At 33.3% G+C, this 142,709-nt stretch overlaps 18 protein-coding genes across 20 annotated transcripts; 4 read left to right on the top strand and 14 right to left on the bottom strand.

Annotated features, from left to right (window-relative positions):
• Window positions 1-459: 459 nt before the first annotated feature.
• Window positions 460-2,317, bottom strand: LOC125214379 (transcription factor MYB93-like). The gene is made up of 3 exons (XM_048115380.1): window positions 2,132-2,317; window positions 1,870-1,999; window positions 460-1,155 (listed from the first exon to the last, which is right to left on the bottom strand). Exons 1-3 carry the CDS (start codon window positions 2,262-2,264, stop codon window positions 492-494), a joined length of 927 nt encoding a protein of 308 aa, XP_047971337.1. The 5' UTR covers window positions 2,265-2,317; the 3' UTR covers window positions 460-491.
• An 11,495-nt stretch (window positions 2,318-13,812) lies between these two features.
• Window positions 13,813-21,932, bottom strand: LOC125213299 (calmodulin-binding transcription activator 1-like). Its single transcript, XM_048113761.1, has 13 exons — window positions 21,640-21,932; window positions 20,532-20,651; window positions 20,238-20,353; window positions 19,953-20,041; window positions 19,540-19,582; window positions 19,066-19,267; window positions 18,790-18,900; window positions 18,130-18,449; window positions 16,571-17,176; window positions 15,820-16,463; window positions 15,005-15,575; window positions 14,588-14,914; window positions 13,813-14,179 (listed from the first exon to the last, which is right to left on the bottom strand). The coding sequence occupies exons 1-13, from the start codon at window positions 21,677-21,679 to the stop codon at window positions 14,075-14,077; spliced, it is 3,294 nt and encodes a 1,097-aa protein (XP_047969718.1). The 5' UTR covers window positions 21,680-21,932; the 3' UTR covers window positions 13,813-14,074.
• A 2,744-nt stretch (window positions 21,933-24,676) lies between these two features.
• Window positions 24,677-29,481, bottom strand: LOC125210434 (probable mitochondrial adenine nucleotide transporter BTL3). The gene is made up of 4 exons (XM_048109992.1): window positions 28,800-29,481; window positions 26,479-26,782; window positions 25,356-25,823; window positions 24,677-25,129 (listed from the first exon to the last, which is right to left on the bottom strand). Exons 1-4 carry the CDS (start codon window positions 29,255-29,257, stop codon window positions 25,061-25,063), a joined length of 1,299 nt encoding a protein of 432 aa, XP_047965949.1. The 5' UTR covers window positions 29,258-29,481; the 3' UTR covers window positions 24,677-25,060.
• Window positions 29,482-35,803: 6,322 nt separating this feature from the next.
• On the top strand, window positions 35,804-39,575 carry LOC125211863. Of its 2 annotated transcripts, none has more exons than XM_048111811.1 (5): window positions 35,804-36,004; window positions 37,461-37,745; window positions 37,913-38,009; window positions 38,552-38,645; window positions 39,317-39,575. In XM_048111811.1, the coding sequence occupies exons 1-5, from the start codon at window positions 35,981-35,983 to the stop codon at window positions 39,393-39,395; spliced, it is 579 nt and encodes a 192-aa protein (XP_047967768.1). In that variant the 5' UTR covers window positions 35,804-35,980; the 3' UTR covers window positions 39,396-39,575. The 2 variants fall into 2 exon arrangements, with proteins under 2 accessions (XP_047967768.1, XP_047967767.1); XM_048111810.1 differs by lacking the exon at window positions 35,804-36,004 and adding an exon at window positions 36,955-37,021.
• Window positions 39,576-40,005: 430 nt separating this feature from the next.
• Window positions 40,006-42,211, bottom strand: LOC125216010 (ras-related protein RABH1e). The gene is made up of 6 exons (XM_048117610.1): window positions 41,928-42,211; window positions 41,517-41,587; window positions 41,233-41,321; window positions 40,753-40,864; window positions 40,444-40,534; window positions 40,006-40,324 (listed from the first exon to the last, which is right to left on the bottom strand). Exons 1-6 carry the CDS (start codon window positions 42,042-42,044, stop codon window positions 40,181-40,183), a joined length of 624 nt encoding a protein of 207 aa, XP_047973567.1. The 5' UTR covers window positions 42,045-42,211; the 3' UTR covers window positions 40,006-40,180.
• A 692-nt stretch (window positions 42,212-42,903) lies between these two features.
• On the bottom strand, window positions 42,904-46,450 carry LOC125210879 (UDP-N-acetylglucosamine transporter ROCK1). The gene is made up of 7 exons (XM_048110498.1): window positions 46,247-46,450; window positions 45,135-45,183; window positions 44,826-45,052; window positions 44,302-44,500; window positions 44,079-44,222; window positions 43,648-43,722; window positions 42,904-43,337 (listed from the first exon to the last, which is right to left on the bottom strand). Exons 1-7 carry the CDS (start codon window positions 46,396-46,398, stop codon window positions 43,176-43,178), a joined length of 1,008 nt encoding a protein of 335 aa, XP_047966455.1. The 5' UTR covers window positions 46,399-46,450; the 3' UTR covers window positions 42,904-43,175.
• Window positions 46,451-48,723: 2,273 nt separating this feature from the next.
• On the top strand, window positions 48,724-53,367 carry LOC125215617 (asparagine synthetase [glutamine-hydrolyzing] 2). Its single transcript, XM_048117088.1, has 14 exons — window positions 48,724-48,952; window positions 49,466-49,604; window positions 49,735-49,830; window positions 49,970-50,111; window positions 50,363-50,458; window positions 50,908-51,008; window positions 51,367-51,525; window positions 51,748-51,828; window positions 51,952-52,173; window positions 52,289-52,423; window positions 52,509-52,589; window positions 52,676-52,762; window positions 52,852-52,959; window positions 53,028-53,367. Exons 1-14 carry the CDS (start codon window positions 48,873-48,875, stop codon window positions 53,193-53,195), a joined length of 1,695 nt encoding a protein of 564 aa, XP_047973045.1. The 5' UTR covers window positions 48,724-48,872; the 3' UTR covers window positions 53,196-53,367.
• A 2,425-nt stretch (window positions 53,368-55,792) lies between these two features.
• On the top strand, window positions 55,793-58,026 carry LOC125211009 (annexin D7-like). Its single transcript, XM_048110679.1, has 5 exons — window positions 55,793-55,974; window positions 56,495-56,640; window positions 56,848-57,066; window positions 57,302-57,514; window positions 57,590-58,026. Exons 1-5 carry the CDS (start codon window positions 55,899-55,901, stop codon window positions 57,881-57,883), a joined length of 948 nt encoding a protein of 315 aa, XP_047966636.1. The 5' UTR covers window positions 55,793-55,898; the 3' UTR covers window positions 57,884-58,026.
• A 16-nt stretch (window positions 58,027-58,042) lies between these two features.
• LOC125211010 lies at window positions 58,043-58,714 on the bottom strand. The gene has a single exon (XM_048110680.1). It carries the CDS (start codon window positions 58,684-58,686, stop codon window positions 58,135-58,137), a length of 552 nt encoding a protein of 183 aa, XP_047966637.1. The 5' UTR covers window positions 58,687-58,714; the 3' UTR covers window positions 58,043-58,134.
• Window positions 58,715-60,453: 1,739 nt separating this feature from the next.
• LOC125216801 lies at window positions 60,454-61,153 on the bottom strand. Its single transcript, XM_048118573.1, has one exon. It carries the CDS (start codon window positions 61,141-61,143, stop codon window positions 60,589-60,591), a length of 555 nt encoding a protein of 184 aa, XP_047974530.1. The 5' UTR covers window positions 61,144-61,153; the 3' UTR covers window positions 60,454-60,588.
• A 5,023-nt stretch (window positions 61,154-66,176) lies between these two features.
• Window positions 66,177-80,135, bottom strand: LOC125212443 (ABC transporter D family member 1). 2 transcript variants are annotated; one of them, XM_048112615.1, is made up of 26 exons: window positions 79,839-80,135; window positions 78,983-79,137; window positions 78,150-78,435; window positions 77,700-77,924; window positions 77,050-77,247; window positions 76,481-76,935; window positions 75,444-75,579; window positions 75,289-75,367; window positions 74,155-74,393; window positions 73,742-74,046; window positions 73,549-73,657; window positions 73,306-73,458; window positions 72,584-72,683; window positions 72,385-72,493; window positions 71,260-71,350; window positions 70,745-70,869; window positions 70,519-70,668; window positions 69,592-69,664; window positions 69,091-69,271; window positions 68,843-69,001; window positions 68,034-68,186; window positions 67,712-67,942; window positions 67,106-67,266; window positions 66,959-67,011; window positions 66,782-66,860; window positions 66,177-66,658 (listed from the first exon to the last, which is right to left on the bottom strand). In XM_048112615.1, exons 2-26 carry the CDS (start codon window positions 79,042-79,044, stop codon window positions 66,572-66,574), a joined length of 3,999 nt encoding a protein of 1,332 aa, XP_047968572.1. In that variant the 5' UTR covers window positions 79,045-79,137; window positions 79,839-80,135; the 3' UTR covers window positions 66,177-66,571. The 2 variants fall into 2 exon arrangements, with proteins under 2 accessions (XP_047968572.1, XP_047968573.1); XM_048112616.1 differs by lacking the exons at window positions 77,700-77,924; window positions 78,150-78,435; window positions 78,983-79,137; window positions 79,839-80,135 and adding an exon at window positions 77,381-77,461.
• A 6,894-nt stretch (window positions 80,136-87,029) lies between these two features.
• Window positions 87,030-88,329, bottom strand: LOC125209653. The gene has a single exon (XM_048109240.1). The coding sequence runs from the start codon at window positions 88,158-88,160 to the stop codon at window positions 87,045-87,047; it is 1,116 nt and encodes a 371-aa protein (XP_047965197.1). The 5' UTR covers window positions 88,161-88,329; the 3' UTR covers window positions 87,030-87,044.
• A 2,440-nt stretch (window positions 88,330-90,769) lies between these two features.
• On the bottom strand, window positions 90,770-93,591 carry LOC125215671. Its single transcript, XM_048117167.1, has 3 exons — window positions 93,171-93,591; window positions 91,557-92,308; window positions 90,770-91,478 (listed from the first exon to the last, which is right to left on the bottom strand). The coding sequence occupies exons 1-3, from the start codon at window positions 93,456-93,458 to the stop codon at window positions 90,941-90,943; spliced, it is 1,578 nt and encodes a 525-aa protein (XP_047973124.1). The 5' UTR covers window positions 93,459-93,591; the 3' UTR covers window positions 90,770-90,940.
• Window positions 93,592-94,489: 898 nt separating this feature from the next.
• On the bottom strand, window positions 94,490-98,055 carry LOC125209326 (receptor-like protein 9DC3). Its single transcript, XM_048108929.1, has 5 exons — window positions 98,000-98,055; window positions 97,670-97,813; window positions 97,292-97,435; window positions 96,924-97,064; window positions 94,490-95,715 (listed from the first exon to the last, which is right to left on the bottom strand). The coding sequence occupies exons 1-5, from the start codon at window positions 98,037-98,039 to the stop codon at window positions 94,490-94,492; spliced, it is 1,695 nt and encodes a 564-aa protein (XP_047964886.1). The 5' UTR covers window positions 98,040-98,055.
• A 1,886-nt stretch (window positions 98,056-99,941) lies between these two features.
• LOC125214232 (succinate dehydrogenase [ubiquinone] iron-sulfur subunit 3, mitochondrial) lies at window positions 99,942-102,402 on the top strand. Its single transcript, XM_048115167.1, has 5 exons — window positions 99,942-100,214; window positions 100,817-101,055; window positions 101,202-101,411; window positions 101,790-101,985; window positions 102,196-102,402. Exons 1-4 carry the CDS (start codon window positions 99,960-99,962, stop codon window positions 101,983-101,985), a joined length of 900 nt encoding a protein of 299 aa, XP_047971124.1. The 5' UTR covers window positions 99,942-99,959; the 3' UTR covers window positions 102,196-102,402.
• Window positions 102,403-102,834: 432 nt separating this feature from the next.
• Window positions 102,835-103,727, bottom strand: LOC125214233 (PLAT domain-containing protein 3-like). Its single transcript, XM_048115168.1, has 2 exons — window positions 103,568-103,727; window positions 102,835-103,506 (listed from the first exon to the last, which is right to left on the bottom strand). The coding sequence occupies exons 1-2, from the start codon at window positions 103,655-103,657 to the stop codon at window positions 103,036-103,038; spliced, it is 561 nt and encodes a 186-aa protein (XP_047971125.1). The 5' UTR covers window positions 103,658-103,727; the 3' UTR covers window positions 102,835-103,035.
• Window positions 103,728-111,159: 7,432 nt separating this feature from the next.
• LOC125217162 (probable trehalose-phosphate phosphatase J) lies at window positions 111,160-113,966 on the bottom strand. Its single transcript, XM_048118997.1, has 11 exons — window positions 113,636-113,966; window positions 113,395-113,535; window positions 113,099-113,170; window positions 112,926-113,018; window positions 112,636-112,692; window positions 112,450-112,551; window positions 112,292-112,369; window positions 112,058-112,127; window positions 111,724-111,794; window positions 111,548-111,640; window positions 111,160-111,459 (listed from the first exon to the last, which is right to left on the bottom strand). The coding sequence occupies exons 1-11, from the start codon at window positions 113,876-113,878 to the stop codon at window positions 111,352-111,354; spliced, it is 1,128 nt and encodes a 375-aa protein (XP_047974954.1). The 5' UTR covers window positions 113,879-113,966; the 3' UTR covers window positions 111,160-111,351.
• A 23,271-nt stretch (window positions 113,967-137,237) lies between these two features.
• LOC125213548 (ethylene-responsive transcription factor RAP2-4-like) lies at window positions 137,238-138,875 on the bottom strand. Its single transcript, XM_048114151.1, has one exon. The coding sequence runs from the start codon at window positions 138,456-138,458 to the stop codon at window positions 137,508-137,510; it is 951 nt and encodes a 316-aa protein (XP_047970108.1). The 5' UTR covers window positions 138,459-138,875; the 3' UTR covers window positions 137,238-137,507.
• Between the last annotated feature and the right edge of the window lie 3,834 nt (window positions 138,876-142,709).

Here is a 142,709-nt window from a genome sequence, read left to right on the forward strand (position 1 = left end):
ATTAGTATATTATTCATATATTATTAATAATAATAATTTAAAAAGATTTTAACGTATATACCTAAATGATCACCAAAATTCTAAAATATCAATGTTATCAATATGATAATCTCAGCTTAGACAACATAATTGGACGATAATTAATGCAATATTGCATTATACTTATCAACGCTACAACGTCTTCGAAATCATCAAGTCATGTAAGTACATCAATATTCGTCAAAATCTTTGTCGATAATATTAGATCAAATCAATATTTCAGTAATTAACGTGCAATTTAAAAAAATCGGCAGCTAATCCGAAGAAACTGTGTATAGATTCAGTAGAAATCGATGTTTTATACACATATGAGATGTTAATTCTTCCTATTCACAAAACCAAAAGCAAATTAAACCAAAAAAAAAAAGTGAAAATGAAAATGAAAAAAACTCCAAAACTCCACTCTTGACTCTTGTCACATTACTTTTATATATATTTATAATTATTATTCATCAAGCAATGTCAAGGAAAATAGGATCATCAAGAAGCTCCGACCACATTTGAGCGGCGCCGCCGCACACATCCACCGTGTTATCAATAACGGAGCTCTCCGCCACCTGCGCCGCCACCGGAGACGCCGAGAGGCTCTGCTGCATCCACGGCGACGAAGACGGCGGCGAATTCTCCAATTGCCCCATCACTCCGGCGAAATCACCGCCGCCGCATGGCGCCGCCTGCAACTCCGGCAGGTGCGCGAACTGCGCCGAGTCCTGCAGGAACTGCGCGGCGGAGAAGGCCGCCGCCGCCGGCGGAGGAGGCGCCTCGAGGTGGGCGAGGATGGCGGCGTCGACGTCGGAGACGGTGCCGGCGCCGTGGAAATTAGGGATTTGGATGGAGGGGCGGAGGAGGTGTTGGAGGCATTGGTTGAGGCGAGCCATTTGCAAGGCTTCGGATTGCATGCGGATGGCGTGGTCCTCCCACGAGGCGGGGGAGGGGTTCTCGATGAGGTTCGCGAGGGCGAGGAGCTGCGGGAGGGTCGCGAAGATGTCGGTGCGCGGGCGGTGGGTCATCGGGTCGAACCCCATCTGGATCAGCCTCTTCTTTAGATGGGTGTTCCAAAAGTTCTTTATCTCGTTGTCTGTTCTCCCGGGTAGATGTGTTGCTATTGCGGACCACCTTCATTAGGTATACATCTAATTAGTAAACGCTAATCTTGAAATATTATACTTACTAACAATTAGTTATTCTATGACTATAAAAATTGAGTCGTATTCATTTTCGGGATAGTTCAAAGTAGGTGATCAATTATTTTTTTGGATAATATCAACTCTTTTAGTCTCTCATATTTTATTTACTCATATAATTTGATTGAAAACTTGATCAAATTCTAATTTGTTTCCTAACTTTTAAAATTAGCTGGAAACATGAAATTTGGATATATTTTTCTGTATTTATCCCGTGACAAAAAAAATGTGTTACCTATTTGTAATCTATTGACTTTGTTAATGTTTTTCATCCAAACCATGTAATTTTATGTGTAAATACACGACATCATTTAACTCACTGACGGCGACGTCAACATATAATTTTCGAACTACCATATGAGATACAATCTAAACTTCATGATTTTTTCGACTGATTTTTAAAATTGCGGGTGGACCAGCACTTCACCATACTTCATACGACTCAATAAACATAAATTTCTTAAATCTCGTGCTTAAAAATAGTATTTCACTTAACGCGGGACGGATGGGTTTTAGTAGTATAATACTATGTCAATTGAAAAAACAAAATTAACCAACTATAATTAATAAATATGTGGATTAGATAGGTTTTATTGTATTTTTCCCGATGTATACATACTAGAAAGAAAAAGAGAAAGAGAATTACTTGTTGCCAAGAATGGAGTGGAGGTTGAGGATGGTTTGTTCTTCCTCTTGGGAGAACTTTCCTCTCTTAATATCTGGTCTCAGATAATTTGTCCAACGAAGCCTGCAGCTTTTCCCACATCTGTTTAATCCTGAACATACATAACACCAAAATCCAACATTCATTATAATGAAAAAATACAGCTTAATTGGCAAGACGTTTCACCTCTAACCAACATGATAAGTATAAATAGATATATATATATATATATATATATATATACCAGCAAGTCTTGGGAGGGCTCTCCAGCTTCCATGGCCATGTTTTTGAATGTATTTGGTGAGCTTCTCATCTTCCTCAGGAGTCCATGGCCCTTTCTTCACACCACTATCTTCAGACAATGGAGACCTTCCCATCTTTTCTCTCTCTCTCTCTCTCTCAACTAGTTGAGGATGTTGTATGGATTGCTTGCTCCAAATTAATCCTACCAAATAACTACTAGAGCATCACTATATATATTAATGCATGTCCTCTGATATGGGACATAGGGAGGGGGGCCCACATGATTCTTCCACTTCAATTATTTTAATACCATTTCTATGCCAATATTGCCAAAATACTCATTGCAATGCTCTAATTTCACAAGCATTTATTACATGAATTATTAATTGAAGCTTTAGGTGTTGAATGTTGAAGTGTTTTTATACATTATACCAAAAAAATGAAAGTAAACATGAGTTATTGCAATATTTATTTTTAGGTAGGAGCATGTTATATCCACCAAAATATACAAGAGATTATTTGAGTTGTAATTATAAATTTATAATAATGTGATGGCGTTTTGTAGTTCAAGTCCCTGAATTTTCTATAAAAAAAAACACACAAAAATCATGTAGAATGAACAAAGGAATAGGGAAAAATTGGTAATTTAAATTTGTGGTATTTCAATTTAATCAAGAATTATAAGAATAAAATAGATTAGAAAAGGTTGAGAGGAAGAAGTCAATAGAGGAACAGGTGGCGGCTACTATTTGGTCAGAACAAAATACTCCATGCACGTTATCGTCGTCATTGATTGCATCTTTTGCATGGAGATTTCCTTTTTATAAATAAACGTCACCCTAGTTTTATATAAATATATGCTCTCCATAAAGAATAAATTAAATAAGTTTAGTAGAACAGACAAAAATTATGCATAACTTTGTCTATCATTGTTTCCATTTATAAACTAGCTAGTAGTATTAATTTCTTAACATATATACCATGGACTTGAGGAATATTCTATTAGGGTTTAGATGGAGGAATTACCACACGCTTATTCGGCCCGTGTTGTATGTCTCGGTATGAAATAGTGTCGTAAGAGAAACGCAAATCGGACATGTTATCAACCCGTTGCATTGATATTCTCCCCGTTTGGACTTGTAGGTTGTTATTGATCTGCTGCTTTCGCCATCAACAACTTTGTATGAGAATCTTTGCAACATCAGATTTATTGTGCAAACGTGCTATCAAGCAAACTATTTTGATTGTATCAGATTTTTCCAAGTCTTAGATGTCATGTCGCGCAGCGCGGTCCATATATTTTTTTTCATGCTATTGGACTTTGATTTTAGACTAATTAGAGTACAATTCTAATTCAAATTTTATTTGCACAAGGCAAAATGAAATTTAAAAAAAAAATCATTCCTTATGGGATTCGAACCCAGGTACAATACTCGTTCGACAAGGCTATACATTCATCGTAAGTTATCATGATCGAGTCATGGATATAGTTTTTCATTTTTAGTTAAATTTGAGTTCTCATTTGAACGGCCCGTACGTGTTTATACATATATAAGCACTAGTGCACTACACAATTTATTGGATATAATTCACAGCTAATACATGAAATTAATCAAACTTCCATTAATTTCTCTCGATTTCTAAAATAATTGTGACAGCAGTAATGTATCTACCTACATTCCAGCTTTGAAGTAATATGTACCAATGTTTTCTTAACGTCAAAATCCTGGCTACGTCACTGTATATAAATATATAGTATGTAGTATAATCATTATGTAGCTAAAATGCACACGTTGTAAGTAGTTAGTATAAATGTAGGTAAATTATATTAATTACATATATGGTCTAGATCGATATCATCGAAACTTTGCTTCTTCAGAGAAGTGAAAACCACACTATGATGTTGATTGTTGACATTAAGAGATGGTGACCACTTTCCATTTGCATAATTAATTGACCAAAGAGAGAGAAGGGTTAGGGAAGTTGGTGTAGCAAACTTTCTACTATTACTTTCACCATCTTTCCCCACACACACACTAGCTACTTATGCAAATTAATTGGATAATATATATATGGATTTATTTGTGGTGTGCATCTTTTCCAATTAAATCAATGTACATTATCTGCTGAAATTCGATGAAAAATTCAATTTATGAGGATCTTAAGGAATAAATATTCAGATTGTACATGAAATTCTCACGTGATTATAGAATGCAAATGGCACAAAAACGAGTTGGAATTGAACGACATATAGCACGATTCTAGAGTCTGATTTATTTATTTTCACACAAAATCTTTGATTTTGTCATTGGGGACTTGTGGTGGACAGTTGTTACGGACTCAATCTCTCACATTGGTTGTGAGAATAACTGTTGTGGGGTTTATAGACTAAATGGATTCTCTCTCTTTAACATGCTAGTCTTTTACGATGAGCTTTTACGTCTGGTCTATAACAATATCTTGCCCACCCCGTTTACTCTACTAAATAATTCAGTCTCGAAACCTTCAAACTTATTTTCTCATATAGTTCGAACATTATGTAACCTCGAAGCCTTCCGAAATGAAGTAGCATATTAATATTCATGGACTGATCAACTATAAAATTAATATTTTGCTCCCCAACGTGATTCACATATAATGAATATGACACATTTGTAATTAATTGCTGGTAAGCTTCAATTAATGATTATAAGCTTGCTGATTATATGTTCTCATAATTCATCCACAAAGACTGGGAAATTACGATCTCTACGACCTCATACTTCCATAATCAGCAAGAAATAAATAATTTCACTATGAGCTTCATATAAATGCCAAAAATCATAAATATAGTAGTATCAGATTGATAATACAGTCTGCGCGATAGATTGTCCAGATATATTTGGGTTGTGAAGAATAAGGAACTAATCAGGTGGTCTTTTGTGATCTTGGATACATCCACTACAACAAAAATCCGTTAAGAACATTTTTAATGTAATTAAATACACAAATTTATATTTCTAAATATACCACCAATGCTTCAAAAAACGTCCTTATTGAGTTATTGTTGTTGTCTCGATTAACATTAGAGAATGCATGCAAATGGAAACATCTTAAAAAGCAAAAGATCATGTAAATTTATCCTTAATTTAGGAATGTTTTTTTTACGCCCTAAATTGTTGTTATAATAGAAGATGAACTTGTTTGCATGTGATAGTAATCAACAAAATATAAGGCAAATCAATAAGTTACTTCTTTCTCATTTATAAATAAAATTTACAACACTCAATAGTTTAATCATGTTTTCAATACATAAACTCTAACATCATTTTGTGTCCAGAGCATTGTGTGAACCACAAAGCAATTTTGTAATGCAAACAAGGTGTACACATCATAATACTACTATATATTGTATGATTGTAGGCTAAATATACTATAGCTTAGTATTTCACTCATATTCCCTTTGCATATTTAGAAGAAAGGGGTTTTGCACTACTAATATACATACATAAGATATGTATAATACAAAATGAAATATAAATTTGAAATGGAAAACAAAATTACTTGAAACATATAAATGTATGGCTGGCTTATTGATGAAAGTCCAAATCTTACTTCATCATAGGCTTCTTTCAAACCTAAAACTACATTTTCCAGTGTCAATATCATTTCCTCAATTTAGTCAACCAGCTATGACGTGTGTGTATTGGACCCCTTTCCTCTCCACGTCACAATTTACCACCATAAAAAGGGGAAAACAAGTAGGAGCAATTAAAACGACAGAATTATTATTATTAATTTAATTGTTATAATTTGGTTTGCAGTTTGCATTATCCTTACTATTTTCTTCATTTCAAATAAAATTTGAATTTGCCTAGCGCTAAGTTAATTAGGACTATTGAATTGATAACGAAAGTAAGAAAGGACAAGCTTTTCGATAAAAACACACAGTAATTAGAATTAATCAACGTCCAATTGAAAATAATTACTTTAAGTATTTAATTAGATACTAATATTCAAAATCAAATAATTTATAAATTATTGAGATTTTCACAAGCAACGAATTTGGGACGGGGCAACCTTCAACAGGGTCTAATTAGGGTTAGACGAAAATGTCATGGTGGCCTCCCGATTCTTAGAAAATACTTTTTCGAAGAAGAATATATCAAAAAAATTTGTTTGAGAATATTTGTTTTTCTCAATACATAGATTATTTGTTTTATTAAACTTACATTGTGAATACCCTATATTAATAAAGTAATAAAATTAAATTTATCCCCAAAAATTAATTATGTTTAGGATCGATTTTACCAAAATTATATTAACGCATTTAATACCAAACATGCATGTTTCTTATAACATACGCGAGAACCAAACCTTACGTAAAATTGCTGTCGGCACAAGTTTTGTCCTCCAAAATATTCAGTTAAATTGAAACTAAGCCACACATTAAAAACAAAATAGAATAAGATAAAAATGTTACCTGCTTTAGCTTGTTTTTCACTCCTAATTAGTTCACAAAAGTCCGGAAGTTAGTTAAACATTTTTTCACAATTTGAATAACAAATTACTATTGACTAAAAATAACCAGAAATTTTGAATTATTATTTTTAACAATATCGTGTCAAGGCTCTTTGCTATGTTTCAATTTTAAATGTGAAACTTATAACTAAAGATTTAATATATTACGTTAAATGTATATTATAATATATTGCTTCTTCGACTGAGGTTCCTTGTCGGATGAAGTAGTCCCTCCACCCCCAACAATATACTATCACTATCATGTTTAGTTAATTTAAAGGAAGGGTTAATGTCATTGAAAAAATCTTTTTACTAGTTGATTTTATATATGATAGTTAAAATAAATAATATTTTTTAAATGGCAGTCAAACAACTGATTAATTTGCTTGCTCAAATGGGTTTCCACCCAATGCACTAAAAGTTCTACTTTATGTGTATTTACATTTGTATGCCATGTATTATGTATATACCCATCAATATTTTGCATCAGAGGTAATGTAATTGAATACATTTGTAAATTATAAAAAATGTTTACATTTGGTAAAGTGATATTTTTAATAGAAACATATGAGATTATATGGACGTAATTAAATGCAAATTCTAAATATTGTACATTTAAACTATGGTCATGGATTTTTAAAAAATATTAACAGATGACAAAATAACATCAATAAAAAATGTTAACACACAGTGTCAACGGTTGATATTGTATTGACAATGTATTGACACTATGTTGACATTTTTTGTTATTATTTTGTCATTTATTGACATTTTCTAATGATCTTGATTATAATTTAGAGTTTGTTTGATTATAATTTAGAGTTTGTATCGAGATTATATATCTAAAGCCCACCTGTATATATGTGGGGTAAAATCTTGCATTCTCACTAAATAGCTCTACCAATGATCATTTTCAATTCAAACCATTTTATAGAGTTGAACGACATTTATCCACAAATAAAATATAAATAAAAATAATTAATTGTTTACAATGGTCACTAGGTGGCTTCAAGCTATTAATTAATTATGATAGACTTCCTAATTTTTCATAATAATGAAGAGATCCCAACCGCTATTCATAAACTGCGAATTGCTTGTAGAAACTTATCATTACTTGTATACATTAATGCATGTTTAATCGATGCGAGTCTGTTTTTATCATAAATAAAATTTATGAAATAAAACTGCGAACAAATAAAACAAAAACGAAAAAAAAATGAAAAGAAATAAGAGCAAAATAAAAAACAAAAGGAAAAAGTTGCGGTCCAAGCCTAGCATCGAAACACAGCTGCGGCCCCAAGCACGATCTGCAGCCTGATTTGGTCACGTGCAATGCACCACCTTGTGGCGGGACTCGGGCCTCATCGGGGTCCGGACCAAAAATGTGGTGCGCTGTGAGTGCCTAATTATTAAACTTCAAACTACTAAAGACAAAAAAGGTTAGGAAAGAAATGAATAATGTTTAATCTTATTTTATGCTTTTTATTAACTATTTCAAAAATAAATATGAAGCCAATTTCATTTTGATTAACAGATCAAACGTGAGACCAACAACCCTATTTGAAAGCCATTAAGAAAAGTGTGTAGGGCCACTCAAATCTATGCTAATTTCATCATATCTTTAGCGTTTCAACCATGATCATCTATATTTCCTACATAAATTATAATGTTATACATTTAGGTGTATGCATACTTTACTTTATAGTTTGAAAATACAATTTGATTTTTGAATGTTTTAATAAAAATGCTTTACGGGTTAGGTTTGAATTGTTTGATTTTTAAAAATATAAACCAAACCAAAGTATTTGAATTTAATCCAAACCAAAAGAATACCGTTTTCACAACTAGGAACACACATTTAAAAATATTGATAAAATTTGAATTCGCAATGAGACCATTATTTATTACATTACAATATTATTTAAACAATGATATTGGTAATAGTACACGACAAATTATGGGACGCATGATATATATGGCAATGGTGAACCCAAAATCATCTAAACTTAATCTTCATGATTATTAATATCTATTTTTTAAATATACAATCGGACTAATCAACATTTCAATTCATTTTGAATTGACACTTAAGACTCTTGCTCTTTGATTAAATTAGACTAATGACACTGATTAAGATAACTTCTACAAGACTCCACTCTTTAAATAGTATACTCCATATTTCAATCTCAATTTTCCCAACTGTTTTTGTCCACTTAAGTGTTTCAAAAATTTTGTTTAGTGAGATTATTAATATAATAATGTACTGGTTTGATGAATGTGCATGGAATAGTAATATACAATTATTAGAAATTGAAACTGCTTTTGCTAATTAATTATGTGAAAAATATATCAACCAACTACTACCATCACTTGTGTTGTTGATTTGGAGATATGATATCAAACTAGTTGATACAGCTAAGTATAGTATTGAGTTTGACAGTTGATTAAAATACTATGGGATGTATTTGAACATTGAATAATTAATAGAGTATAGTACTATTTCGGTCCTTAACATATGCCCGATTTATGATTTTGGTCTAAAACATTCACTTTTCAATAAGTAAGTTTAAAACAAATGAAAAATAGTATCGTTTGCATCCATTTTTACGGAACCGTTAATTCTTGACGGTCAACAGTCATTTAGCAAAAATTTGACCAACTTGGACTTAATCTGAGATTATTAGTTGGTTAGTATTATGTTAATTATTTTACTAAATAATTGAATATTAGATTTTGAAATTAAAAAAAAAACAAATCTCCTATTTCTTCCAAAATTAAAACCCTCCATTCTTCCAAAATTTTCTAAGTCTGAAAAACACGAAACGTCACTCTCTTTTCTATCTTCTCTCGCGCCCCTCTCCTAAGAACCCTAGCTTCGATTCCGACCAAGAAGCCCGATTCCGACCGATTATTGTTAGTTGTCATGAGTTGGGTTATGCCCAACTCGTTGTTCCATCATGCCGACGGTCTCGGTGAAGTGAAACACGCATACTCGAGAAAGAGGAAGACGACAGAAGGATGTCCGTCTGACGAACAAGGAGCGTCGGCTTCGTCGGATGTTGTGGGTTCAAACCCTAGTTCTTCTCCTCCGGTTCCAGAAGTCCGTTGTTCTCCGATTCCAGAAGTTGAAGACGACGAGGAAGCAAGTCGAAAAATAAACCCTAGTCCTTCAGTGGACGACAATATTTTTTTGTGGATGTAATTGTAGTTGTTTTTTAGCGTGTATCAGGTGCAAATGGCTTATGACAATAAGATTCTGTTGTTTTTTATGCAGTACCTTATGTCGATGGCTTTTTGATCGTGTAAATGTTCAGGACCAATTCGAAGTAAAAAAAGAATATGAATGACCACTTTGTATTGTATTTTGTTGTCCATTTATAGGTTCAATTTGATGTCAGTTTATTGACATAGTTGACGAAAAAACAATCAGATACGAAGAAACAATCCCATAACATATGAAACCAACATCACTTACAAAATTTTGTACCTGTATGTCTGCAATTGGTGTGCGTAAATGTTCAGGACCAAATGGAAGTAAAAAATTTATATGAAGGACTACTTTGTCTTATATTTTAGGATTGTCCAATTAGAGCTTTCTGGCGATTTTTCTAAGAAGATTATGAACGATTCACTTCAAAATTCAAATACGAACAACAGTGTTACAACAACAACAACTTCAAATTACTTATCTACTTCAAAATTCAAATACGATTCACTTTGCAAACACTACATCAAATTACTTGAATATACACAAAAGTGTTGCAACAACAACAAAACTAAGAACAAAGCTCAAAACATTCACTAATTTCTGGATTTTTTTTTCTTAATTTCGGTAAAATTAAGCACGATTTGAGGTTGCCAGCTCCTCAAAATCGGTACCACCGACTGAGGTTGACGAAGAAGAGGCCCGAGCTTCGACATCACGATTTGGCTCGCACCACTTGAAGAAATTGCATTCCTTCCTCTCACATACGAAGTAAATTAAGCTTCCCTCTCGACGGTTTGCCTTGTGCGGTGACAATACGGAGCGCCACCGTCTTCTTACAATAGCAGAAAACGTAGCTAAATTGGAGGTCTCCGAAGTCACGAACGCGGTCGCGGTCGCTGTCGACGTCGACGAAGTTCCGACTACACGTCGAACGGCCCATGTTCGAAGGCGTTTGGTTGTTGCAGAGATGGAGAAAAATAATTACGGTTCTTGGGGAGGAAGAAGAAGAAGGAGCGGGAGAAAAGGGGGGAGAAATTTGAATGAATTGAGTGTTGGATTTTGTGTTTAATATTAGAGTATTTTCACTATTTTCATTTAGGATTTAAAAATGTAAAATCCGAAAATATTAAAAAAAAATCAATTTGCTAAAGTAATTAAAATAAGCTAATCGGGTCAAATTTTCGCTAGTTGACGGTTGACCGTCGAGAATTGACGGAACCGTCAAAAAGGGACCTATTCGAGAACGTTTTCATTTGTTTTGGACTTACTTTTTGAAAAGTGAATGTTCTTGACCAAAATCATAAATCGGTCATATGTTAAGGACCAAAAGAGGATTATACTCTAATTAATATAATACTACTTTCTACTCCCTCCGTCCGAGAATAGGAGTCCCGTTTTTCTATTTTAGTCCGTCTGCGAATAGGAGTCCCGGTTCACTTTTACCATAAATGGTAATAGGGTTCAACCTTAACCTAACTCATTTCACTCACATTTTATTTAAAATTAATATATACAAGTGGGACCCCTATTCCACTAACTTTTTTCTATCCACTTTTCTTAACATTTATTAAAACCGTGCCTCCAAGGAATGAGATTTCTAATGGCGGACGGAGGGACAAGTTACTATCATTGTCCCATATGTTCACTTGTTTTAATTGCAGTACTTATGCAGTGTTCTTCTCATGATGTAATTTTGTTTTACTAGTTTGAATTATTTAATTAAAGAAAATATCAATTCGAACATTTAAAATGAATTATTGTCTTAACTTTTACCCTCTATCTCCAAAATGTAATGTATCATGAATTTGAATTATATAACGCTTGATGGACCCAAAACCAAGAAGATATGTTGTGTAATGGGCCAGACAAATAAAAAGTGGTTGCATCATAGTTTCATATATTAGTCCTTTCATATATGAAAAATAATACTAGTACAGGACCACACTCGAGACAATTTTTAATATGCAATTGATAAAATAAAAGATTAATAGAACACATTATTGAAGTAGTGTTAGTTTAAAGTAGGACTCACATTATTAGTTTTAAGAAAGTTTCCGTAGTGAGAAAATTGAACTTTTTTTCGTGGACGAATAGTATGTACGGCAATAATTTATTGTGGTCAACATGGACAGTGGAGAACCGGTTTATGGTATGGGGTAGTATGTAAAAACCTCAATTATAATATATAGACTACGAACTGAAATAAATTATCCGCAAAATAACAATGAATTTGTTACAAAATACTCTCTTTGTTCCACAATAATAGAGGCATTTCATTTTCTGCACTTGTTGTGAAAAAATTATGTATTAAATGGTTAAAGTGAAGATAGAGTAGTAAGAGAGAGAATAATGTAGAGAAGAGTCTTATCTACAATATTCTCTCTTTTACTTTACTTTTTCTCCACTTTAATTATTTATAACTATTTTTTTTAAAATGAGTACGCAAAATGAAATGTTTCTATTACCGTGGAACGGAGGGAGTAGTATACTAAATTCAAATACGAACTATGATGAATTCTCTAAGAAATTGTTCACAGTATATATTTTAAAATTTTATCATATTCTTATTTAGTTAGTGTAAATGATAACGCTCCAATAATTTGAATTTTGAACCTAAAAATGTGATAAATTACGTTAGCTAATACATCATCGTTTAGCCAAAATAGTACTCCCTCCGTCCCGGATAACTTGCCCAATTTTGACCAGGCACGGGTTTTAAGAAATGTAATGAAAAGTGAGTTGAAAAAGTTAGTGGAATGTGGATCCTACTTTTATATATTAATTTTATAATAGAGTGAACTATATAAATGGTACCTGATCTTTCACTTTTGCACATAAATGGTACCAGATCTTTATTTTATATTGTTTTTGGTACCCAGTGACAAAAATAACCCTAGGTACCAAATATGTGATTATTTTTTCTTCTTTCTTATTTCTCTTTTTCTTCTTTAGTTTCTTCTTCTTTCTTTTTTCTTCATTTTCTTCTTTCTTTTTAGTATTTTATCTTCCTTTCTTTTATCTTTTTTCTCCTTAGTTTATGTTTCTTCTTTCTTCTTTTTTCTTCTTTCTTTTTAGTGGTTTATACATACATCTAATTGCATTCATAATATAAAAAAAAATACTTAATTAAATTAATTATTTAAAGTAATTAAATCAATTGAAAATTTTTAGTATTATAACAATAATAATTAGATATAATTATAACTATAATTATATTTAAGTATAATATTAACAATCAATATTATATTAATATTGATTAATAATAATAGTATAAAGAATTAGGAGAATGAGAGAAGATATTATAATATCACTTTTGGTACTAATTTTATGTTTGCCCAAAATACCCTTTATGACATAAATGGAAACATATATTTGTTTAAAGGGCAATTGGGAAGAAAATTGCATCAGGTACCAAAAATGTGATTTATAGGTACCAAAAACGATATAAAATAAAGATCAGGTACCATTTACGTGCGAAAGTGAAAGATCAGGTACCATTTATGTAATTCACTCTTTATACTAAAATGTGAGTAGTAATGAGTTAGTGGAATATGAGATCCACTGCCAAAAATGGTAAAAAGTAAAATGAGTCAAATTATCTAGGACAGATCGAAATGGAATATTGGGTCAAATTATCTGGGACGGAGAGAGTACTAGTACATGTATGTATGTAAGCATATTTAACAAAAGAATACTGGATCAAATTATCTGGGACGGAGGGAGTAGTATATATATTTCATATGAACATCTTACGTTAGCTATTACATCATCTTTTAACAATAATAGTGCTACACGTATATAAGCATATTTACACTTTTCGTCAAATGAATTAGAAAAAGAACACAAGTTTGAAATAGAACAATGATTTGTAGTGCAAAGTCCACTTATGAACTTAACTTTATTTTACGTTTGTGGAAAATGTAAAAAAAAATACTGTAAAACGTAATGTAAAACGACTTAAAGGATATTGTAACTGTAAACTTACTGTAAACACGATTTAATGGATATGGTTACTAGTTAAAAGAAACTATACCAAATCTAGTACAAAAAGAGAAGAAAGTTGAAATGTCATATTAGTACTACTAATTTCACAAGAAGAAACGACCCAAGTTGTTTCACACACTAATTACCAACCCCAACCCTATCAGTAATTCTTTCTATTCTTGACAAACTGTACGATTAAATCGATTAGTATGTCAAATTTACAAGGCAATCTAGTCACACAATTTACCATCTCTATTCTATCGGCATGAAGCTGTCATCGTCCAACAAAGCTTCAAAATCTATTAAATCTTCATCAAAATCAATTTCCAGATTGTTCAACATCCTTTCCTGTGCAGCCTGGATCACACCAAACACGATCAACATAACATGTCACGTCAACAAATATGCGTGTCGTGTATGTAATGGGCTCTATCCCTATCACGGGATTATAAAGAGGAATATAGCTAGTAGAGTTATGTGGACATCAAAATTCATGAGATGAATGAATGTAGAGTTTCCTTTTCTTGTAATCCCTACTTGTTGAATATCGTCAGTGAGTCACAGCAAGAAAAGGCCAGGTGATCTAGTGAGCAAGCCAACCCGATACAATGATCATTGGCATAGAAGGGATGCAGAACTAATGGATATACTTACCTCAGCCTAAGTAACGCATACAGACCAAAATGATCTACCAGAGTATGCAATGAATTTATTTACGATGAAAAATAGATAATATAAGCAATTGTTGAATGCGGAATTACGTGCCTTTTTTTCCTGCATGTCTGAGACAACGTTAAGCAACCTCCGATACTGATCCCGGGCTTCTGGGTACTGAACCATTGATTTCACCCTAGCAAGGGCCTTGTTCAGTCTCTCCTCTGTCTGTTTCCGACCCTCCTTTAGGAAATCATAGTCATCTTCTTTTGTTTCTGGTTCAATCATGCTACTGCTAGCGACAGCATTTGCTTCGGGCTTGAATCCACTCAGCCCTCTTCCTTTCCTCCTCCACCGCAAAATGACCTTATCTAAGATTCCAACTGACCAGATTATCTTTTTATAGTTCTTTCTCACCTGGTGTCCTCTCACATGAGCCTTTTGTACAAGAGACAAAAGTTAGAATTTTAGCATTCAGTCGCTGGAGAAAGACATGCAGTGGAAGAATAGAATGCAATGACCCAATACCTGAATTTTAATGATCTGCTGCCTAATCTGTAGAAAGTCTTTTCTGCCTTTCCAACTGCGGAATTTATTTTGTATCCGAACTGCAGCAGAATGAACTGGTTCATCACGGTGTCCTGCCTTCTTGTTCTTCAGAGCTAAAAGCGAAAGGGCACGTTCATCTGATATTCCATATTCTTTATCACCATACTCCTTTAACTGTTTTCTTTGAAACGACTGTACTCGAAAGACTTGATGTATGCGAGCTGCAGCTTGAGTTGCATTACGTACAGCAGCCAAAGAATCCTTCATTGAAAGTCCATGGGGCAAATCACCGGCCCCAACTGGAGTTGCAATCCTCTCGGACACTGTTTCCACCACTTTCTCTATACTGTCACTCTGCCTTGAATCTTTCAAGTCGAGTGATGATAGGTGGGAGCTCAATGAAGATTCTGCGAGATAACCAGCAATACCTTTGTGTCCATTGCTAGCTGCAAGGTCTGCAGGAGTTTCTCCTGAAGGATGTATTGGAGTTGGGTCCGTCAATGCTCCAGGTGACGCACCAAAGGATATGAGGAAGGCCACTGTGTGCTCTCTATGATTACAAGTAGTGAGAGCGATAGATAAATAAGTCAGTAGATTTATTGGCAACCATATTAAAGATTCTTAGAAGCTAAATGTCAGTTTCGAGTGATTTAGTAAGGGAAAAACTTGTGTGTATATATGCATATAATCAAAAACGACATTCTTAGTGCACCCAAAAATTGTGTATATGTGTATGTCATCCATAGAAGAATAAAAAATCACACAGGCAACAAAAACAAGGTTCAAGAAGTCACCTTCCGTAATATGCTGCCCAGTGAAGTGCAGTCCATCCATTTACATCACGAAAATTAACACTGACTCCAGCAGCTATTGTTGGCGGTATAGCCCAGTCATAACCTAAAGCAGCCGCAAAATGCAATACACCTAGGCCTTCTGAATCTAGTACACTAGGACCTTTCCCACCTTCAGCAATCTTTTGGATAAGCCAATTATGCAACTTCTCCTTTAAAAGCTTTTCTAGTAGCTGATCCTTTACGTTATCAGATGAGAACTCGTCCCACTCAGTATCGTCTTTCAGCAAGGCACTGATTTTACTAAATAACTGAGAGGTTTCATCATCAATGCTCTGGAGAGAGATTTGAGGTGTGTCTGATCCAAGAGATAGCAGCTTTCCAAATCTCATGTACAGGCGAGTTTCATCAGAGTCCACATCTTCAACAGTCGCAGCCCGGAATTCAAATTCTCGCACTTCACTGCATGCTAATCTATTGCAGCATGTGATATAGAAGGGGACCCTTCCAGGCTCATGTAAAGGTGTAAGGCATCGAAGAACGCCCTCTCCTACAATCTCTGCATGAACCTCAAGTTCACCAAACATGCAAGCCCATTTATAATTCTCTGCCTCTTGGTTCCTCAGGAATCTCCCCATAACAAGCACCTATCATGAAAATAAAAAAAAAATATTGTTTTCTCTGGTATAAGCATCAACTTCATATTCTAGAACAATCACAAGTAGAGAAATAGAAAAGGTAAAATTTTATATACCTTAATTTCTGAACCAGAATACGCCCAATTTGGCGAGAAGTCAACAATGCTAAAGAGCTGATCTTGAGCAAGGGAAGGGCTGAGAACATAGTTGTCTGATGGCACTTGAGTGGAGATACCAGAATCGTCTCCATCTCCTCCACCAACCGTCTCCCAGTAAACCCCGGAACCTGGCTGCATAGTTGACTCAGTGACATCATCAAGCTCTTTACTAATCCAACGATCAAAGCTGTCTAGCTTTTTCAGACCTTCTCGCATAACACCATCTAATAGAGGCTGTCGCAGGGACGGATAATTGGCTTCGTCCCCTGTATTGAAGTTTCCGCCAGGTCCTGATTTAAGAGAATTTCTGCCAGAATTCAAAGCCTGATCTTGAAGATCATTTTCCAAATGTCGTCTATGTTGATCAGTTAGGTACGCACTATGGACTGCCATTGAGTCCGACAGTTCCACTTCTTTAGCATCATTCAGTTTGGTAGCAAGATCATGCAACAGAGGCTGTCTCGGAGCTGGTTGGTTGGGGTTATGCCCTATATTCAGGTTATTACCATCAGGCTTCTGGTCAATGGACCAATCTGACATGTGCAATGATCCACGATCTGTAGCCTGTTAGATCTCAGAATCAGAAAGTAATAATGGATTTTTTTCATAAAGTAATTCAGTGAGATGAGTGCACAGGTTACAAAATAATCCATAACTATAATCCTGAGAGGACACAAAAAATCCATAACTACTCATTTTGACACACCACAACTGCATCACCATTCTCATGATAACTATAATTAATGTTGAGTCATTCAAAATGTTGGCACAAAAGTAAAGGAAATATGGTTGTTTAGGTAAACCAGAGATTACATTCAGTATCTATCAAACAGATGCATAGAAGAACCATTCCGTACTTTTTTAAGGGAAGCACTCCCCATATCTATAGTCGAGAATATTCCAAGTATAGTCACTTTAAACAAACTTGTGCAACTATGACAATAGCTTAGCATTTAGAATAAAAGTTACTTTATTGCTTTAGTTGCATATAGATATTAGAACATGTTAAGGGACCAAGATTAGAACAAAGCAAGGGCCCACAAAATTGAAAGGGTTCGACAGATAGCTCAAGTTACTGAAGTAGTTAAAAATCCAGGATATAAAAGGAATTTATATCCAAAGCTCCTGAAAAATTTCCCCAAATCTTCATTCAAATAAGTGAATATGTAACTTTCAATCAATTAAACGCCTATAAGATATCTACAACGAATGCAGGCATTAGAAGGTACCACACTACTGAGGCAGCAACTACTTTAGTATTTTTGAATGATTTCTAGTTCAATAAGAAAACCTATCTTTATCCATGAAAGAAGAAACTTGCAATGTCTCTCTCACTTCCTCACCGAATACCTAACTTAACCACATTGGACAACAAGAAAATAGAAGAATTACAAACTCTCCTCATCACTGTCACGTGTAGTTCGGTCATGCTCTACTTTTGTGTATCTATATGCTACACTGGTGGTTGTAAATGTTGCTAGCAAAACATGCATTGAATTGTTTCAAACATAAGATACCTGCCACTCTCCCATGCTATCAGAATGGTTCATGAACTCCTGCTGCTTCTTGAATTCACCGGTAAAAACATGGTTGAGGAGTTCATTATCTTGTCCAGGCATCATGCTCATTGCATTTGCTTGGGTAGAAGGAAGTGATAGCTGAAAATCTAGAGATTGATAACTAGCACTACCAGCTACATTTCCCCAAGACGGGAATCCAATATCTTGCTGAAAATCATACGTCAAACCACTATTCATGGGAGATCTGTTTTCTTCTCCTTGTGTGATGGATCCAAAACTCATATCAGAAATAGTTGATGAGTGCCCCTGGTAGTTGCCTATCAATACCGGTAAAATGTTACTAAATCCGAAAAGAACCTTTAAGAACATTAATCTAAACTGTCATACCCATGCAGTATAGCTGATTGACTTAGTAGTCAAATAAACCTGTATAATCTTTCACTATTTCCCATTATTATTATTATTATTATTTTCACTGGAAGAGTTACATGATAATAAAAATCAGATCTAACATCACCCGAGAGTTTTATGATATGTAAACACTCCAAACTAATTAACCATAACTGCTTAAAACACCAAAGTGACTTTACGAAATCGGACCAGTCATGTGGAAGAATAAATGAAAATATAAAATAAACACAGGCATTTAATCATTACTTGATACAGGAATTGGGTGGAAAGGAATAGGATCGGCATTTGTTGTTGATACTATAGGAGATTGCAAATCATGAATAGTTTGGAATCCAGCACTTGTTTGGTGTCTGTATGCTGCAATCAAAAATATTTTATCATGATTTTGAAGAAGATAGTATTTATAGTGGCTTAAAAATTAACAAAATGAAAAGCATAGTTAACATACAATATACTTCAATAATATCGAATTCTCGATAAGAAATCATGAAATGATAAAAAAAAATTATCCAGTAGTAACACCTGATTCAGCATCTTCAAGATCAGACGCCAGAGTACTGTTAAGGCTTGTTGTTTCTGTGATTGGTGAAGCTCCTTGGTAATCATATGATTGAAATCTAGAAGCTGCTGAGCTGTCCACCTCAGAATTAGATACTGCTTCACTTTGCCGACTAACCGGAGTACTATCAGCATCCCTAATGCGACTGTAATTTGTTCTGTTCCCCTGTGACGAAACAAATGTCAGAGATTTCTGAGAAAAACAGCAACATGTGAATAATCATAGCAGTATAAAGAACCAAATATAGAGAAAGATTAGCCGAGTCTGGTTTCATTTACAAAACATAGTTGGGGTGGTATTTGTACGAAATGCCTGAAATTACTTATAATATAAAACTTACAATACAAGTTAAGACTGTCATTGTTTTAATCCAATACTCTTAGAAGTTGGCCTTTAGATATCTGGGGAATCCAGAATGCATAAGGAATTATCATTACCTTTACCTCCCGGTAGTGGACAAGAACTATGTGCGAAAGTTCCCTGAAGCAGAAAACAGCAGCATAAGTAGGGAAGAAAAAACAAAGAAAGTCAAAAAATAACTCTGGTGACAGGAAGCTTAATGAACAAAGAGAGAAAAAATAGTACAAATACTTGATAGACTTTTAAACATTATATACGTCCAATTCGTCAAATGTCCATTGAAATACAATTTTTTAACTAAATGAAAGTATAAAAGTAAAGAAGCCTAATACTTCAAAAGAACTGCAATTGATAATCTCAAGCCTCAGTCTTCACTAAATTATTGAAATACATCAATTTCTACAATATAAAGATCAGGATCATTATCATAAGTTTTTCTCTATTAGTGAATTTGGTTAAAACAAAATACATTGGTATTTGTAAGGCTTACTCTTCAAGCATCCAGTAGCTACGTCGTTGGAAATTTTCATTGTCTTCCCCGTGAGCATAATAGCAATGAAGTACATCAACACTTCCAGCCTGAAGAGATTTTAACATCTAGATGTGTCATCTTGGTTGGGCAATAAAAGCTTTCAGGGACAGTGAAATCCTAGTAATTACTGATTTAAATTGTTTTAAATGCCAAAGTTTAGACCTTGTAAAATTTCAAGGGAGATCATCTAGACATGTAATAGACTAACACATAAGTTAAAGAACAGAGAATATACAAATATACCTTGAGCCTTTCATGAGCCTCCTTCACTGTTTTTCCATCTTTCTTCTTCCTCCAGTTATGACCATCTTTTCGAAAATACCTCAGAACCTTTCGGTCAAAAAGAAAGAGAGAACCATCTACGAAAAGATATCACATCCAAATAAATAAGTTATACGATATGAAATAACTGAAAATAGTAAGGTTTTAAATCCCACCTCTGTATCTCTAGTCTCTACCATAAACATATTAGCTAGATTAGTAATAATGTATCCATAGGTATCCTACAAAAAAGAATGTGATTTTACAAAGACATACTTGGGGGTCTATTCGGAGGCTCTGGAGCAATACGAAATTTCTTGTAATTTTGAAGAATTTCACAAATCTCAGCAGGCCGCAGCCACCGATGTTGAGCTTCCTGAAGTATCTGCTCAATATCTGCAAAATAATAGCAACTTAACAAGCTAAATGATTTTTCGAAATGAAAAGGTAAGGAATTAACTTATCCATTCCATAAGAAATGCAAGGCTACATATTTAACTATTTTTACCAACACACTTCACCTCAAGATGGTAAAATTATGCAAATATCAAGGATTAGCACACAAAATTAAGTTTCTGACAATTTGAAACCTTTAGGTATAGATCAATTGCAAAAACATGTTTATATCCACCAATCCCTAATTAGGGGTTTATTCCTGGTTAGGGTTTATTAGTCACAATTATGATTTAAAGATAGTGGATGCACCAGATTGTGCTTCTACATTAATTGGTTCAGCACTCAGAAGCTTATTTATAGCTTTGTCCACAATCCACACTCTTCTTACCACTCACAAAGTTGTCAATCATACATTTCACACCTTACACCTATTCACTAAGTTCTAAATCGGGAATAAAAGGTTGCATTCCACTCCAAGCATGTTAGGGTCTTTGCATAAACCCAAAAGGTGTTTCACTAAGCTCTAAATCGGGAAGGAACGTTGACAACAGAATCTCAAGCTTATTCTCCTACTTTTTTACCACGACTTCCATCCAAGTTGGATTTAACATAAAAAAAAAAAGCTTAGTCGTATACCATCTCATGATAGCATCTTAAACCTAGAGTTATTTCTTGTACGATTCAGTTCGAGAACTTAACTTGTTCAGAAATAATCCAAAATCAAGATAATAACCATAATAACCAACTTTCCATCATCTATATTTTGCGAGCTCAGCATTGTATTAAATACACAAAGAGGCTTATCTTCATAATCATACGCATTAGCATCTAGAACCCGTTGTGAAAGCCAAAAAACAATTAATTAGTACATTCCCCTAATCTCCAACTTCAAACTAACTTCCGCCTAATTCTCAATTAGGTAGTGACTCACATCACATCAAAGCAAAAAAAATCCAAAGTAAATCACACGAAAGAGAAGAAACCTCACCTAATTGAGCATTGAGCGCGTAGCGCCGACTCTCCGCCATGACAACTGATTACAAAACCCTAAACACCCGCGTCCAGATCGAAAATAGCCACAGAACACTTCCCCTATTCACAAAAGAGTATCCAGCGATTCGCGCAGCTCAGATCAAATTCAGCAAAAATCAATTGAAAACTCGCAACAATAGAGGCGGAGGAGGTTGAAATCGAGGAAGAAAAGGAAAAAGTAAAAAAGAGGGGAAATAGTTAAAACAGAGAGGAAAATGGGGGCGTGTGTGAAAGGAAGCAGCGAAGAAAGTAAGTGTTGAAATGGAGCCGCCGAAATGGAATACAGTTAAAACATTTTCATGACAGCGACGCACACGGTATAGAGCAGGGTATTTTGGTCTTCTCACGTTTGCCTTTTTCAGTTATTTGTCCTCAGGTGTGGCTAATTTATTTATTTTTCATACAGTGGTGTTGGTATTTATTGTTATATTCGATTTACTCCATAAAATAGAAAAATACATAAATAATTTAGTAAATAATTAAAAAAAATATTGTGAAAAACCTTACATCTTATTCACATTAACTGTGAATATTTTATGAATTTACAATGATTGCAAATATATCAAATACATAAATAAATTTTTATCAAAATATTTTTAACATAAGAACATATAATTTATAAAACTTAAATTTGCAATAATAATTACTTTCGCTCGCATTTACAGCCTGAATGTTAGTAATAAAACTCAACTTATTTTATTTTTTTAAAAAAATAATTTATGTAAAAAATCTAAAACCAATTCGATCGTTAGCTTATTTATGACCGAATCCGTCGATTTTTCGGGTTCATAATTGCTAAAGTGTTCAAAGGTTATTATGTTCAAACTGATCACCGCGTCGATTAATGATTGAACTAGTTGTCGAACAAGCCGATTTGGTTTTCAATAATGGTGATCACTTTATATTAGGTTTAATTGGTAAATTTGTACAATCTTATAAAATAAAAACTGAAATATGTCACTGATTTTTTTTGGTGAAGTTTTTGGCATCCACGTAAAGAACCAAATTAAGTGGATAAAATGGTCCAATGAATTAGAAAACAATGTAATGACTAGGTCAAAAATACATCCATAATTTTATCATTTGACTTTTGTCAATCCTAAAACTCATTCAACTATAGAAAATTAGAAATTGAGACTTATTCAAAGCACATTTAATTTGTTTCTTATTCTCCACACTATGCAGCTACAATTATCTATTATTAGTAATTCGGAGTAGAGCTTCAAAATTAAAGTGCAAAGTACGATGTTTAGTTTGACACTTTTGACTAAAATGAATCTAGGTTTAAAAAGTACTTTAGTTCATTGTTCTTGATTTTCGTATTTGATTCAATTTTTATTGTAAAGGGATTAGTTTAAAGAATCCCTGATTAATATAAGTAAACTAAAACAACTTTCCCAAGATTGAGTATCAATTTTTTAGAAAAATGCAATACTATATCTTATTTTTGTTTATCGTGATTGATTGATCGCACAATATGATAATATATTCGGACTACCAAACATTTTGGGGAGTTGGCCATCATAATGGCTCAAATTGTGAATAGAATTGGTCTTAATGCAAAACAGAATTTTGGACCCTTAATAGATTGAAGTTTGGGCACTATATCGCATACCTTTATTCACTTCATTGATGACATTAATTATGAAATTAAGTATTCATTATATTGGCTAACATCTTGGTAGAAACACAACGTAACATTAGACATGTTTTAATAGAAATAAAATAGGTCACCGTCTAGAAATTACACTTTATTTTGTCATTTCCCCAATTTCTTCCTGAATTGACCTCATGAAATTCTTCTTGACTTCCACCAACCATTATTGGTAGAAAACAATATAATCATAACAAAATAATATAACGTGACTAAAAAATAAAGAAATCAATAAAAAAGACATTGTCCGTACAATTGTTTACCGCGTGGGTCCCATGCTTTTTTGTTCATTCTTTTTCATTCAAATCATTTATCAATACAAGAGATGTTAATGATTTGTAACACATTCTATTGCATACTAGCAGTTGCTAATCTGTCAATGTTATTAATTAGGGTTTGAGAAAAAGTTTGGGAAAAATAAGATTGGTATGAAAGCTATATTTGAATAGGGGTATCGAACTAAAACATTGGATTGCTTTGAATGAATCGTGTATTTGTGTTATTTGGTCCATCTATCCTCGTGATAATTCAAATTCTTAATTTATTGAATAAAATAAAAATATTTTATCAACTGAATTGTGTTTGATCATAAAAAAAAATCATTAAACCGAACATAAGACATCATAGTTCAGTGACTAATAACTTTTCCATTAGATTAGATTAGACTACTTCATCCTTTATAAATTAATCAATAACTTTTCTTAGTGTATGAGATATAGACGAATCTACTCTTCATTTTTTCCTCCAATCCTTAATTCTAGCATTTATTTCAAATTGATCATTGTCCTTTGAATACATGCGACTTAAATCATTACATATCCCTAGTCTCTATACATTGTAGTAATTGCACTAATCAAAACTGACATTGTATCAAACGTAAGTAGGAGTATATTGTTACTTTGAACACAGTTTAGAATAAAATATTCTTTTTAGCAGTTTATCTATACTTGCATATACCTTCGTCTATGTCCACGGCCTTTGTCCTAGCGGCAAGGAGCTTAGACATTATTTAAAAAGGCTCGAGTTCGAGCCCTCAGTTGTAATTTTCTCCTTCATGTAGGAGTTAATTTAAAAAACAAAAAGCATATACCTTCATATATGAAAAATACTCCCTCCGTCCCACTTTCCTCCTTCGTATAGTGAAAAATCGGAGAGATGGATAAAAAAAATACTACTATAAAAGATTTTTAGTGAAAAATGAAGCTCACATACTCAGAAAGATAAAACTTACCATAGTACTACTATTAAATAAAATAATAATATGGTGTAGTTGTTGGTCACGAGCCACAAATATTGTGATAATGCATAATATTGGCACACTTTTATGAGAAGAGGAATCTTTTGAAAATCACAACCACCAAATTGACTCAATGTCAATATTGACCATCGGTCGCCTTTCCTAATAAATCCAACAAACAACATTCAGTTCAAATAACTTTCTTCAATAATCGGATGCCTTATACCGTATAAACATACCGTACGAATTTATCAATTATTTTTATAATTTTTTCTCAAATAGATAAATTCACCTTGAGGCAAAGGATCATCCTTTAACCAAGAATCTCAAGAAAACATCAAGGATGCTTCTTATTCAGAAATGAAATCCAGCATTCTTTAGCAGTGAAACCAAGAACAGATCAGAAAGAAATGTCGTCGAGTTTTCGTCGAGTGAGAGCATCCATTGTCGCAAGTATCAAGTTAAGATTGAATTAGCTGAGAAGTTTCACTCCACTTTAAGAACTATCTTCATGAACTCATATACCAAGTAGCTAATGGCAGCTGATGGTAACACCTGAGAGTTGGGATATAATGTTAAATGCATAAAAAAGTATTTGAAGCCGTCGTCGTTCAATTTAGCGGTGAGTATGAGTAAACACAACGATTGCCACATGGGTGATCAAGAACGAGAGCTATGCAGTATCAGAAGTAAAATCCAACAGTTACCTAATCTTCATATCGAATGCACGTGATTCACGTATTAAGCAGTCAAAAAGACAAAATTTATGTGCGGGTGGTACCTGTAATAAGCTTGGGATAAGTCCAGCATAGAGTGCTTGAACTCCACCATGTTCGACAATCTTTAAGCAAGTTTGCAATGCGCCCATCTTCGTGGCACGAACTTGCATCTGAAGCTGCCTTCTCACGACTTCAAATGGATATGTGGCAGCTTCAGCACAGGCACCAGCTATTGCTCCGTATACTAAAGTCCTGACAGTACCCAGCTCAAGCTGTTCAAAAGCATTTAAGCCATTCCCTTGTTGCTTCATATGTTCAAGCCTCTTTCTTCCTTCAGGGGAATGTAGAAATGCCGATTTTAATATGTCATATACTCCGTAGAAAACGGCGCCCGATGGTGCCATGCTAATAATAGATGGAACTAGACCCTTGTACAGAGAAAAGAATCCTTCGGTTTGCATCATGTGACGAAATGTGCCAATTATTCCACCCAGGGCTTCCCCTCCAGGAGCAACCATAACTGTTCTGATCTGAAATGTTAGGAAAGAAGATGATTATTCAAAGGCACTAGTGCCAAACACATAATCTTGACACCCCATGAATTTCAACTTCCACCATAAACATATTTTCACCATCACTAGTCAGTTAGAAGCCATCTGCTCAGACAGTTGAATTTTTAAATTACGGTCATAAAAAAGCTACTAACTGGACATCAGTTTACATCCTGCTAGAAATTTATACAAATCTAATTTGGAATGTTCCAATCTCTATTTATGAAGAACAGAGGCTTTATGGAACATTCAAGTTCAACCTAATAAAAGGTCATCCATTCATCACAAACTCTGTTTTGGGAGTTGTAACTTCTATACAGAGGACAGATTTTTGAGATTTAACTCTTACGAACCCAAAGACAGCACAACCTAAATGATTTTCAACGAAGTAATATACAGCAAACTGAACTCAGTTACTTATGGGAGGAAATGTGATTTACATGATTTTTGCTAGCATATAGTATTGAAAGAAATTTTAAAAGCAATGTGCTAGGCATTAGATCAGGAGTCAGGATCAATCTCTTTTCATGTGTTCTACAAGCAAAAAACATTGGATAGTAAATCACATCTATGGAAAATGTATCCATATTCAAGCAAAACCTACAAGGAAAAACTATTTAGAAGTGTGACTTACAGTGTCCATGGGTATACAGAGCACTGTAGCAGTAATACCAGCAGCAGCACCTGCAACAAATCTCTCAAAATTTGTTGTCTCTTTGTTTCCAGACACCTTGAGCAGTTGATTTCTATAGGTATCATAAGCGTAAAAGTTGATAGCCTTAAATGGAGCTGTGCGTAAGATGTTGACAAAATTCCCCTTCCAAAATCCTCTGAGTCCTTGAGAAGCAGCTATCGATTTAATAAGCTCAGGAAGTGCCCGTTGTTCACCACGAACTATATATTCCAGCTTCAATCTCTCCAATGGTGCAACAAAGGTTCTGATGAAGGAAATATGCAGGAGGTTCAAGAGGTTCAGTTATCAGTGCATTATAAACCATGTAACAAAAAAAAAGTGGTAAGCTTTTACCACAATGACTGTTCATTTAGAGGACCGCATGATCTATAAATAATGAAATTCTGTGGGGCAATCGAATCAAAGGATTACAAAGTAGTACTTCTTTGAACTTACTGGCCCAAGTTAGAATGGGAAAATTAATTTAGAGATTATAAAATGTTCAATTTATTTTGTAGAGGTTTTACTCTAACTTAGTATACAGTTGATTTAATACCAAAAATAGTTCTTGGTAAGTAATATTCATCTAAAACTAGCTGGCCCAACCCACATGAAATTTATAATTTGAACACATGAAGATAACCAAGAACTCGGAATGAACTTTTTATAGGCAAACAAGAACAGTGCTATTATTTGCCTAAGAACATAGTAGTTCAGTGACTGATATATATTTTCTGTTTTTCCATCAAGTTAGAATAAGTCAGGTCACATTAGTGAGAGTCCAGGAAAAGAGAGACCATGGTGTCATCATTTGAAGCAGTGTTGTCGTAATAAGCCATTCTATTCACCATCATATTAGTACCCAACTTAGTTAAGCTGTAACATATGTTCTCAACTACGACCTAAGAAAGGTTGCCCAATCACACCTTGAAACAAAGAAAAGAATACCCCTCCGTCCACCAATACAAGGGGAGTTTTGACTCGGCACGGGTTTTAAGAAATGTAGTAGAAAGTTGGTTGAAAATGTTAGTGGAAGGTGGGGTCGATTACCAAAAGTAGTGAAAAGCAAATGGAAAGTTTATTCGTGGACGGAGGGAGTAGAATTTTGTTAGTGGCTGAAATGACCCCATTGACACTTCCATGTTGCCAAGAAAGCCCTTCTCTTTAGCTTTAATTCTTGCATATTTTCTTACAAAGAAAATATGCGACTGGTAAGTTACACAGTACAGTAAGTGCATAAATCATCTATATTTTAAAAACTGAAAAATCTATTCAACTTTGGAGAACCTGAAAGATTTTCAGATCAGCAAAGGGAGTATATATAAAATCATTGCAAACCGAACTGTCAGTGCATCATTCTAGAATAAGCCTACACCCGTGCATACTGGGACAATTGAGACTCAGCTATAGGGTTACAACTAGTACTAAGTGCAGCAATAGCTTCGAGCTGCAATCTGTAAGTTCAGGTCACTTGTAAATAACCTACATAAAAAGGGTCTCAAAGCCCTCTTGATAGTGCTGTTGGTAAAATAATTTAATCTACTCAGATGCCGTTCGGTTGACATGACTAATTAGCATACGATAATCTATCAAGGATTAAGTTGTGACTTGTGAGATTATTTTAGTTGGAGGGGGTGGCTATCACATGATAGTCCATCTAATATTAAGTTGTGAGATTCATCTCATGAACAAAACATAATACTAGTGACATAACAAGTAGGGCGAGATTTCTACTAGGTATGGTACATCAAGCATGATTACCCCGCAATCTATCTACAGTCTTTGAAGAAGATGCCAATGTTGTAAACAATTAGTACTTCACTCAAAAAATAATTCTCCTAGAGAAATACTACCACAAGCAAGAAGAGAAATATCCATTCAATTACACAAAAAGCCTCTATAAAGTTAACAACATGTAACCACATACAACCTAGCAATTGAAAGAGGTCCTAATTGATAAAGAATCACACACAATAATCATACTGTAATAGAGATTTTTTACTGATGACCAATTGGTAGATGTTCAAATGTATTGACGCATACGAAAAAGGAAGAGATGTTGAAGGAATAAAACATTACAAACCTTGAAAGCATGAGATGATCAATATATGAGTGTCAACCTATAGAGGTTCATCTTATTTTACAAAAGGCTGCAAATTAGAGTATAGCTAAAGCCAATACAAACCTCAATTCCAACCACACCAAATTCCAACAACAGAAATCACACACAACAGTAAATCGGAAAGGCGTATGAGAGAGAGGAAGAGAAAATAAACGCAGACCTTGAAACCATGGCAGCAACAGCACCTGCCCAGAGATGCCTAGCAGTGTTAAAAGTACCTCCTCCGCCACCTCTGCTCTTCTTCTCCTCCCCAACCACCTCCTTCAGCACCAAAACCTCGTTCTCATCTTCACTCTCACTCTCCACATTCTTCTCCCCTACATTCCCCAAAACACTACTCACCGACAAACCCCCGCCGCAACTCTCTCGACCGCCATCGCCGTTAATCGACGATAGCGTCACCGATATAAACCCTCGGCTACTCCGGCGACCCCCATCCAATCCCCTCCGTCGGCAGGAACACCCAGCCGCCGCCGCGGCGCTCTTCGGAGAAATCAACGAAACAAACGACGGCGGAGGCGATTCCTCTAGAAACAAGCCGCCTGTGCGAAAATTGTTACTCCGCAGATCGTCGTGAAGTGATAGCGAGCTTCGGAAATGGCGTTCTAGATTGAGCATTTCGGGGAGGAATTGGAAAATGTGAAAAAAGGTGCAGTTTCGCCACCTAACTACAACTGAATGTATATATATATAGTTTAGAGAGAGAAAGAGAAGGCGTATGTGTGTATAGAGAGAGAGAAAGGGGGAATCGGGAGAAAGGCGGATTGAAGGAGAAGAGAGAATGGAATAACAAAGGGTATTGATTCGAGAGAGAGACAGTGATTCAATTGCATTGCTTCCATCGCCGGGCGGCAGAAGCAAATTAACATTGCGCACTCCTCAATGATCCCTGCAGTTTGCTTTCCTGCAATGCTTGCAATTGCTGCTTTAATTGCTATACTTTTGAACCAACTTTATAAGTGCCAATAAAAAACTCTCATTCTCTTTTTCCAGCCATGTCATACTTGCTGTTCATACAAATTTTATTAACTACTCTAGTAGTAATATTTTTGCTCGTTATTTCTTATTTTTATAACTAGTACTCTCATTAAAATTTGTACTATATTTATAATCAAATTATCGTTTTCTAAGTTAGTGCGCACATATAGTCTAACTTCTTCGCATTTGAGTCATTTCTTGTAACTAAGGGCATTGGCAACAGGGCCAATAGCAAGAGCCTATTTAGGCCCCCTCATCGGCTCTCGTAGGTCACCGTTGTGGGGGGAGGGCCGAATCCCCCTCCCAAACGCCTCCGTCCCTTGACCAATAAATCACCCCAGCCGATCCGCATCGGCCCTGCGATGTGCCTCCATTGCGGCGGCTCGGGCCGATGACGGAGCCGATTTTTTATTTTTAATTTTTTTAATTTTATTACTTCTAAATATACATCCTTCCTCCATTTCACACATTCACTTTCATCATTTTACTTCTATTCATCCCTTTCATTTCACACATTCATCTCTCTAGCAAAATGAATCTCATTGATGCCAATAATTCCGGCAAAAACCAGTTTACTGTCCAAGGAGGTGGGTTTTCGAACCTACTAACGGGAAACCAACCTCCTTTTTTATTATCTCATCTTACAAAAATGAAATATAAAAAAATTAAAGTGATGATGTGGAAATGAGATAGGCTCTGGGATGAGCTCTCATTGCAGGGAGATAGGCTCTGGAATGAGCTTGTTGGCGTGGCATGAAGAAATAGAGATAGGTTTTTAGATTGGCTCCAAAGATAGGCCCTTATTGCTAATGCCCTTATTAACTATGAAATTTTAGAAGGTGGTATTTTAATAGTCTAATGGGATAAAGAATAGAGTACAAATAGATAAATAGAAAAATTATAAAGTATGAGGGATAGAAAGTCAAAAATACTAAATTTGTTTTTTTAATACTAATAAAATGATTCATGTAATGTTAGACAATTTAAAATGAAATAGAACTCAACTTAGACTGAAGAAGTAATATTTAATTATATTCACAAATTTTGTGAATTTATTTTTTTTTTCCAAATTCATATTGATTTGACACTGAATTTTTATTATATTGTATAATTGCACAATCAACTACTAAGTTGGATATATATGTATAGACAACATGCACCGAAGTCAAATATGTGATGTGTGTCTTATTATATTTTAACGTGACTATATAAGTATGTAACTTACTTAAAAAAAAATTAAGTGACTGTAAAATATGTAATCAAATAAATTTGAATAGCATATTTATATTATAATTTTGGCAATTTTAATATGTTGGCACAATGGCACACCGTGAAAGTTCGGTGCACCAAAACTTGATTTGGTATATCAAATATTCGATACAATAAAATTTTGGTATATTGATAATTTGATATACGGCATAGTGAAGGATTCAGTGCAACATTGGTTTGCACGGATTTCTCATATTAAAATTTTTATTACAATGCAGTGTAAGATAAAATGCATTTGACAAGGTATAGTACTTAACGAGATGTGTTGGATTAATATCATATATGTATGTGATGTTGTTCATTTTCCACCTTAGTGAAATGTAGTCTTCATGTATGTATAAAGAACAAAGTACAGTGTATAATATATTGTGTCTCTTAACATTCTAGGATCTCATATTATCATCTTCCCATCTAATTTTGCACACATTATAACTACACTATTGAAAATTAATAAAACACTTGAATATGATATCAAAAGAACGATTACTGGTGTAAGTTGATCTAACTGTAGAGTGATTAATGTTTGAAGCAAAAGGTCTTGAATTCGAATCCCCAATAACATGCCATTTTAAAATTATGTTCATATGTTTATTAAAAAACGATGCCCAATAAAACATTAAAGATGACAACAATAAATGCTGAAAACTAAGTTTTTTTTTTGTTGCAAATGGAGACAACAATTGGTCATTGTTATGAGATATCTACATCCAGATTTTCAAAATTATGTATAGGCCTTCAACATTAAATTGGTGATAAGGTTTACATGTTTTCCAGTGGTCTTGAATATTCAATTCTATAAGAGCATCCACAAAGTGGCTAGCCCACCGGCTAGCCGATTCGGGTCGCTAGCCGGTCGGTTAGCCGAACTATTGAAATCGGCCAGTCGCGAATCGGCGAAAAAATCGGCGTGGGCTAGCCGATTTGAGGGCGCTGGCCGCCATTGTGGCGTGTCGATTGGCCAGCGCTATTTTTTAATTTTTTTATTTATTGCATTTTTTATACATTTTTTATTGTATTTTTAATGTATTTTTTTATGATTTTTTTAATTATATAATTTTAAAATAGGCACACAGAATTAAGACCTAAAAACAGAAACATGTCATAGCGTCAGGCCCCGTTCGGCTAGCGGCAAACTATAACGGATTCAAGGCATACTAACATTTTTTAATGTATTTTTTAATAAATTAATGAGGAGTAGAGTGGGGAGGTGGCTCGTGTGTGGAAGTCCGGATTTTTTTTTATTATGTAATTTTTTTTATTTTTAGTTAATGTACTTTTTTTATTTAAATAAAATTAACGAATTTTTCCCGTATATGTGTCGTAAATTTAATTCCGTATTTTGTGTTTAATTCCGTAAATGTAGTTATTTTTGAATTATTTTTATTGCGGCTGGCCTAAGGCTAGTCTATCTGAGTAAAATGCTGATGTGGCAGGTGGATTTTTAGTGCTGATGACGTGGCAGAGAGAGAGAGTGGCTGGTCTATGGCTGGCCTATTCTTATTGTGGATGCTCTAAGGTGTGTTCGGTTTGCAAGATTGTATCTGAGATTAAATTTGTTTTGGATTTGGTTTATAAGATTCAACCCAAAACCTAGATGTATAATCATAAGATAATTAGTCATAGCTAATCAACAAATTTCTAAATACATTTTGATTTATGTTTGTCTGGGTTAATCTGATCCACGTAAATTATCAGCCCATTTATAATGATACTACAATGCAAGATAAATTGGCCCAGGAAGTTATTGAATAAATAACAAATTTCAACAAAGTTTATCACATATAGATCAACAATGCAAGATAATTTGGCCCAAGAAGCTAATGAAAATATTACAAATCTCAAGTTCAAGAAGTATTAAAAATATTTATTTTAAATAAAATAATTATGACAATAGCATAATATTATGTGAATTACAACATGACACCGTCGATAAAAATAAAAAATGATGATCAAATAGGTTATTTGATTAACTATTTTCTTATATGTGAGAAATAATGAACAAAATTAAATACTAAGATGACAATACGTGCATAAACTAGAGTAAGTACAATATAGATTTGATCTCTACATATTTTTCCTTACTAAAAAAATTATTTAACGATACCAACATTAGTTAAAGGACAAATTGAGCATGTAATTTCACATGACATGCAATAATCACATGAAACATGCATAAAAAACAAAGGAAAAGTTAGAAAGTCCCTTTATGGTTAGGGTTAATTGGGTTGTATTTGGTCAATGAGTTGTCTTTCTATTTTGGTGTATTTGCTAATTTGCTTTGTTGTTTGGTGCATGTGTTTACATTGACATATCAATGCCAAACACATACCAAAGGTCCATGCCTAGTTGAATAATTCTTGAATAAATGTATATTAGACTTGTCCACATCTAGATAGTAGCTCATAATATATATTAGGGATAGTTTAGATTGAAGTCATTGTAACTTAGCTAATATTATTGGATTAATCTTATGTATATTTCACAATATCGTGTAACATAGTAACAAATAATATCTCATATCTAAATTAGAAAATCTGAAATTATATATTAGTCTCATAGCTTACCTTCTATCATCAAAGGATTTTAAATTGAAACCTCATAAATTTCTATATGTTCAAATAAAAAAAACTTATAACCTTAAGTTGAGTTAGTGAATAGGAGTACAAAATTATTTTGCTAAAAGAATGAAAAGGTTAGGTATAAATGATTAGTCTCATAGGTTGGCTAATTATAATTATGATGATAATTAAGAATGCATGAATGATGAGTACCTTTCTCGCCACCTCTATTTGAGGGCTTTGTTTGCTATAATCACATTATAACACCCACACACACTAACTTTTGTTGGAGAAAGCTCATCATAAACTTTTTGAAACGTAATTAAAATATAAAACCCAAATAAATTTAACTAATACAAGCTCACATCTTTGTTAATTTAAAACAATAGCAGTTATTAAAGGTGATTAATTTTTCTCTTCTTCCTAGTGAGCCTATTTAACGTCTAATTATTTGGCATTGATCCTGTTATAAAGAGTATAATTTCAAATTTTCAAAATAAGTTGTGAAAATGAAGAAAGCTACATATAGGAATATGGTTTCTATTAGAAGCGACAAAATATAAATAGTAAAACTTGTGAGTTCGTATCAATTTGATGATTTGATAACAACACCAATTATTGAAAGAGAAATCGTTGAAATAGTTGAGATCCCGTGACTCGACTCTTTGACAATTATAATTTCAAAATTTCTTTGTCCATTCATAGTCAATCTCCATTTTTTTCGTTTTGGGTAGTCTAAAAAATTCAAAAGTTAATATTAATGTCCATAATCATAAGTGTATTTTTTCATTTTGGGTTATTCATACAAATTAGTCATTTTCTACTTTTGATAAGTTTATTTCTCAGATGAGACGAGTCCATTACTTTGTAATAACACAATAATAATAAAAAAAATCTATCTTTCTTCTACTTTATGAATTTTAAACTGAAACATATGCGATTCACTATCACGACTATTTGTAATAGATGTGGGAGTGGACTTTTTTAATACTCATGGACTGACGGTGCGATCGGTCGACCCTCGACCGTCGACCGGCCTACTTCCGTCATTGATTGCATGGGATTTGATTGGACCAGAACAATGGTACTATAAAGGTAAATTTCCAGTTCACATGCTGCTATATGCCATCCACATTAATCCAATTCCACAATTGACTAATGTAGTACAATCATGTTAAAAATATAACAGTGCACTTATTCATGAATATAAGTACTTCTTTCATTTCACTTATTTCATTCTCTTTACCCTTTCTTGGATTGAGGGAAATACAAGGAAAATACCCCTCTCTTTATTTAGAAATTTACGACGCATTAACTTTAAATTAAAATAATATTTAATATTAGTGGAAATGGCTTAGCTGGTGTACTAAAATGAAGGCACGAAAAAATTTGAAATGCAACCCACATTAATTATTTGGCTCTTGAGGATAAAATTTTGTGCTCCGAGAGTTGACTACTCGATAAATTTTATATAATATACTTTGATTTAGGGCTATTATCAATTGCTAATTTTCTTAAGTCGCAGAGTATAACTCATAAACGTAGTGTATTAAAAATGTCAATACATAATTTTGTTGACATTACAATATATTGTGTTGATATTATGTGTTGATATTTTAATGTCATTGCGGTAATATTTTTAATAGATTGCGTTAAAGAGTTAGCAAAATCAGCAACTTAAAAAGTTAACAATATAACACACCCACTTGATCCATATAAAATCTGTATAAAGGAATATTTTCAAGATTATATAAAACTTATCACCAAAGGAACTACAAAGATAAATGAAAGGAAAAGTCAAAGAGAGCAATGAGAAAAGAGAGAAATAAGAATAAATAGAAATAGTTGAATTTGTCAATGAGACTTAAAAGAGGTGAAATAGGAAATACGTATAGGAGTACCAAAAAGTAAAAGTATATCTCAAATGAATTAAAATGTTAGTCTAGAGCCATTGCAATTTATTTTCATAAAGTATTGTAAATATGCATCTTACATTCACCACGTACCAAATGTGCAGTTGGGTTTCATTTTTACCAATGGAATTTTAAATTCTATTTCTATTTTACTTTACTAATTTTATAGTGCAGTTGGGTTTCATTTTTACCAATGGAATTTTAAATTCTATTTCTATTTTACTTTATCAATTTTATAGTAAAACTCGTAACGTTCTACTAATTTTTCGTGGACGGATATAGATTTTTTTTGTTATCGAAGTGCAAATGTAAACGGTCATATACACCATTATCAAGGGCATATGCGTCCAAAACAAAATATTTATATAAAAAAAAAAGATAAAAAGCAGAAAATGTTTGTCGTGATCAGTAGCTTACCTGGCATTTCGGCTCTTTCCAAACACCAAGAACACACACACACACACATTTATATCTGTATCTATATATATATATACAGACGGTTGCTGAGATATAGATGCATACATGCAAAACAGCTTGAATATGATTCCTTCAACAGACCGCACACAGAAAGTTTAAGCTCTCTCTGACTTCTGAATCTCATCTCTCTTTCTCGCGCTTCTGCAATGGCGGTCAATTCCTGCGAGGAGGTGAGATTTGAATCTCTTTTAGCATCCGCATTTCCGTTCTACTTCAGATTGAGCTGCATTTCCGTCCGATTTTGCGGCGTTTAGTTTAAGCATTTCGAATTCGAAGTTGTGCTTGTGATTCAGTTTTTTTTTCTGATTTCCTGAGTGCGATTAACTTGATTGTAAGCTACTTAGCTCTAGATGTATTTACGAATGCTGATTGTTTTCCTTGGAGATTTGGCGCAATTGATTCTAAATGTTTATAGTTTCGCTGTTTTCGTTTGATTTTCTGAGGCTGAGGATTTGCCGTTGACTCGGATTGATAGACATAAGATTGAGCACAGAAGATAACTTCGCGATGCAGTTTTTAATCTGGATTGATTTTTCAGAGCTCTACGCCGCTTCTCTGTTTTTGTTTTTTATGATTTTTTTTTTTAACATTTGAATGGAGCGAGTTTGGAAATCACAATCTATTTTGACTGTGGTAAAACTTGCAATTGGCAAAGTGCAATGAATGCCATCGGGAAATAGGACAAAAAAGTAATAGGATGAGCTTTTATTTTTTGGCTGGAGCAGACGCAGCCAAAGAGGTTATGCTTGGCCACAATTAACCACTCTTTAAATATCGTTATCGAATGTTCTGGCTACAGAATGTAAATCCTGTTCCGGTGTGACTTGTTGCTTGCTCATTCTTGTGGCAGTGTGGGTGTATACGTCTCGAGGATTGAATTCTGCACGAGCTGAAATATAATTGATGTCCTAGTGTTCATGTGTACTTCTGTGCTCCACTGTTGCTATTAACATTTGCTTTGATAATAAGGCGTTTTGTCGCATTAAAATTCATCGTCAAGAAAGAGATATTTTGTCACCTAGAAAATCATCATCGTATAACCATTATTTTTTGTGGTTCAAGAAAATTTCATTCAGTATATATGACTAAGCAAATGCACCATAGAGTATATCACCCAGACATTCTTTCAGATATCTGAGTAAGTGTGGTTGCCAATGAGGCTAAGAGATAATAGCTATGAGCATAGTGTAATGCATCAACTTTCCTAAGCTTTTAGCTTCCATCTTCATAGACATTTTTTAGGATAATTTCTATGCATGCCCTGAAAATTGTTTAGTGTGTGTGTGTGCATTATGCATTACTCGAACTTTGGGTTACGAATTTTTTCCACTCCTCCTGTGCTTTTGTGTTAGCAAGAATGCCCACTGTTCACATTTAATCATGCAAAACTTGGATAAGAAATAGATGCAAACTTCATTTTAAATTTATGTACTGTGGCATAAATGACCACCCTCAACTTTCATTGGATTCACTTATTCCTTTTCTTAATGTTGTTAATATTTTTGATTATGTCGTTTTCTCTTTTCCTTTCTGATATCATATTGATGAGGTTCTTGGCTCTTTACTTCTGCATTCTACTCTTTGAGTTGTATGATATGAGAATGACATCGACTACTGCTTTCCCAGTGCCAAAATGTCCACAGTGTTGTTGTTTTGGACGATGGAGGCTCCACTGACCAGCAGTATGAGCCATCCTCAAAAATAAACTTTTCAGAAGCGCCTAAAGTGATGCAAAGTCAGCTGTTTTTAAATTCTAAACCTGGTTTGCACAACCATACCAACCTACAGGTGGATGAAGTGAACAATTATGCACCATGTGTCTTGGATATAGATATTGAGAAAGGAATGGCAGAAAGTATCAAGTCCGACGACAAAACTGTTGGTAATTTAAAGTCTGATGATTCTTTACCGGTACGTCTCTTTGTTCCTGTTGCTTATGCTTTTATGGCTGTATGTCCTTGGAAATGTTACTTAATAAGAAAAGTGGTTTTATGCTCTCACTGATGATGGTGTTTAACTATGATACCACTGGATCCTGCCATTCTTTGACTAGAAGTAAACAACTGATTGTTATGCAGAAGGCATTACCTAGAGATATCTGCTTACATATGGGAGGGAAATTCATGCAGCTCTTGATGAACCATGGAATTGAGTTACCCAAGTTCACTTCAAGAGGTAGTTGAGCAGTGAAGCCCTATCCATTTATGCACTCTTGTGATGATTATTATATTGCAATCTGGATCTTTTCGTAGCACTGAGGTTACACATGTAGGCAATGAAACTTCCGCACTATTTCTCTAACAAGCCAGATGTCAAATACACACCATTTGTTAAATCTGTTTACTTATCCTCCAGACGAGTGCCTGTTTACTAATAACGCAAATCAGAAGAAATGTACTTATGTAATTAAAACAAATTGACCCCTGCACACACACAAATGCATAGCTTTAGAGTAGTTGTGGTAATTGTGATCATAGCAAATGCAAACTCACTCTAAATTACACAAAATTTAGAACTCATGTGATTAAAATGTGATAGTATTCATTACACAGTCATGCTAGTTCCACATTTTTACTTTCTTCTGTCATTTTAAGAGTAACTATGTTTGTACACGTAATTTGATTTGAGCTTAATCATACTATCTTGCTTCTTCATCTAGTATTTTCCATAATATGACTTGTGCTCTAAGGTTAACAATTTAACATTCCTTATGGCAGAAAGAGTCTACGATATAGCTTCTAGCAGGTCAAGGAAATACAAGCGATCTCAATCATTCAACTCAAGAAGAGTACTTCTCCTGTTCTCAGTCATGTAAGCTCAAAGCATATACTGTACTTTGGTTATTGAAGAGGCTAATTTTAATTTATGCAAGATTGAAAAATTTCTTTTGTTATCGGGAGAGTAAGAGTAAGAGTAAGTGTGACGATGGAGACAAAGCATTGGGCAAAGAGTCTTCAATAAACTAGGATATGAAACTGTGCCTATATTTTTTTTCAAGTTTCAACCAATTTAGTGTGCTTAATAAATTTTTGATGTTTTTTGACTTCTTATCAATAAAACCAATATCCAGCAGCTCCCTCTTGACAGGGTCAATCGCATATATTTGTCACTCGTGAATGCTTTAGCTTCTGAAACCTAGCACAGTTAGTGCTGTGTCATATACACATCAAAGAACTGTAGGAATTAGATTAAGAAAATGTGTAACTAGATAGAAAAATCTTTGATTTCAATGGTTGAATTATAGTCTGCATATCTTTGATTGTCAATGGGCTATGCCATTTTTAAGCCTACCAAAGCATACACCTGTGCTCGCCCGAATAGGGAGCAAGTAAGATGATTGCAACTTATCTCGGAGTCTTGTTGCGCTCTCAATGCGTGCTTCTATAAACTAGTGCTTTCTCTTCTGTTTATAATCTTTTTTTTTTATCATGATTCTTAAAATTCTTATGCGAAATCCAACAGCTGTTTTCTTTTTTGTCCAGGTCTAGCGTGGGAACGATCATTCTAATTTATCTGACGCTGAGAGTGAGGCTAATCAGTGACGGATATGGCAATGCATGAATGTTTTCTGCCAAATTTTTGCAATCCTTTGTGAAAGGATCTCTTTATAAACAGTAGCTTTCTTTTCTCTACATCGTGCTGATTATTTTCGATTCTTGGTCCTGCTTTGTAAGTTTTTCATTAGTGTACATATTAGACGACCTGAAACTGCACTTCAGTCAACATATCCCCGTTCAATCTTCTCCTGTATGCAAAAATCCAGTCTCTAGTGATAATTCCATGCAAGTTTTGCAATATTAACTTATTACTATTAGATAAAGAATAAACCAAGAATCTGTTCTAATAGAATCGTTAAAAAAGTTTTCATTATGTATTTTTGGAATGGGGAGGCCGGAGGCAAGGCTAGTGACTGGAGTGAAGTCGTACTAGAAGGTGCAATTGGATCATATACTTTTCAGGGAGAGCTAACTTGTCGGGTGGTTAAACTTGTAGATGGAAGTCGTCTTTCGTTTTCAGACGTGAAGTTAGACCAAGCTCATGAGCTTATTACGTTAAGTCGGAACAAGTTGATGAGATCCCCTCTATTACGTCCCCATGTCACCCGTGTTTCAGAAATTACAAAGCATTGGTCATGGCCACAAACAATAGTAAGATTTTCCCACAAACAAAGTTAAATTCGAAGAGAGAGAGAGAGAAGAATAAATACATGCACTAGTTCAAGAGTACAATAACCAAAATTCTAAGCGAAGCAGTCTACATCCCCAACCAGAACAAAGAGATTTAAGCATGTAATCCAAAAAATGTTAATGTTGTTTGCTTCTCCCCTGCTCCCGTCTCACCTAATTCTAGCACGCACAGCCGCCTCCTTGCTGCTGTGACTGGGAAGAATTTGCATTAGACTTCAAGTTCACGTCGACCATGTCCTCCTTGTTTGTTGACGAAAGCGTCTCCATCCCTGGCAACGCAGATGCTATTTTCCGAAACAGTGGCTGCATTTTCAGTACCCAATCAGGATTCACACCAGGTATACACTAGTATATCTTTTCTTAAGCAATAACGTTGAGTGACTTTTTGAAGCAACAAGTAGTAGCATGGAAGAAGATCTTACCTTTATATTGAAACCAGCTTTTGCACTAGTTTCCAAGAACATGATACCGATTTCACGAGCCTTGTTATCTCCTTCTTCGATGGAAACTTGTCTGCAAGGGAAATCACAAGCAATATCATCATATAAATGATCGTATTTTAGTCACTGAAATTGCCAGAATCAGAAACATTGCAAATTATTTCTCATAGATGATACATAAAAATTCTTTTTTTTGGAGTAAACGAACAGTTTTTCGCAGAATAGGGGAGTAATGAATCTAAACACATCAGAAACTTGAGAGACACCATATAGAAAGAGGGGAAATCTCACCTTTTGTCAACAAGATCAGTTTTGTTTCCTACAAGAACAATAATAACATCACCACCACGTTCGGTTCTCACTTCTTCAATCCACTTTGTAGTGTTTATAAACGACTGGCGATCTGCAAGTGAGAAACCAAACCAGAGAATAACTGAAACTCACAAATTTTACGTCGTGAAGCAACCTAAGGTACACGCTTGATAATCTAAGCCGATACACCATCAAAGTTTATGATGATACATAACTATAGTAATAGGACATAAAACTGACTTGAACCAATAGCATTCTAAACAAACTTTATTAGTTAGGGTTTATAATTCATTAGTTCATCCTGTGATGAAAGAAACATAATCCTACTCTGAAAATCCAAATAGAATCTTAATGAGGTTCTTTCAACAAAAATGAGATGGACAAGTCTATATGCAAATCTAAATAGAAAAGGAATTCAAGATTAATAGCAGAGGAGCCTCTTCAACGCTAGTTACTTACTGGCAACGTCGTAGACCACCACTGCCACTGAAGAATCTCGGATGTAGCTCGGGATAAGACTTCTAAATCTTTCTTGTCCAGCAGTATCCCTGTAATCACCATCATTTTAGCATTATAAACAAGATAGATATGGTGAGATCATAATATTAAACTCTGAATTCAATAATTTAGGACTATACAACATCACAACTTGATTTAATCAACAAATTGGAGTAAATTCACACATCATTTAAAACAGACTGCACCGCGATACATAGCACTAACTGAAAAACAAAAATATTTACCAAAGTTGCAAGCGAACTGTTCGATCTTCAAGATACATAGTCTTTGACAAGAAATCGATGCCTATAGTGGCCTGCATAACCAAAACAAAAGGAACGAAAAAACAAAATCACATTCCAGAGTCAATAAATCATCATATTCTGCAATTACAAACGCTAATATCCTCCAACGACGATCATCACTCATAAATCCGCACAGCTACTAAATATCGACAAAATCACAATCAACAGTTAAGAAATCATCAGCATCTTCTGCAATTACAAATGCTAATATCCTCCAACGACGATATCGCATCACTCATAAATCCGCACAGCTACTCAATATCGAAATTCGATAACAGAGAATTCATGAAACGATGAAATTGAGGACTAATAATTGAAAACATAATCGGAGAAATACACAGAAAACGATACCTGATAGGTGGTGTCGAATTTGTCGTACATGAAACGGGTGATGATGCTAGTTTTTCCGACGGATTGATCGCCGATGAACACCAGTTTGTACTTGGCTAACGGTGACACCACCGCCATTGGAGAAGCAACGACGATGCCAAAGATCGGATCTAAATCTGGCAATCGGAGAGGTTGGAGAAATTTATGGAAAATATTGAAGAAAGAGAGAGGGTTTGGGGCGAAGAAAATGAAAACGAATCGTAGACATGTAGGAAAGGTTTGGGAATTTTGCAGTTATAAGTCATGCAATGCACTCACACTCAACTCACGTGGATTGCGACTCAGCTCAAATCACTAACTTAACCACTTTGAGTGTTATTCAATATACAATTTTAATTTTATGTAATCTTATTCAATTATACATACATGCATATACAAATATGGGTGAGTTAAAATAAATTTTATTTGAATTATGAGAACCTGAAAATATTTCGATAGAATGTATAAAATAACTACGTAAATATTAAAATTAGTCTTATTTCATGAGAGATGCATCTACCAGAGATCTTCATTTTATAGTAAAAAACCTTTCATTTGAACGTCTCCCTAAACCTTAACTCTACTGTTTGATAAGAATATGCTGCGGACACATGTGGGATATTCGTATACACAAATTCGGCCCAATCCGAACTACAACAAGAAAGACTTCTTCATTCAGTGACGGACACACTTGAGGGTGGCGATGTGCTAAGGCCGGCCCATCCTCTTTATTTTTTCTTTTTTCTATTGTTGAATTCGCCAAAATTTTCTTCAAAGTTATCTTTAGCCTTTACTGAATTAATGTTATTGAAGAAATTGATACAGATTTGAACAATAAGGTGGGAGAGAAGAAATTTGGAAAATGTTCAGCTTGAAATTCCACTCTATCTCATTCTACTATGTTTCCAAAGTAGAGCTGAAAAAAGTGACAGCTATTCAAGAGAATATGAAGTCAGAATTGATGAATATAAAGAAACTACTTCTCATAAATTTTCTCCTTTAACAGATACACATAAAAATCAGTAGGTACACCAGACAATATTAGTACACACATAACACATGCCCTATTCAGTATATTGTCCTATGAGTAAATGAGCAAGCTCCTCGAAAACGTGAGCGATATTCCTCGCTGCACTGATGCCTGGCATCCATTCATGAGATCGAACGAGCCAACGAGGTATAGTTGCCTGTTCCCTGACTCTCCTAATGTTATAGAGTCTGCTGTGGAGCTTATGACTCTTTCTTTTTGACACGGTATGGGTACTTTTGGTATATCGATATGCTAGTGGCAACCAATGGGAGAGCCACAAGACAGAATGGGGACGGGGGTATACCATCAAAGACAAATTGAAGCAGAGCCGTGACAAGAAGCGCGGAAACAATGACAAAACCCTGCATGCATATAGAGTTTACAAAATATCAGTAAAAGATAATGTTATCCAAATTAATGATTGTGGATAGACAAAGACTATTCAAGTGTGAATACTAGCATCCATTTGTGTGATTAATGTGAAGCCTAAAACAATGTTTTGAATCCGAAAAGATATTAAAATCGAGATGGTCCAGGCCTTCAGTATCCGAAATCCACTATAATCAAATCAGCGTAAAGACGGGACTATGCATCTTACAGTAATAAAATATTTAGAATGCTGGAAAATTAGGGCCTAAATTTTGGCTAAACATAAATTTCTCTTTAACTCACCTTCCGAACGCCACCAGCATACGTTGTCAGAAGACCGACAAGAATTCCACCGACAGCATTGAGTATGACAGGAATCTGAACAAGAAGACATATTGAAACTTTAAAGCACGAAAATGCTAAAAATCTCATAAAATCATTGAAATTTAACCTAATAAACATGACTATATTTGATGAGGCATTAAGCATTATTGTATTTTAGCAAACAAATGGGGCATTTCTAACATGTGAAAGCACTTATATGCAGCACTCTATGGAGCATCTATTACAGTGCTGAATATAGTAATTATCATTGCACTTCAATTATCAGAAGCAGAAATAAATATTAGTTTTGACAAGCTGAGGCGATCACTCATGGCCTGTGCATCTAGTGATAGATATAAAAACCAAGGCTGTATTAGATGACCAACGAGCTACAATGATAAAGGATTTACCCATGTCCATGTAGTCCACCCATGAAAGAAGCCAAGCTCTCTGATAGCCAAACCATCTGGAGACTTGTAAGCACTGGCTAGTAAGCAAAGGCTCCCAATTATGGACATCTCCACAGTCATCAAGTAAGATGCGTGTTTCTTAACCTGTACCAGAAAAGATGGACATGAGAAAGGCAAATTCAATAAGATATAGAACTTTAGAAACACAAAGGCATTTGATTACTTGAGAAGCCCACTGACACAGTGCAGAGGCCAGGCCAGAGAGTACAGAAGCCACCAGCACGGGAACAATTCCATAGAATAATATTTCATCAGGGTTCTTAGCACTAGATGCTTTACTAGATCCTTCGCCGACGCTTAGAAGGACAGCAGCAATGATCAATATAAATAGAGCCCCAATTTGTTGAATGGACTGCTTCTGTCTGTCAGATTACCAAACAAAAGAAATTAGAGCTCTAAGCTTTAACTCACAAGAATATCACTTGTTTGACTTATGATAAAGAGTCAACCCTAAAGCAGAGGTCACACTTATGTATGTCTAAGTTAACTTAGAAGGGGCATAAAATTGCATTTCAGAGTACAGCAATGCCGTTCAGTCTGAGCAACTACAATCTTTATTACCAGTTATAAAAGTACGAAAATTTGGGAGGTTGGTAACTTCTAACTGTACGAGATACTATTTCAATGGAGAAAGAACTATAGCCTACACAGGTTTTAGATATACGGCTTATCCGAATAGGGGAGTACCTTAATATCATATAAGTGAAAAATGCTGTGAAAAAGAGTTTTGTCTGGTTCAGCATTGAGAATGTGAGTGAATCAAGATTTTTATATGAGATCTGCAGCAAGCTGTTTTGCAGGGCATAGATGGCTGCTGGTAGTCCTGAAGCAGTTAAAGAGCCAACCAAAGTCCATTCTTTGAATACCTTTCTCAGACTTCCATCTTTTGCCAAAAGAAACAGGGCACAAATCACCTATCACACCGCCAAATGCAACTCAATAAGAGCCATAGATCGTGAGAAACGGGTTATATGGAATGCTGGGAGCGAAAGTTACCTTTACCAACTCACATGCTAAAACTGACGAAGTCACAATAACTTCCCGGCTGCACCAAGAAGAAAACATGAATGAGCGTTAAGTTGCAGACCTATTTATTTCTATATGCAACAGTTTCAGGCTTTCAGCTTTCACGAACACTAAATATATAGCTCAGTTTACTAGTAATAACCACATGAGACGGCTCTAATAAACGATACCCTTTCAAATCCAAATTAGAACACCCACCATGACACCGTCTACAGACGATTTCAATCAAAGAGCCATAAACCAACAAACAAAAGGAAGGGAACGTTGCAATCCAGCTTATACTGTAAAGAATAACTAATTTTAAAGCAGAAATCACACTCTGTTTGCAGTCTCATAACTCATAAGCGAGTTGTTACAATCACAAATTGAATAAGAAGAGGGACGCCACGTAAGAGTGAGCTGGGAACGAGTGCCACGTCAGTTGAGATAACGGAAGACAACTGGATAATCTTATCTAACAACCAAGAGAGAGAAATAGGAGAGAGGCGCTTGTGAGCAGGATATAAAGGAGAGAATGGAACAACACGTCCTCGTGTTAAACTTTGGGCGTTTTTTATGAAATTGGTTTGTTGCTTCTCTGTTTGATTGCTGAGCTGATTTAGTATTTGAATGAGCTTAGAATTGTGTGAGTTGTGAGTTGCACAGATAATGTTCAATGAAAGGGTGGTCGAGAGTGCAACACGAATTAATAGCTCCTGTGACTAATCTTGAATATCCATGAAACTCATCTCCACCAATTAAACTGAAAAAGCAAAGTTTGGCCAACCATTCTGAATTCCTTCCCCAAACCACAAGCAAACACATTGCCCCTCCAAACATAATCTCACATGCACCAATCATATGAAACAGATATATTTATTCAGAACCTTTAATATCACCACAATAACAACATTCACCTCATCATATCATCAAATTTCATCCAATTTCAAACAGACACCCTAACTGATGGAGCAATTCACCTTTTATCACAAAATGTTGATCACTCCTAATAATCATCAAAATTAGCAACAATGAGGCGACTACGACAACCACGCACGCATTCACTAAACAAAGCACTGGTAAAAAGCAATAATTAATCAAACCTGGTGAAACGTTTGGAGATGAGAGGCTGAGCACCGTACTGCATCGTTAGCAGCAAGGAAAAGAGCCAGACCTTTGAGGTGGCATTGGGATTGGGGTTGAGATTGGGATTGATCGGGGCGGGCTTCTTCGTCTGGAGCTTACCGATCGCCATTGATGCGGCGATCGGAGATCCGAGGCGTCGAAGAGAGCAAAAGAAAAATAAATTATGCCTAAATTGGAAGCTTTTTTCATTCTTTGGGGATATGTGAAGACGGTCGTTTTTGGCTGCCACGACGTCGTACAGGCCGTTAATAGTCAAAATATTTGTTGAAAATTAATTCTATATTAGCACATCAAATTATGAAAAGATATTGTTTCTATCTTTTGATCATTTTTAGCATTAATATATATGAATAAGATGGAAACATGATTATATGATATTATATGAAAAGATTTAGTACGAATTTGGAGGGGTACTGTTTGTATCTAGAATTTCTGTGGTGCAATAAATAATTACATACTACCTCCGTCCTCCAAATATTGACAGACTTTGATCCGACACGGGCTTTAAGAAATGTAATGAAAAGTGAGTTGAAAAAGTTGGTGGTATGTGGGTCTTACTTTTAAAGTATATTAGTTTTATAATAAAATGTGAGTAGGAATGAGTTAGTGGAAAATGATAAAAAGTGAAGTGTGTCAAACTTTCAAGGACGGACCGAAATGATAAATTGTGTCAAAATTTCAAGGACGGAGGTAGTAATATATTACTCCCTCCGTTCCATAGTAATAGAGTAATTTTGTCATTTTGGTACGTTCTATAGTAATAGAGTTATTTCCCTTTTTAGTAAAAGTCAACACATTTTTCCACACCTACTTTACTCTCTCTTACTTTTTTCTCTCTTCATCTTTTTACCTTTTTCATTAATCTTCATGCTGAAAAGAAACGCCTCCATTACTATGAAACGGAGGGAGTATTAATCTCAAATTAATTGAAATGGAGTGGACGACTTTAAGATCACAATAGTCTATACTTTTTATAATTTTTTTTCTCTTATTATATATCTATATCTATTTCTCTCATAACTCTCCCTTTATTAAACTTTTTTTGTTGTGAATATTGAACAATGAAATATCCAACAATGAGAAAAAAAATAAGAATATTCGATAATGAACTATGAATATAAGTAGATAATGAGGATTTTATTTTTCACCAAACAATATTTTAAATTGTTCTTAATATTTTTTATATTTTACTAGTTTTGCATTAAGATTCGTATTGATCACTGTCAATGTCATTTTCTTGAACGGAAAGAATATACTCCCTTTGTCCGCCATTAGGAATCTCATTCCAAGGCCGCACGGGTTTTAAAAAATGTTAAGAAAAGTGGGTAGAAAAAAGTTAGTGGAATAGTGGTTCCACTTGTATATACTACTAGTTTTAAATGAAATGTGAGTGAAATGAGTTATGTGAAGGTGAGACCCTATTACCATTTATAGTAAAAGTGAACCAGGACTCCTATTTGCGGACGGACTAAAATGGAAAAACGGGACTCTTATTCGCAGACGGAGACGGAGGGAGTATATTATGAAAAATTCTACCCCTTTATTTTTGAAAATGTGATTTATTCTTTTTATATTATGTGGTTCGCAAGCTGGCCAATACTTACCTGGAATCCTATATAACGAGACTTAACAATACACAGATATCAAGTTAATTTCAAACTGAAAATGAATTTTAAAATAACCAAATGGCAAATATGACACCATAAAATAATATGCCGTTCAATGCTAGCCTTTATTATGGTTTTACATTTGCTTAAGTGGAATCTCCTTACTTCAATTGGCCATACAAGCGTAACAATAATATAAATATACACAACGGATTTCAGTATAATAGTAGTTGAAAAAAAATTTGATTTTGATAATGCTAATTTCCTTGCAAATTTCTTTTAATCTTTTGCCGATATTACGTTTTAAATATAAAAATATATTGTAATCAAACTATTGATTTATTTTGTTTTGCAACTAATCAAAATTTTGGCGCTATATTATCGACAACTTAATTATATTACCCTATCGAATATTAACCAAAACGATGTAGTAATATTTAGTTACAATGAGATACTAAATGATAAAAAATGAAAAATGAGATGGAAGTAAGTACAATATTTAATTTAGTAGAATATGATGTTGTTTCAGTACCTACAGTTTGACGTCCGATAGTGTCACTTTATCGGAATTCAAAAATATTGATTAATTACAAAGTCAGAATAAATCACTAATTAAGTAATTTGGGTAAATTAGTTCATCCACAAAATTAGTTCAAATTCCATATTTGTCAAAGGGGGGAATAGGCCCCACAGAAATTGAATCTTCATAAATTAAACGTGATCAAACCCTAATTAAATCAAGGAATCTTTAGGAATCCGTTTGAGATGAACGGTCGAGATCATCCCATACTCTGCATAAAATGGACAGTGGTCTCAGCTAGTCAGCCTCCATTTCTAACCGCTGCTGCCTCGCGCTTTCTCTGTTATCTCTCTCTCTATCTTTGAGCCTCCTTTTCAAAGAGGAGGCATCGGCAAGCAGATACACTACATACATATATAGAGGAAGAGAAGCAGCTTACAGCAAACACGCGCAACTATGTGTGGAATTCTAGCTGTGTTTGGCGTTGCTGACAACTCCCAGAAGAAACGCTCCAGGATTATTGAGCTGTCGTCAAGGTATAATTTCTGTTTCATTTTATGTTTTGTGTAGGTTGTGTGGAGATGGATATGTCTCATTGCATTGTGAATGTTTTATTTTAGTGAATGAGTTTGTTTTATTTAGTTTATTGGTTGATTGATTTGATTGTATCTTCGCTCCGCCGGAGCCTAGTTGTTGTGCGAAATGTGGTATAATTCAATGCTAATTCATGATTCTATGTAGCTGTATTGATTCAAGATTGAATTTTGATTATAGGGAAATGAAATTATAGCTAGTCTCTGATGGATTGTGAAAATTCTACAAACTGAGCATGTGATAATTGCAAGTAGAATTCAGATTCACATGTATACAATTGTTTCCATCGCATATTTACAAAATTAGTAATGATAATTGATGACACTTCATCCCTTTTCACTCTGGTAATTTAACTGCTAAAGAGCTGAATATCATCGTGACCTGTTCGAAAACAGTAAATTCAATTCATTCGGACGTTCCTAACGAGTCTTGTTATTTGGTTTTGCTTACTTTAGGTTGCGACACAGAGGACCTGATTGGAGTGGGTTGCACCACCATAAGGATTGTTATCTTGCTCATCAGCGTTTAGCTATTGTTGATCCTGCCTCCGGGGATCAACCTCTGTACAACGAAGACAAAACAATTGTCGTGGCGGTAGGTGAAACACTGTATATAAACATGACATCTCTAGAAGTTGATTACCAAACTCTGCAGTAGTTTCTCTTAGCTTCTTTTGTTAAAATTTAACTGTGTTCTTTCCCCATATCTCTCCTTGTGATATTAGGTTAATGGAGAAATATACAACCATAAAGAACTAAGGGAGAAACTGAAGTCTCATCAATTCAGAACTGGTAGTGATTGTGAAGTTATAGCCCATTTAGTAAGTACCTAAACTTTGCACTGTCCTATATGTTAACCACTGTCTCATAGTAATATATATGCTGCATATTCCCCCTGGAATTTCATAATTTTAAAAGTTACACGGTTGCACAGACTGACACTTCTCACTGTTAATCCAGTATGAAGACTATGGAGAAGACTTTGTGAATATGTTAGATGGAATGTTTTCTTTTGTGCTTCTTGACACACGTGATAACAGTTTTATTGCTGCTCGGGATGCCATTGGTATTACACCACTCTATTATGGCTGGGGTCTTGACGGTATATGGCTTTTTCCCTTGTATTATTGTTTATGGCATGTCTGCTCACCAGAGTCTTCAGGGAATATTTCAAAATTTAATAGGTGTTGTATGATAGGATGCTTAGTTATTGTTCTGGAGAGGCAAAAAGCCTTCTTTTTGGTATTTCCCCTTATTTCCTGTATCAATTGATCCTGTCCCCTAGCATAACACCCTTGATGTAAAATTAATATTATGTCTTTTTTCTGCCCTTAACTGCTGAGTATTCTACAGGATCTACTTGGTTTGCTTCAGAAATGAAAGCTATAAGTGATGATTGTGAGCGGTTCATGACTTTTCCTCCTGGACATGTATACTCAAGCAAAACTGGTAAGTATTTTGGAATTTGTGGTGTACGAATCCAATTAAGTTGATGGTATCCGATTTTCTGTAATCGTATTGCACTTGTTTTCAGTCTTGCCTGTGCAACAGTCATTGTTGGTGAAACATATGAAGAGTTAAAGATCCATCCTGTTACTGTATTATTCCTCGAAATTATCATTTAGTTGATAGTACTGAACATTATTGAGGGTACTATGAAACTGAATCAATCCATCCATCTTGTCTATTTTGCGATATGTACTAGTAAAGAAATCATCCTATATTTTGTCTGTATGGTACTTCCTCATAAGATGATATATAATGGATAGCTTGCTGCTACTATCCGATTTTGTGGGAGTGAGTTGGGGTTTTTTCGCAATTTTTATATGTTAAGATGTTGGGAGCTTGCAAGATCTAACGGCTAGCAGATTAAATTAGACATTAAATGATTATTGCAGGAGGGGTACAAAGATGGTACAACCCACCATGGTGGAACCCAGCGTCCCCCATACCTTCAGGACCTTATGATCCCCTTGTACTGCGACAGGCCTTTGAGAAGGTTAGTATTTTCTTCTTGAGGTTATTGAGGCATCTTCTTCCAAATCTTAGCCCTTATTGACTAGTCAATATCTCTTTCACGCCCCTATATTGTGTTCCAGCTTCTCCATCCCTGTCCATTTGTTGACACCCTGTTTCTCTACCTTTGCATTAACCGAGTCAGTGATTTGTAACACTGAACCTTGAACATTTCTAGAACCTTTTATCAGCTCATGGTAGTGAGGAACCTATGAGATTCTTTTACGCAGGAGTTACGTTTTTCAAGTCATTGCAGACTCTTGATACTGCTTTCCTTCACTGTTTGTTTGTTTTTCTAAAATGAAAAAAATACTAATGATTTATTGACTTTACTATTGCAGGCTGTTATCAAGAGACTTATGACGGATGTACCATTTGGTGTTCTTCTATCTGGTGGACTTGACTCATCTCTTGTTGCTTCGGTTGCTTCCCGCTATTTGGCAGATTCAGCAGCCGCACAATGGGGGTCACAATTGCATACATTTTGTGTGGGGTTAAAGGTGATAACAATCTCTTATGATCTTTTCAATATCTTGTGACATGGAAAATAAGGATGGGAATCTATGATATTATGAACTGGTCAATGTATACACATGACTCCTTGCCTCTCTGAGCTCAAGCACAGATTGTGTTTTTCGTCTTTAAGGATTCAATTATTTCCGTTTCATTCAAGTCAATCCTTGTTTGTTTCTACTGATGACAAGCATCAATATCCTTGACAGGGTTCTCCTGATTTGGGAGCTGCCAGAGAAGTGGCAGATTACCTTGGTACTCGTCACCATGAGTTCCATTTCACAGTGCAGGTAATTATTTCACTACGTATGGATTTATTTACATAATATCGTTCCAATTTCAGGATGGATGATTCTTATATTCCATTTTATTTGTTTATTCAATTAAAATTTTAACTTTTATTGCCAAATTAGGAAGGAATAGATGCATTAGAGGAGGTCATATATCATATTGAGACCTATGATGTAACTACAATCAGGGCCAGTACGCCAATGTTTCTCATGTCTCGGAAAATCAAATCACTGGGAGTAAAGATGGTACTTTCCGGTGAAGGATCTGATGAAATATTTGGAGGTTATCTGTATTTTCACAAGGCGCCCAACAAGGAGGAGCTTCACCATGAAACATGTAGAAAGGTATAAACATGTGATGTATTTTATGTTTATGTTCATAAATTGTTTTGGGAGTTTCGGGATATCCTCATGCTTCACACTTTAAGAAAAAACAATGATGTTCTGCTTTACTATGCAGATCAAAGCTCTTCATCTTTATGACTGTTTGAGAGCTAACAAATCAACTTCCGCATGGGGTGTTGAAGCTCGTGTTCCCTTCTTAGACAAGGAATTCATCAATGTTGCAATGGGTATCGATCCAGAATGGAAAATGGTGAGATGGGATCCGGTGATCCCTTTCTGTTTCACGCGTGATTCTCTGCATTGAATCTGAAGAGTTTAGCTCTCCTTTTTTGCAGATAAGACCCGATCTTGGAAGAATTGAGAAGTGGGTTCTACGCAATGCATTTGATGATGAGCAGAGTCCATATTTGCCAAAGGTCTGCATCTATTCTTTTATAAAACAGTGAAAACATTCCGACACACGGTGATTGGTTAGAAGCTCACTCCTTTTGTGGGTTTTCAGCACATTTTGTACAGACAGAAAGAACAGTTCAGCGATGGCGTTGGATACAGCTGGATTGATGGTCTGAAAGACCATGCTGACCAACAGGTACGAAACTGCCTCTCCCGTTGTGATAATACCGTTTCTGCTGCAGTTTCGATGTTAAACTTAAACATATCTGGACAACTCTGGAACAGGTTACAGACTCGATGCTAGACAAAGCTAGTTTCGTCTACCCTGAGAATACTCCAACTACAAAAGAGGCATACCTTTACAGGACTATCTTCGAGCGCTTCTTCCCTAAGGTCAGTCACTTATTTTCTGTCAGTCGTTGTCTTCTTTGTGTCCGAGACTGACTCATCGTTTTGAACAGAACTCTGCGAGATCTACTGTGCCAGGTGGTCCAAGCGTGGCGTGCAGCACTGCAAAGGCTGTGGAGTGGGATGCAGCATGGTCCAAGAATCTGGACCCCTCCGGTCGAGCAGCCCTCGGTGTCCACGCCTCTGCATACGACAGCAACGGGAAGACAGCTGCTCAGTAAAAACACCATTCACTACTGCCTGTTTATGCTCCATCTGTTTGTGGACTATATCTTGTCTATTGTTATCACTATTAAGTAATGCATGCTACTACTATCTAAATAAGTTTTCTTTGACAGTTCTATCCATGTCTGTGTATGACAAAATTAATAAATTGGCAGTGTTCATTTTGTACTTCTATTTATCTTATGTCTAGATGAGTTTTTCATAATTAGCAGCTCTTCAATTGAATTAAAAAATTATGAATATATTTATGTAATATGTGAATAATATATAGCATTAAACTTAAAATGCGGCAAGAAATATGTTATTTCATTATGTTTATTTTCTCCTCATTTTCCTTATCCTTATCAACTTTTGTAATTATAAGTTTAATTTGATATCGTAATAAGCCTATCTTACAATTTTAAAAGCTTATCATGATACATATTTTTACATTTTTCATAATTTTAATCGAGTACCACAAAGACTTTGAAGTTTTAGTATATGAATATGTGGCGTTCTTTGAAATTAGTATAACCATATTTCTGAAAAAAAAAGGAATATACAATGGACCAGTTTTAAGAGGTAAAATAGTTAGAATTTTGAAATTTTAACCAACCAAGATGATTTAAGCCTGAAGACTGAAGTCCAACTTAGTTGATTAAACGTTTATCCTCCGACCAACAAGTTAGGCAACTATTATCGATCTATTTTTAAAGAAAATAACAAGATTACAAGTATTTTAGGGGTAACTGCTTTTAAAGTTAACAATTTTCCATGAATTCCGGTTTTTCCCACGAACTTTAAAAAGTTCATGTAATGTCACGAACTTTATTGTCGGTTGCCATTTTCTCATGTCAGGTTTTCCGGTCTGATTCAAACTGTTCGTTTCCTATTAAGACAATGTCCAAATTCTTTTATCTTACTATCGTTATCTTCGTATTTTTAAAGAAAATAACAAGATTACAAGTATTTTAGGGGTAACTGCTTTTAAAGTTAACAACTTTCCATGAATTCCGATTTTTCCCACGAACTTTAAAAAGTTCATGTAACGTCACGAACTTTATTGTCGGTTACCATTTTCTCATGTCAGGTTTTCCGGTCTGATTCAAACTGTTCGTTTCCTATTAAGACAATGTCCAAATTCTTTTATCTTACTATCGTTATCTTCGTATTTTTAAAGAAAATAACAAGATTACAAGTATTTTAGGGGTAACTGCTTTTAAAGTTAACAACTTTCCATGAATTCTGGTTTTTCCCACGAACTTTAAAAAGTTCATGTAATGTCACGAACTTTATTGTCGGTTGCCATTTTCTCATGTCAGGTTTTCCGGTCTGATTCAAACTGTTCGTTTCCTATTAAGACAATGTCCAAATTCTTTTATCTTACTATCGTTATCTTCGTCTTTGAAATAGCTTCGTGTGGGTACCGTACCTTGTACGCCTCAATCGGAACTTGGATGAAGAAGTTATGGTCATTCGATGAAGGTTGCGACCTATGTGCGACCTTGTACTATCATAATGGCCATAACTTCTTTATCCGAATTCTGATTGAGGCGTACAAGGTACCCACGCGAAGCTATTTCAAAGACGAAGATAACAATAGTAAGATAAAAGAATTTGGACATTGTCTTAATAAGAAACAAACAGTTTGAATTAGACCGGAAAACCTGACATGGGAAAATAGCAACCGACAATAAAGTTCGTGGAAAAAACCAGAATTCATGGAAAGTTGGTAACTTTAAAAGCAGTTACCCTATTTTATATGATTGGGATAGTTGGATTTGGCTTTAATTAATTGTTCATCCTATTGTATCCATCATATACATTGGAAAATGAAGAAAAATATGTTGGGTGAATGATGAAGAAGAGGATGTTGGTGGAGCTGATGATAATGCTGAATGGTGATGCTACTACTACTACCTTTCACTTTCGAATTTTCTTATTTTACTTTTATTGTTTATTTAGATTTTAGAAGATGATCATAATTAATATTCCATGTGAAATTAAATATTTTAATGTTATTGACTTTTTTTGGGGCCAACTTAAACGTTTTCATCAAATGAAATATAACACTTTGATTCTACACCCTGGAAATAATAGTATATGGACTATTTTCTTTTCATATGGTGCCCTGTGCGAATATAAAGTAAAGAAGTTTTCAAAACTAATTTTATTACAAACTTAAAAAAAAAGGAAAATTGTAAGTGCAAGTCTATCGTTGCAATATTTATAGTAGAAAATTGAACTCAGATTTTTGTTTATGCTTATGCACAATCTTACCTTTTATTTGTTTGAGGAAGGGAAAAATAAACAATCAATTAATTACAATTAGACATAAACGGGAAATAGCGTCTACATTTTTTGTCAAGTCGTAGGAAATAAAGATAGACGGAGTTACATATTTTGTGCAGAAATAAATGTCATTAATTCCATTATTAAGATCTTGGAGTAAAACGTATTAACCATAATGTTATCTATTAAATAAATTGTGTGGAAAGTAGAATACGAGATTTTAAAACGATTAAACAAATAAAAGAGAAAATGAAAATCACGTTTGCATCTATATCTATGTGTGAAAATGAGAATTCGATGATACTGATACCTTTGCAGCTTTGCTATCTTTTTCCCATAATAACGCCAACACACATGCTTTCAGTTTCAACTCTATAAATACCGCCATTTCCATTCTTTCACCTAACGCAATTATCGTAGACAGAGCAATGGCAACACTCAAAGTACCTGCAATTGTTCCCGCTCCGGAAGAGGACGCTGCGCAGCTCAGGAAAGCTTTTGTTGGTAATGCCAAATCTCTCTCCATCTGCTCATGCTTTTGCTCTCGATTGATTAGATCTGCGCGAAATACTTCACATTCTTCTATTTCTGGAATTTTGTTTCAAATTATGTCTCAGCAGAATGATGATAATGTTACAAATCTGGTGTGGTTTCTGATCACTGTATATTAAATGTTGAAATGCTCAGCATTTGTACGAATGGACTTATATTTTCTCAGAATCATCTAAGATCGTGATCGCAAGTAACAGAAATGCAAAACACTTTTCGATCGGCAATTATTGAATTAACTTTGAATCCGAATCGTTGATCAGGTGTTTGTTTGATCTTAATCCTCTTTGAATAGGTGATTATCGATTTTTCTCTGAATTCCTGTATTTTAAGCTTTTAACCAGTTAGAATGTGATTGCAAAACTCATGTGTTTTATTGAATTCTAATAGTCTGAAGACTGAATGCTGTGTCTGCATTGTAATTTATGTTAATTTAAAATCGATTTAGGGCCAAATTGAGACGATTTGTTTGCAGGATTGGGGACGGATGAGGAGGCGATAGTCAAGATTCTAGCGCACAGGAATGCGACACAGCGAAGGTTGATTCGTGAAGCATATACTGCAGCTTATGGAGAAGATCTTCTTAAAGACATGGAGAAGGAAATTTCTGGAGATTTTCTGGTTAGTTACTGCCTTTATATGTGTTTCTCTTGATTTTAAGTTGTACAATTGGTTTCAAATGATCAAGGCATTAGATTTGGCTGCAAATGCTAGTTATATAGGAGGCATTAATATTGATGTTGTGGTTGATTTTTCTGTTCTATCTTCCATTTATGGATGATCTGAGTTAGTTTACTTATACCGTGAAACTAATGTCTGCATACACAGCGTGCACTATCTGTGTGGACGCTCGATCCAGCTGAACGAGATGCACGACTAGCTAACGAGGCTACAAAGATGCTTACTGCTAACAATTACGTGCTCTTGGAAATCGGTAGCACCAGGTCTTCATATCATCTGTTTAAAGTCAGGGAGACATATCATCTCCTTCACAAGAAATCTCTCGAAGAAGACGTTGCACATCACACCAGTGGAGATTACCGGAAAGTAAGTAACAAATTCCTATGTCATAATAATACATAAATTCCTAATCTTGGTGAATTGATCATGTCCTAAGTTGTGTTTGTCCTTCAATAATGGAATTTCGTTTTGTGGCTACTGATTTTCGACCGCATATATTCCCTTTTACCAATTTAAAAAATCGAAAAGACAAGAGGAAAGGTTTGAAAAGGACTCGTCTAATTATGAGAAAGGTGATTGTGTTTCCATGAATGCCAAACAGATTCTGGTTCCTCTTGTGAGTGCCTTTCGATATGAGGGAGGTGAGACGAACTTGACATTGGCAAAATCGGAGGCTAAGATACTACATGAGAAGATAACTGGAAAGGCATACAGTGATGATGAGATAATACGGATTCTGACTACAAGGAGCAAACCACAGCTTAATGCAACACTTAACCAGTACAATGATGCATTTGGAAATCCTATCACCAAGGTAATATCTGATCACTGGTCTCGTTGCTCTCCTTCAGTGAGACTCATTACTCAGAAACCGCGCCTTATTTTGCAGGATTTGAAATCAGATCCTAATGATGAGTACTTGAAGTTCCTCAGAGCAACGATCAAATGCTTGACCTCTCCCGAGAAGTACTTTGAGAAAGTGCTTCGCGTTGCAATCAAGGGGGCTGGCACGGACGAGAATGCTCTGACTCGGGTTGTGGTTACTCAAGCTGAGGTTAACCTGCATCGGATCAAAGAAGAGTACCTCAAACGCAACAGTATTCCTCTGGAGCAGGCGATAGCTGGAGACACCTCCGGTGACTACAAGAATGTCTTGGAAGCGTTGCTCGGAAGGGAAGATTGAAGCGTGTAAGAATGAAATCAAAGTGCTTTTGTGTGTGATGGTGTGTTTGTTCTGTCTCTTGAGAGACTTGTTTGAAGACATAATTGGCTTTCTGTTTAATGTTTATTTCACCGAATTTAATGGTTTTTGGTTGCTTTACTCTATCACGTTGTTGAATGATTCAATCAAAATTCACTCTTGTATATATTTGTATGATAAGAAAATGGTTGAATCATATAGGAAAACTATGCCTAAATATCAAATCCATGTCTCTAAATAGCAAACAAGTCATAATCTACACAGTAATTGCATCCACAATCCATACAACCACAGCTATACTCTTTTCTTGTCTTCACCTCTGCAACTTCTTCAACTTTGGCGGCGATCTGTATAGCCGGGGGCTTGACATCATCGGTATACACGTAACTGTCTTTCGCGGTCATGACGACCCACTTCTCATATGGGACCTCAACGACGTCGTTCCATGGCATCTCCGCCCTTGCCAGCAGTTTCGAGCCACTCATTCTTGACACCAAAGTGGCTGAGCTTCTGCACCGGAGCTCGAAAACGATTGTTCCTTGCTTGAGTGACTGAATGGTTTGTGGAGTGCCAGAGCAGTTGAGTGAAAAGGTTTGGTTCCATGTTAAGTTGGAGTGTGATGAGATGTGTTGGCTCTCTAACCTCACTCTTTTGTTGCTTGCTGTAGAGATATAGCATCTCACAAAAACTTCTCTACATGTTTTCACAAAAATGTTTCTAGCCCTTATTAATTTTAGCTCAAAACTGAAAGAAGAAGAAGAAGAAGGCATGGGTTGAGAATCCATTTTGTGCTGAGAGGGAGAGTTGGGTGTGAGAAGCTCTAAATAAACATAAATATATATAGTTGAGGAGGTGGTGGTTTTTTTTTCCACTTTGAATGGAGGAAGCTCCACTAGTGATTTATTAAAATCAACTAAGATATGAGATTGGCTCCAAATCTCAATCTAAATATTGTATGGAACATATCCAACACAGCTTGTTGTAGTGGAAAATAGGTCCCCAGTCAAAAACTGAATCCTTGTTTGCTTTTATGGATAGATTTTGTTTAATTTCTTGAATATATTTTTGAGCTCTTGAGATTCTTGAAAGGTTTCAAATCCTCCAAAAACGACCCTTTTATCAATGAGTTAAATACATAAGTATTTGGCAATTAAACAAAATTTAGATGAAAAATCTCCCACGCCCCAGAACGGAGGGAAGTAGGGGCCGGGGATCCATGTGTGCCAAATAATTTAAAAAATTCAGGGATATTTTAATAGCATTATTTATAAATTAAAAATATGCAATATACAAAAATAACTATATATTCTGGAGGGATGATTCATTAATCATTACGTCTAAATTTATGATTGGCATGTTTATGATTGGTATGAAGTTTTTCTACTTTTTGGAACGGGGGGAGTATATACAAATTAGTAGAGTCCTGAACTTGGTGGGGTCAGTCCGTGGTCAAACCGGATTGACCCTGCACCGCCTATATATGCCCGGGCCCAATCCACTATTGAGATTGAATGTTAAGATAAATATAAATGTGCTACTATAAAATTAACCCTCACTATCTCCACTTTAAAACAACTAATAATAAGAATTACTACATAGATCACAAAATAAAAATTTATAATATCCACGAGATCTCAATCTTGAAACACTAGGCTCATAAGAAAAGCCAGGATCGACTGAGAGAGACCCAATAAAATGCTGCAAAAGTGGCAATCTGAGTTACATTAAGAAAATAAAGAAGGGTAGAACAATAAACAAATAGAAGAGAATCACATGTGAGATTTCATGAATAAGGGATAAGTATAAAAGAGTAGAGAGTATTGCAAATTACACACAACACACGTTGCACCCCATCAATCAGTTAATTACTCATCATGTATGCATGCAAATTAATGGAAGCTATTTTTAGTGCGTAGATCACTACCAAAAAAATTGGAATTCACAGAGCACCATAAGTGCACGAGAACGTTTCTATTTAAAGTGTATATTCTTTGAAACATTTATTTACCTTTTATCCACTAAAACGTCCAATTACATTATACTCCCCCCTCCCTCCTATCATCATTAATTGTCTCATTTTGTTTTTTTTTCAATCCATTAGTTATCTCATTTCATTTTTACTATTTTTGGTAAATGACCACAAGAATCACTAACTAGTCTCATTCCACTCACAATACTAGTATTATAAAACTAGTACTAGTAGATAAAAGTGGATATTTTCTCTCAGTTTCTTAATAAAGTCAAATAATTTCTTAAAATCTACATCAGTCAATTATATGTGGGTCCCAAGAAAATAAGTTCACTTCTATTTTCTGGAAAATTTCACAACCATTATTACATTGTTAATGATATGGGCTCACTCCCTAACACTATTACTACTATTTTTTTTCTTCTCTCTATGATTAAGGGACGGAGGGAATATACGTCACCATGCTAACCTAATCGGAAGATCAAGATTTTCTCGAGCAATACTGCAAAATTATTTGAAGTTTATAAAAATTCTTACGATTATACCATGTTTCTTTTGATCATTACTACTGATATATGTGATGTATATACAGAAGACATGGTACTTATATATTTTGAATTAATAGGAAACAAGTATATTTTCCTAGTACACAAAAAAACATTGTTCAAGTATGTATAATACCTAAACCCTAATCTCACTTCCCTCTATCAAAAAGCCTTCAAATTAAAGCAGCTCCTAATGCAAAGAAATCATAATCTACACAATAATTGCATCCACAATCCATACAATCACATGTATACTCCTTTCTTCTCTTCACCTCTCCAACTTCTTCAACTTTGGTGGCTATCTGCAAAGCCGGGGGCTTGACATCATCAGTATACACGTAACCATATTTCGCAGTCATGACGACCCACTTCTCATTTGGGATGCCAACGACGTCGTTCCATGGCATCTCTGCCCTTGCCAGAAGCTTTGAGCCTCTCATTCTTGATACCAAAGTAGACGAGCTTCTACACCGTAGCTCGAAAACAATGGTTCCTTGCTTGAGTGATTGAATGGTTTGTGGAGTGCCAGAGCAGTTGAGTGAAAAGGTTTGGTTCCATGTTAAGTTGGAGTGTGATGAGATTTGTTGGCTGTCTAATCTTATTCTTTTGTTGCTTGTTGTAGGGATATAGCATCTCACAAAAACTTCTCTTGTTTTGACAAAAATGTTTCTTGCCCTGATTAGGCTCAGCTCAAGGTTGAAAGAAGAAGATAGGGTTTGTGAATCCATTTATTGGAGAGAGGAAATTGGGAGTGAGAAGCTTTAATGGTAGAACATGATATATATAGACTATAGTTGAGGAAATGGTGATTAAATAATTAATTTTTTCCTACTTTGAATGGAAATGGTGAGTAAATAATTAATTTTTCCTACTTTGAATGGATCGAGGAAGCTTCATTAGTGATCTATATGTAATTAAGAACAAGTATAAGATTAGATCGAAATCTAAGTCTGATTATTGTAAAGTATATATCCAACACTTTAATTTGGTAGTGGACCATAAATCTAAAACTAATTTTTCAATTAATATTTATAAACTTTGAGCTCTTCATATTCTTGAAAGGTTTCAAATTCTTAACCCTTAAACGACCTTTTTTTATATACTAAAATAGTGTTAGGATTGCCAGTACAATATGATTCATCGTTTATTGCCTATTGATAATTATAAAGTTAAAGAAAAGGAAAATAAAAGAGTACAACTCCTTTTTGGTCCACAATATATAGCCAAATTATGAATTTTACCCATTACATTCATTTTTCGATTTTTGGGTCCATAGCATACGAAAAGCGCTCCTGATTTGGTCCTTTTTGGACGGCTCAGTTAAAATGCGGAAGTCAACCGTTAATTGGCAAAAGTTTAATTAAATTAAGCAAAAAATACCAATTATTTATTTTCATAAAAAATACTAATTTTTTATTTTCTTTAAAAATACCATTTATTTATTTTCCCCAAATGATTTCCTTTCCCTCTCTTTTTCACTTCATCTTAAAACACACTTCATCTTTTTTTATCTCTCTTTCTTCTCCACACAATCAGCGAAGAACCCTAATTCTTCGTCGTCCTCTCCTACCCTGCAACACACAGAAAAATGGGCACGGCCTTTGATTTAGGCCACTGCTCTACTTTTGTTAGAAGGTAGCGGCACTCCGAATCGTCAGCAGCAACACCCAACCGTCAAAAGGTTGCGGTTCATCCTCACTCACTCGGAAGAAGAAAGGAGGGTCGTCCTCAGTCCCTTCAAAGAAGAAAACACCTTGATTTAGTGTGATCGGTTTTTTGCCATGTAACATATACAATGAATACTTGTTGGTTTTCTTGACTGTTGCTCGATTGTTGGTTTTTTTTGGTTTTGCGTGTGTGGAGATGCAAGCAGCTTCAAGTAACGAGTATGGAGGACATGTATTTTATTTTGCCTAATGAATTTATGCACTCTAATGTATAGGACCGATTTGAAGTACTTTATGAATATGAAGGACGGCTTTCACATGTATATTTTTGCATATTTACTCCCCAAATTCCAAAAACAAGTTTGAACAAGAACAAGTTCAAATGTCGAAGAAGAAAAAGCAAGCAAGCTTGCTCGCAAATGCATCGAACTCAAAATACAAATTTCAAACAAAAACTAGGATTTTCATCAAATTAATTCAACATACAAGATATTTCAACAACTACAAAACAACTACATTAATTTCTCTAATTTTGCCTTCATTTCTGCTTTAATTTCGTCCAACATCAACTGTACAGCCTCAATTTTTTCATTAATTTATGCTAAAACCAACCCTAAATCAGTAGCAACAACTGAGGTTGACGAAGAAGAGGCTTCACCTTGATAAATTGGCTCACACCACTTGAAGAAATTGCATTCGTTCTTCTCACAAGCAAAGTAAAGCTTCTCTTTTGACGGTTTGGTGTTGCTGCTGACGGTTTTCGGAGTGCCACTACCTTCTTTCAAAAGCATAGCAGAGGCCTAAATCGAAGGTCGCGCCCACCGCGTTGTCACTGGAATTGCTGCTGGAAGTCGACCGATGCATTTCAAATGATTTTTCGGTGTGGTGCAGGGTAGGGGAGGACGACGAAGAATTAGGGTTATTCGTTGATTGTGTGGGAAAGAAAGAGAAAGATAAAAAATAAAAAAAAAATAAAAAAAGAAGAAGATGAAGTGTGTTTTAAGATGAAGTGATAAAGAGAGAGAAAGGAAATCATTTGGGGAAAATAAATAATTGGTATTTTTTATGAAAATAAATAATTGATATTTTTTGCTTAATTTAGTCAAACTTTTACTAATTAATGATTGATTTCCGCATTTTAACTGAGCCATCCAAAAAGGACCAAACTGAAGCAATTTTTGTATGTTATGGACCCACAAATCGAAAAATAAATGTAATTGACAAAATTCGTAATTTCACTATATGCTGTGGACCAAGGAGTTGTACTCAAAATAAAATGGACACTTGTTATTCTTGAATCAGAGATGTTTCATGTTTGAATTTAATTTGTTAGTGTCCATGGAATATGGGCTCTCTCTTTCAGTAATTATACTTAATTATGAATGATTACTTCATCATGTTCGAACATATATTTACTTTATAGTATCGACAATTTAGGAAATGCTTAGATTTAATTAATTAGGACGTAGTTTATGATTAAACTGATATTTAATTAATTACCCAATGATCAATAATAACAGTGAAAAATATACAGTACTTTGGAATATGGAGGACTCATTAGGAAATAAATAAAATATATATTTGTGACTTTTTGCATTTTAGAAGAGCCAATTCACTATTGAGAGTAAAAAGGCAGAGATAATAAATAATTAAATATGCTATAAAATTGATCATCAGTATCTCAATTTGAAACAACTAATAAGAATTATTGCAAAGATAGTAGTAATATTAAAATTCATAAAATCCACGAGATCTCAATCTTGAAACACTAGGCACAGAAGTAAAGCAGCAAGGACCAACTGAGAGATAACCAATGAAATTATGCAAAAGTGGTTATCTGAGTTCACAAGATTGAAATGCAGAAAGAATAAAACCATTAAAAAATGAGTGAACTGTAAAAATAGTCCTTGGACTATGCATTTATCTCGCCGATGAACTCTGAACTTTAAAAATATCCTCAGACAACCCTGGACTAAGTATTTATCTCGAAAATGGTCATTTTTCACTGTTTCGTGACGAAAAATACCCTTTTGGGGGGTTTTGAGGGGTTTGGGCAATTTGGTCTTTTTACATTTTAAATCTGATATTATTTCAGTGATGTACTAAATCTGATATTATTTCAAAATTAACATTCTTCTTCCCTTTTGCCATCCTTCACTTCATTTCTTTATTTCAATATTAGATTTAATTTTAAAAAATTAAATTTTAAATTTCAATTATTAAATATCAATAAATTTTTTAAATTATTAAAATTATTATTAAATAAAAAATTAAAAGTTTTAATTAATATTTGATAGTGTCTAATATTTAATTAATAAGGTACGACGACACCTTAGTTTTAATCATAAATAGATCATATAACACGATTTATTCTGAAATAAATATGCATCTAATGTAAGACTAATATAATTTTTGTTTATTAATTTGAAAACAGTCAAAATTAACTACAAAATTTCAACAAAAATTCTCCTATATCAAATTTTTAGTCAACTTCATAATATTTTTAGTCAAATTCTCCTATACATTATATGCATATTCAATTCGGAATAAATCGTGTTATATGATCCATTTATGATTAAAACTATTAAATATTGATTAAAACTAAGGCATCGTCGTCACTTATTGATTAAATATTAGACACTATCAAATATTGATTTAAACTATTAATTTGTTATTTAATAGTAATTTTAATAATTAAAAAAATTTATTGAATTTAAAATTGAAATTTAAAATTTAATTTTATAAAATTAAATCTAATATTGAAATAAAGAAACAAAGTGAAGGATGCCGAAAGGGAAGAAGAATAATAATTTTGAAATAATATCAGATTTAGTACATCACTGAAATAATATCAGATTTAAAATGTAAAAAGACTAAATTGTCCAAACCCCTCAAAACCCCCCAAAAGGGTATTTTCGTCACGAAATAGTGAAAAATGACCATTTTCGAGATAAATGCTTAGTCAGGGTTGTCTGGGGATATTTTTAAAGTCCAGGGTTCATTGGCGAGATAAACTCATAGTGCAGGGATTATTTTTGTAGTTCACTCTAAAAAAAATAGAAGAAAATTAACACGTGAGATTGATGAATAAGGGATGAGCACAAAAGAAAAAATTACAATTGAATATTATACACACTGCACATACTCATGTGACTCATGTATGCACATTATAAATGTGGAAGCTGCATAACATAATAGTGTATAGCTATTGTGACACTTATTTGAAGTGATGCATTAAATTTCTCTAAAATTGGCAAACAATATCACAAACTTTACCCCGAGTTGATTATTTTCCACTAATGAAAAATTCCAACTATATTAATAGATTAAGAACAATTTTGGAGGGTGTGCTTCAAGAAAAACTATCTTTAAAGATTGCAAAACTTGAAGCTCTCAAAGTTGTTATCGAGAAATTAAAAAAAAATTCAAAAAATTCATTGGTGGAAAATAACAAACTCATAGTAAAATTCATGATATTAGTTATCAATTTCAAAATTCATTGAAAACCCCAATTTTTTTTAAAGTTTCATGATATTAGGTGACAATATCCCTTTTAAACAATACTCCATACTCCATTTTTATTGTGTAATCTACGTAACTATTGGAACCGTTACAAATAGTAATAGTAGGATTCACTTTGTAACTTTTAGTATCTAAAAAGAGCCAATCTGCTATTGAGACTAAAAAGGTAGTAGTAGTAGTAGTAATAATGTAGTATAATAGTTATAAATATGCTTAGAATTGGCAATCACTATCCCAGATCTAACTGTAAAACAACTAAGAGAAGATTGGATAGTAAAGCTAGAATAACCACAGATAGTAAAAATATCGCATTTCCACCCTGCATATATTATTACACACACAACACACAGTCATCAACCAGTAAGGTTCCCACTACTTGATCATATCACAGCATTGGATCAAGATGCACCACTCAATACAACTAAGAATATGCTTCTTTCAGTTCCAACTCCAAAAATAAAGAAAACATATCATTGCTTAAAATGCCAACTAAAGTAGTAAAGCCCCCTAGCTAAAGGGATAAGGAACATTCACAGTCAGCAATATGTCTAACGGAACGACGACACGGTACATTAACAGTTTGGAAGGCAGCATTATTATACCAGTGCCTATAAATTGATTGATTATAAGATATTACAACAGAACCGAGATGATTATCGATCAACCACTGTCACTTTACAAAGTTCGTTCGCTCTAACTATTTCTGCAGTCATCTACCCCATCATCCACCAAATTAACCAACAAAATCAGAAAATAAATTTAAAGACATGTATATTATATGCTCTAATTTTGTATTATTATTTGATTCACAATAATAACTCTATATAGTCTGATTTGGCTCAACCATGAGAGAGGGCTGCCACTTTTCAGGTTTGCTCGAATTTCCATCATTTCCTTGTGCTGAAAAGTGTTGCTGCTAGCCCAAAATATCATGTGTACTAGGTAAAACACAGAAGAGCATCCTTACTCACTGCTGAATTGTACGAAGCTCCCATTTACCCTCCCCGTCAATTAATCTTAACTCCACTGAGTGGTATGGTATCAAAGCAGGACGCTGCCAAAACCGTTTACCATGTCACAAGTTTGCAAGTGATAAATCTAACTAGTACTACATATAAGCCACGTAAATAAGATCAAAATAAGGCATATGCAGAAAAAGCTTGGATGCTCTCTGTACCTGTGAGGATGTTATAACGGTAATCCCGGATTCAGTTGCCAGCTTATAAAGGTGCTCTTCAACATCAACACTTGTTGCACTTCATAAAAATAGCAAAAGGGAAGAAATGTTACTATCGTGAAAATAATTAGGTTTCATCTCTGGAAACTGAAGGAAGAGAATAAGAATATATATTACTTGGTGCATTCATCCAGGACACCGAACTGGGGCTTGTGGAAGAACAATCGTGCCTTGAAACATAGAACAAGTAACATCAACAATTGTGTATATTTCCAGAAGTTAATATATCCTTGAAACATGTCTTTGTGTGTGAGGTTAACGCACCATGCCTAGACGTTGTTGTTCCCCAAGAGATAAAATGTCTTCCCAGTTTTGGCTAGTATCCCATCCGCCTTCTCTTTCCAAGAGATATAGTAATTTAACCTTCTCCAGGATAGACCTCAGATGCTTATCCAAAAAGTTTGTGGCACCATTTGATTCTTCACCTAGATTCAGGAATCACGACATATCAATTTAGGTGAAACATATCATGGCATTCATTAACTTAACCTATTGCTATGTATTACAGATTTTTTAACTTTTTAAAATTTTTATAATTATTTAGTAAATTTGCAATGGGTCTTTTTTCCACACAAATGAATGAGAATGACAAATGGTCAACATCTTGATACTAAAAAACCAAACTAATATGAAAGAAAACTCCCACATATGAGCCTGAAGACATGATAAACTGTTTAAATAGATACAAGTTCTTAAACAATAAAAATGTGTTTTTAATAACTGCTGGGGGAACAGAAGGTATAGCAGAGAATACTCCATGTAAGTGACTACTTGTAGCACATCAAGATTCAACATACAGATATCAAAACCTCAGTGTGAAAAGCCAATAAGAAGTTAGCCAGAAAAGGAATAGGAAGAAATTAAGATTACCTTCTTCAGCTAAATATAGCAACCTTTTCTCTGCCTCATCACAAGAGAGAGGATATATTATTTGATCTCGGAGAGTTCCTAAGCATGTATATGGTCGCTGAGGCACATAAAAAAGACGACACTGGGATTTATAATCAACTTCTTGGTAAGGTTTAATGAGGTTTCCGCTGACCACAGGCCAAAGTCCTCGAAGGACTCTGAAGATCGAACTTTTTCCACTTCCATTTGGACCTTAAGACAGAAGAAATTGTACAAATAAGCACCAGTAATATTGTGCAGATATTCACAGAACAAGTGAGCAGTAAAGAAAATATATACTAACCTGTAACAAGCAGGCTCTTCCCAGGAACAATTTCACACTCTAACTGTCTAGCCAGAACTTTCTGACCTGGTGTAATTATATCCACCTTGGAGAAAGAAATAATATCATCTGAGAGTTCGGCAGATTTAGATCTTAAAGAGCCATTGTATTCTCCTGCAAAGTACATTCATGTCAGCCTGATAGACAACCTCAAAGCTATGTTTATTCAAATGCATTTCTTCTCCAATTCTAGCAAAAGCTGTCTTGAGTACTATGTTTATCCAAATGCATTTCTTTATTGCAGGCCCTATTTTCTAATTTCCCAAAATTTACATCTGCTTCATTCTCCATGCTCGCCTTTAAGGAAACTAGTCACACTTCACAGAATAAATGTTTGTTTTTTATTAAAGAAACAAAAAACTCAACCAAGAAAAAAGGCACAACATGGGACAATTAGTTCACAAAACAGATACCAACAGATCTAAATAAAACAACTCCAGTCTCTAGTTGAATCTTATATAGAAGGCTTTAAATCATATGATTGACATCTATCTAGCCACTCTAACATAAACCCTCATCCGCACCTCTAATAGTCCATTTGAATTACAGTTCATCTTGACGCACATTGTATTTTTCCCACCATTTGTTTAAGAAACATGAAATTATTTATTTCACACCATGACATGCAACCTATTCAGCAATTACTAGTAAAAATCTTATTCTGCTGAAACAAAACTTCCATATATACCCTAAACTGATTGAAAACAACATTCACATGAAAAAGTAACGCCTATACCGTTTGACGGACGACAAATAAATGGAATACAAACCATGATGATCAGTTTCCAGAAGCTCTTCAAGTTCAAAAATTCTGTTGATACCACCAGACAGCTCAACGAATTTCCTATGCAGCTCAAGAATATCACCAAATGCCAAAAAGCTCTGAGATACAACAGATGCCAAGAATCGTAAGGCATGCGCCAGTTCACCTGAAATAGAATTTACCATAAAGAAAGGAAACACTCAGAACAAAATTTTAGTAAATAAAGCAACAAAGTGTGAGAGAAACTGATTCCACCTTGAGTTGAAGTCAAGGCTCGATCACCCTTATGCTCCATGGCATACAGCAAGCTCAATCCCCAAGTGACATTATGAGGAAGTTGCTTTGTGATGAAGTCATCTATAATACCAAACAACCATCTCTTCCTAAGAAGTAGCATTGAATGGTTAAAAAGTGCTCCAAACTTCATGTCAATCATCTGCAAGTAGGAAGAGCAATAATCAGAAGTAAATACCAAAATCAACATGAGCACCTGAAGCAAGCCTATAATACTTGCCAAAAAGAAGCTATTAAGTCTAAGATATCTCTCAGTGGAAGTAGAGACAAGAAACAAGGATATTCGTATTCATGCTTAATTACATTGTCTGAGTAATCCTGAAGATGCTCTGATAAAACGGCAAAGCGTATTGACATTTCAGATAAAACAAAGCATGGACTACCTCTGTAGCAATAATTTACTTTTTAAATGACTAATCAAAGTAAACTAATTGCCAGAGCTAGTGGTGATAGGACAAGTACCTCTCTCTCTCTAGAACCACCACCAAAGAAAGCAACAGACTCTGCATGTGTCCGCAATCTTTCATGCATGTACCTTATAAACAAAGTATTTAATAAGGGTCAAAACAAAGAACTGAGGCTTAAAATTGTGAAAAGTCATTCTCGTTCGCCACTTTCACCATCGATGTCAAATTGATACATGAATTTCAGCCAATAGTCTAGCTGATAAATAAATTTTCTCATAAATGGCCAGAAACTGACATACAACACCAGAAATTTTGCAGATAATAATTACTCCTTCCGTCCTCAAAAAATAGACTAGTTTTACCATTTTAGGCCGTCTCCCAAAATTAGACCAAGTCTAAACATGGAAAGTTTTAACCATTTATACAACACTAATAATGTGGACCCCACATACTTTCACTATCTTTTCCTTCTCTCTCTTACTTTTTCCCATCTCTCTCTTACTTTACCAATTGCACATTAAAACTCATGCCATTTACAAGTTTGTCTATTTTTTGAGGACGGAGGGTGTATTACTCATTGTACAGTACTCACTAAGATAATCTGAAAATGACATATAATGGGTTCAAGGATAACAGAATGGGACAGAAATGAGACATTGTTGTTTGGTGGTGAGGAATATTCTCTTCAATAGTTATCGATATCCCCAAAGTGGTTGATCATCTATTCTTCTCCTTATTTATGAGTATCAAAGCATAAAAGTTTACATCCCCCCTTACTTTCACACCCACTCCCGCTCCCTTCGACGTATACTAACCAAACACTCCCTTCTTCCGTACTATTAGGCCATTAAGAAATACCTGAGAATCAGTTTAAGCATTTTCAACTGCTCCAGTGAGTTGTATCATATTGTCATGTTTGACGAACATGAACCAGAATCATTCATTTCAAACTAAGCATCTTTGAAAATGAAAATATGATCACCTAAAAGTTCCTTCCATTTGTTGCTCCTGACTAGTCAGGTCACCAAAGTCGGGTGTAACAATCCTTAGGAATCCTAAACCTAGTAACATGTATGTGTACAGAATAGCCACTCCTCGTCGACCAGTCAGTAGCTTCATTCTCCAGGTGAACCTGTAAATCAGAGAAAATATAGGTAACTAAGCAAGCAGATACTAGTGCACTGCACAAGCAACTTCTAAAAAATTACCATAGTATATCAACAGTCGGTTTAACCATTCCAGTGACCAAACCAGACAAATCAGAGGTCAACTTCTCCAAGTCTTGAGTTAATCTCTGATCCGCATCAATGTTTGCTCGTGATATGTTAAATACCTACATACAACCATGTGATGTCAAGGTGATTTGGAAAAAATATTGTAACAAATGTTTAGAAAATTGACCATTCCATACACCACACCATATGGAATACCTATAGAACACCAATGTACTCAACGAAATCATGTATGTTTAAAATGCATCACGTCCATAGAACAATGGTGGTGGGTCTGCCTAGTGGCAATTACAAACTGGAGTAGGACAATAAATCAAAAATATAAAATTCATTCTGGAAGTGGAACTATTACCTAATGGCAAAAGGCAGGTTATCTTCTTTTGCCACCCTTTTCAACAGTAAATATAAAGATGTGCATATGCAGCATCTATTCTAATTCTAACACTTACCAGAAGCATTGTTTATCACTATTAACTGATGCAACTCAGTACCTTATAATATGCGTTCTTTCTTAGGTAGCTCCGAAGCAAGTGCCTGGTGAGGCGAATTCTCCATCCAAGTGCAAGCAAAGACGTCAGGTGCCTGTAAACAGGAGGTGGTGAAGTGATATTCAGCCAATAATATCAATGCCAAAAGTTTCAGCACCAAATCTGGCTGATCTAATAAGGAAGCACATAATTTATACAACCACTAGACACAATTACCCAAGAATAACTAACAATAAGAAATAAAAATGAAATGTCTGAATTCAAGAAGCAACAAGAGTGCAAGTAACAACTAATACTACTACATAGATCCATAGGTAAAATGTAACAACTAGACTACTTGATTAAAACTAAAGTGCGTGGCTATTCATGCCCATTCCAATCTAGAACAAGCTGAAGATGCAACACCATTCATAGAATTTAATAATAATAATAATAATAATAATAATAATAAAATATTCATAGCTAATATTATAAAAAAATGTTTACAGTAAGTGTTAAAACTATTGGAAGGATATCTGAATTTCTTAAAAGCCTACATAAGACAAAAATTGGAAAATACCAAATAAATGTGATTTAATAACAATAATACTAATAATACCACTGCTATTTGTTCAATCTCAAATTGTATTTCATCATATGAAACAAACTTTATCCATTGTCAGCAATTACCTACTTAATTATCGGTTGCGGAAATGAATTCAAGAAAGCAATTACCTACTTAATTATCGGTTGCGGAAATGAATTCAAGAAACTAAGTAAAAAATTATAATTTCATTCAAGTCACAAGAAAATGGAAATTATAATCTCATTCATACTGCATTACTTATGTATACAAGCCATAGGAATTCTAGAATTATTTATACCATTCGTTTAATTTGATTCCTACATACCAGCCATCCCCTTATTGATTTCCATGAAATTACGCTTATGTATTGAAGCTTGATTACAAATATAATCTCACTCATGTAACAAATTCATTTTCTTTGACATCAAATTACCAACTTCCGGTACTCTAGAAGGAACAACTTAGATCAGTACATGTGCGCATGCAATATATAATTATATTGGACACTAATCACGTAACCATGCATCATGCATACACCTCCTTTAGATACTAAAAGTAAGTACCTCAACGATGGAGCAACAAATGAAGATGCAGCACTTTGAAGAACGCTAACACCGATCAACTTGATGAAGGCAGCCTTATCTTGCTCCAGGACAAATTTTACAGTTGTCCCTGAGATAATTGATGTGTAAATATTATACATGCATGTTTATTATTAACAGTGCAAGAAGAATAAGCAATATTATAAAACAGAAGAAATACCATTCAAAGAAGCAATGCGATCTGATATCCAGGTCCTGGATAACACTAATATGGCAACTGCAAGCAGCTGTGCGCCCTGCTTATCAAGCACTGTGGGTACCTAAAGCTAATAGGTCAGCAAGTGCAGTATATATATACAACATGATAATAAATGTAGCCTGAGAAAGTCGCTAACATGATGTTTCCAAAAACCTTCTAAGACTGATTGCACAGTTTTGAGTGTGTTTTCAGGTATCAGATTCTTATCAGATAATGTAGGGAAAAAACAATTGAAAATCTAAAGTACTAACATTCTAACCTCAACTTTTATCATAACTGTGATTTTCCTTGACTCTTTCTCCTCACCACATTTTGAAAAATAACGGAAATGTAAAATTATGTCTCCTAGATATTTTTTTTGCAAACACTACCAGTGTTTGAATTTTTCAGCTTCTAGTCACCATTTGTTATGCCATTAGTACAAAATTTATGTCAACAATCAGTCCTCCTGCCCTGCCCTATTTTTATAGGATTTCGGGGATTCCCTACTGAGTTGAGGGTGTCCCAGGGTTCCCCCTTTAAGTTAATGTAGCATCTCTAGAAAAACTTGATAAATATGACTGAAGGTAATCAACTTCATATCTACTCCACATAATTAAGAATAAGCTCACAGATAGCAGATATAGAAGGTAACAAATTGAAAATGATCAACTAAAACAGCTTCAGTAGTAATGAGTGCTTACTAGTATCTTAAACATGGAAGCTACTCTGAGAGGTAAAATCCTTGGAACAATTTGCAGCTGAGGAAAAGCAGGTGGCAAATAGTCATCTCCTTCACTAAGAGATGCTGCTAGCAACTGTGAAGAATGTGACCTAGAAGCAGAAAATGCAGGTTCCTGACAATGATATTCAAAGTAAATTTCAATAACAAGGGGGTGCATCTAAATAATAATTTATAATAAATCAGAAGAATATGTGAAAGAAACCTTAGTATTAGCAAATGCACGTTGGACAGTCATCGCATCACTTTGGCGCTCTGTATCAAAACTTCTTCTTGTAACAATTTCAGAATCTGTAAGAGCTGGAGACTCAGCCCTACAAATCGATGCAATTTCGTAAATGTAGAGGAGAACTGCACTCTTAACATCGGAACTGGAATATCTAATTCAAAGGTCCTACCTTTTGTAATGGACACTCCAGCCTCCTTCACCGTCCAGAGATAGGACAACATCATGAAAGGCGACTAATGCAGGGCGATGAGAAATTGTGATGCATGAGGTACCCATTGCTCGAACTTTGGCACAGAAACGTTCTTCCATATCAGTAGTCACAGCACTTGTGCATTCATCTAGGATAGCAAATTTAGGTTTATGGTAAAACAGACGAGCCATTCCCAGTCTTTGTTGCTCTCCTAAAGACAATTCATCACCCCAATTAACCTCCTTCTCAGATGGGTAGCGGTCTAGCAGATACTCAAGATCCACCTAAACCAAATATAATACTCAATCAAAACAAAGTTTTACTGAGTGTGGAAGCTTCAGGACTGTACGACTACAAAAGATTGGAGAACATATACTTTAGAAGAATCTCACATTTTTCAGTAACTCTGCCATTTCATTTTCTGTAAGGGGTTCAACCTCCTGATCTGCTGTCAGTGGATAAATTAGCTGATCGCGCAGAGTCCCCACTGCCGTATATGGTCTTTGTGGTACATAGAAGATCTCCTTATTTAAATCAGAACCAACTCCAGGTTTCACGATATGACCAGATATCAACGGCCATAAACCACCCAAAACACGAAAGAGGGAGCTTTTTCCACTTCCATTTGGACCTTAAAATACATCGAATTTATATTATTACAAATTACAAATTCATCCATGAAATATAAATCCAGCAAAATTAAATGTTTGACTCTTCCATCGGATAGGAATGTGGGATTATGTATTTATAACTAAAGGTGGCTAGATTATGGTGTTTTATTAAAACCCAAAAAACAATAACAATCCTCCTAAGGGTTCAGGCCATACATTCTCCATATAACAAAGCACCAAAAACCATAAAACCAGATATTGAACTTGATAAAAGAATGTGACTCCTTTAATCTCATTTCAGTATCGCTTACACTACCACTTACCAATAACATTAGTATATACTAATTTAAGAAGGGGTGTGCAAAAATTGGCCGAACCAAACTGAAGTAAGTTTGGTCAGTTTGGTTCGGTTTTAAACCATTCGGTTATTCAGTTTAAAATATAAACAAAATAAATCCCTACCTCATTTGCTTTTCTCAAACCCCAACCAAATAAATTAGTACAGGTTCTTTCAATTCCCTTTTGCAACCCAAAAATTGAGTGAGACAAATGCTTTTCTTCAATCATCTCAGATATGTATTTTCTTGTCATTTCTAATTTTATTGAAACGGAATAAGTATACTAGGGGGTGTTCGGTTTGCAAGATTGTATCTCGGGATTAAATATGTAGTGTGTTTGGTTCATGAGATTCAATCCCACAACTCAATCCTAGATGGATAATCATGGGATAATTAGTCATAGCTAACCCCTCCAACTAAAATAATCTCACAACTCAATCCTAGACTATATCTTAGTACTATTTTATCTAGGAAACCGAACACCACCTAAGATGAGCCAGTGACATGATGAATAAGTAGATTATATATAACTATGTAGTGAACTATGGAAAAGCCACAATAGACCAACAAAACCTACCAGTTATTAAAAGATTAGAGCCAGATTCAACCCTTAGAGTCAAATCCTCCACCAAGACATTGCCGGTTGGAGTAACAACCTGAAACATCATATGTGCTTTGAGGTCTGGCAAAGATGAGAAGAATAAGGAAATGAAATGCCAATTTTTTTGCTACCTTGACACCATCAAACTCGATATAATTAGCCTCACTAACATAGTTCCTATGCCCATCAGGCTGTTGAGAAGATGCATCCCGTGTGGCTAGCTCTCTAGATATACCCATGAGTTCATGTATACGATCTGCGTAACCACTGCATAACAAAAGAAAAAATTCATCTACACAATAAAACTGAATATAGTTTAACTAGCATAGTAGCTCAACCAAAATAATTACAATGACGCCACATCCACAGCTGACAAAGAAAATCTCGAGCATCTAGCTACAAAAAAGTAACTTATCTTTATCAACCTAATCCAGAAACATCTCGTAAAGTACTAATAACTTCCATTAGACATATGAACCATAGGTCAATAACAAAATTTTAGGATTTTGTGTCAGAAATCTTAACTACCAATCATGAAAAATACAATAATTCATCGTCAGAGACTTTACTGTGCAACAATGCATCTTAAATTTGACACATTGAGAGATTACCAATATCTTTTTGAACTAGGAACCACCCCCATCTGAAGCAGTTGATACTTGATAGTACACAAAATAATTATGAAATACAAATTGCTGGGCTAAACCAAGTGATCAAACACGAATAAAGAGAACTAATTGGCAAGACGTTTATATCTTATAGTTTTGTTTAGAAACATATTACCATCAAACTCTGCATTGACTGGTCACAAATCCTTGAGTATATCAAATAAATTCAGAAGTACCAAAAAGGCCTGTTTCATTAGCTTTTTGGTTAATACCAACAGTACTAAATACCAAGGCTTGAAAGGTTAGGTTTAGAAATTAAACTAGTCAAAGCTTATTATCAAAGTGTTAAGCTTCCCCGAATTATCACTAACTCTTCCCATAAAAATGAAGATTTACTAGGAAGAAGATGGTAGCGATTATAAAATGGAGATGCCAAAGTAACAATCTAATAATTCAAAGCAATAAAGACAGTTTAACTTGTGCACCATGAAATAACATTTTCAGGGGTCCTCTAAGATAAATAACATTAGAAACTGACGAAGAGTTAAACAAGAAAATACCTCAGGCGATTAAGCCGCCTCGAACTTATAGAAAGTGTTCCCAGTGACTGAAATAATGAAATTATAACACTTGTATGATATCTCAAGTTGCTCAGCATCTCTGCGCGTCCCAAGGTAGAAGAGTCAGGTCTGAGATTGCCAGAGAAAAAGGGCTCGATAATCAAGATAACAGCAACAGTAGCACCAAGATACTTGAGTAAGAAATCCTGAATCATGCCAAACCACCAATGATCATGAAGAACAACCCTCATGTGCCTAACAAGATTTTCAAACTTCTTCTGAATGTGAAACTCTTCTCTCTTTTCTCCTCCGTAGAGTGCAATGCTTTCTGCATGGGTCCTTAACCGTGAATGCAACTGCCTATATTCACCTTCAAGCTGCTGTTCTTTGGACATGAGCTTTCCAAATGCAGGTGAGAAATTCCTAATTGTGCCCCCTGCCCCCAACACGTAAGCCTACAAAATGACAACATACAAAAAGACAAAGGCAGCTCAATAATTTGAGAGAACACAGTGATTGCAGTATTAAGAAAACATATAGCTCATAGAAATACGTTCAGAAGTTCCTACCAGTATCCAGAAAATGTATTTGGGGCTTGCATATGAACATAGACGCCAAGTATAAAGCACCCCATCTGTAACAGCAATTAGATCCTCTTGTACAAGATCACTCAGCTCAGAACAAAACTTTGGTATATCACTGGCAATTCGCTGCTCAGGGTTGCTTATTCGGCCATCGACATGAGACATCTTGTAGTACACCATATTCTAAATGTATAAAATCAATAATAATTAGATTGAATTGAGTTTAAACCACTTCTCACTATGCATACATTTGAATATCAAGAATACAGTGGTTCAAAAGATGTATCTCAATCATAACGGGGAAGGAAAAAATTACATGTGGATATGCAATATACGTCCCAGTCGTCCACTAAATAACAAACGGGGAGACTTCATTTGCAGAAAGCCAGAGACAATTACAGCCACACTTAAACTTACTGGACAACCAATTAGTAAGTAAAACTTGTGTGAATAAAAGAAAGAATAACATAAATCATATAAAAATCTACGGTGTCCCAAAACCACTATTTCACTAGGCTAATTTGGATCATCAAGTGCTACTTTTACTTCTTAAGTCTTAGCAGAGATAAAATTTAATAGTATTAACAAATGGAGCAAGTGGAAAACACAGTTATATAAGCTGTACTGAAAATTACCTGAAAATATTGTGCATGTGTAAGCTTTGTCAAGACTTTACGGAACCGTAAACTTAGAGTCCCTGTTATGTACTTGGAGGTGGAATTCAGTGTTGACAGGAGGAAACAAAGCAAAATATTTTCAATAATAAGACGCAGAAATGCTGGAACACGCCGGAGAAAAGCAGAACGGAACAGAAAACCTTGAACTTTAGCTAATCTGTTGCTTACAGCAGTTCTAGAGACCTGGAAATTCAGAAAGCAAGAATCAAGACAACTGATGTAACTGATTCAGTGCGCCAACACCACATTAAGGAACAATGCAAGGAAAGCTCTATGGTACTACATAAATTCAACGATAATTATTACATATGACATTTTGGTAAATGAAAAGTTTAACTAAAGACAAGAAATCCTAACAAATAAATGTCTGTATATCAAATTTTGCCTCTCTTGAGTGGAAAACTTTACCGCTATAGCCAGCAGCGATAAAATATCTAGTGCACCCATTCGCCCCATACGAGATAACAGAATAGCCACCAAAACCTGGAGAGATCTCAAAGTCCCTCTCCTCTGCTTACTCGTTCTGACATTCTTATCAGTTTCGATCAATTGGTCTTGTTCACTTTTAATGTCCTCCACTCCGTTGGAATTACCAAAAGAATTGTGCCTTCTAGAGCTATTTCGCGACTGCACATAAGCAGCTGCAGCAGTTCCACCAACAGCTACAACACTAGTGGCAAGTAGTAGAGCTTTCCTGCAATAAAAAACATGTGTATAAGCCAAGTGCAAAATCGCAGTGACAATCACTGACGAGAAGAGTCAGTATCAAAAAAAAGTTCCCCGCAGGAGCAAATCCTCCAAGGGAAAGAAAGAGAGTAGAAAAGGAAATAAAGAGAAATGTGATTATGCATGGCTATGCCTATTCTTTTAATATGAAAGATGAACTAAATGTAACACTTGCTGTTTACTCAGCATTTTCCATGTGTACCTGAGTCGTTCCTTTTTCATTTAAGTGTCCGGAAGGAAACAAATTTAAATAGTGGGTTCGTAATTTTAACCCAGGAGATATGTATCTACGTCACATGCATTGAGTCTTAACCATCCATGCACTAGGATGAAAAGTTCCCTCTCCTTTCTTTGTTGTCTGGGATCTAATTTACTAAATAGTCTTTCCCCCTTGTGGTTGTGTCTCATCATTTCTATTCACTTTCAGTATTTTTATTTAAATACTTCCAGATTTACTGCAACAGTGCAATATAACAATATCTAAATCATACTCAAAGTAAGTAAAGATAATTTACCTTCTTGAGGACAGAAGGCCACGACCATGTTCAGTCAGCTGTAGAAGCTGAAGAGAAGGCATGTTTGAAGCCAACCTCCAGCAGATAAACAAATTTCAACGACCGAGGATCTGCCTTCTTGAGGTGGTGATAAAGATTGTTTTATGTTCTCATACCTGTTGAGTTTAAAACTATTATAACACACGATAAAATAGATTTTATACAAACAATCACGCACCCTACAAGATATAAGTTGGCATTATAGGCAGTTTCTGCAGTTAATCACAGCTCACGGAATCAATACATATTAGCAGTGAGTTCACCTTTAGCGACCTGATACGTCATCTTAACATGTAAATACAAAATCAGAATATCCTTTTTAGTTCCGACACATCCCTATGGCACTTAAGGGAGAAGCAAACAATACCTCATAAACTTCGCATCAGATTTATTATTGGAAAATTAATTACATCATCACCAAACCATTAGATGCTGATGTATGCAATATAGTCCCATAGTCACCCTCCTCAAAAATTCCCTCACTGTAGCCTCATTTGCATCATTTTACACTAGGTTTCTAATTCAGTGTTAAGTTTGAGTTTCAAACCTTAATACCAAAATCATAGACAGCTCATAAACTTACTCGCTTAATCAAACCTAAGCTAACTTGATCAGATTCAGTAGTATAATTTATAGATCCTATTAATCGCCAGTTCATAGGTGTACTTGTATGCTAACTAATTAATCAATAGCGCTTACACAAAATTAAACAAATCAATATCATTCCACTCTTCTTTGACAAAAACGGCTAATTCATCATTTCCGGATAAAAGAAGAACAGTGGAAAAATCATCTAAGCTAGCTACGAGCAGCTAACCTTAAAATTCAACCAGCAAAGGTGCGCCGTTGCTCTCTTCTCCGTCGGCAAACACTGAATCAAATCGGTGTATACTTGAGTTTGCAAACAATCAATCAACGAAGGAAATTGAGTGAGCTAAAATCGTAGAAAACAAGATGCCTAAATTTGCCTAAATTTGCGTAGGTATACGAGTAGCTGATTGGTGTGTGTAACGAACTACACAAGCCGTATTAAATTAAACCAGAAAGGTGTTTTGGGGAGAGAGGAATTATGGTTTTGGGAAAGAGAGAGAAAGGGTATGAACTTTGAAGGCAAATCTTTTAATCTAATTTAGATTATTTTTTTATATATTTTGGTATCTGTTTTTGGGGAAGAATCAGCTGCATTTTCGTTCGTGTGCTTGCTGCCACGTAAGCAAAGTGCCTAGGTAAGCGTGAGGATGTAATTTGCGGCCGATAAATTAAATATTTAACGGCGACAAAATATACTTATGTCACGGCTCGATTTTGGAAATTTGTTTCATAATATGGAAATAGAGTAAAAAAAAGAGATTGAGATTTTTAATTAATATGGATTTTAAAATGAGATTTTTGCGATGAGACGACTGCAAAAGTAGGAGTATACAGGGTTGGGCTTGGATTATTTTGGGAGGCACAGATGAATAAAATTTAATATATAGTGGAGTACTAGATTTTTTTGAATTATTCGTAACTCAATTATAAAGGTTAGCGTCAAATTAGACCATTAAGTCTATTATAATTGGTCCAATTATTGATAAACGATTGAGATACATCGCTGAACTTATATATACTCCATTTTTATACAGTGATCACTGTTATTAATAACAAAACATTAGTATAAAGTTAAGAGATGCTTTTTTTTTTAGAGTGAACTACCTGATCTTTTACTTTCGCACGTAAATGGTACCTGATCTTTATTTTATATCGTTTTTGGTACCTATAAATCACATTTTTGGTACCGAATGCAATTTTCTTCCTAAAATACCCTTTAAACAAATATATTTCTCATTTATGTCATAGAGGGTATTTTGGGCATACATAAAATTAGTGTCAAAAGTGATATTATAATATCTTCTCTCATTCTCCTCACTCTTTATACTATTATTATTAATCAATATTAATATTATTATTTTGATGTTATAAATTAATAATTAATTCAATTTTAATATCATTCAAATATACTTAAATATAATTATAACTAAAATTATATTTAATTATTATAATAATATTATTGTTATAATACTAAAATTGATAGTAATTAATAAATAATTGTAGTATAATTTATAAACTTATAGTAATTAATAAATAATTGTAGTATAATTATATAAATTATGAATCACATAATATTATGTAATAATAATTATTATTATAATAATTATTGTTATTATTATTATTAGTTTACATTAAATTAGTAACTAATCAATATAGTCTTAATAAAAATTTAACATTGTGAATTGTATTCATAATGATATAAAAAGTTGAATATTTTTAGTTAGGTGTTTCAACCTTAAAATGAGTATAAAATAATTTAATAAAAAATATTCAATTGATATAATTACTTTAAGTAATTAATTTAATTAGGTATTTTTTTATTTTTATTATGAATGCAATTTGATGTATGTTTAAAATACTAAAAAGAAAGAAGAGAAAGAAGAGAAAAGAAAAAAGAAAGGAAGATAAAATACTAAAAAGAAAGAAGAAAATGAAGAAAAAAGAAAGAAGAAGAAAATAAAGAAGAAAAAGAGAAATAAGAAAGGAAGAAAAAATAATCACATATTTGCGGAGTACTATTTAATTGAAATTTTCAAAAATATCCTCCATGAAAAAAAAAGTCACATGTTTAGTATCTAGGGTTATTTTTATCACGGGGTACCAAAAATGATATAAAATAAAGATCAGGTACCATTTACGTGCAAAAATCAAAGATGAGGTACCATTTATGTAGTTCTGTGCGAAAATCAAATATCAAGTACCATTTACGCAGTTCACTTTTTTTTTTAAGTAAAAAGCAAATAAAGGGCTGATATACTTTACGCTTAGGAGAATGATAGAGACAACCATCCTTGATTTGATTACAACGGTGACAGTATTAATTAATCCAGTCATAATTAAATTTCATTAGTTATATGATGATATATTTTACTACTTTATATTACAAAATTCTAAAGTTGAGAATTGAGATAAGTTGACAAATTTATGACAAAATGATCCTTTATTTACTTCTCTTTGGTTCAATTCAACTACACAAGTACTAGAGGTTAAAAATATAAAGAGGCCATTGGTCTAGATTAATTATTGTATGCTAATACACAAAGTATATATAAAAAATGATTTTACCTACTCATTTGATCAAAACATACATAGATTTTTAGCGATATATTTATATGTTATATTTAGAATCGGAATAATCGAGTTATTAGCCAAAGGAAATTGGACTAAGCCAGATTTTTAAAAAACAATGATTTTTTATTTTTGCAAAATTCCCATATGCTCACATGTCACATATACCTAATTTAACTGCGTACTAGTTTTTTTTTTTAAATATAATTATAAAAATTTAAACAAGCTCAAGCTTACATCATCAACAAATCAACAAAATAAAATAGTAGTACTAAAAATCAAGCAAGCTTCTTGCTTGGTCAAATGTCAACAATAGAATAGCAAGCCAATAACTGAAATCAATTTAATTTCAAATTCAATTACTGTTGTCAACAAATGGAAAAATATCGATTTAACTCCATGCATTACGCAACAATCATTTTTCGAATTTATAGGTAGGTAATTGACTGTATATTTTGTAAAAAATGGTGGAATGTATATATTATTCATTTCCCGTTATTTTCATATAGGAGTATTTATTTTAAGCAATTCATGGTAATTATTATGAAGCAAAATCATGTGTTTGTGAATGAGATTGATTTTGCAATGAATGGAGGTATAGTTAATATATAAATCTTCAACGACTTGTAATTATGTTTATCAATGACCAAACAGCTAAGCAACTAGTATTTTTTTTAGAGTAAACTTCAAAAATGGTCCCTGGACTATGGGTTTATCTTGAAAATGGTCCCTGGATTTTAAAAATATCACCAGTAGTCCCTGAACTAAGGGTTAATATCAAAAACGATATTTTGAGACGAAAATGCCCTTTTGAGGGGTTTTGGGGGTTTGGGCAATTTGGTCTTTTTACACTTTTAACATTTTAAATCTGATATTATTTTAGTTATGTACTAAATTTGATATTATTTCAAAATTATCATTCTTCTTCCCTTTTGTCATCCTTCACTTTGTTTCTTTATTTTGAAGTTCACTCTTTTTTTTAATATTAATTGTTTCTTTTCCACATTCTTAATATTCTCTCAATCCAATTATATTTATATTTTTAGTTTATTAATGATTATCCCACCACATCATTATCTTTTTTTATACCTTTTTAATAATAATATTGCTACTTGTATTACACTATTTTATTATTGCAAAATTTATAAAAAAATATAGAAAAATGACAAACTACCAAATACTATAAAATAAGCAAACCAAAAACACAAATTACAGCAGTAATAAAACAGGAAAATAAAAACATAAGGTCATTCGCATCCTTGTTTCAATACCGTCTCATTCCTTCATTATTCATGAGTCTTACTGTACTTTTTATTTCATCTCTTATCCAAGAGACAGCACATGCAATCCTGCATCCCTCCATCTCGGCTCTTAATCATCTCATCCCTTAACTATTAATTCAATTTTACTTTTTATTTTTGTATCTAACAAATTAAATTAATATTTCATTGACATATTAAATTAATACTAATAATTCATAAAATCATTAAAAACCAAGAAAATTACAACATCCGAAAATACAAAAAATAGAAGTGGATAATTTATGGGAATGATTTGATATTTATAGGAGTGATTGGGGGCTTAAAAAATACTAGAAAAAAAAAATTGAAATACTGGAAAAAACGGCTAGTATTTTTGGGGGAATTTTTTTCGATTTTTTCGGAATTAAAAAAAATGTAAAAAAACCAATTTTCAACGGATGTAAACGACCCCCACTCGCGGGCCGGCGAGTGGGCGTCACGGGAGCTCGCCACGTGGCCAACGCACATAGCAACTGGCTCACCAGCCACATCTTCGCAGAGAGACGTGGAACGCGACGGGACGAGACGGCGCTCCTGCAATGTATTGAATCTAATTAAGTCAAAATGACAAATCGGATTCGAAATTCAGTCGATTTGAATTGGTGTTTTTAACCAAAGGAATCCCAACATTCGATTTTTTAACATTATCATTATATTTTATTTAAATGTTTCTAACCTAATAATTAAAAAGTAGCACGTACTACTACTAATTTCAATTTCTGAATAGTTTATTCTATTTCCTATCAAAATTTAAATTTACAGATAAGTTTGGAGTAATAAAAAATTAATATGAAATTTGAATGCTTTAATGCGTTCAGATCAGTTAATAGTCCCCAAAAATTTAAATTTTCAGATATGTACATTTGTTTTCTTTTTGTTTATTGAAATATGTACTTCAGTTGAGGACTTCCTACTTTTATGGATTTTTTCTTTTACAGTAGAAGAAAATTCTGGATTTGTTGAATATGAAGTGGTCAAATTTGTTAGACTATAGATTTGAATATGGAATGACGGGGTGATATTCTAATGCTTATAGCAACTTAATCCAAAAGTAAGACTAAATCTCTATTCTTAAATTTTAAAATGAGTGGATGAGATTAAATCTTACGAATTTCAATAAATAGTAGATAAAATTTCAACGAAAGGGTAATATCGTCATTATGTTATCATATGATAATTTTCGTGAATATTTTTTTATATCAACATAGTGTATTACAAATATCAACAATATGACATAAGAATATCAACACTAGTACAAGAAAATATCAACACATATTTATTGAGATTTTTACATGGTTTTATTGAGATTTTTTGATGTATTTGTTGATAAAAATCTGGTTATCAACATTTACGAAAACTAAAATAAAAAATATCAAATTTCATCATCCGAACGTCGTCGGAACATATGCAATTAAAATCTCGTTGGAATCCTTATAAAATTATCTTTGATTTGATATATTTTTTGCGAAAAATAATTTAAATTGAGAGAATTACGTAAATTTAAAGTTTTAAGATGATTTTAATGAGAGAGAATTGACATTAATACTGCCTAATTTTATTTATGAATTTTCTTAATTAAAAATATATTTCAAGTGACATTATTTCAACCATTAGATCTTCTAATCTAATGGCTAAGATTTAATCTTAGTTTGAGATTGCTAATTAGTTAGCAATTGATCACTTCCCTGGAATGACAATCAAATAATTAAATTTCATGGTCTCCAACATTTGTTACAAATTTTACCCAAATCATTAACAAGAAATATTCATGACCATGTCGCAAAGTATGGTACTAGTCCATCCTCTTATAGCAGTGAAGATATTTCTTTCCACCAGATTAAGAAAAATTGTGTTATGAACTAAATAAAAGAAAAATAAAATAGAAAATGAAAAAGATAAAGAATAAAGTAATAAAAAATAAGTAAATAAAAGAAAATGTGTTGACTTTTACTAAAAAGGGAAATAACTCTATTACTATGGAACGAACGGAATGGAGAAGTATCATTTAAAGAAAAATACATTTTTTAACTAACTTAAAAATTCTAGGAACATGTAAATGTCCATATGGGCTACAAGTCATAGGGCCCATGTAACGTGTATATAGGCTACATCTTAGGGCAATAAATGGTTATAAACCAATAAACATTTAAATTTCAAATAGTTAGTTATTTACCTACTTATTTTCATGATTTGCATCATTTACATGTATTCTAAATCACTTGGAGTAGTATTTAAATTTATTATCACTTTTTTTTTCAGTTATACATTACAATTATAATTTAATAATGAAACGAAAAATATATAACTGTATTAAAATAACTAAAACTTACGTGATTTACAATTTTTAAAAAATATGCAAGTAAAATATAAAAATAATATAAACATAAATTTAATGAAGATTACATAATTTTAATTTTTTTTAAAAAACAAAATGTCATGTCATGAGCCGTGGTTGACTCACAGTCTTATCCACAAAATGGTGTAAAAAAAGTATAAGCTTAGCCATCTGCACGTAACATTTGTTAAGCAATGATCTGAATACCCTCGTAATAGCATAATATCTACGAAGATTTCTTCCAGTTTATTCAATAAAATTATTAAGACATGTTTTTGCTAGTATTAATGAGTTACTTTAGATACGTCAGATCGTTCATTGGTTTGTAAACACTATATTTTGTTTTGCACATTTCGCACTAGAAACATTAGTGATTTTCATTTTCTTGGCATTAATAACCCATCTAATCAGTACCCTCTATAGATAAATCATTAATTAATCTAACTGATTTAACAATCCCCATCTAATTCGTTGTCTGCTAATACAATTCTAAACATAGATCGAGCATTTAATGAAATTTAATTCGTGTGAAAACGAGTTTTGTCTATAATTATGATATAGCAAATGGAGTTAATTATCCTCACACCGACACAGGAATTCCTCAAACCGTCGGTATATTTCTAACTTATCTATTCTCAAAATTTGGCAACTAAATTTTGATAAATATGCAATATTCTATAGTGTTCTACTATTAATTACTAGTTGTAGTTTTTTGGGTAAGTTCTTGTATATTTTCAAATATTGAGTTCCGATTTTGAATACGAATCTTTAAAATTTGTATTGATATTGCAACTACATTATTGACTTATTCTGATTTTTAACTAATTAAATTTGGCGATGACGTAACTTGATTAATTATTTAAATGACACTATTAGATGTCAATTAATATGACATTACATTTTAGGTAACAAAATATAATTAAATTATGTCAATTGTTATTTATTGAATTAAGATTTCATGTTAACATTACAATCTTGATTGTAGAATTAGAACAAATTAATGATTTAGTGCTGATCAAAATTTAGGAATTTGTAGTCAAATATCTTAATGTTTTTTAACTACTATGCAGTATTGAAGTGTATACTTACAAGATTCAGAATAATGATTTATTTTATTAAACTCCGAATAAATTACAAATTTGTATGACAAAGATTAGAAGCAACAAAAAAATACCATCCCTAAAAGAGCAAAAAAAAAAGAATAATTATGATTAAAAAAAAAAAAAATTCAACTCTTTTTGCCCTCTCCACCGCCTTCTTCCAAGTAAGCCTTCTTGTGCCTGTCACCCCTAGCTAACAGACAAATGACAAGGAAACACGTGGCGTATAGCGCGTGAGCCTTCCACGTGGTCTTTGGCGGCTGGTGCATGACAGCTCTGTGAAACACCGTCATATAATAATGCAAACCCACCGCAAAGCCCACAAACGTCTGGGCCAGGCCCAACAACTTAGTCACCGGCCCAGTCTCCGTCGAGAACACGAGGATGAGGTACATCAGCAGCAGCAGGAGGTACAACACGTAGCCGAGGGTTTGTAAAACCTGGACGCAGACGTAGGTGGAGTGCGAAGTAGAGTAGAAAAACCTCAGCGGCTCGAGCCCCGTAGCGAGGGAGGAGAGGGCGAGGATGGCGAAGTAGATGGAGAGGTAGATTTGGATGAAGATGAGGAGCTTTTGGATGGAGAAATAGGCTTTGATTCGGCTGAACATCAGTGAGACGAGAATGAGGGGGATGATGATGAATGTGAATGAGACTAAAGATGCGATTTTTGATGCGTATTTGTTGCCGACGTAGGGTTTGAATCCTCTTGTGAATTCTTTGTTGTATTTAGATAGGTAGATTCTAGATGTTTGGGAGATTTTTTCCAAATCTGGGACGATTGATTCTTGGAATTTCGATGGGAGTTCTCTGAATTCGGATACTAAATCGTCTTCATCGTCGTCTTCTTGATCGATCCAGTTGGTTTTTTCGATGTGGGATTTGGATGGATTGGGCTTGATCGTCTTGTTCTTGGGGTTTGGATCTGGGATTTTTTTGGTTGGGAGGGGGATTTTGGAGGTGGAGTTGAGTTTCTTGATGGTGGAGGTGGGGTTGAGGAGTTTGGTTTTGTTCTTGGGTGAATCGGATGAGGTTGCGATCAGTTTGGTGTGATTCTTGGAGGGGAGTGAAGCGGGTTTAATGAGTTTGGTTTGGTTTTTGGTGGATAGTTTAGTGGTGGAATTGGAGGTTTTCTTGATAATGGGGAAGTCTTGTTGATCATGTAGGGCAGAAATGAGTGAAGAAGTGAAGAAAAGGAGCAAGAGTACCTTGATGGAAATGGAAACAGAGGGATGGAGTGGAGCCATTGTTGAAACTTGTTTGCTGAAATCTATGTCTCTTTGTTTGGAGATCTAATGGCCAATTATTTGGATATGGTGTTTGAGAAGAGTGTTTGGGAGTGGCATTATTTTGGAGAGAGTGAGAGAGGTGTGGAATTGATAGTGAAAGTGGAGAGGGATTTAATGGGGGGGTTTGGAGGATGATGGATTACTCACATGGCGCCTCTGCACTTTGGGCCTAGTGTATTTACGCGGTTTTCCAAAATAGGTTTTCCAAATAGTCTAATCTTATGTAAGCAATTAAGAAAATAGTCTAATGTTATGTAAGCAATCAAGAAAATAGTATAAACCCTAACCCATTAATCTCTCTCGTATTTCAATATTAAATTAAATTAGGAGCACTTTATTTCAATATTTTTCAAATTATTTTTGTTAATAATACTCCATCTGTACCATATAAATAGATCCTTTAAGATTGACACGAATTTTAATGTGTAATTGATAAAATAAGAGAAAACATATAGTTGAAATTGTTTAGTTGATGGTGAGATTCATAAATGATAAAGTAAAAAAGAATGAGAAAAAAGTTGTCGTAACGGTTATGTAGGAGTACTATTTTTATTAGTAAGACGAAAAAGGAAATGTGACATATTTCTATAGGATTGGAGGCAGTATTTAAAATATCCGTTTATAAAAAATGAAATTTAATATTTTTATTTTCAAATTTCATGTGTTGAATAAAAATTTGATGAATTTGTTGTGATTAATTTCTATAAACTCTAAAATGTAAAATATTTATATTTGTTACCGAAGTACTGCGAAGATTATGTCTCTTGTTATTGAAGTACTTTAAGATTTGAAAATTCACATATTGCAAATGAGTAAATCATGATGAAGTGTCAAACATGAAAGTGCCCAAAATTATGATTAATTTGGGACCATAGCAAAGCCATGATATATCATGTGCGTCAAAGTCGACGACAAGTTGAATTATATAAGTAGGTAAACGTAAATCCACCGACGGCGACTTTATGTGAGCTTAATTTATACTAGTATAATAATACTAATACAAAATTGGAATCTCCTTTTGTATATTTATTAGAGATTATATAATACAGTTCAATGGGAACACGAGACTGGTAGACTGGTAGTGACGGTGCATTGATTCACTCCTTTTGTTTTTGGAGAATAAAATTCGGTGAATATTGAAAATGACACAAAATTCCAAAAATTCAATAGTCAACACTTAAGGTTTTGATAAAATTGAGTTGATTTTCGTATCATATCCCTATATTTGACTATTTATCTCTTATTTTAGATTTTATGCCCTTTTCTCGATTTAAAAGCGCTGCCGCTATAATAATTGTATCTCGTTGAGTTATTCTCCGTCGCAATGTATATATATATATTGAGGAAACTTGATGACAATTCACAAATATATACTCAACGTATTTAAGTTAAGTGAGATTTTCCTTTAAATTTATCATATAAGACAGCTTAAAATTATTGATGATCTTTATTCTCATGGTTTCGTATAAGGACTCGTACGTACTAATGCTCAAATAGAGGAAAGACAAATGTACATATAATTGTATATGTACATAATATTCTTAAATTTTTAAATTTAATTGAATTTAATTAGAAGTTAAGTTTGTTATTTGCTGTATTATTATGTAGCAACAAGAAAGAAGTGATATAGAAATTTTATATCAAATTGTAACATGATTTTGAGCTCAATTCGAATTAATCATACAATATTTAGTAAAAAAGTAAATATTTTCTTAAATATACAAATATATAACTTAAATTTTTAATTTTTTTTGAAAGTGTTAAAAAATGATTAGTATGAAATTTATGTTAAATTAATTAATGTTTATGAATCAATTTTCAAGGGTACATGTTAAAAAAAGTTCGATTATGTACGTACAATTATGCACATTTGTCACTACCCAAATACCCATGCAAATATTCTCATGAATTAGACAAATGAATAATTTATGTATCTTTAATTCAAACTTTGATCTATTTTAGGGTTTTTTTTTTTAAAAAAAGTTTTTGGGTAATGCTTAGTTTCAAGTTTCAGCTATCTAAATGTCCTAATTTGGTTTATAAACACTTTTTAAAATATAATAAGTTGAAGCAAGTGATATCTAAACCATAAATAACAAACGTTTAATAATAATTATAAACCCTAAAACAACAAATTGGTTAAACAAATTAATTTGGAATATCATATTCGTATTTAAATGGAAATAAAACAAAGAATATAGTCAAATGCCCAACAAACAAACTAAGAGGCCGAAAATGCCTCACAAAAATTGGCCGAATTAGCGGAGACTGAACAGTATTATGCGTTTTATTGTAATTTCCAATTTCCTTAAATATTTGATCATTTAAAAATATTTAATGTTTTACCTTGAGTAAAAAAGTCACCTCAAAAAGAAAACACATGAATAGCGTTAGAATACATTAAATCAAGATTTAAGTTAATCTATAATTGTACATGTTATAATAAAATATAAATGAGATATTTAACAATATACAACATAGACAAAATGTAGTTGAGCATTTTCTCAAAGATCAAAATAGTGATGTACTGATGTTGTTGTCTTATGCAATGTTTGTGTGTGTAAATCTTATTCAAACACCTCAAATCATATTCCAAAATCATTCAAAAATGCCGTTATTCTTTAAGAGATACACAAGATTTTCAACACACCGTGGAAAGACTCCTGCTGAATAAATGAAGTATATATGTTGCTACCAATAACATAGTTTCCTATATATATCTGATGCTGTCTAAAAATCTACCTCTTGAAGGCAACCGTTGAAGAATCGGACAACGCAAGCTCGCGGGCGAGCAGTCTCTGCTCGTCGTTCTCATCAAACTCAATGCTCGACCCTCCTTCATAATCCACATCGATCACGCTCCTCTCCTCCACACTGTCGTTCTCCACAACGCGAAGCTGAGGGCGTTCCTCCACTAAACCAGCATTTTCTGCTTCGATGTCCATCATTTCTGACTCGATCAAGGCCTCCATTCTCGCCCGGTCCCTGTCCCTCGGATACGTGCAGTAGAGAAACGAGTAGAACGCGCAGCAGATCGCCATAGGGATGCTTATTGCGGTGTAAAGTGCCTTGCCAAGCGAGGCAGCATTCTCTCGATCCGTTTCTATTGCTTTCGAGTCCACCGCCCCTGTCGGGACAGGCTTGTATCCGTACACGTTCTGAGCTAGAATCCCCACCACAGGTGGAGCGAACGAAGCTAGGATAGACTCGAACGATCTGTCCAAAGCATAGATGTTCGTTCGAGCCCTCTCTGGCACTATTTCCGCGAAAATCGGACTGTTCACAACACAAATGTTAGTAGTAAGACAGATAATTACCATTAACAACATTGCCAATTTAACATTAAAACCTTACTTGTTAGTAGCCGGAGCATTCCAGGAGATGAAGAAACCGGTGACAAAGAACACGAAGCCGTGCATAGCTGCAGAGGAAGGGTCATCGGGCAATCCGAGCAGCAAAATCGCAGCTAACGGGATGGCCGAGCCAGAGCTTATCTGCGAGAGTATAATCCTACCAGCATTTGGCAACGGCTTAGCAAGCGTGTCGCCCATCTTCCCCCCAAACAAACCCCCGAGTGATCCAGCAACGTTGAACAATGTCAAGATAGTTGCTGTTTTCTTGTGAGAGAACCCCATGAGCTCGAGCCACATAGGAGCAAACGACAGAGATGACCACGGGAATGAGCCAGAGACGCCCTGAGCAACCAATATCTGGAACGAAGGTACTTTCATCACTGCCTTCGCTTCCTTAACGAGCTCCTTCACTTCCTCCTTAAACGGCTTGTGTGGAGGCTGCTCCTTCCTCTTGCCATCGCTGTCAGTAAACCGGGGATCGTTGGCGAAGAGATGGACTAATGCACCGATCACGACGCTTAATATTGCAACGAGGTGGAACGCGATCCTCCAACCGGGGATCCCCATGACCGTGGTGGAGGCTATGAGGACGGAGAGGAGGCCACCGATGATGGAGCCGAAGTTTCCTGTCAACTGCAGCCAACCGAACGCGGTGCCACGATTCGTGTCATCGGTCGAGTCGGCTACGAGAGACTGGATTGCTGGTGTGACTATGGCAAGGCCTATCCCATTCAGACCTCTTGAGATTGCCACCTATGGAAGAAGATCAATCTTAACACCTCATGATGCAAATGCAACAAACCTACAAGCAACACTACATTTAGATTTCCATGAACTCACTTCCCATTTCTTTTGTACTAAATCAAAGTTGCATTTACTCAAGAAATCTAAGGCAAAATGTTAACCAAGATTCTTTAAAAACCATCTGCTTTAACTGCTCCAAAACCAAATTAGGAAAGCAAGCAACAAGATTAAAGATTACGAATTCTGATACAAACACTTCAATCATGCCAAATTACAAGGAAGACAAAAAAATTCGAATCTTGAACTTATTAATGGGATAATTGTCATTTAAATCACGAATTTTGATCAAATTCTGGTCATTTCTACGAGGATTTTTTTATTGGAATTGCCCCAAACCTGTGCCCAACCGCCCCCTTGGTTCGGCTGCCACATCACAATCAATTTCACCTAAATTTGCACGGTTGGAACAATTGAAAATTTTGAAACTCTGTGATTTAATATTCGGTTTCCAAACTTTATGGAAAGACCACAATTTGATCAAATTTCGTGATTTGAATGACTATTATCCGATAATAGATTCAATTCTTGGAAATCCGGGTCACACAATTTGCAAGAGTGTACAGAAAAGTTCAGATTTGGAAGCAAAATAACTAAATTAACCAAATTTGCAAACTAATCGATACTAGATTTTCTCAATAAACATAAGGCAAAATAGTAAAACCAACTGATTTAACTGCTCTGCATTTCAAACCGAGGAGCATTGAAATCGGAGAAAAATCAAATCTTGAACTTTGAAATTCACCGATAAGAACAAATCCGATCACAATTTGGAAGAGCTGGGACAGAAAAAAATGAGATTTTGATGCAAAACCTGAGCGAAGGTGGAGGAGATGGCGACGAGGAAAGTGGCGGCGGCCCAGAGGAAAGCGCCGGCGGCGATGACGGAGGTGCGATTGTGGCGGACGGCGAGGTAGGCGGCGAGGGGGTAGCAGGAGGACTGGACGATGGATCTGAAGAGGGTGAGGGAGCCGAGGCGGGTGGGGTCCGCATGCAGCGCGGCGCCGACTTCCTTGTAGACTCCGGGGAGGAGAGATTCGTCGGCGCGTTCCATGATTCCGGCCAGATTGACCAGGACGAGAGTCAACGTCTCCGATCTCATCTCATCAGCTGCCTTGAGTGGTTTCCTTTTTTGTGCTTCGAATGTAAGCAAAGGAGCAATGGTGGATTCACATGTGTCGGCTTATTATAGGATGTTTTGTCTGAAAGGGGAATTGTACGAGATACGATTTTGTTGAACTAAATAATCTCCCAAATTTCATACTCTCACTTATCCTCTTATCCTTAATTTTAGTAGTAGTACATCTTTGTATAAAGATATAACAAGTCACAAGATATGTTGTGTAAATTAAGCGAGGAGTGATTTGAGGTGTAAACTATATCAAGATATTTAGTTTATACTACTAAGTTATTATACAAGGAGTGATTTGATTTGCTTGTATCTATGTATTTGAGAGAAAAGATAGAAATGTTGATACCATAATTTAATTGTTTGGTATTTAAATTTTAGGTCTAAATTATCCGAATATATTGGCATGCGGTGTCCAACCAATTAACTAGACACGTCACATGACAATATGTTTGGACCACTAAATTTTGAATAATTAGGTATCTGATCGGATGAACGGTATACGTCATTACCACACCAAACATTGCCTGATATCTATACCGGTGATCAAAGAATTGAGGAACACTGTATTTTTCTAATGTATGAATTTATTTTGCATTTTAGAAATTCTAGTTTTTCCCTTAGTTCCCAAATGAAATTTTGATGGAGAAAGCATTGAACTGATTCAGAGAATTAAATGTTCTTGAAGATGGAGTCGATCCAAATGGTTATAACTACGTTGCCACTCTTTTGGCTTGTGCTCAAGTAAGATTGGAGAAAAATGTTACTAATAGCTTGCGGAATAATAGTCTGGCCTTCATAAAAACAATTCTTAATACATAATTACAACAATTTAGACACACAAATATGAAAAGACAATGGCAAGATAAACAAAACACTAATATCGAACCTTTTACTAACATTTATTACAACCACATTAATATTTATTCTCGCATGCTACCAAACTAAATAGCGTAATCACCAACCTGATTCCTTGCAACTTTTCTTCGTCTATCTCATTTCTTCTAGTGCTGGCAACACTCAAAGACCTTCTCAAACACATCGTCAACTTTCTTGAAGTATTTATACCTGAAACTTCGGCAAAATAAAAGCAGCCAGGAAATGATTCCTATGCCCGCAACATATCCACAAGCAGCAAACACATACTCCCACTCAATATCTCTATCCGATTCCACTTCCAAATGAGGTGGTAATGGTTTTCCATCGCTCCTCTCACATTTTTTCGTCAATGGAAATCCACACAACCCTGCATTTCCCACATATGATTCGTTATCAAATGTGGAAAGTTGACCAGCATGTGGTATTTTTCCCTCGAGATTATTCATCGAAAGGTTTAACTTCGCAAGAAATGTCAGATTTGTCAATCCACCTGGAATCTCTCCATCCAGTTTGTTTGAAGACAAGTCCAACGACTCGAGGATACTCATACCTCCAAGAGATGACGGTATATGTCCTTCAATGTTATTATGTGACAAATTCAAGTATCTAAGAGACTTAAGATTCGCCACCGAAGGTGGAATGATCCCAGAGAATCCGTTGGAGGATAAGTCAATAGTTGTAAATGTATCCAATAGTCGTCGCAATAACTGATCCAATCCTTTCAATGTGAGCGTCAACTCTATATATCTTAGAAACAAATTTTCTCCATCATCGGTCTGGTTTTCCTTGGCATCTATCATACCGTGAAAGTTCTTGAAATATCTCTCAGGTAGAGAGCCAACAAATGCATTATGCGATACATCCAGGACTTGCAACATTGGAAATGACATCTTAGTGTTTGAAGCCATCAACATCGTACCAACGAACTTATTTGACTTTAAAACGAGGATGCGAAGTTGAGGGAATGTTTCCATCCAAAAGGGAAACACACCTTGTATTTCATTTTCACCAATGTCGATGGCCCGCAAACCCTGACAGTTTTCTAGACTTTGGGGTAGGGTTCCATTCAATCTGTTGCCATTCAGATCGATTGACTGAAGACTGCAACCTGTTGTGAACGTTGGTAGGATGCCTGTAAGTTTATTTGCACTCAAATGAAGTATTAACAAAGATTTCCTCAGGTTCACCAGACAATATGGAAGTGCTCCTTCCAAGTTATTGTATGATAAATAGAGGATTTGAAGGGATCTCAAGTTGCAAATGGATGGTGGAATCACTCCACTTAAGTTGTTGGAATAGAGTGCCAAATTAAGCATTCCTAATTGATTCACAAAGGTGGATGGTATTGGACCTGAAAGTTTATTCTGTGCATGTCAAGCCCAGTTTTGAGGCACCGTGGAATCAAAATCATTAGACACAATAATGAGTTACAATAATATATATTCCCTTCGTTCCTTGTTAATAGAGACATTTCTTTTGGGCACGGAGTTTAAGAATAGTGTGTTAAATGGTTGGTGAAAAAAGTAAGAAAAAATAAAGTAAGAGAGATGAAGAGAGAATAATATAAAAATGAGAATTACTTTTTTGCCAAAAATAGAAATGACTCAATTAACTTGGAACTTCTCTGAATAGAAAAATGACTCCTTAAACATGGAACGAAGAGAGTAGTAAACAATAGTTGATACGGATATATCTATAGAATATCTCTCATATCTCTATTGTTATTTTATCATATCTTTTCCATATCATTATTATCTTATTCACCAAATTAGGTTATTCATATGAGTATTATAAATAGGACCTATTATTATTCTCATTATTCAATCAAGAAATACAATTACCTTTATCTTATTTTTATCGCTTATTTTAATTCGGTATTGATCTTGGTTTGATCGACGGGCAAAGCTTCCGCGACTACCTCATCTACCTTTTATACATCCGACGATCGCATCCGCGACGCCGGAATCTTGTTAAGAGAAATCATCTCTTAACAATAGTAGTAGTATTATTTATGCATGACCCTTCAAAAGTTTGACTTGCACATATTTTTAAGGGATGAAGGGAGTAGTTTGACTTGCATAAGTTTTTGAAAATGGAGGAAAGTGAATGGAAAATTAGTGGAATACATATGAGTGTAATAGTTAGTAGATTGTGAGACCCACTTATCTAAAATGAGAAAATTTAAGCCGACTTTGAATTACCGACAGCCAAAAATGGCAATTGAGACACGTTATTTCGTGAACATAGGGTGCATTTTTTTATTTGTTACATGGATGTGCAATTTATCTAATTATCTAAACACAATAAGGTTGTATTAACATGGTACTTGTGTATTTTTGTTTATGTATGGTTACAATACTACATTATGGCTACTAGTCTACTTTTATGTCTAGAAAAAGAATTATCACGAATGATCATCTATCTATATAAAAGGTACTCCACATAACTTAATTGATTCCTCACCAAGTTTTGTTTCGAAGCATACATTTCTTATATTCATGAAATTGACAGAATTTACATAAACGGCATGAAAGAGCAAAATGAGATAGAAAATCATACCACTTAAGTTATTGGTATCAAGCCACAGATCTTGAATGGTTGTGTTACCAATTTCTCTAGGCAATGATCCACGAAGTCGGTTGGTTCCGATGTTCACTTGCAATAAATTATTGAGAAGAAAAATTTCTTTTGGAATATCCCCTGTATAATTATAAATCATCCACACTTAGATTTAGTTATCCGATCCCTACAGTTTTACTATGAAGTAGTACTACCTTGTTTAGATTAGATAAATGCTCTCTACGCAGGTATTGCTCAGAATACTTTTACAAAAAGATTTAGATTCTATCACTCAAAATTCTACACATTTTGATCTAATTAATAATAAGTAGTAAGAATCAAGACAAACAAACTGGTGAGATAGATACCGTTTAATTTATTTTCGAAAAGCCATAGCTCACGAAGGTCTGTCAGGTTTCCAATTTCCCTTGGTAATGGTCCAATAATTGCGTTGGTTGCTATATTGAGTATCTGCAAATTATTAAGACGACCAATTTCTTTCGGAATATTACCTGCGAAATAATTCCTTAAATTTTTGGGCAACACATCAAAATAAATATTGAGACATAAAACTATTAAAATGGAAAGACATAATTATATAATCAACTATGGATCAAGATGAAAATAAATTATTTACTTTCTTATAACAGTAAATTGACACGAAGTAGAAATGTCATAGAGTTTTCATAGCTCAATACAATTAGCAATATCATCATTAATCCAATACAAGTTCAAAGAAATCATACCACTTAAATTATTGTTGTTGAGCCATGAACGTTGAAGGAGTGTCATGTTTCCAATCTCTTCTGGCAATGATCCATTGAAATTGTTCATTCCCAAATCCAACTCTACCAGGTTAAAAAGACGGCCAATCTCTTTTGGAATGTAACCTGTGTAAATATAAAAATTTGAAAATCCAATTTAATTACCATAATTATGCTATTTTGAAATAATGTAAATTGTAGATATTCGTAAAAAAGAGTTGGATTTAAAAAGATAATTTCAATACCATATTACTACCATTCATGCCAAAACAAATGTAGGGTGGTGTGTAAGAGCATGAGATAAAATCTTACCACTTAACTTGTTGTTACCAAAATCCAAAAATTGAAGCATTGTCAAGTTCGCAATTTCTCTTGGAATATTACCTGAATAAATGCTTCAAATCAATATCCTGTATATGAATTTTGTGAATGCAATATGAAATTATTTCTTAATAGAACAAAGTACTATATGAAATTAAATAAAAAATATTGAATGAAATTTCATACTATTTCATTTGTTATTTGCAACTCGTGTACACATATCATATGGATGTGTATCCACTCCAATTAAAATTTACTCCTTTATGTCCTTAAAGAGTAGTAGTAGTTTCCTTTTCCCATTTTGATCAGTCAACAATTACATAAATCATAACCGGTCATCTTCTTTTCTTTGTTCAAAAACAGCAACTTCTGCAACAGGGGGCGGCGTCTATGTAATCTCTCTGATGGTGCTATGCTGGATCATTCTCTACTAACAATATTTCAATTATTTTTACATTCTATCTACTATTTACTATTTTACCAATTTCGCAATTAAACTATGCTGTCCTATAAAGTTTCTATTTTTGAGGGACTAAGAGAGTAAGAATTATAGTGGAGTGTAAAAAGTTAAAAGAGTAATATATTCACAAACGTAAATCACAGAAATTTAAGAATGGAGATGTGATCTTACCACTCAAATAGTTGGCACCAAAGAACAATTGTTGAAGCAATGTCAAGTTCCCAATTTGTGCTGAAAATAAGAAAGAGAAGAGAAAATGTAACGAAAGTAATGTCAGTGAATTGTGAGGTTCATGTTATTATTAGTTCGAAACTTTCATTATTTAAACTTTATCTAGTTTTAAAGGATGAGCCAAAATGAAAAACTAGCCCATTTTTTTTTAGTTCGAAATGAATATAATTTATTGGTTATAATAATTAGAAAAGTGGAGTATAACTTTATTTTCTCCATAACTTCAGTCATGAAATTTTCTTGATATTAAATGGCCAAGGTTTACAAATGGGGCACGGCAGTAGGCACCTATACATAAAAAATGCAATTTGACTTAGACTAAGGACTCAGTTCTTTTTAAAATATAAAGAAAACTAGGACTTTTTTTATATAGACATTTTATAAACTCAATTGTATTTCAGTAATTCAAAAGGTTAGTGGGACTAGGGACTTTCTTTTCTACAAAATCTAAAGGAATCTGCAGTAATATGTTTAACTAATTGCTTTAAGGAATCTTCGCACGAGCCGACAGTTGACAGTATAAATGTTAATTACTACATGGATATTTTTGTGTAGGGGAACAGATTATTTGGGCCGGCCTATGTCAAATTAAATACTCCAGATATTTTAGGTTATTTCTGGATCCAATCAACCTAAGCCCACTCCACATCAATTCTAGCCCAGGTCCTCACAGGCCCAGCTACAGTTGTGAATTTAGGGTGTGTTTGAATCGGAAAATAGAAACATTTAAATTGCATTTAATAGTCCAATCTAATTGGTTAAATTTTCGGTGTGGCATGCACAATGGGCAAGGGCCTAAGGCTGAAAAAGAGTGTTTTATTATTATGAAAAATTGAGTTATAATAATATGTGCTAACACTATATCAACCTTTAATTATGTGGAATTTACTATTATAGCCCTCAGTTAGTATAAATAAAGGCAGATGATAGTTTTGTAATTTTCTGCTATAGTATGACTTCAAATAATAAATTAAAATATATGATATAATATACCATCAATTCAGAGGAAAATTGAGAAAAGTATTTCTGCAAAATGATCGTGTTTTTATTTAAATGAAATATAAAATTCAATTCAAACAAGTATTATTTGTATTTATTTTGTATTATTTAAATAGTAGTACTTGTATTTATTTATTTTAGAACACGTTGTAGCCATGCAAACATGTGTCTCTCTCCCTTCTCAACACCTCATTTTACACTAAGCAATAAACCGCTTCTAAAATGTAGCTGTAAACTGTGAAGTTCAGTAGAGAGATAGAGATGTGGAGAGCATGGTTGAAGGGAGGATCGAAACAAGTGGCTAAATTTAGCACAAAAAAGGGAGGTTTCCCTATTCTGCAAGGCCACCCTGCTGCAGAGCAACATGCTGAAGAAGTAGTTGAATCACAACACAATATTCAAAGGAATGTAAAGAATCAGAAGGAGTTCAAGATATATCGATGGAGCCCTAATCATCCCCACCAAAAACCTTTTCTTCAATCCTTCTTTCTCGATTTGTCCACCTGTGGACCTATGGTAACTTTATTTTAATTACAGTTTAAGTATAATAGAGGAATTAATTATCATTTGCTTCAAAAAATTATAGAATGAATTGGTTTGGAAGAGCACTTGATTGGCTTTTTAACTTATTTGTGTTTTCTAGTGTATAGAAGTGCACATATATATATACATTAAAGAAAAAATTATCCATGGAGAAAATTTTATGTATGAATATTTATAAGCATGATTGAATCATAATGTGATTTTGAAGCTCTTTTCTGTATGAATTGTCCAAATTCTGGATCATACACAAGATTATTCAGCAAACCATTTAACTGAGGGTTTGATTAAATGATTTTATAATTGGAAAACCTATGAGTACATTATAAATTTGATGTTTTTATTAATTTTGTGATTTACTTGAGGCCTAAAGTTGTTTAAATAAATATAATTTGCATGTGTGTCACATTATGTATGTATGCATTCTCATTATGCTTCACCTCTGAAATGTGGATTTTGGTTTTGTTATGTAGGGAAATCTCATTTGTTATGTGACAAGAATGTCAAAAACACATTTTTGGATGAATTAGTATACAATTCCAATCAACAATTCAATGAAGAGGATTTGTATATTGTAGGTTCTTGATGCTCTACAGAAGATAAAATCTGAAGATGATTCGAGTTTGACCTATAGGAGATCCTGTAGAGAAGGTATATGTGGTTCTTGCGCGATGAACATTGATGGGACGAACACGGTGGCCTGCCTTAAGCCGATTGATTCGGACACTAGCACGGCTACCGTAATAACCCCTCTGCCCCACATGTACGTGATCAAGGATTTAGTCGTTGATCTCACCCATTTCTACCACCAATACAAGTAAGATCACCACTTTTCGGATTCATTGTTGCCAAAGTTTGCTTTAGATTTCGATCGATTTCTAGCAATATCCATTCCCTACTCTGTTTTATCCTTTAGGAGTGAGAGTAATTATCCGTTCCTTGCAATCGTAACATAAAATGCAGGTTGATCGAGCCATGGCTGAAGACGAAAAAGCCCCCACCGGGCGGGAAAGAATATAGGCAGAGCACAGCAGAGAGACGGAGGCTTGACGGGCTCTACGAGTGCATACTATGTGCTTGCTGCAGTACCTCGTGCCCGTCCTATTGGTGGAATCCCGAGGAGTTCCTCGGACCTGCAGCACTGCTTCATGCTTATCGCTGGATAAGCGACAGGTTACCTTGTCTATATATCTTCAAATAAAATTACTCCATCTGGTACCCATTAAATGTCCTATATTTTGACCGCTGCGGGTTTTAAGAAATTGTTTAAACTTGTTGGTAAAAGTGGGTAGAAAAGTTAGTGGAATGCGGGTCCTATTTTTATATATGAAGTAGTTATATAATAAAATGTGAGTGAGAATGCGTTGGTAGAATATAGGGTTCATTACTTAAAAAAAGTAAAAGTGAAATGTGACATTTATTGGGACTATACAAATAAGGAAATATGAGACATATAATGAGGATTGAAGAGAGTATAAGATAGATTAAATTGGCAAATGAGATAGACAGGTTAATGTTATTGTGCATGATCACTTCTTGTGAATCTGGCAGTCGGGATGATTTTGGTGACGAGCGGCTGCAAGCACTGACGGATAAGGAAGTTCGGCTGTATCGGTGCAGGACTATAAAGAACTGCACAGCTACATGCCCCAAGAGCCTGAATCCGGCAAATGCCATCAACAAGATGAAGGTGAAGCATCGGTTTGCTAGGCCGGCCGAGGAGCCCGACAATAAAGTTCGAGCTTAGGTAGCCGTACCACCTTATCGATGTACTCATGTTACTATATTTGGCTTTTTAAATGGCCAAGCTATGGTGTTTTTTGTTGGCATTGACATTACTCTCTTAACCTTACTAAATAATGAAGCCATGTGTTTTATGTTTTTCTTTTAAAGGAAAGTAGATATAAATTTAATTTTAGTTGCTTGGAATTCCTCCGATGCAATGTTAATTCTGCAGATCGGGAGACTACACGTGGTAATTCTTCTTGCATATTGGTGGACAATCATGGCGTTTCTGGTCGACCCTTAAGACAGTGCCCGGTCGACCCTTAAGACAGTGCCCCCGGGCGTTTCTGGTTGACCCTTAAGGCAGTGCCCCCGATCAAACGAATTAATTTACCTCATGTTCTTAAGGTTTTAATATATTCCCAATTTTTGTGTTTTACCTCATCTTTATGCTTTACACTACTAATATTGGAAAATATTAATGTTTTAGAGTGATACTACTAAATTGAAATTTTGCATATATTTCGAAAGGAATTTTAGTTTGTCCAGTATCTAACAAGTACTACCAAATTAAATTTTATAAATAGCTAAAAAAGACTTATATCTTTCACAGAAGTAGGTACTCACCATTGAAAAAAGGAGATTGTTGAAAGTGATGGCTGCCGACATAAAATGGATATCCAACGAATCAGATCTACATCTATTATACACCTGTAATATTGTTAAAAACTTCAACAATTGTTATCAATCCATATCATCATCCAAAAGTTGAAACTTATTATTTACCCGCAAAAGAATCCAAATTTTAGGAGAAATTAATCAAGAGTCTAACAATAAATAAGGAAAAAAAAACAATTACTATAATCTAATATTCAACTTAAATGTAAAAATATTAACTCACAAATGTTGCAACTTCAATCAAACATGTCCGAAATAATACAATAGCATTATTTACCAAGCCCGGGACTTCATGTCCCATTCCTCCCACATTTATTCCAACTAAAATTTTAATATACAATCCACGCAAGCTTATACTGGGCCTCGGCCCGGACCCAAAAAAGCCCGTGACAACTCACACGACCGACACCTTGGGCAAATCCATGGCGCGCTTCATAAGCCCGGCCCGGCCCGAAGAGCCCGAACAGAGGTTTCGATACGCGTAGAGCTGGCGAGGCGCGGCGTCGGTGGCGAGCCACTGCTCGACCTCGAAGTACTTCTTGGAGCATTCCTCGTGGACGCCGGTGGAGGAGGCCTCGACGTAGTTGCAGTACCAGCCGTGGCCCGAACCGGTGCCGTCGGAGGTGAGGTTGAGGGCGCAGATGGGGCCCGGGATGCAGGGCCCGCGGCCGCTGAAGATGTCGAGGTTGCCCCGCTCGAAGTAGTCGTATCCCGGGCCCATGAGGCCGCCCCAGGCCTCGATGTCGTTGATGCGGATGCCGTAGCCGTCGGCGTCGTAGAAGGTGGCGCCGATCTTGGAATCGGTGCCGCCTTTGATGATCGTGCTCGTTCTCACGTAGATGGAATACACGCAATCATCTTCGTCCTGTGAAATTTGATTCGATTAACTGAATGAATTGAGTTGTGAAATCGAATGAAGTACTTACAGATGTGGAGATGGTGATGATGGAGAAGAGGATGAGGAGCTTCAACAAGGATTGCTTGACTGCCATGGCTTCCTTCTTGAGATGATTCATATTTCTATCTTTGGACTATAGTGAAATGCCACTAGTGTGTGTATATATATTATCATAAAATAAGAAATCAAATAAATATAATTTAAGACATGTATGTAATTATATGATTGTTGGGTTATTTGCGGGTAAAATCACATTTTTTTTTTCAAATTCTGATTCATCTCACATTTTCAAAGTTTAAAACATGAGCACATGTCTCATGATGATTTTTTTAGGCATATGCGTGTAATATTTTGGTGATGTGAGTGAAAAATGATGCAGGCAGGCATGATTGTAAAAGTGTCGAAAGGGGCAAAAATGTTAGAAAACAGCGTGAAAATGCCTCAAATGTTACAAAGTTTTTCATCAGATACTTCTGGTGCTATTCCTTGTGTCCGGCATTAGGAGGAGTTCTGGTGAGTTTGGCATGAGTTTTAAAAAATATAAATGAAAATGGGTGGAAAAAAGAATCTAGGAGGAGTTTTGTGTGCACATTTTGTAGTAAAATTTGAGTGGAACCTTAGACATACTTATCATTTATAGTAAATGTGAACCATACCTCCTAATAGGGGATGAATCAAAATGGCAAACCAAGACTCCTAATAATAGATGGAATATTAATATTTACAATGTACCAAAAATATGCAAACACCATTCACTAGATTCCTTTTTTTTTTTTTAAGTCACTCAAGATAAAATGAACAAATTTCTCTTTAATTTCCACTACTTGTTCATTTCTCTTTAATCCACATAATGCCCTACATGTTTTTTGCTTGACCACCACCACCACCTTCGTCTGAAAATTTTCGACTATGAACTCTGCTTAACTTTTTCCAAATTTTTTTTATCGTATTTGGTAATTTGTTATTCAAAAATCAAAATTACTTAAGAAACAAAAAATGACTCATTTTTTTAGTAATTATTGTTTCTACATAGATGCAATCATCATACTAGTTTGATTGCCTGGATGATTCATTTAAAGATGGACCACACACATTAAAGTCTATAGCGAAACCAATTAATATGCATTTATAATTTTAATAATTAAAAAATGCCATATTTGAAGTTTAAACCACATACATTGCGATATATTTTTCCGCCACCCATATTTTTCTAGTTATGTATGATTAACTAAGAGAATATGTAACACAATCCACCAACTTGTAAACGAAAATATAGTGTTTGAGTTATGGATTCATAAATCATAATAGATGCTAGATTTAGTGGGATCAAAGACTTAGTGAAATTAAATCCAGAAACAAACTACGAAAATTACTTAATTTAGAAAATTGAATGCTAACTAGCCTATATTACTTTATGGTAGTACATTGTTTATTCCATATACTTGACTAAGTTTTATTACAACGGAAGATACTGGAATATGCGTGTCCGAGAATAATATCGATTATAAAAGGACAAAATGTATTATATTTGGACATTTTTTATTATTAAATAGAGAGAAAATCGTACCCACTTGTTTAACTGATCAATCTTTAATTGGAAATAACATAATTAAAAAAGCGATGGACGAGGCCTCCAAAGATGGCGTGGCATCATGTGACATACTAGTATTATTAATATATGAAGAATGGTGGATACACCTAATTCCATTTACTTTCCAACACTTGTTATTGGCATCATGTTTCGTCAACCAATTTATTTACAATAATACTATTGCATTATTAATTCTTCTAACTCAGAGAAAGAGATAGTAGCTCCTATTTACCTGTTAATGTAAAGAGGCATATTAAGACTATCCAAAAAAATTAAGTCGTGCAATTATACCATAATTGTGGGTCTACTTTTCAAATCTGATCGCAAATTCTTATTATATCATGCCTTAATTATATATGGCCCTATTATTTATCTTTTTCGAATAAAATTTTAAATATTAACATAAAGATTACACAATAAATGAGATAAAATTACATAATCAAAATTACGATCCGATCCAATCATATACTAATCCTAATTCGTGTATAAGTTGTTGAACAAAGTTTTCGTACATTTCCTGTTGGGTTGCAGTCATTCTTGGAACGACGCTTTTTGGTACATATAACCATAGGTGTGTTGTGTGCATTCATCAAACTAATGTTTTGGCCGCATCGAACCCCGACTGATCGTCATCGCCGTTTCCTTCGTATTATGTTTGTTGCTTTATGATCCATAGGACGAGACTCAATTGGTGTCGGATCTTACGTGTACTATACGAAATCGGGGTAGCTTCCCGTCCCGTCCACAGTAGTAAGATGCCGAGTGGACTGGAATTTGACCCGTGAAATGGATCTTTATTTTGCTGATTTGATTTCTAAATTTGCATCAAGTTCTTCCCACAAAAATCCAATCCATGCACTAGTCACATTAACCAAAATTTGTAAAAAATTGTCCAGATGTATTTTATCTATTTTTTTCGTAAATGTCGGTATTGTTCTAAAATATCAAGTGAGTATATAATTGGAATTGGAATTGGAATTGGAATTGGACTATTTTGATGATACAAGTGATACAAATTGCAAAAGAAAAATGTAACTTTCCAAGTATGATATAGGCCCATTTCATTTTCGCATTCTCAAATACTCTGATTTGGGTTAAGAAATGAAGATAGTCCATTCCACTTGACCATCAGGCCCAAGTATACACCCAAATGGCCAAATATAAATGGATCTCAATTTCTTGAATTTTATTGTAGATACATAAATCCACTTACATATTGATATTCTTATACACGATATCATGCACTATGATTGAAATAAGTTGAAGTTTGAAAATTTTGACAGAAATATGTTCTCTTAAACATCAATTTCTGGAGCAGATGTATATTTTATTTTAATTAATGTAACTCTTAACTAAATTTAATGTAGCATTCTGAGAGAAGTAATCTCACTTGGAGACGCTTCTTGTTTAAATATATACGTACACACACTTTAATTAAAAAGTAATAATCTTGAATCGTCATTGCTTGCGATAGCTTTCCCTACTTTACATTATCATTTTTTTCAATATCAAAACTAGTCTTCTTTCACGAGAATGCTTTGCAACAACCATAAAAATAAATATTGCTTCGAACAAAAAAAAATGTAAATGTTGCATTCATTAACTAAGTGCCACATTTCATATTTACTAGTACTATTATTTTTCGATAAATAATACATATATTCCACTAATCCATTTCAAATAGTTCTATTTTTTGCAAAATTAATAGTAGCTAGAACTTATGTCCGCTACTTTTTCCATTTTTTTATATTTCCTAAAATAGTTCATAACAATTATAAGTAATCAAATATTACTTACAAGTTATATCATATCATTAATATTACGAACGTAATTCCGTAATCATTATTCCCCATATTTGACAGTTGACTATTGAGTCCATCTTTTTAAGCAAAAATAAGATGAAATGTGCAAATTATAATATGCAAAGGCTACATATCACAATTGGAATTAATGCATGTGCACAATCAATAATAATTTTCTCGAATCATCATAGATTTAAATTTGGAGGATGTTGACCAATGCCCTTATACCACAACCATATACACATCCATTAATCTGTTCCCCATAACAATGGCAATCTGCCTCATCCATGTGACACCCATTAATCTAATACACATGCATGCACACACACTCTAATATTATATATGCTGCATATATATTATATGGCTCGACCCTCAAGGCCGGGACCAATTCCCAAGAGAGAAACATATGTGAGTAAATTAAAGTGACTATGCATGTCTCACTTGCATGATGACACGTATATATGATGCAGGACCATCATCATCATCATCACATCCATTCTCTGACATCCTAATTTGGCATATGCATCATCTTCATTGGCTTGTTTGGCTGCTTATTATGTGAGAGATGGAGTCCATTCATTGCATCCATATTCCACATACTTCATCCATCACTAGCTTACTAGATAACCCATCCAAATCCAACATAACATGCCTTCTTCTTACTTGTCATTGCACCATGCTTAGTTAGATTGGCCCCTTCCTAAACAATAGATGCCAATGTTGGAGTATAGAGTCTAATGTTATGCTTCCTTACTAGGATATATGTTTATTAATGTGACTAGGGTTAGACTATCTATGTTGCTTATAAAAAGAGACTTTTATCATAATAGAAATGCTTCAAGTCTCATATATAGAGAATAAATTCGAAGTAAACTAAACTCTTAGCTAGGAATGATTAGTACAACCTAGCCAAAAAGCAAAACATGGCAAGTTGAAAACTCAAGGAAAGAGCCCCAACGAACACCTATTGACGAACGATTCAGACAACAACAACAATGCAAAGAAACAACTCACTCACTAATATGGCTGCCAAATACGAAATCCATTCCCTAATTCATCCGAAAAACCAACATGACCTCAAAAACGTCCCTACGTACGTCAAGCAATGGGTTACATTACAATGTTTTTTTTCTAGTCATCTTCTTAGATCGATCATTTAGATTTTTGAGAGCTTGTTTTGGAGAGAACAAAAATTTATGACACCAACCCCGAGTCCACAAGCCAAGCTGCCAAAAAAGCTTCATTTATTTAAATCCAATTTTGATTCAAACCTTGTAAGACCATCTTATTTTGTATATTCCAAATGGACCATTTAACGACGTAGAACAATGACATCCAAATCTTCATGTCAAATCTTGTGAATGGCGGTGCCCCCTTTCTAGGAGAGGAGACTTGCCTATAGATATACACTGTATCGACTAGGTAAACAATTAATGCGTTCATCTCGTTTATGCGTGAGATTACTTGGACAATTATTTCATAACAACAAAAACTACATATGTGAATGATTGATGGGGCACACACATAGTGTTGGTGGGAAGAAGCTAGAGGGATATAATTGCGACACCATGCATCAACTTTTATTACTAAATATAGAAGTTAGTTAGATTGGATCACAAAAGCATACATGCTATAAATTTAGTCTTCCTCAAAAGAGTAGATGTGTATATTATTAGTAGTGGAAGTGTTGAGAAAGTAATTAATGAAGATAGTCTTTTTTCCATGTTTGCCAATAATTGAAGCAAGGATGTAACAAAGTTAAAATAAGAGTGAAGAAGTGGACTCCATCTTTCCACGTTCAAAAGGCTTAGGTTTTGTCAGATATACATATTGGAGGCATGTTATGGTCCATTTCAAGAATCTATGCTATATGTATGTCTTCTTTTAATTCTTTTTCCCTCCTTATACATTTTTATTATATGTCGTATTTTTGTGTCTCTATCTCCTACCATTACATTTATACATTACCAACTTTATTTTGAATAATATTATAATGAATTATAATGAAATATTGCACTATTTCAAGTCAAAATCAGATTCTATAATGTTCATGTGCGTGTGTTTTAGTATAACTTTATTTTTGACTCCCAATATCATCCCCACACCCACACTTCCACAATAAATCAAATTCGGTGAGACTTATTTTTCTTGGATCTTTATTTTTTCAAAAGAAGAAATTGGAAAGAGACAACCTCAAAGTTGAGTGGGTTTCAACTCCTTATTCGACCATTTGTTTGTCCAAGATTCTTTACAAATAGATATGTGGGTGACTTTTTTCCTTTCAAAATTTAACCAAAATAAAATTTAAAGGTAGCAATTCCTCTTCGAGCTACCTCTAAAGAACTTTTGTTAAAGAGAAATATATACAAAATGGGACTAAGTTTAATTAATTGATTCGTTGTGTGTGGGATTTCCCAAATCAAGGTAATTGTAATCATATTTGGGAGCAATGAATTTAAAACCCCATTAATTTATTTATCATGCCTAGTGGTGTAGCATTGATTAAAATAGTCTCCCCATGGTTCCTAGCTATTGGGTACTTTATTAAAAAATCAAATGACAGTTAGTAGAAAATCATTCATTTTCCTATATTTGAGTATTATTAGTTAGTTATGTTTAGGTTAATATGTGTTCAATAATTGCATAATGCCAATATATTTCTGTGGGTAGCATGTCACTTTGCTAGAGTCTAGATAGGAGTTTCAAATATATAGCCAATAATGATCTTTCCCAAAAGTGCAACAAATAATTATCATCTATCCCTAGTAAAGGAACAATAATAGTTAATGTGAAATAACCAATATTTTCTAAATCATAATAATTGATATATAATTAGCTAGCTTGATTGTGTCTGGTCTATATAAATCCTATAAATTTAGTGGGCTTTGCATGGATATGTAGATAAGATAATCACAATGCGCTATATAATTAACATATATAAATATTTAATTGAATATTCAAACTTGAAAGTAGTAATAACCAACTGCAGCATTGTAACTGAGAAGAATAATTTCCCATAAAAAAAGTGATATATTGATTAAGACTTGTAGGTGTACATATTAGTAGCTAGATAGGAAAAAAGAAAAGAGTTTTCCCTCTTTGCATATATAACAACCCCATAAGTTTGTATATTTGAACTTAATTAGTTTTGATTACCAATGAAATTAGATTTCTTTATTATTTTGCATTTGTTGCCACTTTTATTTCTCTTTTATCATTTCTTTAGCTGCTGGAACAAATCCAATAGAACAAAATAATGAAAAAATGGTAAGAAGGGAAATAAAGGAGAAATGAGAACAAAAATTAATGAAAAGACAAACAGAATTAATTTAATTCGAACGTTTTAATTTATACATATATTATGAAGTTTAATGTTATACTCCATAATCAAACGGAGTGCATAAGGTAGTCCACATCAATTTGAATTAAAAAGACTCCATTAATATTAAAATACACCACATTAAATAAACCAACATTATAACTTTATTAATTTTCGTTTAATGTCACATCCCAATAGATGAGACCACGACTCGAGCATGTTCCATGCATAACTGTCTTTATTTAATTGGAATAACATATCCAATGACTAATATGACTATCGCTTTCAAAAAATATATAATAATCTAATATACATAAGTATATATTTATCATAGATGTGTATATTGTAATAATATTAGAATATTCAAAAAAATAATGGTCGGCAGCTATCAAATACTATTTAATTGCAGTTCTTCCTAGTTTATATTCATAGCCATCAATGTCAGATATCATAGATTTTATGTTAATTGTGACAAAATGCCAATTAAGAAAATATATTTCCTCTGATTAATAAGTCATTTAATCAGAGAATTCAAATTAATGACCTAAACAAATTCGTGTTTATCGAGTCATTTTTACGTTTTACCAATTAATAATACAAAAATCACACATCGATGCAAAATGCGCTTTTGATATGGTACAAATTAAACGCTACATGCATTTTTTTGTCGTGTTGCTATTTATATTCCAAGTTGTTTTTATAAAAATATGAAGACGCTGCTTCGATGCAAGATGTGGTACAAAATTCTTCAGGCATTTTTGTCGTGGTGAAGTTTATATTCTGAGTTGTTTTTATATTCCTAGCTCACGATCTTTTTTACTTGAATTTTTGTACCCAATAAAAATATTTTCTATTAAACATTATTCAAGAAGAAATGTAGAAATTTTCTATTGCACATACTTTGTAGATTAACAAGAAGAAAAATAGTAATTTGCCATTGCACATACTTAATTACAAAGAAAAAGTTGTACAAGGGCCCTCACATTTTAACTTTCTTATCTAATTTTTACTTAAAAGCATGTAAAGCTACTAAATACGTACATTTATAAATACGTACATATATTGCTTCTCAATAATTAACATCTATTAACAATTAGTTCTCAAATTGGCATAGGCATTTTCATCCCTTGAAGTCTTGCTTTCAACATGAATTGCTTCCTCAGTGATAATCTTTTCCAGTCAACCAAACGTCTTAGAAATGCCATGACCTACAAAGTAATCAAATAAAATAAAATACAACATTAGTTCCATTAATTATATTCCCAATAAATATTAAATACCTCGAAAAATGATTACCTCAGATGGTTCTTGCAAAGAATAAGATGCATTTGTGTCTTTTGGAATCTTGGAAACAAGAATTCCAGATCCTTGGCCCCTTTCTCTTAGAACCTGATTCCAAATTTGGAAATTAATTAGTACTATTAATAAATTAATCATGGGATTAATGATGTTTAAGTTTTTTTAATTAGTACCTTGAATGCATCTTCATCAGTTCGATCATCTCCAATGTAGATAGGATATACATCAGCACAATTAGCATATCCTATTGGAATAAGAGAAGCCACAATTAAAGTTAATTAGCTAGAGATCCCACTAATTAATAATGCTTAATTAATTAGTATTAATATTAACATTACACCAATGAATTACAATAACTTAAGATCATGTTGTAAGGGTCCATTTCACAGGTTAGGACCACCTAGGGCCCAAAAGAAAAGGTGGTATCAAATTTAATTTTAATTAATGAGTAAACAATTGGTAACTATTTTATAAAAATAAATGAAATAAAATAAAATAACAACTCACCAAGTGACTCTAACAGAAACTCAAGAGCCTTCCCTTTGTTCCATTTGCTAGGAGGACGAATTTCGAAAACCTAAATTTAATCAAATTGAATTCATCAAATAAAACATCATTCTTGCAAGAAAAACAACAACTACAAATTTCAAAGGCTTTTCCGACTGATTTTTACCATTGCAAGAAACACCTAAATTTGACTGAATTTCGTTATTTTTCCGGTTTAACTAAAAGAACACACACCTTTCTTCCTTGGGTCAATACAAGGTCAGGGTAGGCCTCCATCACTGATCCAACTTTTGTAGCAAGTTCAACCCATTTCTGTAAAAATTCAGTTCCAATTAAGTACAGAAAATAGGAAAAGTCGATTAATTAGACAAATATACAAAATCATTAATTACCTTCTCATCTACACGTCGGAAATGTACAGACAGACAAAATTTGTTATTATCCACCGTAGAACCTGGTGTATCTTTTGTCACTTCCAATAGTGCTTTGTAAACCTGAGAATTAGATTCCAAATTTAATTTCACCACTCTTTAATTAATTATGAATTAATTGAACACAAACAAACTGAAATAACTGACCTCGTCCATCATGGGAAGGTATTGACTTGCAGGTTGGTAAAGAACAGCCTCACCACCCTGATTAACCAATCAATTTCACCACCAATTAATATCATGTTTCCAATACTTTTTCTATTAGTAAATTGTCTTAAATTATTCAAATTCTGGTCAGTCTCATATATTTAAGATTCTATCAGAAAAAAATTTAAATTTGATCGTAAGAAATCATATGTTGACCACCAGTGATTCTGAGACGAACTAGAATTTGAACAAAATTCATAATTTGGCCTTTTTGAGTAAAGAGAGCTTACTTTAGTGTGTTTGGAACTTTTTGATGGGCCTTTTATGTCCATGCCATGGCTGCCTGCATAGTACAGCTCTGCCAGTCTCACAAAACTATACACCTGTTTTCAGACAAAAATAACCCAAAATTATAATCTAATCCTATTTTTTTTATAAAAAAAATATAAAAAAAAAATCTTACCTGGTCTAAGCCTCTCCCACTCACTATAGCAGTGGGGAAGTATCTAGCCACTTTCCTCACCGTCTCCCTCATCTGCAAATTCATGGTCGCAAATTCAGAAAATAGAACTCGTGGGGTCAGAACTACTGGACATGGAGTCCCAAAAGACCGAATTTAATAGAATTAATACTATAAAATATAAAAAAAATGAACTGATGGGGTCAGAACTACTGGACATAGAGTCTGAAATGACCGAATTTAATAGAACTAGTAGTACAAAATTAAGAAAAACTGAATAGAATGGAATTAGGAGTAACCGCATTGGACATGAAGGCTTGATTTGCATCTTCAACGATGGGAGAGAGCGTGCCATCATAGTCAAGAAACATCACAATCTGCTTTCCCTTTGCATCATTCATGATTTGCTCGAACGTGTCCATAGCCGAGGGAAGCTGCATCTGCTCCAATTTCAACAAAAAATTACTAAAAATTAAATCACTATAATTATGGTATGTATGTATGTATGTATGTATGGTGATGGTATGATGAAGCAGTTACATTGCGATGGTCGGAGAGAGAGTGGGATTTGATGTGAGTGGGAGATAAAGCTCTCATGGAATCCACCCACGCGTTGATTCTGGCGGCGCTGTTGATGTCCAGATTCTGCACCAGCTTCTTCTGCGAGATGCTGATGTAGGTCCCCGGCACGGCCGGCGGCTTCTGCGCCGCCGCCGGGAAAATCGACGGCCCCGCCACCGCCGCCGTTATTGCGTCCGACACCACCACATTTTGGTTGGCCATCTCCAACAATTCCTCCGTTTGTTTGAATTGAAGAAAAGAGAGAGAAATTGAAGGAAATTGAAAGAGGATGTTGGAATGAAAGTGAAGAGAGAGGGGAGTTGAGATTGGGAGGTTGATTTTGGGGGTGATTTATAGGTGCAATTCCACACAAGGGGACAAAAACGGATGGGGGCCCATGGGCTGAGATGCGGGGCCCGCGTTGGGCCGCCGTCAAGGGAAGGGCAGACCACCACCGCCAGCTCGTGCAGGTCGACACGTGCGGAGGGGGAGATGGCCCATCGCATCGTAGTGGGCTCGCGCCGCGTGGCGCGTCCTAGGAAAACCACTAACTAACATAAGCCTCTGTTTGGCCGACTGCTAATTGCATTTCTCCCAGATTGGGAAAAGGATGTATCTGGACATTATCAATATCACTTCTCTTTATGCTTTTAATTTGTTTTATTCTTGTTTTTTGTTCCTCTATCTATATTTATCAAATGTCCTATAAAAAATCATTTATTTTTATTTTTGGAAATCTCTCTCCTACTCTTTTATGACTCATATTATCCACTACATTATTTTACTAACTATTTGCTCTTTTTCACATTTTATTTATCAATTGCGCATCAAAACATGTGTTGTCTCCAAACAATATAATTTATATACGACGGAAGGACTGTTTTTTTTTCGTTTCTCTCATTTCTCATTTTCCCCTCTCCCTTGCATCTCTTGTTCCTCCTCATTTATTGAATTGGACAAATTGCTATAGAGAGATGAATTTTGGTCAAATCTCAGTTCGTCCAACAATTTTATAAATGGATTGTAAAATAATACTTCATTCGTTCCACATTAAGTTGAGTTATTTCATTTTCTGCACTTGTTTGAAAAAATGATAATAAATAGAGTAGATAAAATGGACAAAAAAGTAAGTAAGAGAGAAAATAACGTAGATAAAATTCTTCTCTACATTATTCTCTATCATTTTTCCAAAACGAGTGCAGAAAATGAAATGACTCAACTATTGCAGAACGGAGGAAGGAGTACTAGTACTTTATTCATCTATGAAAAATAGTCATATTTTTCTATTTTGGGGTGTCCACGTAAAATAGTCTTATTCCAAAAAATAAAAACTTTATATCTCATACATCATACTTTTTCTCATCTCTTTCGTATACTTTTTACCCACTTCCTTTCCTTTTTTACTTACTAGATTTCTTATTAAAATCTTTAACGTCCATCCATAGCTTATTTTTTAGAAGAAAGCTCGTTCTTTTTATAGGAATAGAGATGCATATACTGATAATATTCCTTCAATTTTGTTTACTACTTTTCGCCTTCATGTAAATTTTTACATGGAAAGAAATTTAGTCCAATACTGCAATAAAAGTTTTTCATAAGATATAGTCAAAAGGGAAATTTTGGTTCTCGTGATAAGAAGATTTGGGCTAAAATCATCTTGTCGAAGGTCATTTCTTCTACATCATGTCACCTATTTTTTTTTCATCAAATTGTATGTAATACACTACTTAATTTTTAATAATTTTAAGGAGATGCATTATTAATAAAATTTGCACTCCATTAATCAATTAATTACATCTATTTATGATTAATTAAGTTGAGTCAATATTCATTATCGTAGATTAGATGGTATAGTATAGATTTGATAATATTCAATTTCATTAAAAAACTATGTTGGCCTGTTATATAAAACTCCTTTCTTTAATGAAAATAAAGTTCGTATTAAGTTATCTTCACTCAAAACTTTAATTGAATAATACTTCATCCGTCTTCTCTTCCATTTTGGTTTGTCCACCAAAAGTCTAATACAAAATTGAAAAGTTTCTTCTAATTCATTATCCTTGTTAAAATTCACTTTTTCTCGCTTTTACTTGCCCACTTTTCTCTTTTCTATATTTTACCCTTTTCTTTTACTTTATATTTTATCAATATTATATTATATTCGTGTCATTAGAAGTATATTTTTATTAAAAAATAAATAAAAATTCAACAATAATGATAAATAGACAAAAATAAATTTATAAAGTAAAAAAAATACTGAAAAGAGCAATAAAATACTAAAAGAGTGCAAAAATACTTCAAAAGAGATTAGCTTCTGTATCCTGAAATCTTTGGTGACGTTTTCTTTCATTCTATGGGATATATAAGCAAAGGTCAAATGATTAAGGGCAGTGAACAAAGTTTGAACAGAGCAACCAATAAATACAATCCATATTGTTAATAATTTTGTTGAGATAAATTGTATAACTCATATTAGAATATTCTAATATTAGTAGAAAATATGGTCCGACTTTTTAAATAGAGAATTAAAAAGTGATTAACTTTTTCTAAAACATAGAGAAAATGCCAAAAATTGAAGTCTGGTTGTTTGGATTAACAATTTCTAAATGAAAATTTTCCTATTTATTCAAAATGTTTTTAATGTACCTCTTATCATTAAAATGAAATGTTTTTATTTTTGATGTTCCATTAAAAATGAAACATTTTTAAAAAGGAAAATAAAATTATTTCTACATTTTTATCTATATCTATTTTATTGAAAGAACACGAAGTTGAGTTAAAACTTTTGAATACGGAGATTAAGAAATTTTGTTCAAAAGTAGGAAAGATAAAAATAGAGTAAAGTAGGTAATGAAATAAAGTAAGAGCCATTGAATGTTTTATTTTTTTATTTTTTATTTTAAAAGAAAATGACTAAACTTAGTTGGACATCCCAAAAATGAATATGACTTAACTTAATTGGGAGTGAGTACTTTTTTCCTCTCCTCTAATATATTTTATCTTAATTAATCCATTCAACACAATTTCTTAATTTGTATTTCTAAGAATTTTAACAATTTAATTGTGACGGATGAAGTGATACGTGATTATTTTCAAAGCACGTACCATAAAATTCTGTTGATATTTTGTTTTGTAGCAGGACTGATTACCATTTTGGTCTGTTAGTCAAAAATCAAACACAGACAGAAAGAGTAAGAGTGGCAGTGACTCAGAGTCAGATTGGCAGTGATAATGCTTCACATTTATTTGCTCTATTTTAACCAATTTATTTTCTCTTTTTCTATATATTCGGAGTTCGTAATGATGGCTTGTTTTTTGTTTTGTAAATAATCTCATATTCGCAACATATTTGAATAATGATTAAAATATATCTCAGCAATTAAGATTTCATTCAATGTCTTTTTGGCTCATGCAGTGACTCTTGACCAAAAATATTAGGTGAACCACGTGCATATGATTTGACTTGTATTTCTCGTAAAAGTTACATCCAAATTTTTGAGTTCATTTCGGTGCAATTAATAAGAAGTGATTAAGTAAAAGATTTTTTTTTTGTGTACTAAAATTATTTCTTTTTAGATTATTTAATCTTAAAAATAAAGATGAGAAAGAAGCGATGAAAAAATTTAATAAACTTGATAAAAATAGTCCTGTAAGATTCCATGGTATTTTGACCAAAACAGTCTAAAAAGTGAAAATGTATTTTAATATTAAGTCAAAAATTAAAAAATGTGTAATAATATTTTTCAAGAATAAAAACGATAAATAATATTAAAGTATCAAACTTTAGATACTAAAAATATATTTCACCCGCGAAGGATGAACAAAATAATGGCTCAAAAACCGTAGGTAATGGATTTTGGTTGTTTAATTAAAATTAGAGCATCCATAATATTGTCCATGTAGCGATTTTAGATGTTGTTAAAATAATTAAACCTCATGTAAAATAAATATAACAGTCCTGTGACATTATTAGAGATTCTGATTAAGATCGATTAGATGTATTCAAACTTTGGAAGTCATGCAATTTAGAAGAGACATAAAAATTCATATCACAATTCTTCTTTTAATTTAAGGAACGTTTACTTTGAGTTAGTTATATGATACATCAATTAATACGATAAAATTAAACATTCAAATGATAACTTATTCAAACAAATTCAAAATTAACCTCAATTAATTTTTCAACTCATCCTATTAAATAAAATAAACACAATAACACATGGAGTAACACCGAAAGAAGATTGGAAATACGATATCGGGAATATATTGCATTAGAGCACCTTTGAAAGATTTTTCATAAACTCACACCATTAAAAATATTTGATTCTTTGTCTAATGTCATATTCCAAATATACAAAGTAATTAAGAATTTTGTATTATTCTTCGTCCCACCTCATAAAATGGCAATTAAAAATATGTGCCGCTGAAAAATTAGTCAAATCGTTTAATTAATGTTTAATTATTCATTGTATCTAATCTTATTTTATATACTTAGTTTGAAGGATGAATAAATAGGATATTGATCAGTCATTCTTACAGAGAAATAAATGTCCAATTTAAATTACTAATTAAACGCATCTACACTATTTATTTAGCTAATTATAATGAAATAGAGGTCCAATTTAAAAGCCAATTTGTTTGTATATTGAAGTAGACCGACATCAAAAAATTGTTAATCAACCCTAACATTTGATCCACAGATTATTGGCCTAAACCGGAGGCAAATTCAGAGACACAGAATCTTGGAAACTACTGGGTTTGGTCGGAGAGAACCTTAAAATAGAACTACTGCAAAAATTATTTTATTAGAAATTAAAGGAAAAAATCAATGAACTGAATCAAAGTACCATAAAGTAACATATTTTTATTGAAAAGTGACACCGTCTTCAACGCCATAATCATCGCCCATTTGAAAAGAATAATTACTAATTAAAATATTAATGATTTGATTAATGCTTTAGATATTTTTATTCTCTCTTTTCATGTACTTTAAGTTTAGAATGATGATTTAACTTTAATATCGGGAAAATAGTTACTCCATAAGAGAATGACGAAATGAGTAAATGAAATAAATATTTTTTTAAAAATTCCAGTGAATGAATAATTAATACAGTAGTATTTATTTTAATTGTAGTAGTTATGATAACTCATTATATTGGTTGAATAGAATGCTAACAAAAAATTGTAGAAGAACATTTCTTAAAAGAAAGCACAAACGGCTACTGCATTTTGATGCATGGTACATTAATGATTAAATCCTAATTAGATTATTACAATTTATTTTATAATTAAAAAATCTCAAACTACTAAATAGTAGCGAGCTAGAGTGCAACACAACAACAGAATAAAAACAGACCAATCACAACAAGAACAATAAGAAAAAACGTCTTCAAAATAAGAGTTAAGTTGACCCAAGAAGAAGAAGTAAACAAAAGCTTAAACCTGAAGAAACCTTAAACAGAATTAATCGAAAATTTGATTCAATTTTCATTGAAAAGTTGATGGATTCTAATTTGATTCAATTAGAACTGGTACACGGTACACCATATTTTTAGATGTAAACACGTCACTTCTAAAACCATTTTCTTACCATGAAATATATATACGGCTCTTGAAACTTAATTTTTGAATTTAAATATGTTTTTAATTTTGTTTTCAAAACATAAATATTTAATATGCTACTATAACATTAGAGAAGTAAATACTTAAATAATTGAATAAAATAACTATACTTTTCAATTAAATTTGGTACTAACAATTTTATAGAATAAATTTAGGACTCACATTCCACTAATTTTTTTAACCCTTTTTTCTACAATATTTCTTAAACCCGTGATAATTTAAACGGTGCTTATTGAAGGGTGACGGATGAAATAATTATTAAAATAACACATGAATTGTATGAATATGGATGCTAACATTATTTTAATAATTAGTGACTCTTTATTTTCTTTATGTGACGGAATATGCTCCTATTTGTGATTTTATTCTTGATTCTTGGTTGATTAGATCTAGCTTTAATGAAACTTACACGAATTTAGAGAAGTGAAGAATATTGCATCTTCAAGTTTTTATTTTTTAGAAGACCATTTGTATATTTCGTATTATTCTATATACACAATATTTTGTCACACAAAAGGCCCCATGTATGATGTATGTACTCAAGATGTTTTCAAAAGATGCCATTTGAAGTTAAAAACTTAATTGTTCTCTATTTGTTTTGTAAAAATATTGCAAAATCAGAAAAAGACTAAATTCAGCCCTCCAACTCGACATTTTAAAGGATATTCCGATCTTAAAAAAACCATACTCCTACTAAAAAATTCTATTTATGATCCCCATTCCGTCAATAAAATCTTTCTGAAAAATAATAAATTTATAGTTAAAGTCAAAAAAGTCATTTCGTCTCCCGTGTATATATACTAATTTATATTGCAGCTCAATTTATTTGACTATTACTACTTCGTAGCTCGAGTCGGACTGCCATTCAGTATAATTAAGTCATACTATAATTGACTTTGAACTTGACTTGTAGAAGTGTACAACTATTTGAATAACAATACTCGAGCTCAATTCAATACGTCATACAAACGTTTTTAACTTATTTTTATAAACAAATAAACATAAATTTAAAGACCACTTTATTAAACAAGAACCCACCACATATGATCTCAGATATTACCACACTTTCACTCAGTAACTTACACAAAAACGTATTAAAACTTATTAATTGTATTCGAAAGAGTTTATAAAAGATATTAGACGTAAGAAAAAATTGTAAACTTGAGTTCAAGTCCGTCCAAAGGTATCTATAACAGTTCAAACTCTAAAATTGAGACATTAATGGAAAAAAAATGTTCAGCAAATACCAGAGTATTCTAGTGTTACTTATACGAGCATATCCCTATGAATATCCTCATATCTCTATTATTTAGTTAATTAATAATTTACCGTATCTTTCCATATATGCTTAGGATTATTTTCTTATTCATTAAGTTAATGTTAGTATTATATACATGAGACATTGTTATTCTTTTCAATGGATCCAAAAATAAAATTATCTTTATTTTATTTTCAAGCTTTATTTCAATTATGTACCGTTCTTTGTTTGGTTGACTGTCAAGCTCCCGCGACTTCCATTTATCCTTCCGCCAATCGCAATCGCGATGCCGGATTATCCCTTAACAGTTACACGGCTCTTGTGTACTCACTGATCGTCGCTAGAAAAAAATTAGCCTGCACAATGGGTTATTAAATAGCGAGCAATAGGGCTGTGCTCTAAAAATATAAAAAATACAATTAATCACATCTTAGATTAGATCATAAAAAATCCGATGCCTCTGATTATGTAGCAGAATGTGAACATATGAAATGAAGAAATAAGTAAATAAAGCTAGTACTCATAGGCGTAACACCTAGATTGGAAGTTGGAACCCTCGATTTGAGACAAGACGCCGAACTCCACACGTGTGATTTCACATGCTTGCTTCCAGGAATATCTTTGGTACACGTGCTGGGTTTTGATAGGGACCACTTGTTGAGTCAAAGCTAATTAGCTTTTTGGTCGGTTCATCAATTAATTACTAACGCTTTTATTGTGGTTTAAGAATTTAGTTGGTGAATCAATGTTTTGATTATTCTTTTAAGATCCTACAATAATTTGCTTTTTTAACGTGATCGCTGAATAACTACTTTTTGGGTTAAAGTTAAGGGTGATGCTAAACAACTACATTATGATTAATCACACAAGGATATATTGGTAAATTTAAGTGTCATTTAATAGATAAATAGTTAGTGGATTAGTTAAGATTACTTATATAACCTTTGCTTTATTTTCTCCCTCCACATATTTAAGAAAGAGAGCTAGTGAATTTTAAAATTTGAATTCAAATTATACATTAATTACGGACTCTTAACCTTTAATAGCTAGTATTGGAAAATTGAATAAAAATTGATATTCCACCTTATCTTTACTCCCTCGGTTCCTTCTTTCATTTTTCTTATTCATAATTTTTTTTCTAATTGATCCATTTACTATCTCAATTATAATTATTCACTTAACTAATTTTAAGTTTAATACAGTATACCAATTTTATCGAATGATATATGTTCCAAATGGCAAGAGGGTAAGAAAAAAGAGTTATGCAATTTAGTTTTTTTTTATATTAAAAAATTTGATAATTTTATTTTTTCAGTATTTACACACACTCACACGTATATACAGACATATGCTTTGATGAACGAATAAGTTGAGCAATAAGAATAATAAATTCTTTTTTTAATATTTTAAGTTTTTTTACTTATTATAAATTTAACACTTTTAGTTGTGTTGCTTTTCTGGAATAAAAAATTGAATCCTAGAGTATAGGAAATAAATATGATTTTATTGAAAAAACTGAATCCTATATTATAGGATATAAATTCTACGTTAGAGTATTTCTTTTATAGGAAAAATGGTTCAATGAAAAAAACCATTATTTGGTCCATTATTTGAGCTAAAATCACGGAATATTATTACTTTATACTATATGTTTATTAGTTAATAATAATACATTAAAAATAGTCATTCACATCCAACTATTTTATTAGTATTAGTTCTTAAAATTATTAATTATAAAATCAACCACATTTATATTACCTAAGTTATTAGTTACATTTTCCAGCTATTTGATTTTTATTAAGTGATTTCCTTATCTATATATGTTTACTTGAAAATAACAAATTACAATTAATCAGATACTCCTACCTTATAATATAATAAATTGAATTGTGGATAATCATTTGTATCCAACTATTTAATTATAAAGTAATTTTAAAAATCACAAATGTAAAATTGACCACCTGTAAATATACTCAAGGAAGAGATAATGATTAATATGTCCTTACTATAAAAATACTTATCTCTAAAAGTAAATTAAATTTTTAAAAAATATTCACATAATATATTTTTGGAGAGTTAGTGAAAAAAGAACAAACTAAATAAAAATATAATAAATAAAATAAAAAGATAACACAAAAGAAAAATACTTAATCCTTATAACTATATTATCTTATTAGTAATGTTATGCTACATACCTTATGTGAGCACCACTCTCGCTTGACACACGTTTAGCGTTGTTTGTTTCGATTTATCTATTTAGTTTGACTCTAATACATTAAAAAATGTTATTACAATTTTTAATTTCACAAAATTCGTAAAAATCAAAGCTCGATTTGCTCGCTTTCTCTATAATTTCAAATAAATGAATAAAATAATAAATCAAGCTTTGTTTTTTTATAAATTTTGTGAAATTAAAAATTGCAATAACATTTTTTTAATGTATTAGAATCAAACTAAATAGATAAATCGAAATGAATAACGCAAAACGTGGGTCAAACGAGAGTGGTGCTCAAATAAGGAGCCCACATAAGATATGTAGTATATCATTTCTCATTATCTTATTATCTAATTCACATTTCAATAAGGAAAATACTTAATTATTTTTTATTATTTTTCATAGGTTAATACAAAGGATTTTATTGTTACTGCATTAATGATTTATACCTCACCAAAATTTAGTTTAAAATATATACTTCTAAATAAAGTTAAATTATTTCAAAATTAAATACTATCATAATTAATTTAAAAAGTAATGATATTTACTTAATATGCTAGTGGTAAATACTAGTATAAATAAATTATAGACTAAGTATACGCTAGTCATAAAATTATATTCTAAGGATAGAACTAAATTAAAGACTATTATGCAAAAAAATAAATTATGTAAAATTATTTTTTCACTGGGAATAAATATCGATAGTTAGTTGGGAATATATAAATAATTATGGGTTGTTGCAATTTTGGGGAGAAGGAAATGGGGGAAAACTGAATAAACAAAGGAAATGGGAGAGAGGGACAAACTAAAAATTAGGCGCCACTCAAGGGAGGGAAAGAAGGGGCTGCATTTTTAGTACAAAGGACAGAAGAGTAACTTAAGTTGTTACTAAACCGGAAGTAACAAATAAACAGGGTTTTTTTTTTATTAAACCACATTATGTGGTTGTCCATAATGTGGTCATCTAGCTTTTCCCTAAAGTTAAATAGTTCTATCTCAACTTTTTACATTATTTTTAAATCTATATTAATTTTATAAAACTGCTATTAATCAATTACCGGATTTATTTTTATGTGTATATTATCCCATTTGTCATTTTTCAAAGTAAAAATGTCAGCCTACCTCATTTTACAAAAGCTTATGGCATTCCATGTAACCAATGTGAAATTAGAAAATGAATTGAGTGATAGATTTGATAAAAATGTGAAAGATTTGGTATAAAATTGATGTTAAACTAGGAATGAGATATATTAAAAAATATTACAAAAAGGTGGGATAAAAGCTAAAATTAACGCTTACTTTTAAGTGATTTTTTTTTCTTTTAGATATAAGGTTAAATCCTAATAAAGCAATAATTTAGGTGTATTTAATTAGCACTGCATATGTGACAGAATGACTTGAAATTCACACAGTGACTTAAAATTTGCACGTTAAGATATGTATAAGGTTAAACCCTAATAATTGAATAACAATTGAGATGGACTGAGCTCAATATCTTTTTCCTTCACAACTCCAACTCTCTCTCCCTCTTTCTTCTTCTCATAGACGCAGTCACGCATGCCATCTAGAAGCAAGGGGCGACCATGACGACATTGGCGAGGGTACTGGGTTCAGCGCCGGCCAAGCCCAGAGCTAAGTTCGTCCCTAGACAAACTAACGATTGGTGGCTACCATTAATCTTACACCATAGCACCGGGTGTGTTTCGATTTATGTGTACATATAATAATTGAGCCGAAATGAGCATGGAAATAATTTGTTTTTAGTTATTTAATCGATATGCCTTACTTGAACAAATGAAACTGAATAATTTACGTGCATTATTAGCTTCAATTATTACCTAGCTAAAGTCATAAATGTATGGTAAAAAATGGAAATTTTATGCGATCGCTATAATTTTCAATTAAAATGTTAGTAGCTTTAGTTGGCAATCAGCACTATATCCGCAACATGTTGAATTCCAATGCATGAATAATTCAGATTAGATGCATGAATAAGTTTTGATTCTTTTTATTTGATCTTAATTTCAACACCTAATGATTCTTTGACTGTGAGTAAAAGAATATTTTGGCTACAAATTTTCCAACCGCCCCAAAATTATATTCGATTAAAATGGTTATAGTATTATATTCTATTCGAATGAATTCGCCGAAGGAACACTGTATTTTTAATATATATTTTTTTATATAATTAAAATAAAGGAACAATAAGAGTTGCATAATATATCACAGATTACTCTCAAATTTATACGACAATCTGATTTCATTTTATTTACTATTTTAATCCTTAACATTTTAATAAGTGATTGTGTCTAGAATATAAAAATAACATGCAATATGAAATATCGAATCTAGACTTAGTAAAAAAAAGACATGTTGACAGATTGCATGTTCAAAGATACATTACATATCAAATCGTGTTCACTAAGAAAACTAAGGTAGTCAAAAACGCAACGTGACCAAAACCAACAATTATTGAAAACTAGAATCCAAAGAGTATTAATTTATAATTAAAGATTCTAAAAACCCAAAAAGGTCATCGAAATTCGCGAGGTGTTTGAGGCGTCGAACTTGGTTGCCAAGGAAAAGAAAAGGTCAAATTAACATCAAAAACCAAAACCCCTTTTCTTTCCTATATTTAACAAATAATTATTTTAGGGCCTTTTTTTTTCTTTTCTCATATACTATTACCTGTGTTCCTTTGCTTTGTTGAGGATGGAGATTCCCACATCTAACTATATCACGCCTTGAATACCATATTTAAAATCCACATGAGAAATTCAACAAATGAAATTTTTTAATTTAGTATAATACGATGTTATTTCACTGCTAAAATGTAAAGATATTTTGGTTAACGTCATATAATGCCACGTAAGTAAGTTATCAAAATATGTAAGCACTTCTTGATTGATTGCAAAATTAAAACAAATTAATAAATTGATTGCAAAACTAGTATGCAAAACTAAAATTGAGAAAGGTTAGACATTTACCAATTACACATCTATTTATGTGAACTTTTATGAAATTCAATGTAATTTTAAATCGGAGGGTAAAAAGGATGAAAAGCAAAAGTCATAGAAGGCCCATAGTTAATACTATAAGCATAACTAAACTCGGCCCACTTAACTTATAACCGATTTAACTGTCAAATCTATCAAGTCCCATTAGAAAAGGAAATCCACTAAATAAAAAATCATGTTGTTGGTTGGAAAATAATTACATGAAATTAGTCAAGTGATGAGTAACTGCCACGACATTAGGTATTTTTAGACAGACATAATTCGAAGATTTATTTTGGAATAATTTACATTTTGATTGATGGTTAGTCAATCCATAGATATTAAGTTCTACAAATACTTTTAAATCACTCAATATCTCAATTTTTAAAGTTTGGATGTAGACACAATTAATTAATGTAATTTTAGTATATTAGATACATTCGGAACTAGTTAGAGAAGAATTTGTGTTTCTATTTTTCATGGAAAGTATACACCTAATATATCATGACAAGACTTCTTATCATAGATATATTTTTCACTTTGATGAAAAGGACAAAATTAAGTGGTGGTTTGATGAACAATAATTGATGAAGACTTTGTTTGAGGGTGAGTATGTATGTATGTGTGTGTGTGTGTGTAAGAGAGAGTTGAAAGGCCACAAATGTGACAACTAACCAACATAACTGCCCTTGTAATAAGACATTCAAACTTTCGGTTGTTGATATAAATGTGACCCAATTGATGTTGATTTATGTATGGCCCAATCTAATAATGATTTATATAATAATAATAATAATAATAATAATAATAATTAAAAAGAATTCATCTCATGAGAAATAATTTAAACTGTTTCCGTATATGAGATTTCATAATTTAAATGGTAGTTTATGTCGTTCCATGTAAATACTACTGCTGCTACTACTACTACTACTATATTCTAGTACTCCCTCTGTCTAAAATAAGTGAGCACAAACTTTTCACCACGAATTTAAGGAAATTGAGTTTGTTAGTAAAGTGGAAAGTGAATAAAGTAAGAGAGTTATAAAGTAGAGAGAAAGAATAAGAGAGAGAATACAAAAAAAAGAAATGGCTCACTTATCTTGGGACGTCCCAAAAAGGAAATGACTCACTTATCTTGGGATGAAGGGAGTACTATTTATTGAATATTTTTTCAAAATTATATGTTAGCTGGTAATTTAACCTCGTGTTAAGGAATTAATCTCAATCACTAATTTTATTTATTTTCGTAGAATTAGCGAATATGAATATTTTAAATAAATAAATAATCATACATAATTGATATATGTACACGAATATATTCAAGAAACAAATAAAAATATTATCGATATAAATGATACTTTAGTTTCAAGTTTTCTTTTCATAAATAATATTAGGTCGGAGTTTATACGATTTGTATATATTATTCTCCTTTGTCCTTTCCAGTGATTCAGCAAAGTCACCCTCCTTTATTTATTCTGTAAATAGATGCAAATAAAAGAGACTATACTTTTGTAAGAATAAAAGTTGGAATAGTCAGGGGGCAGAATAAAGTGAAAAAGAAAAGGCATTATTCATGTTGTTTTTGGTGGAATATATATGTTAATTCAAATTTCATTTCTCCCAATAATTCCATGTAATAATTCCATGTGTAATAATTCGACTCAATAAAAATTTGATATGGAGTATATTGGATAGCAGTAAGTCAAAGTCAATATTACATTCTTGATTTAACAATTAATTAAAACATTTGGGTGTAAATATGTAATTTTCCATCATTTATGTATAAGAAAACACAAACAATCATGTTAGAAAATGGCATTTGTCCTATTGTGAATATAGTGGACAAACAGATTATTTCTTTATGAAATGGGCAGCATATCTCTCTTGAAATAGTTTGTGGGGATGAGTTTTATTTAAGAAACTTTATAAGGTATCAAAAGATTAGGTTTGTACACGATGAGGTATAAAGGTGACTGTCACATTATTGAACGAGAATAATATTAATATGAGGCACAATTTTGTTAGAACATGGTGTTCGGTCTGTTTAACATTATTTTATGTCAATGATACACTTTTTTTCAAAATAAATTTGACCATATAGAATTATATATTAATTTCATAAATGTGACTTGGTTTGAAGAAAATGACACTTGAAAAGAAACGAGACATGGAAAAAGTAAGATTTTTGAATGGTTAAAATTAAGCATGGTTCGGTTCGATTCAGTTATGGTCTAGGAGGTTTACTCTATCGTTTTATCATTTTTGTTAATTAATTTGTAGAAAATCTTTTAATCACTTCTTTGTAGAAGAAAATTACGATTCACAACCTAGAAAGACGTAGACAATTTATATTGGATGAGTGATAAAACTGGCATGATATAACACTCAATCAGATTGCAATGATACGAGATTCTCTTGTTGGTTAATCTTAGGAGGAGGTTTGAGTAATTGTTTATTTCCAAATATATAAGTGCAATGATCATATATACGGTACTCATTCTGCATAACTTTAATATATTCGAAGGTGCGAGTTTTACGTAACTCTGTATTTTGTAAGTAGGATAGTAGTGATTAGTAGTGAAAAGTGCTAGTATTGTAACTATATATACAATTGTGTTTCGGTTCCGAAGTTGATATTATTTCAAAGAGATGTTTTGAATAAGGCTTTATCAAAACTCTAGCACTCTTAAAAAGAAATTAACTACTGCAACAAAACATAAACTATTTTGGAAAAATTAGGATTTGAACGGTTATGCCAATATAAATTAGAGTAGTGACAGTAATAGATATTGATTACATTGGACTTGATTTAATCAAAAATAGAAATATACTATTAGGGAGGCCCAAGTCACATCTCCTTAGTTTAGTACTTAGTAGTCAAAATTCATTATTTTATACGTAGAGGGAGGAGAACCATATCACAATATCTACATAAGCAATTTTCGACATCCCTCTAATTGTGATTTTTCAAAATCACTCTACTTAATTACACTTATATTTTGTCCTTTCATAGAGTCGAGTTTGATAAAAATTTGGCAACATGTTATTCAAACTCAGTGAAACGAATTAGGCATATGAGGTTCATATTCATTGGTGGAGTGACGAGAGTTACATGCTATCATGGTTCATATTCGTTGGTATTACACGCTATCGTCTACAAAAATAAGATCTGCAACTAATTAAAAGGATAATATTCTAAGCCCTTGAAGCATGTATATTAAGCTTTGTCTTTTACTTCCAAACTTCAAATCTAATAATATACTACTATCAAATTAAAGTTAACCGTTTTCACTTTACTAAAATAGAAGTTGTATTAGTTAAGACGTGATTCGTAATTTAATAGCAAATCTTCATCATATCTAATTAATTCAACAGAGATTGCATGAACCAAAACTCTTTTGTACATATAGGCTATAGCCATATCAAGATTGACCTCAACCATATCACAAAATCAATGTTTTTTCATTATAAATTATTAAATCTATGGATATCAAGATAGGATAATGGTAAAATACACATGTCTTTTTATACATAGCATTGTATTCCTTATCTCAAAATCTCTTCTTTTCAATTTGAGTACTTTTTTTTTGTAGATTAGGGTTGAAAAAGAGTCATAGGATCATAAACTCTATCATCTTATCCTGCTACAAATTTGAGTTAAGTGTTGCATGTGCAATTAGGGTTCTATGTCACATCTTGATTAGACTCTACAATGTTTATTGCATGTATGCTTTAGTTTCCCTTTTTATCATGATATGTGTTTGCATTGCATTATTGGTAGATATGGCTACTAGATTACATATCTTATTATTATAAAACTATGTAAAAGATGCGTGTAGAAATTTGTTCTCGATGACATTTTCAGAAATTTCCTGTCTTGATACAACTTCCCAATAATTTTTCTATATATATACACATTACTTAATCATTGTTTTATACAATAGCAAGTTAATTATAATGGTAAATTTTTTTAAAAAAATACAAGGTACAAAAATTCGAAAACTACTCAGTAATTTAAACTTAATAGAAATGACCCATGAAGTCTTATCTAGTCTTATCTTTTGACCAATAATCAAACTTATTTAATACTCCATAAAAGAAATACAAGGTACAATTCGAAAACTATTCAGTAATTTAAACTTAATAGAAATGACCCATGAAGTCTTATCTTTTGACCAATAATAAAATTTATTTAATACTCCATAAAAGAAAGCTTTCAACCATCAAAAATAGTGAACACGAGTTGAAGAAAGCAACATGGATTTACTTTGAGAAAACACATCCTAAGGAAGCTGAGATGCACTTTCGGTAAAGTCACAAGCGTAACAGCAAGGAACAAAGAAAAAACGACAAACACAAATCCCCGATCCGAACATAAGTGTATTAATGGAGTTGTTTGAATTGACATACATGCTACACTTTTTTATATAGAGTAATAAAGAAAAAGACGTAATAATCATGGAATTAAGAAGAAAAGATTGTTACATCTAAAATCAAAATAGTATCAGTGTTGTTTTTGTCGTCTGTGAATTTTTAACAATGTGAAGCTATGGGCCCTTCCTACATGAGTCCAGGTCAGAATGATGGTGTTCCACGAGGGAACATCAACTTTGGAAAAGTATTTAATTCTTAAAATTGCAAAAACCTAAGTACCTTTAATCAATGTGGGGAAGGTTCATGGAGAGGAATAGGATTAATTAATTGGAATCAAGAATAGATTTTTATTTTTTATATATCTACTATAGTAATTAGAGTGAAACACGATATACAAGAAAAGCAAGATTGACAAATATAATTGCAATCAAGAATTGATTTTTATTGTTTATATATCCTCTAGTTATTAGAGTGAAACATGATACACAAGAAAAGCAAGATTGACAAATGTAAGTTGGGTACTTGAAAACATGATTATAATTTGCAAATAAACATTCTATTGTACACATATATTACTAATGATTATGATTATTATCTACAAGAAATATATTCGGGATTAAGATAAGGAATGCAAAATATAAGTAATAGCTTTTAATTGTAAATTTGTGAAATAATAAGTTCATGAACTTGATCTTACTTCACCGTTTCGAGATGAAGGAAGACTTCCATCTCTAAGTCTAAGTCAGATACAACTCTTTTTTACCTCACCGTTTCGAGATGAAGCAATGACAAATCTCTATCTATTCGAATTTATTAAAAAAATATATTTTTCCATACATTGAATTTTGATGCGACAATAGGGTCGAGATTATAGTCATTAATATTCAGCGACTTTAGAAAAAGGGTAAAAGAATGAGATCCATTTACTTATTCTAAATTAAAAGGTAAATTAAAACCACATTTCAAAGTAAAGTTAATTTTGTAAATGTTTATGAGCAAAAAAAGTCGAATTAGAAGGGAAAACATACTATAGTAGTTACAAAACAATGCCTTAAACATACTATAATAATCAAACCAATTCAATTTAGTCAAATTATCACTACAAATTTGTCTTTTCCTATAACTTTTTTTCGTTTTTATTATTTCGTTATGCATTTAGCTTCAATTATTTTTGGCAACATGAATTTATTTCAGAGTGATAAGTTGCAGGTCTGATATGACAAGCATGTAGCAGGCAGACAAATTGCTAAATTCATCTCATGTAGAAGTGTTCATTCTTGATATGTCAATTCACCATTTATTTCACATTCAATCCTAAATATTTAGTGATTTCTAAGAAAAATGGTCCCCTACCAATAATCGAACAATTATAGAGCATTGTGCCCAACAACTCATGCTCTAAATAAATTAATATAGTGTACATGTGTTTTATTTTATGGTTAATATAATCTTGTATAATAAAGCTCTCACATTTAGTCGAATAGGTACAAGGTTGTCACGTTGGCATGCAATTGGCAATTTAAAATCATACAAAATTAATTATCAAAATAAATAATGACATTAGAATTTGTTAGGCTTAATTTCAACCTATATATAAGTCAAGAGCAAAATTAATTATGTCAAATATATATATAGAAAGTATAAGTTTTTCTTAAAAAGGGATGCAATATGGTTTTCAAACCTTAAATACTAAAGTAAGTATGTATGGCTATTGGCTAGGCTTCATGATAGAAAATATCTAAGCAAATGATGAAATGACATGTAGTCTAACACACAACACATACTGAGGTATAAAAATAAAAATTGATGGACATGATTAGATGATGCAAAGTAAGGTTTTGTTGATGGATGGATACACTTGTGGTGTTGGAATAGTTTATTAAAGTGGTGAAGTCTAATATTTATACATTCACTTTCAAATTCCTTGCCTGTGGCTAAAATTTTGAAAATGGCCCGGATTGGTAGGCTCGACTCGTACAATTTTGACAAAGAAAACCGGTAGAATTTTGATAGAAAAATCACTGGTTCGGTTTTGAATCGGTCGATGGTTGAATCGTGTTTTGATTTTTTTTAAAAATATCGTTTTTCCCTATTCTTTCCTGTGTGTCGCTTTCATCTCACCTGCAACTTTCAGTATCGCTACAAACAAATAACCTTTTTCGATATAGTGCTTTAAAACTACAACTTTAATTACTACTCCTTTAAGATATTTCATTAATAACTTTGTTTATCTCCCTTCACCTTGACGGTCTCTCTTCACTAGTTTATTGCACAATTTTATAAACATAAAAAGATATTTTCGTATCATTTCAGTTAAACACTATATATGTAAACTCTAGTTATAACAAATTTGGTTTAACATCATTTGTAATAAAAACAGAATTTGCAAAATAAAAACCAAAGTGTTTGCTTGCCTTTAGATTTTGAAAAAATTATAGAGAAAATTGTTTATCGCCTAATAGCCCATGTTAGCAACTTAATTTAATCTTGGCCCACAGTTATCACTGGTTTTCCAATAAAATACTTTCTAATGGGCTCTTTTCTAATATCTACGTATCATTTTTAATCAAATACACCTTATATATTGGGCTTGAAATTTTTTTTTGCATCAGCCCATGGGCCATGTTCTTCAGTTATACTACCCAATATATTTTTCTCAAAGGAAAAGTCAAAAATATTTTGATTGAAATATATGATTCCAAAATCAAAGGTCACAGAAATAAACAATTGAATTATTTAGATGATTACCTTCATTCAAATAACATACTAGAATTTCTCTTTTCTTGGGTGGATTGTTCGGGAATAATCATTTCTGGCATTTTCCAACAAATTCATCCCCAATTCTAGCTCAATGAATATTAATTATGGCACCGTCTAAGCCTGTTTGCATAAATGGATTTGGGTAGTGGCTAACCATATAACATTATTACCCACTTCCTATCTTAACACGTCATGACTACTAATTCTATCATACAAATTATTCCAAACCCAATCCATTAAACACTAAAAAAAATACAATTACATGGAAAAACACAACCAGGGCTCTCTATTGGCAGACGAAAACACTATTTATCGACGGAAAGTATAAGAATTACTAATGGAAACTTCTGTTGATAAAATTGTTGTTTGTTGTGAGTGGAATGAGTTTGTGATTTCTCGGACTGCTTTACCATTTTTAATAAAAATAAATCGAGACACCTGTTCTCGAACTGATTAAAATAGAAAAATAGAACTCCTATTCATGGACGGATGAAAAATCATTAGATTTGGTAATAGATTAGTTATATTTACGGTGAATCCAATAGAAAATTATTTAAACAACTCAAATTACTCTGCAACAATGTAAAAATGCTTTTATTATAATTAAATTAAATTGGTGTCAAGCCAACTCAACTTATAATATTTTACATTGTGATATTACATGAAAGTGTGAGTCGAGGATTAAGCCACCTCAACCAAGCATGTAAAGTAGAACCTTGCAAGTTGATTATATTCTTTTCTTCTTCCATCATCATCATCATCATCATCTTCAAAGAATAACTTTTGCTACAATTTTTCACCCCGTGTTCATACCAACTTTACCACAAATTCTATGCCTTTATTTTAAAAAAATTAAAAGCCTACTCTAGTCCATCAAATAAGCTAGAAAAGAGGGCAAAATGTAGGGGTTTTGGAGTGATCGTATAATTCGTATATGAAGGATTCTTTTTATGTTTTAGTGTCGTTTTCCCTCTCACATTTTTTGGAATTATAGATTTGTCTTTCCATAGTGAGAGGAACGAAAAATTATTAATTAGTGATGAGACATTTGGGGTGAGTAATTGATTATTACATATTCCCTTATCTATTCAATTTCTACGGTTACGAGATAAGATTCTATGTCTAGGTCAATAATATTCTCTATTTTTAATAGGTTTCAACTTTATCATTTTATATTATATTTGTACTTGATTATACTGTGAATACCATAGTTTAAACATGTTTTAATTTTTATTCAAGTGATCGTTTATTGGCATCAAAGAAAGAATATTACCTTGTACGCATCGGTCACCCAAATGTACACTTAAGAGATGTCAATCGGGTCGGCCCGTCGGGTTTCAGGCCAACCCTATTCGGGTTGCGGGTCAATGGGTGCGGGCTAATCGGGTTGTGGTTTCTTTCGGGTTATAAAAGTTCAATCCTAACCCGAAAAGCTCGAGTTTCGGGTTAGCCCAGCGGGTTAATCGGGTTGCTATCGATAAAATTAACATGCGATCAATCTAATACATATTGATGAAAATTAGTTATATTCATAAAATGTAAAATATTTAATTATGATAAATTTGAGATATATGCTTAAATTCAATCATAAACATGATCAAATACTAATATTTAAGATATTTCGTGAAATTTTAATGAATGTTTGAGAAATTTAAATATTTTTTCAGTGAATTTGAAGTTTATAATTTATTTATCAATTATTATGTTAATAAACATTCAATGTATAATTTGTATATTTAATACTATAAAATTGAAAATGATTTTTTTAGGTATCTATATTATAAAATTAATCAATAAAGTGTCGAATTAGGAGTAAAAAATAGAATAATAGAAATTTTATCGGATTTTCGGGCAAGCTCATCGGGTTTTTGGGTCTGGCCCTAACGGATTGCAGGCTAATCGGATGCGGACTAATCGACTTTTAATTTTAGCTGGCTAGAAATTTTCAGCCCTAACCCTATAAATTTGGGAGTCTATTCGGGTCAGCCTACGGGTTGCGGGCTACACTGACATCTCTATGTACACTACATAGTCAAATACGACAAAAATCTCCTAATAAGAGGTTGACATCACAAGTGCGATGATAACATTATCGATTATTTATGATTAATTATAAATAAATAATAAATAGTTAAGAAATTAATTTATTTTCAAAAATTAATTTAGAAGGTATCGAAATTGAAAGTTGGAAATGGATTTGGTCCCTTTTTTACGAGCAAATATTTGTTTGTACGCTGATACGTGGTATGTTTAACTGATCATAATTGAATACATAAATAAAGAGAAAATGAAGAGAAAATATATTTTTATAATTGTAATTTTAATTGAATTTACACTACGTAATAATATGTGTGAATCATTAATTTTTTTACTCTTTATCTCTCGATTTATAAGGTATGGGATTAAAATATTAAATTCATTCGCTTTTCAAAATATTTTTTCTCAATTTTCAAAAAATACATGAGAAGATGACCAAGGAACTTATTAATGCACAATATTATAGAGTGATGATAAACAACCAAATTTTGTACAACCAAAATAAGTTTATATTAATAATTTGATGTAATAATTATATATTAAAATAATAAATATAGTAAGTGGACAAGTTAAAAAGACTTATTAGCCTTTAACCTCATTTTTTATTTTCATATTTGAATTTTCTTTCTATTGTTTTTAAAATTTGAATTAAAGTTGCACTAATTATATTTATGGTTCCAAAAAAGTGAAAAAATTATACACAAATCATAAATATATGACTATAATATTATGCACTTTCCATGTACTATATATGCATCCATATATTTTAACTAAATGCATAAATAAACTTATTTTTTTCCAATAAATTAATTTTTTATTGTATAAAATTTGGTCAAATAGATTTGTTAGAATATTTTACTTGTTTGTATCTTCTTATAAAGCTCCTTGAATAATGGATCGTGTTTGGAGCCTTTAACTTTAAGTAAATGCATCAATTAGTCAAATTGATAAGATGTAGCCATTAGCCAATTGGGTTTCACATTTACAAATTAAGACTAGTACCTTCTGCTTATCAGTGGCTTATTATTGCAATAATCCAGTTGTCATCCATTATAAAATGACTAAATTTGGACTTCTTCTATGAAAATCACTCATTTTCAAAAAAAATCACATCTTAAATATCATGTACTTTTTTTATTATTATTATTATTATTATTATTATTATTATTATTATAAGTGGAACATTTTCGAAGATGAGATTTTATATAGTTCTATTTCGTATTAAGACATGTAGCTTAACATTTCTAAATTCTATCTATCTAATAACTAATGTAAAATATTAGCCAATACAAAAATGAAATATCATGAAGTAGATTGACTTAGAAACCTTGAGAAAATCTTGCCTAGAGTAAACGTAAGTGGTAAACTGCTCCTTTCAGACGGTAAAACTTTCTAGAAGCAAGATATATTTTCAAATTGGTTATAGATTATAGTAGTAAGTTTTGTCTACTATTTTTTTATAAAATTATAAAATCATTAATTATGCAAAAAGGAAAGGAAAACCGCCTCTTCAAAATTGGATTAGCCATTCCCTTTGCGACAAGGCATTGAAAATGTCAAAATAATAAACATATTTTCCACGGTTAGATAAGTGTAGTGAATGATGAAGCTCCACATGTAGCTTGACTCATTAATGTTGAATAAATTTCACAGTTGAATTTCCATCTAATTTATTAATTTTTGACATATACTCTAAGGACAACCTAACCACCATCAATTTTCAATGAGACACGAAATCTTGACTCTTTGGTTTGTGTTGTTAGGTTTGGTTTTAATGTTCAATTTATATGTATGTGTTTGGATTTGGATCAATGATTTCTAGTCATAGTGTGCAAAATCTAATGAAGTTATTTACATATTGAGATTCAAGAGCATAATCATCTATGCAAACCGGATGAACACAATAAAAGAAGTTGAAGTCAATATTTGTAAAGATAACATCACTTGTTGAGTTGTTGTATATCGATTGATGAAAAGAAGTGCTAAAATAATGTAAAACCCAACGAAATAGTCTATCGCATTGAATCAGATTTAGAACCGAAGTAGCTTCTCATGGATTGAATCAGTACCAATACATCAATTCTTACGGTCTAGTTTCTGTTTGAAATTTTTAGACCCGATTAGTTCTAGTTCGACCCTACTTTTGTGGAAGCCAATGATTTTACAACCGATTAGGATCTGGTTCAACCAAAACCGTCATTTGCCGAGCCGATAACTTCACATGAAATCTTGATCTTGTAGCCATAAGATTTGAGTAAAGATATAAGCATCTAAATGAACACTCACCTTTAACACAAGGAAGAACATATGATAGTACTATTAAAGATGGAAGATAGATATTATACAAACAAAGAGACAAGTAGTACAAGGTAGAAAACTAGAAATACAGAAGACATCTCATGATCAAGGCATGGAACAAAAAACAACCAGCTGATCAAGAGATGAGAAGAAGAGCATCCTATCTAGTATACTAAACAAAGACACTACTACTTAGGTAGTACTAGGCCATCTGCACATGTCTAAAAATCCACTGCAGATGCCACTTTCTTAACCAACAAAACAACCTCAACTAACAACCAAACAACTAAATCACAGAGACGCCCAATCAATCTCCACCGATGGGTACTTCTGCAGCAAGAAATCCTCGAATCCACCGTCGAACAACGGCTCCACAAACGTCACATCTGACTCGGGCGATGAAGACGACGACGTCTCGTCCGAGGGCGACGGAGACGATGGCGTCGCGGCCTCCACCTTCACAGCCTCGGACTGATCCGGGGCCGATCGAGCCTTTTGATCGGCGGATTTCTTCGAGCTCCCCTGTTTCGGAGGATTGGCTGCGAGATTCTCGCAGATGGCCTGGAGCTTGGCATCGACGGACGACTGGAGGGGCTTGAAATCGGAGTCCCGGGCGAGCTGGTGGCGGAGGTGCGGGAAGTTGAGGCGCGCGAACTCGCCACGGAGCTTGTAGGCGGCCTTGTCGTAGGCCAGGGCGGCGTCCTCGGCCGTGTCGAAGGTGCCGAGCCAGAGACGGGTGCGGTTCTTGGGGAGTCTGATCTCGGCCACCCATTTGCCCCAGTGGCGCTGCCTCACTCCCCGGTAGAGCTTGATCGCCTTCGAGGGAGCTCCGGTCTGCTTCATCGGGACGGGCTTCGGGCCGAGAAAGCTCGAGAACGGGCTGCTCTGCTGCAATTGGGTGAAACGGTAATTGAGCAACTGCTGCTGCTGTTGCTGCTGTTGTTGGAGGTGGAATTGAGCTTGGATTTGATAGATTTGAGATGGGGTGAGTTGATTCAAACCAACTGTGGCGTCTCTTGAAGGAATTGAGCCGAAACCAGAGTAAAGATTTGAATCGGAGGTGGAAGGAGAAGGGGAGAGAAAGAGATCTGAAGAAGAAGGGGAAGAATATGAAGAAGAAGGAGAAGGAGAAGGAGAAGAAGAAGCACTTTTCATAAAAGGCTGAAGTGCTTGCATAAGCTCTTCCCTCAACGGATCTGAGGAGAAACTGCTACAACCGTAATAATCCAGAGCTGCCGCCATCGATAATCTGAAAAACAAAGCTACAAATTTCTACAAATTAAAGAAAAAGAACCTGTTTTTAAACCAAAACCGAAAAAACAGGGGATTTTTCTACACAGGCAAATGATCAAACAGGTGGGGGACACAAAAACAAACCCTCACTGATTAGATCAGAATCACTAAAAAAATCCAAACTTTACTAAAAAGATCTCTATTCTGAAAATCACCTGGCTTTCAAAAACTGAAATTCGCCCAAATTAAGGTTTGATTTTAAAAATAAAAAACGCAAACCCTTAAATTTGAAAGACAGAGGATGACAGAAAGGGATCCAAGAAGCGGGGAGCAGTAGAAAGGGGGGGAATTAAACGAAAATGTAAAAAAAAGCACTCTTGTTTACTGATTGCCTCACTGATTTTTTTCTCTCTGTCGAAAATGGAGGTGGAGAAGGGCTTATAAAGGCGGAGGAGGCAGCGCCTTCCTCTCTCTCTCCTTCCTCATTCTCTCTGTAGCTCTGATTTTTTTATTTTTGTTTTTGTTTTTTTCAGCAGCGTGAAGATGCCTCATCCGATATTCTCGATGGCGAATTGGAAGTCGACACGTGTTGCTATCTTGGGAGCGAATGACAGGTGTGGGTTGATGTATGACACGTGGCGATGTTTCAATGGAGGGGAGCAGGTGACTTGCGGTAGTCAGTCGCATTTGGGGAAATGAATTTTGTTATGAAACTCGAGGTAAATATTCTTTTCATACTCCACAAACTAATTGGAGTAGTTTATTTTTTCTATGTTTATCATAATATTTTTTGTAATTATATTTAAAATAATTTTTTATCTCCCAATTCATTTTATAAAATTTGTACTTAAAATTATCAAGAATCCAAGATTATGTTCGTTCCGTACTTTATAATCTGTCACCATTTCACTGGTTTTAAAAAATATAATATTAGGTTGAAAAAATTTAGTGGCATTTCACTGGTTTTAAGAAATATAATATTAGGTTGAAAAAATTTAGTGGCATGTGAATTCTACTTTTGTAAATTAGTTTTATACTATTAAAATATGACTGAGATTGAGTTAGTGGAATGTGGAGTCCACTAACAAAAATGATAAAGACGAAAGAGGATAAATTTTTAGGGACAAATAAAAATAGAAATAATTAATAATTTACTCCAATTAACATATTCGTTAGAATTTGTTGGAGTCTTCCTAAAAAAAGTAGTATTACTAACAAATTTTATGTCTAAAACTAAATGCCAACATTTAGTGAGTGGATATAAATGTAGTAACTATGATTAGATGATAATTTAAAAAATTACAAATTTAAATATAGCTTGACACTTACCACCAAATCTAGACATCATCATCTTTGTTTATGATGAAATATTTTATTTGTCATTACTTTCATGTATGTATATTTCGGTAAGACTAGAGCATCAATCTATAGGAACTAATTTCCTTGCTGATTTATAAATAAATTAGTGACAACTTACCTAAAAAATTTAATTTTTGTACTTTTAAAAATTTTGGATTTTATTTTCATTTAATAGTTCATAGAAATAGGGTCCCAAAACGTGGATAGTGGGATGGGATTCCATACCTACCGTAGAGAAATCTGGACCAGTGGATGTGCTATCAACCCACATTTTCTTGGTTATGTAGGCCCCACTTCATTTATTTCGAAAAGTTTGAAATTCAAAGGCACATGAAAATCTCATTTTAACGCGGAAATCGTATAGTGTATGTTATGTGGTCAATATAAAAAGTTTCGAAAAGATTTTATATATTATCAAATAATTTAAATCATTAATGAACCATCATCAAATAATTTTGAGATTGAAATGTTACTATGGTTTGTTAATATCATCTTTATATTATTTGTTATAATATATGGAGTATTTCAACTTACGGACTGACGTTACTAACTGAACTCTCATAGTAATATCTTAATGTAAATGTAGCTCTTCTAACAAATGGAGTACTCCTATATTCTAATTAATCTCTTTTAATTAACATGACTAATATGAATGTACCATAATATCATAACATGTGTCGGTCAATCAATATGAATACGTCAAGTTCTTGTAATACATATACTTTAGTTCATTTGATTATGTCATTGTGCCTAACTCTTTTGACACGTGCTCTTCAGTATGACTAATATTTACCGTGGTATCATATCACGTGTCGGTCAATCAATATGATTACATCAAAGTTCTCGTAACACGTATATTTTAGTTAATTTGATTATGTCATTGTGCCTAGCTCTCTTGACACGTACCCTTCAATTAATACGACGGTAGTTAGCACAATAATTTAAACCTTATCATGAATTAATAGTTAGTCACTTCTTCATGACATAAACTCTAATTATTTATTATATTAGTTTTCATATTAAAAATGAGTTTTAATAACTTTTGATATGGATATATAAACGTAATATTACAGATAAATAGCAAAATATATAATTTTAGTTTTATCTAACACTCGTCAGTCATCAATGCTACTTACTCAATGGAACTACCCGATTCGGCCGACACAAGATTAAAGCTCCTAATTTTTATAATTATCCTCGCCAAATCACCACCTAATTTTCAATTTGTCTACTCTAATCGGTTTTAAATTATGGACATAGGATAAACATTTTTCCCCACAAAAAGTTTATAACAGAAAATGATAGCATGTTAATTATTTCTTGACGATAGACATGTGACAATGAAGACAAAGTAGGTGGACCCCGCCACTTTAACTAAAAATTTAATTCTATCATTATTGTCTCATCTCTTTAGCCTTTGCAAGTAAATAAATAAGAGGATATATCCAACTTAATACGCGAAATTTAGTTCATTCCAAATAAGATGATCCCTCTCGGTACGAGATTTTATATAATTTTATTTTATATATTAAATAAAGAGAATAAAATAAAAGAGAAAAAATAAAATAAAAATAAATATGTTTACATTTTTAATTTAATTGGAACAAATAAAAAAGAAAGTGAGTCATTTTCAGTAGACTGGGGAGTACTAAGTAGGATTCAAATTCATTATCCATGTCACAAATTTTTTTTAAGTGGTTAATTCTCTATAAAATTACACTTGAGTAATGATTTGCCTTGAATTTTCCATTATTTTTTATTGAAAGTTGTACTTCTTCCGTCCCCCAAATTTTGACACGGTTTGACCCGGTACAGATTTAAAAAAATATAATTGAAAGTGAGTTGAAAAAGTTGGTGGGACGTGGATCCTACTTTTAAAATATTAGTTTTATAATAAAACGTGAGTATGAATGAGTTAGTGGAATATGAGGTCCACTACCAAAAATGATAAAAAGTGAAGTGTGTCAAAATTTGTGGGACGGAGGGATAAATTTTTACAAATTCTCAATTGTTATAACCTTAGCAAATTCGATATCGAATCGGTACTTGTACAATATTGATGATGTCGATAAATATTGATATATATTTGTATTAATGTGATGACCTATACAACTAAACAACATCATTTTTAACTTCATAAATTGAAATATAAAAAAGATCTGTCAAATGGAACAGATGAGAATTTTTGAATTTTCAAGATTTGTTATTCAAATTTCAAAAAATGGGAAATAAATCAGAATTTGTTCAAACTTCATAATTATACCGACAATTAACTCGATTTATAGTATACAATAATTGAAACATTACATAAGTGCCCCAAAACTGAATTATTTTACAAAATAGACACTTCCAGTGATTAATTAGCTGGCAAATACATTCAATGATTTGAATTTATTTCACGTTACACTTAGGCAAAAAAAAGTCAAATTTGTGAGGGAGAAGTAAGTAGAAAAATAATGAAATATAGTTGAGAGATGATAATGTAGGTGTGGAAGACAATCCCTCGTCAATTGCGGCTGCGAAAGGGAGTTTTATAACACATTGATTGTATTACTAAATTATTTGGAGTATACTTTTCTTTTCTTTTCTTTTTTTATAAGTAGAACAATACTTATAGATATTTTGAAAGGCCAATTTCGACTCTTTTTTATTCCTTTCGTCCTTCAAAAATAAATAAACTTATTAATATTATTGTATATATTTTAATATACCATTGGTAAAATAAAAGAAAAATTAAAAAAAAAGAAAAGAAAAGAAAAAGATAATGAAGGTAGTGCTAGTGAATTATAGAGTACACATTATTAGTGAGATGTAATCGGTTATCATGTTTTAACTTAGTCTAATTTTAGAGAATAATTCAAAATGGTGAAATTATTTTTTTCGGACAAAGAGAGTAATATA

Source organism: Salvia hispanica, chromosome 3, assembly GCF_023119035.1.
Source record: "Salvia hispanica cultivar TCC Black 2014 chromosome 3, UniMelb_Shisp_WGS_1.0, whole genome shotgun sequence".
NCBI lineage: Eukaryota > Viridiplantae > Streptophyta > Magnoliopsida > Lamiales > Lamiaceae > Salvia > Salvia hispanica.

Bases quoted from the DNA above. Each gene is read 5' to 3' on its own strand.
- LOC125216801 (XM_048118573.1), bottom strand. From the start codon at position 61,143: ATGGATTCACAAACCCTATCTTCTTCTTTCAACCTTGAGCTGAGCCTA.
- LOC125210879 (XM_048110498.1), bottom strand. From the start codon at position 46,398: ATGGCGATCGGTAAGCTCCAGACGAAGAAGCCCGCCCCGATCAATCCC. The intron at 44,223-44,301 runs GTAATCAAATGC...TTTCTGGTACAG, and splicing joins TGTGTCAGTGGGCTTCTCAA to GTTAAGAAACACGCATCTTA. The intron at 43,338-43,647 runs GTGAGTTAAAGA...ATATGCATGCAG, and splicing joins ATGCTGGTGGCGTTCGGAAG to GGTTTTGTCATTGTTTCCGC.
- LOC125209326 (XM_048108929.1), bottom strand. From the start codon at position 98,039: ATGCTTCAATTTTTGGATTTTGGTAACAACAAGTTAAGTG. The intron at 97,065-97,291 runs GTATCTATCTCA...ATAATTATACAG, and splicing joins TTTCGAAAATAAATTAAACG to GGGATATTCCAAAAGAAATT. The intron at 95,716-96,923 runs GTATGATTTTCT...ATAAACTTTCAG, and splicing joins TGATACCAATAACTTAAGTG to GTCCAATACCATCCACCTTT.
- LOC125211010 (XM_048110680.1), bottom strand. From the start codon at position 58,686: ATGGATTCTCAACCCATGCCTTCTTCTTCTTCTTCTTTCAGTTTTGAG.
- LOC125213548 (XM_048114151.1), bottom strand. From the start codon at position 138,458: ATGGCGGCAGCTCTGGATTATTACGGTTGTAGCAGTTTCTCCTCAGAT.
- LOC125210434 (XM_048109992.1), bottom strand. From the start codon at position 29,257: ATGCTCAATCTAGAACGCCATTTCCGAAGCTCGCTATCACTTCACGAC. The intron at 25,824-26,478 runs GTAAGTCACACT...CTAACATTTCAG, and splicing joins TCTGTATACCCATGGACACT to ATCAGAACAGTTATGGTTGC. The intron at 25,130-25,355 runs GTACCACCCGCA...CCCAACTCTCAG, and splicing joins TTATCCCAAGCTTATTACAG to GTGTTACCATCAGCTGCCAT.
- LOC125214233 (XM_048115168.1), bottom strand. From the start codon at position 103,657: ATGAATCATCTCAAGAAGGAAGCCATGGCAGTCAAGCAATCCTTGTTG. The intron at 103,507-103,567 runs GTAAGTACTTCA...CAAATTTCACAG, and splicing joins TCATCACCATCTCCACATCT to GACGAAGATGATTGCGTGTA.
- LOC125214232 (XM_048115167.1), top strand. From the start codon at position 99,960: ATGTGGAGAGCATGGTTGAAGGGAGGATCGAAACAAGTGGCTAAATTT. The intron at 101,056-101,201 runs GTAAGATCACCA...CATAAAATGCAG, and splicing joins CATTTCTACCACCAATACAA to GTTGATCGAGCCATGGCTGA. The intron at 101,412-101,789 runs GTTACCTTGTCT...TGAATCTGGCAG, and splicing joins TATCGCTGGATAAGCGACAG to TCGGGATGATTTTGGTGACG.
- LOC125211863 (XM_048111810.1), top strand. From the start codon at position 36,989: ATGAGGCTAAGAGATAATAGCTATGAGCATAGT. The intron at 37,022-37,460 runs GTAATGCATCAA...CTGCTTTCCCAG, and splicing joins ATAATAGCTATGAGCATAGT to TGCCAAAATGTCCACAGTGT. The intron at 37,746-37,912 runs GTACGTCTCTTT...ATTGTTATGCAG, and splicing joins AGTCTGATGATTCTTTACCG to AAGGCATTACCTAGAGATAT.
- LOC125216010 (XM_048117610.1), bottom strand. From the start codon at position 42,044: ATGGCGGTGGTGTCACCGTTAGCCAAGTACAAACTGGTGTTCATCGGC. The intron at 41,322-41,516 runs GTAAATATTTTT...TGGTGATTACAG, and splicing joins ACAGTTCGCTTGCAACTTTG to GGATACTGCTGGACAAGAAA. The intron at 40,535-40,752 runs GTGAGATTTCCC...TTTCCCTTGCAG, and splicing joins ACTGATCTTGTTGACAAAAG to ACAAGTTTCCATCGAAGAAG.
- LOC125215617 (XM_048117088.1), top strand. From the start codon at position 48,873: ATGTGTGGAATTCTAGCTGTGTTTGGCGTTGCTGACAACTCCCAGAAG. The intron at 48,953-49,465 runs GTATAATTTCTG...TGCTTACTTTAG, and splicing joins ATTATTGAGCTGTCGTCAAG to GTTGCGACACAGAGGACCTG. The intron at 52,960-53,027 runs GTCAGTCACTTA...CGTTTTGAACAG, and splicing joins TCGAGCGCTTCTTCCCTAAG to AACTCTGCGAGATCTACTGT.
- LOC125217162 (XM_048118997.1), bottom strand. From the start codon at position 113,878: ATGGCCAACCAAAATGTGGTGGTGTCGGACGCAATAACGGCGGCGGTG. The intron at 112,128-112,291 runs GTGTGTGTTCTT...GATTAAATTTAG, and splicing joins TATTGACCCAAGGAAGAAAG to GTTTTCGAAATTCGTCCTCC. The intron at 111,460-111,547 runs GTAATCATTTTT...ATTACTTTGTAG, and splicing joins CTTTGCAAGAACCATCTGAG to GTCATGGCATTTCTAAGACG.
- LOC125209653 (XM_048109240.1), bottom strand. From the start codon at position 88,160: ATGGCTCCACTCCATCCCTCTGTTTCCATTTCCATCAAGGTACTCTTG.
- LOC125213299 (XM_048113761.1), bottom strand. From the start codon at position 21,679: ATGGCGGAGAGTCGGCGCTACGCGCTCAATGCTCAATTAG. The intron at 20,042-20,237 runs GTATATTTGTAT...AAATCTCTTCAG, and splicing joins AGGCTCATGAAAGGCTCAAG to GCTGGAAGTGTTGATGTACT. The intron at 14,180-14,587 runs GCACGTAATTCC...GGTGTGATCCAG, and splicing joins CAGACATGCAGGAAAAAAAG to GCTGCACAGGAAAGGATGTT.
- LOC125212443 (XM_048112615.1), bottom strand. From the start codon at position 79,044: ATGCCTTCTCTTCAGCTTCTACAGCTGACTGAACATGGTCGTGGCCTT. The intron at 77,248-77,699 runs GTAATTTTCAGT...TTATACATTTAG, and splicing joins CACATGCACAATATTTTCAG to AATATGGTGTACTACAAGAT. The intron at 66,659-66,781 runs GTACAGAGAGCA...CGGTTTTGGCAG, and splicing joins CCGTTATAACATCCTCACAG to CGTCCTGCTTTGATACCATA.
- LOC125215671 (XM_048117167.1), bottom strand. From the start codon at position 93,458: ATGAGATCGGAGACGTTGACTCTCGTCCTGGTCAATCTGGCCGGAATC. The intron at 92,309-93,170 runs GTTTTGCATCAA...CTTCTTCCATAG, and splicing joins TCTCCTCCACCTTCGCTCAG to GTGGCAATCTCAAGAGGTCT. The intron at 91,479-91,556 runs GTAAGGTTTTAA...TGTTGTGAACAG, and splicing joins AATGCTCCGGCTACTAACAA to TCCGATTTTCGCGGAAATAG.
- LOC125211009 (XM_048110679.1), top strand. From the start codon at position 55,899: ATGGCAACACTCAAAGTACCTGCAATTGTTCCCGCTCCGGAAGAGGAC. The intron at 55,975-56,494 runs GTAATGCCAAAT...ATTTGTTTGCAG, and splicing joins GCTCAGGAAAGCTTTTGTTG to GATTGGGGACGGATGAGGAG. The intron at 56,641-56,847 runs GTTAGTTACTGC...CTGCATACACAG, and splicing joins AAATTTCTGGAGATTTTCTG to CGTGCACTATCTGTGTGGAC.
- LOC125214379 (XM_048115380.1), bottom strand. From the start codon at position 2,264: ATGGGAAGGTCTCCATTGTCTGAAGATAGTGGTGTGAAGAAAGGGCCA. The intron at 2,000-2,131 runs GTATATATATAT...ATGTATGTTCAG, and splicing joins AGCCCTCCCAAGACTTGCTG to GATTAAACAGATGTGGGAAA. The intron at 1,156-1,869 runs GTAATTCTCTTT...TACCTAATGAAG, and splicing joins CACTCCATTCTTGGCAACAA to GTGGTCCGCAATAGCAACAC.